General features: G+C 38.1%; 3 protein-coding genes across 4 annotated transcripts; 1 reads left to right on the top strand and 2 right to left on the bottom strand.

The window, feature by feature from the left end:
• The first annotated feature begins 5,620 nt into the window (after positions 1–5,620).
• Positions 5,621–43,862, top strand: LOC127660363 (uncharacterized). Its single transcript, XM_052150496.1, has 31 exons — positions 5,621–6,833; positions 7,042–7,149; positions 8,020–8,214; positions 8,732–8,878; positions 16,030–16,236; positions 16,327–16,564; positions 18,667–18,782; positions 18,901–19,006; positions 20,776–20,820; positions 22,795–22,834; positions 23,037–23,106; positions 23,303–23,343; positions 24,281–24,379; positions 24,502–24,653; positions 25,178–25,290; positions 25,398–25,556; positions 28,325–28,429; positions 28,826–28,914; positions 29,014–29,152; positions 34,400–34,558; positions 34,674–34,850; positions 35,115–35,256; positions 35,715–35,829; positions 35,974–36,181; positions 36,629–36,798; positions 36,898–37,000; positions 38,069–38,292; positions 38,410–38,491; positions 42,311–42,474; positions 42,964–43,075; positions 43,191–43,862. The coding sequence occupies exons 1-31, from the start codon at positions 5,654–5,656 to the stop codon at positions 43,265–43,267; spliced, it is 5,082 nt and encodes a 1,693-aa protein (XP_052006456.1). The 5' UTR covers positions 5,621–5,653; the 3' UTR covers positions 43,268–43,862.
• Positions 43,863–44,562: 700 nt separating this feature from the next.
• LOC127660360 (PH and SEC7 domain-containing protein 1-like) lies at positions 44,563–90,381 on the bottom strand. Of its 2 annotated transcripts, none has more exons than XM_052150493.1 (13): positions 90,002–90,381; positions 83,629–83,814; positions 82,215–82,295; positions 81,987–82,099; positions 81,781–81,839; positions 80,827–80,916; positions 66,469–66,512; positions 62,327–62,514; positions 60,217–60,287; positions 59,960–60,117; positions 52,853–52,997; positions 52,390–52,533; positions 44,563–50,378 (listed from the first exon to the last, which is right to left on the bottom strand). In XM_052150493.1, exons 1-13 carry the CDS (start codon positions 90,079–90,081, stop codon positions 50,106–50,108), a joined length of 1,632 nt encoding a protein of 543 aa, XP_052006453.1. In that variant the 5' UTR covers positions 90,082–90,381; the 3' UTR covers positions 44,563–50,105. The 2 variants fall into 2 exon arrangements, with proteins under 2 accessions (XP_052006453.1, XP_052006454.1); XM_052150494.1 differs by lacking the exon at positions 90,002–90,381 and adding an exon at positions 86,190–86,373.
• A 1,391-nt stretch (positions 90,382–91,772) lies between these two features.
• LOC127660340 (uncharacterized) lies at positions 91,773–104,337 on the bottom strand. The gene is made up of 6 exons (XM_052150466.1): positions 104,207–104,337; positions 98,294–100,658; positions 97,049–97,151; positions 93,752–94,220; positions 91,874–92,308; positions 91,773–91,791 (listed from the first exon to the last, which is right to left on the bottom strand). The coding sequence occupies exons 2-6, from the start codon at positions 99,677–99,679 to the stop codon at positions 91,773–91,775; spliced, it is 2,412 nt and encodes an 803-aa protein (XP_052006426.1). The 5' UTR covers positions 99,680–100,658; positions 104,207–104,337.
• Positions 104,338–106,122: the final 1,785 nt, after the last annotated feature.

Genomic DNA, 106,122 nt, shown 5'->3' with positions numbered 1-106,122 from the left:
GCCATCTATTTTGTGAAGTGCACCAGACCCTCCTGCAGCAAAGCTCCACCACAACATGGTGCTGCCACCCCCATGCTTCATGGTTGAGATGGTGTTCTTCAACTTTCAAACATCACCCTTTTTCCTCCAAACATAACGATAGTCATTATGGCCAAAAGGTTCAATTTTTGTTTCATTAGACCAGATGATATTTCTCCTAAAAGATCTTTGTCCCCATGTGCACTTGCAAACTGTAGTCTGGCATTTGTATGGCAGTTTTGGAGCAGTGGATTCTTCCTTGCTGAGCAGCCTTTCAGGTTATGTCGATATAGGACTCGTTTTACTGTTGTTATAGATACTTGTCTACCTGTTTCCTCCAGCATCTTCACAAGGTCCTTTGCTGTTGTTCTGGGATTGATTTGCAATTTTCGCACCAAACTACATTAATCACTTGGAGACAGAATGCATCTCTTTCCTGAGTGGTATGATGGCTGCATGGTCCCATGCGGTTTATAATTGCATACTATTGTTTGTACAGATGAATGTGGTACCTTTAGGCATTTGGAAATTGCTTGCAAAAATTAATCAGACTTGTAGATGTCCACAATTGTTTTTCTGAGGTCTTGGCTGATTTCATTTGATTTTCCCATGATGTCAAGCAAAGAGACACTGTGTTTAAAGGTAGGCCTTAAAATACATTCACAGGTACACCTCCAATTCGGTACAACTTTTATCAGAAGGTAACTGGCTAATTGCTAATGGCTTGACATCATTTTCTGGAATTTTTCAAGCTGCTTAAAGGCACAGTTAACTTAGTGTATGTTGTAGTGTATGGTTTCTGACCAACTGGAATTGTGATATAATCAGTTAAAAGTGAAACAGTCTAAATAATTGTTGGAAAAATTTCTTGAGTCATGCACAAAGTAGATGTTCTAAACGACTTGCCAAAACTATAGTTTGCTAATATTAAATCCGTGGAGTGGTTAAAAAATTTTGTTTTAATGACTTTGACCTAAGTTTATGTAAACGAAATGACTTCAACTGTAAATAGTCTTTTTCTTTTTAACAAGCCTAGTAAATTGTAATCGGTTGAAATTAAACAATATAAATACCGCACACAGTTATACTTGGGACTTAAATGTCACCGAATTGTGAAATTACCAATTTTTAGGTGCTCCTTCACATTGAAAAACAGTGTGGACAGACGAAAAAATGTGTTCAGTGTGAACGTCCCCTACTAAACGTAAAAAGAAAAATGCTTTAATAAAATGGCCAAGAAGATGAGAGAAAGAGAGAGAAAAGGCTTAACGTGAAAATAGTATATTTCTCTTTGGATTATTGTTGGGTTTTTTTGGCAGTAGAAGGGAAATAAAAGGAAATCATGAAATGTTTTGAATTAAAAGTACTTCAAATCTTTAAAAAGCTGTAAGCTATTTTTATAGAATATCTCACAGAAAATGTCTTCACTATCCGTCAGATATCACTGAAGTATAGCATCCTGAGATATCACACTTGTGTCTGACACAACCTTAGGCTCTGTAAACAGCAAAATAATCTGATACAGGACATCATTATTTAGCCAATCAGAAAAATTTCAATCATGTTGATTAAAGCTGCCAAATGAAAATTCAAATTTAACATAAAAATGCACATTTGAATGCTAAAATGAGCATTTGAATTTTGGATGTGTGTGTCAAGTACTGACAATGACTTACAGGTGTTGTGCCGATTTCTGACTACCTAGTATGTTATGGGTAGGTGTGGGTTTTAGGTATAGGGACAAATCAGGTAGTGGGGGTAATAATCTAGCGGGGAGTCAGATTTCAGCACAACACCGGCCGTTCAGTATGATTGCGTTCTTCGGCTAATACAGATGCAGTGTAATGAATAAAACAGAACGCATTGTCTCAAAACACATTGTAAAGTCTGAATTTCCTTTTTTAAATTAACAGAGCATCTAAAAACAAATGAATCTCTCCTGCACAAGATGCTGAAAAAACAGCGAAACACGGCACAACAGTCAAAAAAGGTCTAGCAAAGACTGACGCATTTAAAGTGAACGGCTCCTTAGGTGAAAGTGGTTGTTTTGTGTCTTGACTATGCCTTGGCTTGCTCTTATGACCATCTCACTGCATAAACATTCGGTACGTACATACAATTGTATTTAATGAAAGACTCTGTGGTGTTGCCAGTATTATGAAGTTTGAGTATGTGGTAGTACTATGGCACAGGTTTAGGCTACTGTGCAATACTGAGTTAAGATCTACTGAAGTGTTTCTTTCCTCATTTTACTTAAGATTTGAGAATATTAAGTGGCTAAATCTTTTGACTTTTAAATTTGATCCACTTTTGTTAACAGCCATGTACTGTATGTTCTTTGCAATAAACAAAAGCTATAACACGGTGCTGATTGGTTTATATTTATTTGTTGCACCCTCCTGTGGATGTAGGAGAAAACATACATTTAAAAATCAGATGCCTTGTAGATTTTCCCCCCTACCTGAAAATATTATATTTGAAAATCTAAAATAATTTAAATTTAGGTAATATTTCTGTGAAATGTTTTAAATGTAGTTTCTCAGCCCTGTTGACAGCCCTGATATTGTGTTTAGATTTGCAGACATGCCTTTGGAGAGAGGGCAATTCAGAAGTTTAAACTACTAGATACATTGTTAAGGCTGTGTTACTGTTCTAAAGGGAGCTAGAGATAATGTGTCAAGGTAGCTAGCTTCCTAATCCAATGTTTATTTTATTTAATGTGCAGTAGAGGCGCTGCTGACTGTCAGTAGTTAAGGTCAGGGTTGTTGTTTTCCAGTGCATAATCGACTAGCTTCATATCCCCTTTTTGTCTCTTGCCACATAACTGCAGTTGCAACATTTGCAATATCGTAAGCTCACTTAAATGCAAACTTTTGTGTTGAATGCAGACTTTTGTGGGGGGAGGAGGGGAATGTTGTTTAGCCTCTATAGTAAATGCAGAGAAAGGATCTTCAAGGGCATTGACCTTCTGTTCTCTCTCTCTCTCTCTCTCTCTCTCTCTCTCTCTCTCTGTGCAATAACATAAGACACTGATGATCATTTAAGCCCTATTTGTTTCTGGGTCCCAAAGCTCCTATTCTAATAAGTGACAAAACCAGAATTGCTCAGTTCAATTACAGTGTTTCACCTGGGGTGTTATGGCTTATCATTTGTTTGTATCTGCTGTAATTTAACCCGGTGTGAAATAGATCCTAATTTCTAGCTTTGAGAAATATTGAAACTATTTTAATACAAAGTATTCTACATTAAAGGTACTATGACCTTTAAAAGTTTGCACATGTAACTCTTTGCATCACAGCTACAGAATTTAATTGGCTGAACCAAAATAAGCTATATGTTCTTTTTGTTCTCTTACGTACAATCTCTCCAGAGCTTGTGTCTGCCCCATGCTATAAAGCACAATATAGGCTACATTCAAAGAACTCTGTACTGCTCTGTTATTGGCCGACGTGCTGCCAACACCCATCATCTGGTTGAAGTTCTGAAGAGTTACTCATTAAACGGCTGTTTTTCTTTCTGTCCTGAGTGAAAACAACTGTTCCAAGGATTGAGCGCTTACACAGGCAAAATAAATTGTTCTCAGTTTTTCATGCCAGCTGTGGGGTTTTAGATTGTTTTAGTGCTTTTCCTCCTTAGTGACCTCTTTCAGAATTCTATCTAGGGTTTTAGAGGGATATCTTTTATGATATCTGTAACATGGGAAATCTTATAAACTGCATTTCACTATTGATTTTGATAATTAAATAGGAAATTATATAGATGAGTATATAATATGTACAGTATGTGTGTGTATATATATATATATATATATATATATATATATATATATATATATATATATATATATATATACAGTTGAAGTCACAAGTTTACATACACTTAGGGTGAAGTCATTAAAAAAAATTTTAACCACTCAACAGATTTCATACAAGCAAACTATAGCATTGGCAAGTCATTTGGGACATTTTTTATTAAGTTAAGTGTGTCAGAAGTTTACATTTACATTTATGCATTTGGCAGACGCTTTTATCCAATACGACTTACAGTGCACTTATTACAGGGACAGTCCCCCTCGGATCAACCTCGAGTTAAGTGCCTTGCTCAAGGACACAATGGTGGTGGCTGTGGGGATCTAACCAGCGACCTTCTGATTACCAGTTATGTGCTTTAGCCCACTACGCCACCACCACTCCATACAATTATGTCAAGTCTTTAGGCAATTAACTTCTGATAGGCTAATTGGTATAAATTAGAGGTGTACCTGTGGATTTATTTTAAGGCCTACCTTAAAACTTGGTGCCTCTTTACATCATGGGAAAATCAAAAGAAATCAGGCAAAACCTCAGAAATATTTTTTTGACCTTCACAAGTCTGGTTCATCCTTCGGAGCAAGTTTCAAATGCCTAAAGGTACCACGTTCATCTGTACAAACAATAGAATGCAAGTATAAACATCATGGGTCCATGCAGCCATCATACCGCTCAGGAAGAGGACACATTCTGTCACCAAGAGATGAATGTAGTTTGGTGCGAAAAGTGCAAATCAATTCCAGAATAACAGCGAAGGACTTTGTGAAGATGCTAGAGGAAATAGGTAGACAAGTATCTATATCCACAGTAAAACAAGTCCTATATCGACATAACCCGAAAGGCTGCTCAGCAAGGAAGAATCCACTGCTCCAAAACAGCCATAAAAAAGCCAGACTACAGTCTGCAAGTGCACACGGGGACAAAGATCTTACTTTTTGAAGAAATGTCCTCTGGTCTGATGAAACAAATATTGAACTGTTTGTCTATAATGACCATCATTATATTTGGAGGAAAAAGGGTGAGGCTTGCAAGCCAAAGACCACCATTCCCACCATGAAGCATGGGGGTGGCAGCATCATGTTGTGGGGGTGCTTTGCTGCAGGAGGGACTGGTGCACTTCACAAAATAGATGGCATCATGAGGAAGGAAAATTATGTGGATATATTGAAGTAACATCTCAAGACATAAGCCAGGAAGTTAAAGCTCTGTTGCAAATGGGTCTTCCAAATGGACAATGACCACAAGCATACCTCCAAAATTTTGGCAAAATGGCTTAAGGACAACAAAGTCAAGGTATTGGAGTGGCCATCACAAAGTCCTGTTGTCAATCCGATAGATTGGGCAGAACTAAAAACTAAGAACTAAAAAAGCATGTGCGAGCAAGGAGGCCTACAAACCTGACTCAGTTACACCAATTTTGTCTGGAGGAATGGGCCAAAATTCCAGCAAATTATTATGAAAAGCTTATGGAATAAATCACTCTCTCTGCTATTATTCTGACATTTCACATTCTTAAAATAAAGTAGTGATCCTAACTGGCCTAAGACAGGGAATGTTTGCTGTGATTAAATGTCAAGAATTTTAATGTTTAAATGTATTTGGCTAAGGTGTATGTAAACTTCTGACATCAACTGTATATTGTATACAATATGTATATAATTGTGTAAATGTGTATGGGACATTTGCTAAACTCTATAGAATTTAACGTGCAGCATGCTTTTGCATTTTCCAGCAGATGACAACTTTAATCCACCTGCAATATGAGAGAAGAGCTGGCAAAGTAAATTGTATGACTGCAAATAACAGTTCAACCAAAGGACAGCAATATGGCAAATAAGCCAAAAGTTCATGTGTTTTTGGGTGCTCCATGTCCGCAAATTCTCGCGTTAGAGGTGCAGGAGAAAGGGCTCCCTCAATGGAAGACAATGGACCTCACTTGGAGTCAAGGCAGGTTGATACCCAAGAGCAATGTTAGAGAGGAAAAAGAAGTTAACCTGAGCATAGAGGTAAGTGGTAGACTGCACTCTGCTGTTACCCCTGAGAGAGTACCTTTTTCAGAGACCAGCAAAGACCAAAAGGAAATTTCTCAAGATGACAGCACTCCATCAGACTGCCAATGCTCTAAATCAAATGGAGAATCCATTGAAGAAGAGGAATTGTGTCCTTTATCTGTGACAGAATATCTAGATGGCTACTACTGCCCACAGACTTGTTTAGTTGTTGGACAGAGCAAAGATGAAAGGCCTCAATCCCCTTTGTCCATGGAGACTGAGTATCTGAGTACATGGACAAAATCCCAAATCTTGCTTCTTCAAGGTAGATTAAACTGTTCTCCAACATTGGGCTTCCATGGAGACTTTGGTTCTCCACATACCCCTCGCAAACAAACTTCATCAGCCTCCATAAGTTCTCCAGAATTGTACAGCCCTGTGACTAGCCCTGAAGAGAGGGGCTTGGGGGGAACTTTGCATAGCTCATTGGAATGGCATAATGACAGTCAAATCCAAAGACTACAATCGAGAGGGGTGATTCTGGAAATCACAGCCGACGGCATTCTTTGCTCTCAAGGCAATGCTATAGCTCACTCTGAAAAACCTGTAGACAATGAGGAGATTGGACTTAATATTGTCTCTTCAACTACAATTGCACAGACTTCACCAAGTCCCAGTACTTCTAAAAGGATCAAGTTATCTCAGACTGTAGATAAAACTAAAGAAGTAACAGAAGAGAGGACAAGAACTAATGCAGTCCCACTAAGTGGTCCTACAACCCTGCTGGCTAAATGTAAGACCCAAGGTGTACGATACGCTATCTTGGTTGCTGTGGTGCACCCATGCCAATTAAAAGAGATCAAAGTGAAAACTGGAGCTTCGGCTGGTACTAGTGTACCTCTAGCAACTGTGATTGTCACCGACCAATCAGACATGGAGATGAAGTTGGTGCTATGGCGGGCAGCAGCTTTCTGGGCCCTGACTGTATATCCAGGGGATATTTTGCTTATTACAGGTGAAACCATATATATATATATATATATATGTATGTATGTATATGTACATTATTAATACAATTATAAAGTAATTTATATACAGTAGATTGAGTTGTTGAGACTCAATGGCTATATAGTATTTGAATGTGTATTTGAGTATGTACTGTTATATAAAATTTTCTGCAATAGTTTATTTCACACAGTTTTCTTGATGTGTTGCTTTGGCAGATGTGAGAGTACACATTGATAAGTGGAAGACTGAGATTGTTCTGCAGTCATCTTTCACTAGTAAGCTGTTGAATCTGGGACAGGTCACGGGTGAACATTGTCCACAAGGTAAAAGAACAGTTAAGAACTAAATCAACCAAAAATGTAAATTCTCTAATTTACTTGACCTCGTGCCACATCCCAGATGTGCATGACTTTCCTTCTGCTGAACACAAATGAAGATTTTTAGAAGACTGGCTCTGTAGGACCATACAATGCAAGTAAATGGTGACCAAAACTTTGAAGGCCCAAAAAGTACATAAAGTCATAAAAGTAATCCATATGACTCCAGTGGTTTAATCCATGTCTTCTCAAGTGATCCAATCGGTTTTGTGTGGGAACAGACCAAAATGTAACTCATTTTTACAGTACATCTTGACATTCCAGTCTCTAGGCGCAATCATGATTTCAAGCTCGATTACATTTCTAGTGCTTTACGCATGTGCAGAGCGTTAGATGGCAGGAAGTGTAATCAAGCTTGAAATCATGATCGCCAAGGAGACTATAGTTAAAAAGGAGATATATGCTGGTCTGTTCTCACGCAAAACCGATCGCAGAAGACATGGATTATACCACTGGAATCGCATTGATTAATTTTATGCTGCATTTATTTTCTTTATGGAGCTTAAAAGTTCTGGCCACCATTCACTTGCATTGTATGGACCTACAGAGCTGAGATATTCTTCTAAAAATCTTAATTTGTGCTCTGTAGAAGAAGGAAGTCATACACATCTGGGAAGGCATTTTCATTTTTGGGTGAACTATTCCTTAAAGCTTATTACTACTGAGGTTTAAAAATTTATATTTGAGTATTCTTGTCAGACTAAAAGTTAAATGTAAGAATGTCACATGGCTGTCTGTACCTTTTCTCAAATTCTACTCTATTATGTAATTCACTCTAGATTGTCTCCCTGCTTTTGTAATGTTAATCTTGTCTAGCCCCACAGAATTTGAACTGTCAAACTTTGAGAACACTGTGTACACATTTGTGTGAGAAGCGCCCCCTGATGGTGTCTCTTCCTCCTCGCAAGCCTCAGGATTTGCACTCCATCCCTTTTGTCCGCCTTGGAGCATTACGCCCAGACACTTTGGTTAATGCTCTTGTTAGAGTAAAACATAGAAATTTAATTACAGGTATGGAACAGAACGTTTTCTTTCAAATTTTGAATGAAAAACATAAAGTAAAAAATATATATTTTTCATAATGAATACAAAGTATTTGGACACATTCTGGTTGACAAACTTAGTGTAACATGTCCATATTTGTCCCTTGTGATGAACTACCTCTGTGGTTACCCATCTAGGAAAATTTGAATTTGAGGGTAACTGACTTTATACATCCACTAAAATGTGCCTTTCCTCAAGTAGGTTAAAAGTAATCACAACTTTAATAATCATAGTGAAGTTAGTTTTAGCAGCCTTTGTTTGCAGATAACACTTGGTTTGATTATTTTGAATGCAATGACATGCATACCTTTATTCAAACTTTAAATGTTGCTTAAGTGTCAAATAATGTTTGAGGCAACTGTAGCTTTCAATTAGTGATCTGGTTTGTCTAAATATGTCATTATATAATATAAAGATGTTAAGTTGTTGCTCGAAGGCATGTAGGGGAAGTCTTTTTGACAAATGTTGCTTTGCTTGGTTTTAGCCTGGCGAGATGAGGCACAGGGTACATCCAGAACAGGGGGTGTTCTGAAAGCTGTTTTGAATGTAGAACAAGGAGATGGTCACCAAGGGGCTGTTGTTCTGTGGGGAGCTGCTCTCTCTTGGCTGCAGCGTTTAGAGAGAAACAAAGGTATTTAATAAAGCACTGTAATTGGGGCCCAAGCACTGAGAGTGCGGAGGCCATATTGTTCTTCAAAGGATTATTGTTATTATTATTTTCAAGTTTTCTGTACTTTTGGGGTACTCAACTTGCGTAAAAACTCTTAAAATTTTGCACACACATCACAGTCGTCAGCCATTAGGGCTGGGCAAAGTTCCAGTTGGGGCTCTGTAGTGCTCCCTTTAAAATGGGCATGTAAGACGGCCTCTGTAGCGCCCCCATTTTCACCTACAGTTACCAAACTTATACAGTTCTTACTAAGCCAGACACATTTTCATAAGAACAGTCATTAGCTCCACCTAATAGGAAGTCGACCATTTTGGATTTGCTGAAAATCTCAAGCTCTGAACTTTTAAATACTCCTCCTAGGGGATTTATGTGACTGGCACCAAATTTGTGCAACATTGCCGAGACATTGTAGATGCTAAATTGCGAACAGATTTTTTATATTTTGAATGGTGTCACCATGGCGCAGCAATACATTTATGGCTAAATTTGTGAAATAAGAAGTTCCTTATATCTTCTGTGTGCTTTGTATGATTTTGATGAAAATTTAGTTGTATGTTTGGTGATGGTGGCTGATCACATTTATCCAGATATATGTATATATATATATATATATATATATATATATATATATATATATATATATATACACACCAAACAGCCACAACATTAAAACCACCTGGCTAATTATGTGTAGGTCCTCCTCGTGGCACCAAAACAGCACCAACCTGCGTCTCAGAATAGCAATCTGAGATGCTATTCTTCTCACCACAATTTTACAAAGCAGTTACCATAGACTTTGTCAGTTCGAACCAGTCTGTAATTTCTCTGTTGACCTCTCTCATCTACTCTCATCTGCGTTTCCATCCGCAGAACTGCTGCTCGCTGGATGCTTTTTGTTTTTGGCACCATTCTGAGTAAATTCTAGAGACTGTTGTGTGTGAAAATCATTTCATTTTCATATATATCCATCCATATATCTTTCTATAATTTCTTATCATCTAATTAATTCATATTCATTATATATACACTGGGAGCCAAAAGTTTTGAATAATGTACAGATTTAGCTGTTTCGGTTTAATTGTTTAGCAGTTAACTGATCACAAAGTATAGTCAGGACATTACTGATGTAAAAAAAAAACAGCACAAACACTTTTTTGAAAAAAGTAGTTTTTGATCGAATCAGGCCCCATTTCCAGCAGCCATCACTCCAACACCTAATCCTTGAGTAACCATGCTAAATTGCTAATTTGGTACTAGTAAATCACTTATAATAAACACAGCTGAAAGCTATTTTGTTCATTAAATAAAGATTAACATTGTCTTTGCATTTGTTTTTGAGTTACCACAGTATGCAATAGACTGGCATGTAATAATAGTAATTTTTACATTATTAATGTCCTGACTATACATTGTGATCAGTTGAATGCCACTTTGGTGAATAAAAGTACCAATTTCTTTCCATAAGAGCAAAATCTGTAAATTTTTCCAAACCTTTGGCTACCAGTGTATATTTTCAGTATATATACAGTTGTGGCAAAAAATATTGGCACCCTTGTTAAATATGAGCAAAGAATGCTGTGAAAAATATGTCTTTATTGTTTATCCTTTTGATCTTTCATTCAAAATATTCACAAAAGTCAAACCTTTAATTGAAGTAAACTCATAATCTCATAATTAAATATGTTACTCCAAAACACAGTGGCACCCCTACAAATTCTTATGAGTGAAATATATCTGAAGTATATTCCCATTCATATTTAAAAAATGTTAGTAGACCTGGGTGACTAGGAACATGAAATTGTTCAGCCATGACTTCCTGTGTCACAGGAGTATGAATATGAGTTAACATTCAAGCCAAAGTCCCTTGGGTAAGACCAAAGAACAAAGTCATGGTGTGTGGCAATATGTTGTTGAGCATCACAAAATGAGAAGTAGCTATAAGAAAATAGCTAAAGCATTGAAAATACCAATTTCCACCATCAGGACAATAATTAAGAAGTTCCAATCAGTTGGAGATGTTAAGAATCATCTTGCAAGAGGGCATGTGTCTAGATTGTCTCCACACAAGGTGAGGAGGATGGTTCGAGTGGCCAAATATTCTCCATGGATCACAGCTGGAAAATTGCTGAAATTAGTTGGTTCTTGGGGTCACAAATTCTCCAACTGCAATCATACATCATCTACATCACAACAAATTGTTTGGGAGGGTTTCAAGAAAAAAGCCTCATCCAACAACAAACTCAATCATCTTCAGTTTGCCAGTCACTACTGGAACTTAAATGGGACTGGGTTCAATGGTCAGATAAAACAAAAATTGAGCTTTTTGGCAGCAAGCACCAGAGATGGGTTTGGTGCACACACAAAGGTAGCCATTTGGAAAAATACCCCATGCCCACAGTTAAATATGGTTGTTGATCTTTTACATTGTGGGGCTGTTTTTATGCCAGAGGATCTGGGCATCTTGTTCGGATACATGGCTTCATGGACTCATGGTAACAAATACCAACAGATAATCAAAACCTGAATGCCTCTGTCAGAAAGCTGGCATCATGGACTCTATCAAATACTAACAGATATAAAAACCTGACTGCCTCTGCTAGAAAGCTTAAAATGGGCACTGGTTTTGAATCCAATGTGTGCTGAGTGACTCCAGACTGGCTTCTTAAGCAACCAATTAGCCCTGTTGCTAGGGTGGGTAGAGTCACATTGAGTCAACATCTTTGTGGTCGCTATAGTTCTGCCATTGCCATCCCAGTCCCCTGACCAGAATCACATAGAAAACCTGTGGGCCAGTGGTGTAACTGGGCAGCCACACTGGGACTCACAGTCTAAGAGGGGGGCACGATGGCTGGTCCCTACCTTTAAAATGTTAAACTGCACAGTTTAAGTGACTTTACCTTTGCCAGCATACAACGTATGCAGTTTCTACTTTTATTGAAATGGAACTGCTTTTTATTTATAGCTGGACTACACACTATGCATCTCATCTATGGTGACCAGTGATTTTTATCTAAAAACTTCTAAATTATAGATTATTGTTAACATAACATCTTACTCTAACACAAATTAGAATAATTAATTCGAAATTAAAAATTTTAAGCGATACATCGAACTATTCTCTGCATTTTATTGTTTTAACATCGTATGGATTGTTGGGAAATCCTACTGAGCCAGTGTGGTGCATCTGACAACATTACTCAGTGCGAAATGAGGATCTCTGCAGTCCTGACCTCTGAGAAACCTTCATCTCTACCCTGCATTATGTTAATACAGAGCTGCAGAGTATCGATGATGCAGTGTCATGGTCAAAAACATAATATATTTGATGATAAGATCATCAAGATGTGCCACGGATGGCTGCCTCGGTGTAGAGTGATCCAATTCTTTTGTAGTTTTTGTTTGTTTGTCCTGTGTTTAGTAATCTTTTTCCAATCAGTTTTACCAGGGACGAACTGCTGAACATTCAGCAGCATTTACCAGACAACCTTTTCACAGTTTGAGTATTCGGACACATTGCTGGACATTTTAGCTGGAGGCGCAGTTGTGCTGTTCAAAAGACGCTGGCGAGGTAGACAAGCAGGCGCACTAGTCAAGGTCCATCAGCATGGCTTTTGGACAGTCCTACCAGGTATTGATCTAGCGAATCTCCGCTCTCTTCCTAACAAAACGGACGAACGACATCTCCTTATCCATACAAACAAGGAATTTTCAACCTCTGCTGCCTTGTGGTTCACATAAACCTGGCAAAGTGAAGCCATTCCGGACAGCGCATTACGTCTGCCAGGCTTCCAACTATTCAGAGCGGATTGCATCGCAGATATAATGGGGAAAACTAGAGGCAGTGGATCGTGCTTTTACATCATTGAAGGTTGGTGTACAGATGTAACAACATTAAAGAAGATGTACTGTCCTAATTTGGAAGCACACTTTATTAACTGTAAGCCTTTCTAATCGCTTCGTTTATTCTGGTGAGTGTTTATATCCCGCCACACGCATGTGTGAATGCAGCGCTGCAACGGCTGGCTGATCAAATCTCTGAAACGGAACAGCAATACCCAGACTCTGTTATTAATATTTTTGAGGATTTTAACAAAGCAATCCTCACACGTGAACTACCCAAAAACAAACAGCACATTACATGCCCAACCAGAGACAGAAATATACTGGATCACTGCTACACAACAATAAAGGATGCATATTGCTCTGTCCCTAGAGCAGCTTTTGGACTATCGGATCATTGTCTGGTTCATCTTTTTCCAACCTATAGGCATAAACAAAAATCTGCTAAGCCTGTAGTAAAGACTGTAAAGAATAAAGATGATGAGTCTGCATACAGAAGGGAGGTTGAACAGCTGGCTGTCTGGTGCAGTCAAAACACCCTGGAGCTGAACATGCTCAAAACAGTGGAGATTATTGTGGACGTTAGGAGGAACATCCCAACACTGACCCCCCTCACCATTCTAAAGAGCACTGTGGCAGCAGTGGAGTCATTCAGGTTCCTGGGCACTACCATCTCACTGGACCTGAAGTGGGAGACCCACATTGACTCTATTTTGAAAATGGCCAGCAGAGGTTGTACTTCCTTCACCAGTTGAGGAAGTTCAACCTGCCACAGGCACTGCTGATAAAGTTCTATTCAGCAGTCATTGAGTCTATCCTCTGCACTTCAGTAACTGTCTGGTTTGGTTCAGCAACAAAATCGGATATCAGAAGACTACAAAGGAGAGTTTGGACTGCTGAGAGGATTATTGGTTGCCCCCTTCCCTTCATTCAAGAACTGTACACTTGCAGATTGAGGAAAAAGGCTGGAAAAATCACTCTGGACCCCACTCACCCTTCCCACTACCTTTTGAACTGTTGCCTTCTGGCAGACGCTTCAGAGCTCTAAGTACCAGAACCATCAGGCACAGGAACAGTTTTTTCCCTCTGGCTATCCATCTCATGAACAGATAAAACTGCCCCATTTAGCAATAATTATGTGCAATTCAGTCTTTTTATATTTATCCAACTCATCCTACCTCTTCTGCCATTACATTCCCTTGCACTGTATATAACAGATTTGTATTTAAATTTGCACTACATATGTGTGTGTGTGTGTGTGTGTGTATGTGTATATACTGTCACAACAAGACTATTTATTTATTTATTTATTTTCTATTCAATTTGTATTTTATAATATTTTTATTTATTTTGTAATTATTTTGTATTATTATCTCTGTTGTGTACACCAAGACAAATTCCTTGTATGTGTAAGCATACATGGCAATAAAGCTGATTCTGATTCTGATATAACAAAGCAGAGAGAGTTGTGCTGAGAAAGAGCATGAAGAAAAAGTGATACTATTATTGTGCATCTCCAGTATGAAAATTTAGCTGATCAAGCAAACCATGTCTGTGATTTCAGGTAAACTTGAAGTGTCTTGTCGTTTTATTCTGGAGAAAGCTGATAATAGTGTCATAAAGAAATGTATCTAGTCCCAAAAACATTGCTATGATCAGCTGGATTACTGGTATAACTGTTTTTATTTTGAATGTAGCTGTTTTTTTTTTTGTTTTTTTTTACTAAAATGCAGCCTTTCAGAATAAATAGCACAACTCATTTGTTGAATTCCATTTTAATAATTTAAGAAAGACATTTTAAGATAAATAAGTTATTTCTGTTAATTTCTGAAAAGGTGCCTTGAGTGGATCAAATCTATTGAGACGTTTAGTGACAATATTGTGCAAACAAAAAACTTACATTATAATGTCATATATTTTAAGTTCATTCTTGTAGGTTACGAGTGGGTGACGGTTGCAAGGATCATCAAGTTTTTTGCACTAGGGCCCACAAGATCCAAGTTACGCCACTGCTGTGGGGTGAACTGAAGAGGAGCGCCCACCAGTGTGGACCTTGAAATTTGAAGAATCTTGGGAGATTCTGTATGGAGAAATGGTCTCCTTTACCCTTACCATGTGTTCTCCAACCACGTAGGAAAAGACTCTGTTGTTATCTTGGCAAAGGGAGGTTGCACAAAGTATTGAATAAAAAGTAACCAATAATTGTGCCACATACACTGGTGGCTATAAGTTTGGAAAAATGTACAGATTTTACTCTTATGGAAAGAAATTGGTACTCTAATTCACCAAAGTGGCATTCAGCTGATCACAATGTCTAGTCAGGACATTAATAACATGACAAATTACCCACTCTAAACTTTTCTTTTTGTTTTTCTGTTTCAAAAGTGTCTTTTTCTTTGCAATTCTTCCCATAAGGCCTGCACCCCTGAGTCTTCTCTTTACTCTTGTAAATTAATCTGGTGTTGAGCAGGTAGAATTCAATGAAGCTGTCAGCTGAGGACATGTGAGGTGTCTATTTCTATTAGAGTCTCTGATGCACTTATCCTCTTGTTTAGTTGCACATCTGGCCTTCCACATCTATTCTGTCCTTGTTAGAGCCAGTAGTCCTGTCTTTGAAGACTGTAGTGTACAATGATTGACTGATGAGTTTCTAGAGAAAGCTGTTTCTTTTTTGCCATTTTTGGTGTTTGAGTGATGGCTGCTGAAAATGGGGACAATCTAGATTTGATGAAAAATAACTTTTTTCAAGTTGTTTTTTTACATCAGTAATGTCCTGACTATACATTGTGATCAGTTGAATGCCACTTTGGTGAATTATAGTACCAATTTCCTTCCAGAACAGCAAAATCTGTACATTATTCCAAACTTTTGGCCGCCAGTGTATATTTGATAAAACACAAATGTTTTGAAATTGTTTGATATCCATTAGAGGATAGATTTTTTTTGAATATTTTGAAAAAAAGATCAAAAGGATAAACAATTAAGACAGCCTTTTTTGCACATATTTACCAAGGTTGCCAATAATTTTGGCCACCGCTATTATGTATATGTATATATATATATATATATATATATATATATATATATATATATATATAATATGAATAAATTAGAAGATATGAAATTATAAAGATGGTTGGATGGATGGATGTGAAAATGAAATTGAAAAAATGAAAAAAGCTGTTGTTTAAAAAAAACTACAAACTACAATCTTTAGATCCTTTAAGATTATCTTTATCTTACACCATTTGTATTGCTGATGCACCTTATAGCTGCTGTGTGGGAGTTTAGGATGCTGCTAGTGAGACAGGATGTGACCTCAGGTCTGCTAGAGCTGCATTCCACACCATGGGGCAGCTGCCAGCCTCTCTTTCCTGATGACAATCGATGTAAGGAGTTTTACAGCACCGCATGCTCGGAGAGAACTGCTAACAGCTTTGAGATTGATCTGAACACATTACTGTCCCAGAAATACTCAGGTGAGGATTGCTTGATGACACAAAACATTTAATAGTCTAGTACAATTAATCATAGTTGCACTGAGAGTCTCTTGTTTATGTACTCATTAGGTGATGTAGAGGTGAGAGTTAAAATCACTGCATTCCAGTTCCAGAGCAGTCCATCCCAGGAGGACTCGTTGTTCATAGATGGCAACACACCCTTGGAGAGGATCCTGGATATAGTCTCTGGTGACATCATTTTCACTGGATGTGGGAAATGTTCTATAGAGCTACAGACTGATGAAAATGGCATCTACAGACCATGTTACCCCTGCCTGCCACACACAGGAGTGCGGCACTATTTTAGGTCTGTTTGTATAACTCTATAGGTTGTCATACATGGATTAAAAGTAGTAAATTGTCTTAAAATATTGAGTGGCCCAAGAGTATGCAGACACTAAAAGGAATATTACAGGTTCAATACCAGTTAAAGGAATATTCCGGGTTCAACACAAGTTAAGCTCAATAGACTAGACATAATATTAATTACCACAAACGTTTATTTTGACTTGCCCCTCCATCTAAGTTACAGTGGGGCACTTACAATAGAAGTGAATAGGGGCCAATCAGTAAACGTTAAAATACTGACTATTTCAAAAGTATAGCCACAAGACATAAACAATATATGATAACATGATTTTAGTCTGATTAAATAGCTTACTAACCTTTTCTGTGTGAAGTTATAGCCAATTTTACAACTTTGTTGACATGACAGTGTAATACAAACAAACCCTAAAAATTGTGATATAAACAACTTTGTAGCTTAAATAATACATGAGTTTTAACAGAAGAATTATTGTAAGTGCCTTTATAAAATGTTAAGCTTCACATTTCTGCCTTTAAGCCCTCCAGAAACTGGCCCCATTCACTTCTATTGTAAGTACGTCGCTGCAAGTTCGATTTCATATGTTTTTTTTTTAATACCCTTTTCTCCCAATTTGGAATTCCTAGTTCCAGTTAGTAGGTCCTCATGGTGGCGCAGTTACTGACCTCAATCCGGGTGGCGGAGGACAAGTCTCAGTTGCCTCTGCTTCTGAAACAGTCAATCTGTGCATCTTATCACGTGGCTCATTGTGCATGACTCCTCGGAGCTCACAGCATGTGGAGGCTTATGCTACTCTCCGCGATCCACGCACAACTTACCACATGCTCCATTGAGAGCGAGAACAACTAATCACAATCACAAGGAGGTTACCCCATGTGACTCGACCCTCCCTAGCAACCGGGTCAATTTGGTTGCTAAGGAGACCTGGCTGGAGTCACTAAGCACGCTGAAATTTTTTTTTTTTTTATTATTTTTTTTTTTTTAAAGGAGTGAAAAGTCTAAATGATTTTTTTTCTGGTCATCAACATTATGCCACTAATGCTGTCGACTGAGATTCATTTACTGAACCTGGAATGTTAATTTAAGATATGCTTTAAAAAGTTTGAGAGTACATTAAATTAAACTTTTTTTCAGAACGAACTTCACATTGCTCAGCCATTTTTTCAATTACTTACAAATGACCTAGAGATGACCTGGAAATGTCTATAGTGAATGTGATCTATTTGATCACATTCACTTTAGGCATTTCCATTAAATTTGTCAACCAGAAAGTTTACAAATACTTTCTATCTTGTATTTTTAATCAGTATGTTATTTTTTTTTATTTAAACCTAACAAAGTTAATTTTGTGTAATATTTGCAATTATATTTTATGTTTCTAATACATACATTTTTAAAGAATGCTTCTATGTTCAAATGCATCTATGTTCAAATGCTTTTTGGTAACACTGTATATTGTTAATACTGTATTAGTAAAGTACAGTGTTGGATAAGTTACTTAAAAATAGTAGTCCACTACAAAATTACTAATTAGTTCTCTAAAATTTTAATTAGATTACTAATTACTTCATTGAAAACATAATCACATTACTAATTACGTTGAAGTTACTTTCTAAAACATTTTTCTGCTCAACAAATTCTAAATAATGTCTATATTTATTTTTTGTTAATTATTACAAGAGGATCAAGTTTTTTGGACCTTCAAAGTTCTGGCCAACATTCACTTGCATTGTATGGACCAACAGAGCTGAGATATTCTTATAATCAACATCTCACATTTCTTCTTCACAATGACTCGTTACGGGGCCATAATCATGTATTCTTAATAAATTATATATTAGTAATTGGCAGAAGCCAATAATGAATTTAAACGTAATTAAATTAATCGAAAGTCAGTAACTGTAATCTGATTACAATAATATAAAATGTAATGCATTACACTTCTTTAAAAATTAGATTACAGTTACTAATTACTTTGTAATTGGATTACACCCAACACAGAGTACAACTGATGTTATCCAGGTAGCAGACCCCTTCTCAATCTATTCTTTCTCCTGTTAAACCCTCATAACATGTCTTCCTAGGCCAGTTGTTTTAACTGTAAGAGATGGCGATAATCAGATCAGTGTGGAAGTTCCTCCTGTTCTTGTGCAGAAGATCCTTCTGAACACTCCCCCAGAAAAGTTGCATAAGACTGTAGGTGAGGTGCTTTCCCTTTTCCCTCTCCATCAAAATCTCCTTTTATTTGCATCTTGATCTCTTTTGCTTCACCCTGTTGTTAATTTAAAAGTCATTGTATTCTCTTTGTTTGTTCCTAGCCCCTGCATCAGAGGTGCGGTTCATCCAGGTAGTAGCTAACAGGATCAGTTCCATGTTGACCACCATGGAGAACACATTTCTCCTGACCGTCAGAAGCCATTTCCAGTGTGATGAAAACAGCATTCCTATCATTCAGAACTTTTTATTATTAGACTTCGGCTCACTATAGAGACATGAAGAATATCCATGTGTCTTACAGATGATGCTATGCATTTTCAATGACAGTGGTTAAACTGGTGAATTGGATAGAAGTATGATGTGTTCCTGGATCAACATCCTTTGTTGATCCAGGAACAAATATTTCTTATGTAAATAACAAGCCGGAAGCACTGTACTCCGAACTGTAAATTTAAGGTTGTAACGTTGTTTTATGGTAGATCTCTTTGCTGAAAAAATAGAGTTAAAACCAGCCTAACCTGGTTTGCTGGTCTTAGCTGGTTGCCCAGCCTGGTCAGTTGGCTGTTTTAGAGGCAATTTTGCGGACTTTTTAGCTGGTCAGGCTGGGAGACCAACTTGATCAGCCTGGCCTCTTTAGATGACTAGCTGGAACCAGCTAAAACTAAATTAAAGGGATACTTTACCCAAAAAATTAAATTCTCTCATCTTTTACTGACCGTCATGCCATCCCAGACGTGTATGACTCTCTTTCTTCTGCTGGACTCAAAGATTTTTAGAAGAATATATCGGCTCCATAGGAGTGATGGAGCATTTCTTCTCTAATGTTTTGTTTGTGTTCAGCAGTAGAAAGTTATACACATCTGGGATGGCATGAGTGTGAGTAAATGAGAGAATTTTCATTTTGGGTGAAATATCCCTTTAAACAAGCTGAGACCAGCCAACCAGGCTGTAGAAGTCTTAGAAATTAGCGGGCTAATGACTCCTATCAAAATAAAGTATGCTATTTATTCTTAAAATTATGTGTGGTATAATTTGTAATTAATTACATTTGTAAAGTTACAATAAATCTGACAATATCTTGAGTACTGCATTTGTTTTTGTTTTCAAATTAAACTAAAGCAACAGATTGTTGTTGTTCACACTCTTGAATTTTTCAATTAGCTTTTATATTGGGATGATTCTGTTTGGACTATTAGTATCAGTTAGAATATTTTATATTTGAGCGGAAGTTTTGAAGCACATACAAATCATGTTCCCACTAAAAACCAATCAAACTTCTTCTAGAGCATCACGTGATAGCGGAATTTCCCCTGAGTCAGGGGTTTTCCAGGACCCGAGCACTCAATTCATGAACGTGTAGTGGCAGCAAGTTGTGTTTAGACTAAATTTTGACTGAATTTAAATTCTGAATGTAGCTAAAACATACATGTATGTGATGTATGGAGCGTTCTTGTTTACGTTTGTTAGCCTTTTGCTAAAATTGTAGCAATCCTTAAGTGAAGGCCCCTACGATAAATAAAAACCGCTCGAGATTTAATAACAAACATCACAGAAATCCGAGGTAAGTTTGATATGTATTATTATCATTATCATACGAACATTTTTTTGACACGACTATGTAAGTCTTGGATTAGTAGAGGCCTGTAGTTTTATTTAAAATTAATGACATAGTTGTTTAGCGCATAGTAAAAGAGTTGTGAAATATAATTATGACATTACAGTGATGCTGACAGTTATCCTCGTGTGCATAATTATGGAAACGTTTATTTAAACATTAACCTGGTGAACGAAAAATAAAATAATTAACAGTATTATTAACTTGTGTTTTTGTGCTGTCCGTGCGAATCTGCGGGAAAGTCCCGTCAAGTCAAATGTACTTTTTGGGGCCGAGTTACAAGATTAAAACGGGGGAATCACATCTCCATCAAACACAATGTGTGCTCTTACAATTTCCATTAATTTCAGAAAGAACCCAGAGTCGGTTCGGATGACCAAGTACACAGAATGGCTGGAGCACTCAGGTACATTTTTATCTCTTGTGTCTATGTCCCAAAATCGAATGAGCTACTACTGTTCTATGCAGCATGTTTTGGGAATCATAGGCGCGTGAAGCATTTTGATGCCCAAAATTGGTGTATTCGCTGGCAGCTCGCTTGGTTATGAGACTCAAAATAATAATGAATGCCAGTTTACTAGCTACTAAAGATTTGGAAAAGATTACATGTTAATTGTAGAATATTTACTGGTTTCAGCATGCTCTATGCTTCTAAATGGGAGGATTTATTTGTGCTTTTTGCTGAAGCTTGCATGTGTCTGGAAAACATGTAATTACAGTTGCATTAATATATTACACATTTCTCACATAAGCTGTAGTTTCCAGGACAGGGCTCTTCATCAGACAAGTCTATAAATACATTTTTGTTTTTGTTTCAACACATGCATAGGAAATAGTTACAGTAAAAGTCAGATTTATTGTTATTTTTCAACATTACAAAGCAATGCAGAAATATGCATGTGGTTTTGATAGTAGCAAGTGATATTTGTGGTTCGTCTTCTTCAAATAATGATAAGTGTGTTGCATAAGACTGACTGTTTCTGTTTATGAAACTCCTTTAGACAGATGAGGCTGTTTGTCTTTTCTTTTTAATCCTCTTGTCAGTAACTTTCTTTGGATTTAGGGGTTGTTTGCCAGAAGTTTAGATTTTATCATTTCACAGAAGGACAGGATATTTTAATCTCTTTTAGGTGATGTCAGGATTTGCAGTTTCATTCATCATAGCTAAGAGCTCATACCTAAGAGCTCTGACACCTCAGAAGTAAATTCATAGTTTTAGTCTGCCATTAGCCCCATGGGGGATTGGTGAGAACATTTGGTAGAGCAATCTTAGTTAAACTCAGCCCGAAGAGTAAGAAACTTCCTCATTCCTGTCAGTAGCAATTGAAGAAATCATTTTGTGCAATCCTGTCATCTAGTATAGCCATTAATATCCAATATTAACAACAGGAAGTTCATTAAATTAAACATAGTTCCTACTAATTTCATTGTAAGGCCTAGTATGTTTTATCTTTTAGTGAACAAGTAATTGCAGTTTATTATTAAGAGATATTCATGAGAATTTCCAGTTTGTTTTAGAGTGGAAGTGGTCTGTGGGTTTAAGGTTTTTAGGCTGTAAGGGCATGCCAACGGATTGGGCATAACTCATATTTCTGGGCTGTTTGCATGACATGTGTATAGACAGTAATATGCAGATATCTGACTAATTCAGTTACATTTACTCTTTCAACCAGAAATGCATTTATTATAGTAAATCACACATAGGTGGATTTCTTTCAGGATTTTATTATTTGAATCACAAGTCACAGATTTCTATTTAAATAAGGACAAAAAACAGAATAGGGATCATAATAAGAATTTGTTTAAAAAGTACCTCGAAGGAAGAGAAGGGAATTCAGATAAAAAAGCCTTTGGAAAGTTGAGGAAATTCAGAAATGAGAGAACTTGATGTCAGGGTGTAGAATATGCATGTACCTGTATTTCTCATGACTTGACATCAGCGGCAGCAGTGAGCTGGTATTCTGGGGGCTTTCCTCTGTTTTTTTTTTTTTTTTTCTTTGCTGTGCTTCCTGGAAGTAATGCAAGCGAGACAGGAGGGAGGGAGACCAAAAAAATCTGATTCACATATCCTTGTTTGACGATGAAAGTGAAACAGACTCTGTGCAATCCTTTGTGTAAAACCTGAAAGCTTTTATTTGTCTGCATTGTATTTGTCAGGTAGGCCAAGTCTACACCTTCCTGTGTCTAGGTCAAAATACTGCTTTTGGGGAAAATTAATTGTATCTGAAAGTGTTTGCAGCTCGGTTGAGTCTAACAGTGTGTTTTGATTTAGCATGGTGACTGTATTTGAACCGTTTGCAGCGTGTTTTTTTTTTTTTTTTTCGAGTTGGAAGCTTTCCTCTGAATGTCCCAATAAGTTTTCTCTGCTTCTACGTTACAGGATGGATGATACACAGTATGCAATGAAGTTTGACAGTGAGGTGAGCCTCACAATATTGATTATGATAATTAGATCACCGTTTAGAGTGACAATTTAAAGCTATTCCTTTTTTTCTTAATCACAATGCACTGTACAGTATGCTATATATTTTACTTTAATTTGCCTTTAATCACACACAAATGTATAGCCTATTTAATATAACAATACCAACGGTTTGCTTATGGCATCTTCATTCTTTACAGTTTATAATGGACCTCCCATATATGCAAACACCGTTTGAGGTCAAAACTGAACCCTATGTGCCAGAGACAGGTAAGTTAACAAATGTCCTGTATGCCTTGCCATATTAATTTATTTGACTGATGGTTTGCTTCTGTTGTTTATTTAGCAATTTAATTTGATTTCAATTTAAATTGATAGAATGTAAATTTGTGTCTTTAGGAGCTCATGTTGTTAGTGTTGTAGACAGATGTGCATGATGTTGATATATGGGTTCTCTGTATTTCAGTTCATGGACCTTACCTGCAGATAATTGAGGAACCAAAGCAGGTGTGTTCACATAGGCCTTCACTGATTTGACATAACTGTCTACGATAAAAGATTAATTCTTAAAATATATCTAAAAGTAGAGAGCAATACGTTGCTATAAAAAGTGGGGTGTAGATTAGGGCTGGGTATTGATGCCGTTTTCCCAATTCGATTCCGATTCACAAGCTTTCCATTCAATATTTCGATTCATGTGGGTATATTTCAATTATAATGTCCCTTTTGCTTTCATTTGAAAGAAATTATCTCCCTGCTAATACTGATAATTATACAGGTGACCTTCTAACTATGTAGGTACATTAAAAATATATAAATTTGACTAATAATATTCCCATTTTGGCTTTTTAAAATGATCAAATTCATATATTTAATCAATAACTAAGATATATTTTATATAGTTTTTTGTTACATGTTTATTGTTTAATTGCATAATGTTTACTATTTACAAGTAGTTGCATTGATTTGTTGAACACGTTCTCTGTCTCGTTAACAAAACTGCCATTTCTGTAAAAAGCATCTGAAAATGAGCGTGTTAACGAGAGAGAACTCGAATGGCTTTATTTTATCTGTCCCATCCATGATTAGAATTAAATGTTTATTTCTTTGTTTTTGATTAACAATTGACTGCAGAGAATAGAAAGAGTATTAAAACAGACATTAATCATTGACAAATCGAATATGCATGGATCTCTTCTTTGGACAAGCATTACACGGAACAACTTTTACCATCACTGGTGAGCGAAATGTAAACATTTACTAGCCAGTTGCCAAATATATAAATTTTAGTCGCATAGCGCAACATTTTTTTGCTAATGTGAGTGATTAGGTTGTGTGTAAAGTAAAATATAGATCTTGAGATTCCAGAAATATGCAATGGATTTCCCAAAGTCATGATTTATCTGTGAGTAATGTGTAATGGTAATTATAATGTGTGTTGCAGAGAGGATTCCGATTTCGTTATGAATGTGAGGGCCCATCTCACGGAGGTTTGCCAGGGGCCTCCAGTGAGAGGAACAGAAGGACATATCCCACAGTCAAGGTATGTTATGTAAAATGTTATTTACTGTTCAATAACAAATAAATTATTATATATTAATTATGTTTAATTAAACAGCACCACACATTTAGAAACAACATTCAGATGTTTTTCTCCCTCTACAGGTGTCAAACTATGTGGGCCATGCACGTGTTGAAGTTCAGTTAGTGACACACACAGAACCCCCTCGTGTCCACGCACACAGCCTTGTGGGACGCCAGTGTAATGACAGTGGGATATGTACTGTTGATGTGGGGCCCAATGACCTCACAGCACAGTGAGTCAAATGCCCTTAAAACATCTACTATTAATCATGCTCATGTGGTCTCTTTCCTTATTATTATGATTGAAGTAAATTGCGTAAGGCATATTACAGCAAGTCTATTATCATGTGATGTTTATGACTTGAGTCATGTGTGTACAGTATGTACTATATATCAGCTCAGTCTTTATTCATCCAGGCAAGTGGTCAACCTATATGGGTTTTTAGTGGTAGATGGCTAATATAATACAGTATATATACACACAATACATTTTTATGTTATCAAATGAGATGTAAATATCATTTCTTAAATGAAACAACCACTTAGTTTACACAATATTTACTCAAATCGCTTAAAAATGTGAATATATATTAATTAGTTAATCTGTATAATTTTGAACTGACAATAGGCAAAATTAAAATTTTTGTTAAATGGCTAATTTGGCAGGGTTATCAACCAATGCCAACAGTCTCTGAATGTCCTAATGTCTGCCAGGCCATTATATCAGTGTTTTGCTAATTCTGGAATCTTTGTCTAGATTCAGCAATTTAGGGATTCTTCATGTCACTAAAAAAGGAGTGGCTGAAGTACTAACAAAAAGGTTAAGAGAAGAGAAGGGGAGAATGAAGGAGCCTGGGTATAAGTTTACTGGTAAGACAGTGATTTTAATATCACACCGAATTATTGAGTAATCCGTTTTCCATCTGCACTTCATATGTTATTTTTTCTCACTTTCATTGCCCTGTTTAATCATACAGAGGCAGAGGAACAGGCTATTGTTCAAGAGGCTAAGGAACTGGGCAAAGCCATGGATCTAAACATCGTAAGATTAAAGTTTACGGCTTATCTTCAGGACAGCAATGGGGGTTTTACCAGATCCCTGAAGCCTGTTGTCTCCAACCCCATCTATGATAGTAGTAAGTCCTCCCACATAACATGTAGTCATATGAGAATTAATGGAATTCATGTAACAATTTAAAAGACTGAATGTTACAAAAATGACTTCCTCATCTACCACAAACTGAGGTCAGTCTTGATGTTGAGAGTGGAAGAAACAGTCAGTTCTGGTTACCAAAGAAACTGAAATACTCTTTTCTATACTGTTAGTTGGAGAATCATTCTCCAAAATGTCTATTTATTGAAAACATTTATGTTTTAACTTACTGATGTAGGCCACTTTATCAAGATACATATTGGTCATGCATTGTCAAAATGATTGTCAATATAGTAAATGCATTAAAGGAATTTCTGTAGCATGCTGTTAATTTAAACAGAATATAATTTCAAATTGTCAACTTCTAATGTATATACTTACAAGAGAACCTTATGGGTTGATTGTACAGGACTGGATAGTATAGTTAGTTCTTTAAATTAGGGATGTGTGGAACGACTAATTTCACTGACGTTTAAATAATACAAAAAAAAGTCGACTAGTCCAAAAAGAAGCCAACCTTCAGAAAACAGTTAAAAAAAATTAATTACTTGGTCACCTGAGGCAGCTGTCCTGTGCTTGAATAAGCCTGCACAGCGGACTCATACAAGCACATAGAGATTTAAAGAAGATTCAAATGTAAAAACATCCATAGGGACTTTCAAATGTTTGGAAATCTGATTCCTGCACCTCCACCACCAAAGAGATTTCATAACTACTTTGCTGAGTTTGCTTGTCTAGCGAGAGGACATTTTCCTGCGTGTGCCGTGAGTGAGAGAGGGAAGAAGCACATGCAGCCTGAGGTGAAATTAAAATTTGTATCTGCTCTAGATCCACTTTTTAAAAATAATATTTGTGGCATTAATTCTATTTAAAATATGTAACCTTAATATGACAGTATTTAAGCACTGCCTGTGTAAAAATACAAAGCCAAACTTAAATGTGTAAAAATGTTGATCAGTTGGGGGGAATATTAACCGACTAGTAATTCCAGTGTTGACTAGCAGCTTCAGAATCGTTTAGTCGACAAGTCTCGCACATCCCTACTTTAAATTGTATAGACTCACTGATAACTTTATTTTGAACACTATGGTCCTAATAGTGTTCCCGACGTGGTCTTCTGCTGTTGTAGCACATCCGCCTCGAGGTTCGACATGTTGTGCATTCTGAGATGCTATTCTGCTCACTATAATTGTACAGTGGTTATCCAAGTTACTGTAGACTTTCTGTCAGCTCGAACCAGTCTGGCCATTCTCCGTTGACCTCTGCCCTCAAGGCATTTCCATCTACAGAACTGCCGCTCACTGGATGTTTTTTGTTTTTGGCAACATTCTGAGTAAACTTTAGAGACTGTTTTGCATGAAAATCCCAGGAGATCAGCAGTTACAGAAATACTCAAACCAGCCTATCTGACACCAACAATAATGCCACAGTCGAAATCACTGAGATCAAATTTTTTTCCCCTATTCTGATGGTTGATGTGAACATTATCTGAAGCTGCTGACCCATATCTGCATGATTTTATGCATTGCACTGCTGCCACACGATTGGCTGATTAGATATTTGCATGAATAATGTGTACAGGTGTACCTAAAAAAGTGCTCAGTATGTGTATATTATATAATTGTAGAATAGATTGTCTTTATATTTCATGCTGTCACTATCTGTATAGTTTTACTGGTAGTTTGTATAGATCTACAATGATTTAAGACTACTGTATTTGAGGGCTGCACCTAACACTAATTTTTTTATCGATTAATCCAACGATTCTTTTATTAAGACTAATTTGCCGATATTTCTAAAGATTTTGTATTATTATTTCTTGATTAATATAACAATTAACCCAAAATAAATATAACAAATTTGTCTCATTAATATTTTAATAAATTATCTTCTCTTAAACACAAACAAATGTACAAGAAACAAAGTGTGCACTGCAGGGCATTATTCTGCAATAAAAATAGCCCTGTCTTAACTGGTAATCTCCATTTTACAGTCCAACATTAATTTTATTTTGGAGAGAATTTATGTTGGACTGCTAAACTCGAGGTTTCACAATGTTTTGATATTCCTCCTGAAAGTCAAATAACAAAATTAGATGACGCATGGTGTAAAGTTACATCAGCAGCGGTGCAGAAATTATTTTTAACATGGGGCGATGAGGAAACATTTAAAAAATATATTTTAAGTGACTACTACTAACAGAAACACGTGTTGTAATACTAAATCACGTTTGGGTGGGGACAAAAAGTAAATGGGACTTATGGTGCTGCCGTCTTGACAAGCGATCCGGGATGCTTTAGCTTCAAGTGCTCGTTCATGGTGGTTGTACGGCTGTGATAAGCCATTTACAATTTGCATATCTCACACAGCACCACACCGTTGGGTCTCCGGCTAAAATACTCCCAGTTTTAGATCACCATGGGCAAGTTTTTTTAGCTGCAGTTTGTTCTTCTGTGAATCCATGCTTAAACCGGATGATGCCATTTAAATTATTCCATTGCGACGCACCGACAAATGTTATGCAAATTGACGTCATCGATTACAGAAATACGTCGATTTGCATAACACGTGTCGGTGCGTCGCAATGGAATAATTAATGAATCGTCCCAGCCCTACTGTATTTACATCGTTTAAGCCAAGGAAACTTCTGATTCTTTGAATTGGAATGAGGAAAAAAAATGCAAATGGAATGTTCTAATTATAACTAATGTAAAAAAATAACATCTCTTAAAAAAAAAACTTTCTATCTAGAATCACCAAATGCATCCAATCTGAAGATTTCCCGCATGGATAAAACCTCTGGATCAGTGCTGGGAGGAGAAGAGGTCTTTCTGCTATGTGATAAAGTTCAAAAAGGTTATTATAATTTTTCTAACCTTCATAAAGTTTGACAGTCCTTCAAAACCTTTTCCTTAGATCAAAATATGTTTATATTTGTTCAGAATCAGCTTTATTGCCAAGTATGCTTACACACATACAAGGAATTTGTCTTGGTGACAGGAGCTTCCAGTGCACAACAATACAAAAACAGTAGCAAGACATGGATAATAATAAAAAAATAATTATACATATACATACATGCACACAGACACACACACCTTCATTCATACACACATACGTAGTGCAAATCTAATACAAATCTGTTATATAAAGTACAAAAATACAGTATGTTATGTACAGTGCAATGTATATAATGGCAGAAGAGGATATGTTGGATAATATAAATAGATGTATAAATAAATTCATTTTTAGATGATATTTACATACGTTTCTATGAGGAGGAAGAGGATGGAGGATGGGAGGCTTTTGGAGACTTTTCCCCTACTGATGTTCACAAACAGGTATGATTGATTTTTACTTGTTAGGTCAATCAAACTGGCCATTGGATGCAATTTAGGCTTTTAAAAACACCAAAACTAACATTCTTTTCCATCTCTTAGTATGCAATCGTGTTTAAGACACCACCGTACCGCTGCACGGATATCTCACGCCCTGTCACAGTGTTCCTGCAGCTCAGGAGGAAGAAGGGTGGTGACTGCAGTGAACCTAAGCAGTTCACATATATTCCACACAATCAAGGTTAGAATGATGTATACTTACCAAAACATCAGTCCTTATGACTTTCTGTACTATCCTAAAATGACAACTGTTATCCTAATATACGATACATGTGGCTACATTTCATATTCATTGTGTCAACCTCTCATATAGAGTTTGCTAATACTGGGGTGCGTTTCCAGTACAATTACGTAACTTGCTGCTTAACCACCATAGTACGATGCATCTTTGGAGAAATTAACTAGCTAGAAAGGACTGTTTTCCGAAACCTTAGTATGTTGCACATCCATCGTTCAACAATAAAGAGCTGATGTTAATGATGTTATGCAGGGGGTGGAGTAATTACTTCTGCGGATATCAAATTACAAAAGCTAATTTACACATACTTCAGAAAGCTATTTAATGTGCCAAGCTGCTGAAACCATGAAAGTTGTGTGCACTTTGTAAATGCGGCATGATTGCTCTGTAATGGGGTTTCCCCTTTACATCAGACTTTGGGGTTCCTCCGATGCACTCGAGCACATTTCAGAACGCAGCATTCTACAAAACCCCGGATTAAGCAGTTTTCTTAAGTGCCTGTAAACACTGCCAAAGTCTTGACAGGATGAAAGATATGTATATGGAATTAAATGTATAGACAGGGTCCCCACGGGTCCTTAAAAAGTCTTGAAACGTCTTAAATAAAATTTTTGATTTTTAAGGTCTGAAAATGTCTTGAATTCTGGAATTTTCCATAAGGAGGTCTTAAATTTCATGTGGGATCTTAAATTTCATGTCCGTCTCGTCATTTTTATTTATTTTTTCAACCGCAATTTGACCAGCGCAACATTTGGGGGCAGCACTTCGTGGGTGCAACCTGCATCATTCCATAGGTGACATACGAGTAAGTGATTGATGAATGCGTTCCATTGATGGTTCGCCACCACGGCATTTTGCGAAATCGCAAGCATGGGCAAATGTTTGTTTAATGACAATTGGTTGGAGGACAAAAAGTATCGGGGGTGGCTGAAGAAAACAGCCAGTAATCATGAAGCGAGGTGTGCTTTATGTAAAAAGACGATACAGCTGGGGTCAATGGGCCACATAGCTCGATTCACACATGAAAGCATAGAAGTATGTGTCGTCGCAGGCAAGTAGTTTGCCCATAATGTTCTCATCGAGCACTTCGACCTCTCAGCCTTCCACAAGGCCGTCCACTTCAAGCAATGCCTTCGGCAGCTTTGCGAATGTAGCTACACTTAAAGCCGAAATACTGTGGGTATTTCAAACCGTAAGCCGCCACCACTCGTACACCTCAAGTGAGGACATCCACCTAGTTTTTCAAGCAATGTTCCCTGACTCAGAGTGTGCGAGTACGTTCATGTGTGGAAGGGACAAAACCGCATATTTAGCACGATTTGGTGTTGCCCCATACCTAAAGGAGGAATTAATTTGGATTGATGTCAATTTTTTCCTAATGCTTTGCGAATTGATTCTGAGCATAGTTTTTGCAGATGGCGCTCTAGGCTAGTTTTTAACCGCACACTCATGCTCACGAAGAAGAGCGTTTGTGCGTTCGGCTGAGTCTGAGAATGTACTTGATATAATGCTTTTATGACGCGAGATTATTGTAAACAGCCCACTGCAAACACTTGCAGTGGGCTGTACTGCTTGTACTTCGCTTCAACCTTTTCGAACTGCCTTCAACACGTGTCTTTGGTGTGAGAGACCCGGGTTTGAATCCACTGTGAGACACCAATGTGTCCCTGAGCAAGACACTTAACCCCTAGTTGCTCCAGAGGCGTGCGACCTCTGACATACATAGCAATTGTAAGTCGCATTGGATAAAAGCTTTATAGGGAAGTCCGAAGCCGTTTCTCTATTTGTCATCCCATGTAAGCATGACTGTTTTCATGCTATTCTGTTTGTATACTGTTATACATGTATATCTTTGGATTGCCAGATTGGCATTAATCCCATTGTTGACCATATTGGAAGTTTGATGCACAGTACTGAAAGTAGTTGCTGAACAAAGCACTTTTAAATAAATTTCTGATCCTGATCTTTCCTACAATTGTCTGACTGGATCTTCATTCATTAGGTCTATGCATAGATTATTGAATGTGCTTGCATTTATCTGTGTCTGAAATGACATGGAAAACACTATCAGACCCTGAATAACATTTTCTTGGGGAGAACCCCAAACCCAGCTCAAGGCTATTTGGCAGCCACATTTACCCATAATTTAGATCAAGTATGACCGAATACTTTAACTTTTGTGTATTTGTGGGCTTCTGTAATGTCCTGGGGCTGTCTTCCATGTCTTTTTCAAACTGCTATGAGGGGCAGAATTTAGAAATTACCTGAAGTACCTTAAAAGCTGATAGTTTATACATAGTCAACCATGTCAGGGTTGTAAGGTGAATCAGCACTTGGTATAAAAGTTTTCGCGTCCCTTTGACCTGTCTTGAGCGTGGCTCTGGTGAGTTGTACCACAACACATCATTCTGTGTTGTTGCGCTGAACATTTTCCTGTTTTTTTTGTTGAGGTAAAGTCTTAAATTTTCCTTTTAGAGGACTTAAAAAGGTCTTAAAAGTTATTAAATTTGCTGTTAAAAAATGTGCAGATACCCTGTATAGAAGCCTCAGTGAAGTTAAGTGATGTCTACACAGCAAACTAACAAGGATCTTTGGTTCTAACCACAGGTCTAGATCTATAGTTCCAACTTCCAACCACAAAAACCTGCGATGCTGTTTGCAAATGTTCATTGGAACTAGAGTTTTGTGAAACACCAACTATGTTGATAACGATGGAACTTACGTCCATAGTTGGCTAACAATGCCAGGGTTTTTCCTGCATAAAGAATTATGAGGTGGGTGCCTCCGTCAAATTTCGTACCGCCTCCGACTGTTGACGAAACTCAGGCAGGCAGTCACGTGCACAGATAGACCCCATGCCAGGGTTCGTACAGGTGCTGGAAATACTTGAAAATGCTTGAATTTTAATGTAGTGTTTTCAAGGTTTGAAAAGTGCTTGGATTTTGGATAAAGTGCTTGAAACTGCTTGAAATTGTAATTTCATAATAATTAATAATAAGTAATCTATCTTACTGAATAGATTACTTTTTAGATAAAATAAGCCTAATTGCTTTTGCATAAAATGAAAACAACTCCACACAAGTCTGCACGTGTGGCTGTAGTGTGATCTGCCAGTCTTTTTTGATGTGCGCCCTCTGATGGAACAGAGTGCGAGATGACAACATGCCGGGAGGTTGCCGCTTCAATGAGTGTTGACTTGAGACGAAAAATACAAATTATGTTGGTATAAGTTCATAAGCTTTGATGACAGGTGTCAGACATTTATTGCCACCAAATAATTTTCCATATTCACACACAGTAATTTCCACTCACATTTGCTTGCACGCTAGAGACCTCTTTTCACATTGTTGCATGATGTTTTTTTAGTAGCACAATAACATCTGATTTAATGTGATGAAGTACGTACGTATATGTATGTAAACATATAATTTACCACAGTTGTAAGGTGCTGAAAAAGCTTGAAAATGCACCTTCAAAATGCTTGAAAAGTGCTTGAATTTGACTTTGGAAAATGTGTAAGAACCCTGCCATGTGGTGCTCAAGCACCCGCCCTCTTTCACTAGATAAATGCCCTTATTGCAAGTCATTTCTTATTTTTTTATTTATATTTTAGTTTGTATTTAAATTTGGCCCTTGGCATCAATTCTCAATTAAACGTGAGCCCGACATCTGCATTTAAGTTGTAATCCTGTGAGACCACACATGCCCCTACCCCTCCCCCTCTTTGACATTCTTTGTCACAGCCTCCACACAACATCAACACAACACACTTTTTCTCTGATAGCAGCAGAAAGAAATACTCTTGTCATTTTTTGGTCATACAGATAAGAGTAAGACATAATTTGAAACTATATAGGGTTTACTTTTATTTGTGTACGCTCACAATAACAGGAAAACGTTTATTATCATACAGGATGCGCTTTCTGCCGTTTCGGTCTCCGTGAACTTCTGTCTGGAGCGCGTCATGAAAATGAACCGAAACTCAGCGTATAGTTGCCTCGCAGACATGAGAAATATGTCTTCAGAAAGCTTGAAATGTCTACTTTTAAATGAACCAATTTAAATAAAAAACAAATATTCTCAGCTTGTGTAATCCGTATGAAACCAACGAGAGGTACAGTCTTTCCTGTTTGAGCTCATTATCGTTTTTGGAAGAAGACACGCTGTGAATTTACCTCAGAAGAAAAGTGTGATCTGATACTGCCTTTCTAACACAAAAAGTGTCCCACAAAAGTAAATATTGTGGGCAAAAGCCAGAGTCTACTAAATTATGTGTTTCATGGCCTTAGTTTAGTGAGTTAAAAATGACTTGCCATGCATAATCTTAATTTTCAAAAAAATACAAACATGTACATCTCATGTTTGGAGGCTCTTATGTTACAACACTGATAAGAAAATGATGCTGTTTATTTATTCATTTTGTTAATTATTCATGCTTGACATGATGTCTACAATCATGTCAAATGGATCTGGGCAAAATGTTGTATTGTGATCTCAAAGCAAGTTATGGCATTTGGAACCAAGGTAGCCTTTTTTATCAAAAGTCCTCCAAACAAGTGATCTGAGGGTTTTACTGAACCTAAGAACTACTTACATTTGTAAATGCCACAATAAACCAGAAACATAATTACATAGAATAAGTAACAATAATAAGATCCAGTACTGTTTCAGTTGTCCGCATGGTAAATCAAGACCTGTCAATCCAAGCGATCAGTCCAATCCAACTGTAAAACAGTGGCCGATTGATCTCTACACATCTTCCCACCATACCCACCCACATACCTGAGATCAGAGATGATCTTATCGGTTAAAGAGGTTAATCAAGTTTGCTGTTTGTTAACTATAAATAAACACATTAGCTGTTATGCTGTATTTAAATCATTTAATGTTGAACAGGTTAGCTTTTTTTTTTTTTTATTAAATCTACTATAAGTTGATAATTGTAATTTTCTTCAATCATCTAATTATTAGAACACCTAAAATATGTTGCTTATAAGTGTTTGCTTTAGCCAGTGGAAGGCATGGTGCAAGTGTATGCATGCACATGATCAGGATGGTACCACCTCTGCCTCATTTTGAGCCAGGAAAAACCCTGAATGCTTTTGGGAAACACACCTCTGATTATACCATGGTAGATATGTTGGGCAGAAGGCTTCACGTTATTTACAGAGAGAGATCTTTCCCTCCTAGACAAAGAAGAGGTTCAGAGGAAGAGGATGAAGGCCCTTCCTCAGCCCTATGATCACTGGCGGGGAGGACCTCAAGGAGGACCAGGAGGCTTTGGAGGTCCTGGAGCTGGAGCTGGAGCTGGAGCTGGAACAGGAGGTGGTGGAGGTGGAATGGGAGGAGGTGAGAGACTCCATGTGGATTGTCATTCCTGACTTCAATCAGGATAAATTTATTCTGGTGACACAGACTCAAAGTAGAAGTGTTCAAATATTTAACTTATTAATTATCCCCATAGGTTTTCAATATAACCATCCAATGGATGGTTCAGGGTTTTATGTTGGTGGATGTGGCGGTGGATTTGGGGGAGGTGCACAGATGTCAGGCTCTAACCCACAGACTAATGGATCTAATAAGCCAACAAACAAACAGAGCCAAACTGGCTCTCCAATGCAACAGCAGCTGATTCAGATTGGTAAGTATCGGAAGGCACAAATTGGGACCTAACTAAAAAATCTGATGGTATAATTTCATAAGCTTTGATGACTTATCAAAGTTCATAAGCAGTGTCAGACATTTATTGCCACCAAATCATTTTCCACATTCACACGCAGTAATTTCCACTCACATTTCTATAAACTACACAATCTTTAAGTCAGCCCAGTTCTCAGCTGCCACAAAACTGAAAAAAGTCATTCAGATTTTAGATGCTTAGATGTTTCCTTCCTGTATTTTCCAGCCACAGCTCTGCAAAATCATGCTACATTGACAGCAAAGTGCACTGCTCGTGCTTTGTTAGAATACTGCAGCACTGGGGATGTACGCCCCCTGGTGGTTCTGCAGCGACATCTATGTGGTGTGCAAGATGAGAACGGTGACACGTAAGGGTTTTTACACATCTCTGCCTTTCAATTTGTATACTCTATGAATTAGGCAGGGTTTCTCAACTGGGGATTTCTGATAGTTGAGATTGTGACTGAAGTGCCAATGCAAAATGTAACTATTTAATATTATATCATTTTTAAATAATAAAAAATAGAACATTTACATGACCTCATAAAAATGATTACATTTGCTGTTTTAAATATTTGCAAATAACAACATGTGAAGATGCTTTGAAATATAGAGTAGATTTATTGAAAGATTAGCATTACTTAAATTTCTTGATGTGCATCAAGAACATATTTTATATCAAAAAGGTTCAGCTGACAAAAAAAGTTGGGTAACCCTGCCTTGGAAGTATTGTGCTAAATCAGTTATACTAAATGTATGTGCTACTTCTATAAACCTAATTTGGATGAAAGCCTTTTAATGAATAAATGTACCTATTTCTCTAAAGGCCTCTACACCTGGCTATTATCCACCAGCAACCTGTTGTGGTGCAACAGCTTATTCAAGCCATGATGAAAATGCCACAGCAGAAGTTCATAAACAAATTCAACAATCTCAGTCAGGTAAACCGGCATCTATCTGCTGTAAAAAATTATAAAAAAAAAAGATATATATCAAGAAATTCTCTCTTTAGTCTCCCAATGAAATTGTTTATGTTTATTTTATAGTTATTACTTGCTAATACTTATCTTGCTTTCCCTCTCTAGACTCCATTGCATCTGGCTGTAATCACAAAGCAAACAAAGATAGTTGAGATGTTGATGAAAGCAGGTGCAGACCCAAGCACGCTGGACCGAGACGGGCGGACAGCACTTCACCTGGCTGCTCATACTGGTGATGAGGCCTTACTACAAGTGGTCCTGGGCCTGCTGGGAGAGCAATACACCCATCTAGTAAATTGTGCTGACTTCTCAGGTGAGAGATACTCATTGCACTGAACACTGAAAAATAATGTTCTTACTCTGGATATTTTACTGGAAAACAAGACAAAATATACTAACATCCTTAAAACAAGATCTATTTATTTGAGAAGGAAAATTGTATGAACTCTTAATAACATTTTGTGAAGTTTATGCTTAAAACAAGAATTAACAATTTACAAATGGGATAAAAAACAAACAAACAACGAAAACAAGTACATTTTTCTGACCCCATTGGGAAATGGTTTTTAAATGTTGTTAAATTTCTCTGAAAACACTGTGATGTAATTTTGCATCTTCAATAAATGTATCTTGTTTAAAAGATGTATAGATATTTTTAATTTGATGTAAAACAGTTTGAACATTTTCAAACATTGCATGTGGAATATTACATGGAGGCAATAGTGTGCTGAGATTTTCTTTCTCTTCTCTCCTTTCTCAGGTCAATATCCAGTCCATCTTGCTGTGAGGAAAGATGGGGAGCGCTGTCTTCAGTTGTTGGTTGATGCTGGAGCAAGGATTAACATGCCTGAGCAGAAAAGTGGATGCACAGCACTGCACCTTGCAGTGAGGGACAACCTTTTAAAAGTGGCCTGTAATCTCATTACTGAGGTAAAGGGACCTGTTGTTTGCACTGTTCTTTAGCCTACAGACTCCACAAATGTATCATATTCAGGAATTACGGTGTGTGTCTTGTCATTTCTCTTACAGCTGAAAGCTGACGTGAATGCTTGTACCTACGGGGGCAACAGTCCTCTTCACATTGCTGCCAGTCAGGGATCTCCACCTCTCTGCTCCATGCTGGTTGCTGCAGGTAACAAAGATACCTCCTTTCCTCTAAATTTAAAACCGGAATATCTGTGAGTGTCTGGAGATACCACAGTGACAGTCATTTAGGAGGTTACACATTACAATAAGGTTCCATTTGTTAACATTAGTTCACATGAACTAATGTTAATTTCAAAATATAGTAATACAGTTTTTAAATCAAAAGTTGTATTTTTAGACTTTCTAAACTCCAGGGTTTCCATAGTCATGGAAAACCTGGAAATATCTGGGAATTCCTGTCTAGGGAAAGTAATGTAAATTAATGCAATTCTAAAGTCATGGGAAATTCTATAGTGAATATATTTGTTTAGTTATGATTAGCTCTAAAACATTACTGTATCTAAAATCTAATTGCTAGAAATTGCTCTTTATGAGTGCAACCTATATAAAATGATTTTATGTAAATACAAATCATGGAAAACTGGAAAAAAGTCTTTGGTCAGAAGGTGTGGAAACCCTAAATTTACTGAAAATAATCACATCTGATCTGAATATTCAGTTTTTCCATAATAATCATATCCAGAACCAAAGAATATAGGGACAAATGTTAAAGGTGCTGTAAGCGATTATTTTTTTATTTTTTTTGGGTATGCAAAAAAAAAAAAAATCGTACTTCCTGAAAGATATGAATGAAATAAGTGTCATGAGATATCTCACTTGTCTCTGTGACAACACTAGACTCCGTAAACAGCAAACAAAAATGTGTGCGTGGGCCGTGGTCTCTGACGCTTTCTGCTAATCAATCATTTTTTGTGTTCTCATAGTATTGTAGTTGCAGCAAATGTAAACTTAATGCTATGTTGCTCATAACAGTTGTCTCATAATCAGTTTATTTAGCTATTTTGTTGCAGTTGTATTTGACAACTGCTTCTGATCAGTGTCGGTCACAATAAAACACATTTGGTATCTTGGAGTGTGTGGTTTTGGAAAGAGTGTTTGGATAATCCATCGGCTCAGTTTATGGAAATTCCAGAACAGCTTAATTCACTTACAGCACCTTTAAGTATCAGAGATTAGTTTGATTAACCATCTCCCTTTTTGTCTTGTCTTCTAGGTGCCGATAAACGCTTGGAGAACGATGAGCCTCTTTTCTTCAGCTCATCTTCCTCGGATGAAGATGATGAGTCTGAAATTAATAATGTTGTAGACAAGCAGCCTCAAGATTTCATGGTTCAGCAAGTTCAGCGCCTGTTGATATCATCTGAGAGATGTGCATTTAACCCACGCAAGAGACCTGCTGCTGGGCACACACCATTTGACCTGGCCAAATGCCAAAAGGTTTGATACTTTATAGTTTTTCTATATCATAATAGTATATAGTGTGTCAGTGTTTGGGGGTGGATGAATAAGTAAATAAATATATTTAACCTTTTGTATCACCATTGTCTTCCACAGGTTAGAGATTTATTAGATGGCAGAAAAGGTCCCAAACCCAGTTCACTTGCCCCCAAGAGGACCAAAATAAGCACAGAGGAAGGTAATGAGGCATAGACACATTTTATTCTCACAAACCCATAGCCTCTGCCATATATAGGGATGTAACCGTTTCAAGGTATCACAATATACTTCGGTTTTTAAACGCATGGTTATCATACTGTTGAAATCTATGATGGTATTACATGAATATAAACTTTTCTAAAATTTTAATCAGTTTAATTAAGACAGAATCGACAAAATGTACACAGCATCACTTGTTGAGATAAAATAAATCTTTAAATTGCGCCTTCCTTATGTTACATTTGACTGTCACTCCATTTTAAAGGTGACATACAAGTGTCACGATTGTCACACGAGCGCATCATACAGACATGTCAGAGTCTGAATCTTTATTTCCACCGCCAAAGCGATTGGAGTCCGCTGCCTGGGATTGCTTTGGGTATGTTAAAGACATACGAGGCACCATCAATGTTGATGGTTACACAGTCGGTAAAGTTTGTCGCAAAAAATTTCGGCTCAGGTGGGAAACACTTCAGAATCAGCTTTATTTCCAAGTATGCATACACATACAAGGAATTTGTCTTGGTGAAAGAAGCTTCCAGTGCAAAAACAAGACAGAGATAATACAAAAATAGAATAAAAATAAAAAGTGAATAGAAAATACACAAACAAACAAACAAAAAAAATATGTGTATATGTATGTATGTATGTACACATTTATTATATACAGATAGTGCAAGGGAACTTAATGGCAGAAGATGTTGGATAAATATAAATAGACCAAGATGTGTATTGCACATAATTATTGCTTAGTAAGGCAGTTTTAACAGTTCAGTATACAGATGGATAGCCTGAGGGAAAGACATTTCCAGCACTTTTCCTCAAGCTGGAAGTGCATAGTTCTTGAAGGGAGGGCAGGGGCCAACCAATAATCTGCTCAGCAGTCCAAATTGTCCTTTGTAGTATTCTGATGTCCGATTTCATAGCTGAACTAAACCAGACAATTATTGAAATGCAGAGGATAGACTCAATGACTGTTGAGAAGAACTTTATCAGCAGTGCCTGTGGCAGGTTGAACTTCCTCAACTGGTGAAGGAAGTACAACCTCTGCTGGCCTTTTTCACAATGGAATCAATGTGGGTCTCCCACTTCAGATTCTGTGAGATGGTAGAGCCCAGGAACCTGAATGAGTCCTCTATCATCTCCACTGTTTTGAGTGTTTTCAGCTCCAGGTTGTTTTGACTGCACCAGACAGCCAGCTGTTTGCAGACTCATCATCATCCTGGATGAAAACTCCAGGAGCTTGACAGAGGGGTCCTTGGCAGAGCAGTTGTTTGTGTACAGGTAGAAGAGTAGTGGGGAGAGCACATATCCCTGGGGTCACCTGTGCTGATTGTACAGGTGCTGGAAGTGAATTTCCTGTCTCACTTGCTGCTGCCTATCTGTCAGAAAGCTGGTGATCCACTGACAGATAGAGGTGGGAACAGAGAGTTGGTTTAATTTAGTCCAGAGAATAGCTGGGATGATGGTGTTGGAAGCTGAACTAAAGTCTACAAAAAGGATCCTTGCGTATGTCCCCGGTCTGTCCAGATGTTGCAGGACGTGATGCAATCCCATGTTGACTGCATCATCCACAGACCTGTTTGCTCGATAAGCAAATTGAAGGGGATCCAGAAAGGGTCTAGTGATGTCCTTCAGTTGGGCCAACACCAGTCTCTCAAATGATTTCACGACTACAGACGTCAGGGCGATTGTCACGGTGGAACATTTGAAGCCGCAGGGAACGTCACACTGCTCCAGTTATCTGTTGAAGATTTGTGTGAAGATGGGGGCCAGCTGGTAAGCACAAGATTTTAGACAAGTGGGTAAAACACCATCTGGGCCCTGTGCTATCCTTGTATTTTGTTTCCGGAAGACCCGGCACACATACTCTTCACATATCTTAAGTGCAGATTGAGTAGCAGGAGAGGGAAGGAGGGTGGTTGCAGGATGTGTTGATGTTTGTGTGAAGTGAGTTCAGAGCGGGTGTGGGGTGTGAGGCTGGGCTTTTCAAATCTACAGTAAAACACATTCAGGTCGTCAGCCAGTTGTTGATTCCCTACAGTGTTGGGGGATGTTGTCTTGTAGTTAGTAATGTCTTTCAGGCATATCCACACTGAGAAGCTGAAAAACAAGTTTTCAGTTAACAACACTGTATCAGAGTAGCTCCTTTTAGCCACTCTAATCTCTTTTTGCAGTGTGTTTCTGGCCTGATTGTACAAGATTTGGATGCTTGCCTTCTGTAAGCATCCACTTTTGCCTGATAAAGCTACCTGAGTATTGCTGTAAAAATATGGTTTGTCATTGTTGAATGTTAAATAAGTCCTAGTAGGAATGTATATGTCCTCATAGAAACTGATATATGACGTAACAGTATCTGTGAGCTCTTCCAGATTGGTGCCTGCAGCTTCAAAAACACTCCAATCCGTGCAGTCAAAGCAGGCTTTTAGTTCCAGCTCGCCTTCATTGGTCTTCACTGGTTAATTTTCTGTAGGTCAAAAGAAGATGAACCAGACAGTGATCAAGCATCCCAAAGCTGCTCTAGGGACAGAGCAATATGCATCCTTTAATGTTGTGTAGCAGTGATCCAGTATATTTCTGTCTTTGATGGGGCATGTAATGTGCTGTCTGTATTTTGGCTGTTCATGGGTGAGATTGGCTCTGTTAAAATCACAGAGAATAGTAAGCGAGTCCAGGTGTTGCAGTGCTGCGCTCACACTCGATTGTGGAGAAATATAAACCCTCTCCAGAATAAACAAGGAAAACTACCATGGTGAGTAGAAAGGCTTACAGTTGATAAATAGCGCTTCAAAGTAAGGACAGCAAATCTTCTTTAATGTAGTTAAATCTGTACACAAACTTTCATTGATGTAAAAGCATGTTCCACTGCCTCTAATTTTCCCAGTTAACTCCGCAATGCGATCTGCTGAACAGCTGAAAGCCCGGCAGATGTAATGCGTTGTCCGGAATGGCTTTACTCTGCCAGGTTTCTGTGAAGCCACAATGCAGCAGAGTTAGCGAAGTCCTTTGTACGGGTGAGATGATGTAGTTCGTGCATTTTGTTAGGAAGAGGATATTCGCTAGATGAATCTCCGCTGTTCAAAAGCCACACTGACCAGCGCGTCGGCTCGCTTCCCTTGCTTCCGTCTCATAGGGCGCTTGAACAGCACAGCTGCGCCTCTAAATAAAATGTCCATCAAAATGTCAGAATTGTAAAAAACCGGGAAAATATTGTCTGATTTGTGCTGCCGAATGTTCAGCAGTTTGTCCCTGGTAAAACTGATTGGGAAAAAATTAGTAAACACAGGACAAACAAACAAAAACAACAAAAGATTTGGAGAGCTCCACACTGAGGCTGCCATCTGCGGCGCTATCTTGTATCCACTTCAAACCTTAAGTACAATCTCCTTGAGCACCATCTCACAGAATTTGCGGAGATTAATGTAAGTGGAAAAACAGTATATAGGATAATAATTTATAGTCCCGTTTCATTAAAACACCAGATTCAATGTAGTTTTACATTGTTTGTAATTTCTAGATAGGCTTAAGTTATGTTTATGCATTGTCACATTCACAAATGCAGCAAACGGATTTAAGCGCTCGTTCAACATTACGATATGCCAACTGTTTGTTAGTTTGCCTATGTGCAACGCAGCAGTAGGCCAATATGTGTTTGATACTGCAAATAATGTTTAATTTGTGTTTTTATGTTTTATTTAATACCGTGGTATTTTTTTGTGACTGTTATCATACCATGAAAATGTTACACCGTTACACCCCTAGCAATATGTAATAGTTATGTCTCTAATCTTTCCTGTAGTGAGCCAGGGTTTGGACAGTGAGGTGCTCACGAAACTATGTAGTATACTCACTCAAGACCATGTACCCTGGAGAGAGCTGGCAGAGAAACTGGGCATGCTTACACTCACTCACCTGTACCAGGAGAGTCCCTCACCCTGCCATAAGCTTCTCGAGAACTATCAGGTAAGAGACTATTTCATTTCACATCACACACTCTTCACTTCAAACTAAAATGGTTTGGCAATTGCCCTTATATTGTCAATAGGACTTTGACTATGTTCGAAATGGAATACTACTATACTATTTCTGCAGGATATAGTATATACTGTATACTCCACGAATTTTCTCTATACCAAGTTATTTAACAAGATGATAACTGACCAAATTAAACATGCAAAATGTGACAAACATAGTGAGGTCATATGACAATGTGGCATACTACTGATTGAAGCATTTATTGTTGCATGAGTTCTGTTTAAGAAAAAGTAGGCTGTATACTGTATATACTGTGCAAGTATTATTCAGTAAGTAGTAAGATTTTATTCTGGACATAGCTATGTGTTTGTTTGTTTTTTAAATTGTAGCAAAGGATGAAATGCTGTTGAATTATAAGTTAATTGCCTGTCAGCATCAGATAGGAATGTTTTTTTAAGTGTGTTTATGTTTGCTCAGCTGAGTGGTGGTCCTGTGGATGGCCTGGTGGAGGCGTTGCAGTCTCTTGGTGTGAGTGAAGGAGTCAGACTTCTAAGAGACCGCCAACCCAGAGAGGACAAGCAGAGCACAGGTATAGAGATATACACACAGACACAGTGCAAGCAGAGTCCAAGTATGAAATGATTGTGAACACTGCCACATCACTCTCACTGAGAAAGTTACCTACTGCCTTTCCTTTCTTCCAGATTCTACAGAGGACAGCGGCTTTGGGAGTCAGTCCATCGGTGAGGAGATAACAAATCCTGCAATTGCCAATCACTAATTAGCAGGACAAGTTCATTGAGAAAACTTGGCACTTTATCTGGCAGCCTCTGCTCGGACCGATTTTTTTCAGGTGCAAACTGGTGGACTGTTCATCTCGATCAAGTGGAAATACAGCTCTTTCATCACAGAGAAGGATTGAAAATAATTTTTCTGAGGTCAAAAGCCCTCCGTGGTATTTCGTAACTGAGTAAGAAAACATGACAAAGGAGATCAGTTGCTTTGAGACACACAAGTCTCCAAGGTTTGGAGTGAAGCTGTAGTTTTAGTGCAGGCATTTCAGCGCTTGTATTTAAAGGGCAACTCACTAACAGTGACTTAACTGTAATGCACTTGTCATTTCCAGAGCACAACTGTAACCTTGTAATAATACAGTATGTGCTAAATGTACTAATAAGGATCTAAGTCCTTATTAAGCTCTTTTTTTATATGCAAAAATGTGTTTGCAAATATAATTGTGATGCAGTGCAAATTGATTGAGTTAAGTTCATTTTCTGATACTTCTAAAGACCAATACTGTTTATTTATGTGGACTTTTGTTTGCAGTTACATGCTTTTGCAGTGGATGAGTAAATATGTTTGATTTAAATAAAGCTATTATTTCATTATTCAGTGCCTTTAACTTGTAAACCTTGTAAATCCATATCTTTATTTCATAATTAAAGGGATAGTGTCACCCAAAAATGAACATTCTCATTTACTCACCCTCATGCCATGCCAGATGTGTATGACTTACTTTCTTCTGCAAAATACAAAGATTTTTAGAAGAATATTTCAGTGAATACAATGCAAGTGAATGGTGGCCAGAATCTCCAAAAAGGAGATTAAATCAGCATAAAAGTAATCCATACCACTCCAGTGGTTTAATCAATATCTTCTGAATTCACTCTCAATATCTTCCAAAATGTAACTTCTTTTTCACTACACATCTTGACAACATTCTCCTTGGTGATCATGATTTCAAGCTCAATCACACTTCCTAGTGCTTGACGCATGCGCAGAGCGTTAGATGGTGCTATAGGAAGTCGGTTCTCACCCAAAACCAACTGGATCGCTTCGGAAGACATTGATTGAAAACCAATTGATTACTTCTATGCTGATTTGTGGAGTTCTGGCCACCATTCACTTGCATTGTATGGACCTACAGAGCTGAGATTTTCTTTCAAAAATCTTAATTTGTGTTCAGCATAAGAAAGTAAGTCATGAGGGTGAGTATATGAGAGAATTTCCAGTTTTAGGTGAACTAACCCTTTAAATAAGCATATAGACATGTTTAAAATGACTAAAGAAATACATTTTGAAAAAGTTGTCCTTTCGAAAAAGATTTATTTTGTCTATGCCTGTAAAACACAAACATTACAGCATAATTCTTACCGAGCAGTTGAAAAATAATATTCACAGAATGTACGGCTAAAATGGACAACACCAAACAAAAAAAGATATAGAAATAAGTTACAGTATAATCTTTGGGTGACACCAAACTACTTGGAGTGGTTGAGTGTTCCCTATAAAAACTTATAAACCTTTAAGTCATAAATATGAAAGACAAATAATACATGTTCAAAATAACTCTTATCATTAAATACACCTATTATCCATAGTGCAAAGAAGCATAACACTTTTGAAGTGCCATTAATGGAATTTGGGTCCCATGTATAATAATCTGATTTGTGCATTTTCTTTTCTGTGTCTGAATTTGATCTTTATGCTGGTAGTGGTAACAGTCGATTTAAATCTTCATGACCTGGATTTGCATTGGTGTGTTGTTTTACAATACAAGTTTTACAATTTCTTGGATGCTTCGTGTTCTGATAATCAATAGGACAATTAATGAGGTGATGATAAGCAGAATTAAAGCTTACCTTCAGTTTTCTACAAAGCAATACTTTATAGGAATCCATTGGATCATAAGAAAGTAGCATTTGCTCATCAGTTTGTAAACAATTACTAGTATTTGACCAAATGACATTCCTGTGAAATAGTCTCTCAATGCAATTGAGGTATTATACTGTATGTGTTTATACAGAACAAACACATTTTTAGTGCCCCCTCTGAGTGTGAGCCCCCAAAATGAGTGCCTGAGAATTAAATGACTTGCATGTTCAAAGGATTTTGACGAGGTTTGCATCATGTCCTTCTCAAGCTCCATGCATATTTTATACAAGATTCTCACACATTACACCAAATAATACGATGATGTCAAATTGAATTAGGGCTGCAACAACTTATTGATGATTATTGATCATGAAGATCATCAACAACAAATTTCATTATCAATTAGTTGGATTTATACGACAAGCTCCGTTAGCAACGTCACTTTACAGCTCAGTGAAAATGTGTTTTGTTATGAAAACGACTGAGACAAATTTTATTGGAAAAAAACATGACCCAAGATGTCCTGCGCTCAAGAGCACTTTATAAATACTTCAAAGATCATGAGCATACTTGGATAGTAATTTTATTAAGAAATATAGCTCCTTATTGACAGCTCCATTATCTCAATTAATAAACTTCTCAATAAGGGAAAGCAAATTCCCAGAAAATTGAGAACAAAGAAAAAAAAAACTATATTATCTTATCTGATTTTACCTGTCATGTCTAAGGTCTTAGAGAAGGTAGTGGCAGAACAATTAATACATCACTTAGAGAGTAATGATTTCCTTCACCCACGGCAGTTTGATTTTAGGCCCCAGTACTCTACGGAAACTGCAAAGTGTTTTTTTTTTGGGAAAATATAAGTCATTCTTTAGATCAGGGGCATGTTGTGGGAGCAGTTTTTATTCACCTGTAAAAAAAAAAACATTCAACACTGTTAACCATGATATTCTATTGTCTAAATTAATTTCTTTTAATTTTAGTAATCAAACATCTGCGTAGTTTGCCTCTTCCCTACAAAAAAGAGAGGCATGTGTGATTATTGAGCAGGAAAAATTATCTTTTGAATAACAATAAACTAGGAATACCCCAAGGTTCAATTTTAGGTCCATTGCTTTTTAGTTTATTTATAAATGATGGGCAAAGTTGCTGCTCAGATATTGTTTCACCTTTAAGCTGATGACAATGTTTTTATACATCAACTAAAACACCAGCAAAGGCAGCTGAGATATTACATGGCAATTTAGAGAGGATATCTCAGTGGCTCCAAAATAATCACCTCACTTCAAACGTCAGATAAACAGTTTCTATGTGTTTCTCTAATAGACCACAAAAAGAAACAATGAAAATTAAGATACAAAATAAAGGTCATGAGGCATCGGTGTATTACTCCCTGCTAATTCAGAGTCTGGGGGACGGAGCTTTAACTTCCATCAAGCGATTATGGGAGAAAAATTTTAATTTAGTATTGGAGGAGGGAGTGTGGATTCTAAAAAATGTCAGGTCAGCATCTAGAGATGCAATGGTGCGTCTGATGCAATTTAAGATTTTACATAGATTTTATTGGACCCCCTCTAGATTGTATAGGCTTGGTCTTAAAGACACACCCACCTGCTGGCGTTGCCAGTCAGAGTTTTATTTGTGTGACGTTTTGGGCACTAAAAGTTTGTAAGTTCATGTAAACATTTTATTTTGGGGATGGGGCAGTCATAAATTTGGGGGACACATATATAAAAAATTGGGTTCTGACTAGCAATATGATTGGCAGACAAATTATTTTAAGGGGTTGGAAGTCGGACGGAGCGCCACCATTTCCGGAGTGGTGTGCGGAGATGGGGAGGGTGGCAGCTTTTGAGGAGATGGCAGGTAGAAGGCAGGGGTTTGGGGGACTCTTGAGGATTTTAGTTTAATTATGTATGTTTATTATATATTTTATTTATTTATTATTTATATATATTTTTTGTTTGTTTGTGTGTGTATTATTTTATGTGACCACGGGGGTGTTCGTTGGGGTTAGGGTGGGTTGGTGTTTGGGGAGGGATATTAGTGAGGGTTAAAAGTTAAATGTTGATTCGGTGTGTATGTGTTGTTTTTCTCTGTTGTGTTTTTTCTTCAATAAATAAATCATGTTAATTACAAAAACAAACAAAAAAGATACAAAATAAAGAAATAGAAAAGGTGAATTTCTTAGGTATTATTTTAGATTCTCAACTCACATTTGATAGACACATAAAGAAGCTTTCAAAAATGATAAAGATTAACTTACATTGTTTCAAATATATTAGACAGTGTATTTCAAAGCAGGCGGCTCAGCTCTTTATGCATGCAATTATTTTGTCTCATATTTCATACTGCATTACAGTTTGGACTCAAACAAATGAATCCACAGTAAACCGTATAATGTCATTTTACAATCAGGCTTTAAAAATCATGGACAATAAACCAAATCATGTGCATCATTGCAATATTAGAAAAAAAAAATATTATTAGTTTTAAAATTTTTATAAATTTGTCTTACATAGTATTGGTATATAAATGTTTCCACAATAAAGCCCCACATGTTTTAGGTAAATTGCTAAATAGACAGGATGGTAGTACAACAAGGAGTAGAGCGAAAAGTAACTGTAGGGTCGACTATCGCAGAACAACTCAGGGGCAAAGGGCCTTTTCTGTGAAGGGTTCCTAATTCTGGAACAACTCTGCTACCATCTGAAATCAATCAATAACAGACACACAATCTTTCAGAATATTGGTTAAGCATTGGTTTAAAGGAAACCAGAGCTTTACTCATTTTAAATTCTCATTTAATTTTTAGGTATAATCTTTTATACCATATGTCACCAGGCTTGGGAGCAACCTTAGTATTTATTCAGCCATTTATTATTATTATTTTTAATAGGATTAGTTTATATTGCTTGATTTATGAAAAAAAGCATATCTAGGGACCTTAGATGCAAATTATCATGTGCTATAATCTCTATGTACTGTACTGCATCTTTTTTGTGTGTGCTCAAATCATGTTTTTGCACTGGCCCTATAGAAATAAACCAATAAATAAAAATACAGTTTAATGTATTTTAACAGTTTAACGTTGAAACAGGGCGTGTTGTTTCTCTCAAGAGCATCGATTACATTTCACTGCTATTTTCTACATTTTATAATGTATGCATGTTATGAGTTCAAAATCAGGCGCATATTTCCAGGTATATTTAGATCAAAACTGTTTGTTTGAAAGGGAGCGCAATCACTTTGATTAAACTTGTGGAACATCATACGTGTAGTTTCAGTGTAATCAATCGTGCAGCTTTCATGGATGTCTTGGTCATGTGTGCTGGTTTTTGAAGTGTTTTAAATATGTTTGTCATCATGTGAGCGCATGTAATACATTGAGCACCGGTATGAAGCTTATCAGCGTGACAGTGAATCTGCACTGCGTTTATAGATGATTGTACCATGTTGAACTGTATATAATGCTGAATATAATGTAGAATAATGCTAAGGGTCCTGATATTTGATAGTCTTCCTCATAATGCCAAATGCAATGTCTGATTTCACCAGTAAACGTATACTATGGCAAATATTATTTTATTGATAAGCACGCACTATCCTTAAAAAATATATTTTTGAAAAGAATATTTAAGAAACATGTAATCAGTGTCAATATGGTTCTAAAGCTTACAATATTAATTAAACATACTTGTAAATGCATGTAATCAGTGACAGTGTACAAGCATATGTATCTAATATAATTATGTATTTTTCAGCTGGGCAGAATTATTAATATATCTATTGTGGTGTCACCATTTCCCTCTGCTGGGCTGATTTTTTTGTCCCACCATGATGAATAATAAGTACTTTTTAAGTTTGACAAGTAAAGGAAAGGAACTGCATATGTCCTGAAAGTAATAATAATAATAATATTAATAGGCTTTGTTCAAAGTTCTGTGAGAGTATAGAATCATTCAGTACAGTAAACCAAACCAAAGCGTTATGGCCTTTATCATTTCTGTTTCTTAAAAAAAACTTTCAATAAAATACATGACATTTTTTGATTTATCCAATTAATCTAAGAAATAAACAAAGATTAATCGATTATCAAAATAATCAGTAGTTGCAGCCCTAAATTGAATTAATATTTTTAATGAAATTTGATCATTTTGTTATTGTGCACTGAGCAAATTCATTTGGACATATTTCTTGTTGAAATTATAACATCTGCAGTGTCATAATCACTAGTCATCATGGTATACATATATAAAAACATTCATATTCTCAGTTATTGTACCAAGCAAGAAACTGATTGTCTTCAAACATCTTAGGCATGCTTTGAGACGTGCTTTAAGAACGTTTAAAGGACTATACAGACTAGATTCTCAAACTTCCATTGAGATGTTAAAGCTGCTTGCCTGGATCAGCCTCCAATAATTAAATGATAGTTTAAAAAGCAAAATCTACAATGCTTTAAATACACAAGGTGAACAATATATGTTCAGATGTCAGAGATTTACTCTTTTGGTTATTGTTCCCAGGGGCCACCAGAAATAAACAAAGCAACAAACAAAATGCCATGACAAGTATTACGATTTTAACAGACTTTAAACAAGCAAAATGCACAAAGATGAACCAAACCGGTCTGTGCCAAAAACAAATACTGACAGAAATACGACAATGTGAGGCTGGTGCTCCTTCTCATCTGCCCACTTGCCGATTTGGGCTTGCGGTTACTGGCCAGAAAAGCATGCTTTACCAGTTCTTCGACACAGCGGTCATGTTGGGGAAAGCCATTGTGGTAATTTCTCCCAGATTCTAGCAACCCCAAACGAGCACAGTTTTTTAATACATGATGACTTGACAGGAGTCATCCAAGTAAACGCCGGGTGTCCTGGTAACACTCTTTATTCAGCCCCTGAATCGAGATAAGTAATACCTGATGGGACACACTGTCCCCTTGCATCAAGGACATCTCACTGTTTGACAGCATGTCTGTAGCTGTGTCTCTGCGAGTCTGAGCGCTTGCTTCTCTTGCTGCTGCTGCTGCTGTGGGCAGCACTGCTGCTGCTCCTGATAGACTCTTTGGTGCTGCTGGCATGGCTGTGGTCCTCCGGTAGCGTGGGGCTGGAATGAGCCCTCTGTAGGCCGCCGTCGTCAAACAAACGGGACTCAAACGCCGCCAGGTCTGTTTCCCCTGTTCGGATTTTAGCTCTCAGAAGCATTGCATATGTTCCATAGCGCGTTTTCTACAAGACAATACATTTAAATTCATCCTTTTGCCGTTCCAAACTCGTATGATTTTTTATTTTTTTTTGCAGAACACAAATGAACATATTTCAAAAACATTTTAAGGTGTTTCTGTCGATGCAACGTAAGTCAATGGGGTCCAAAACTTTCAAGCTCCAAAAAGGAGATAAAGTCAGCACAAATGTGATCCATATGACTCAATTTGTATAATCTGTCTTCCAAAGCGATACAATCCCTTTGAGTATGAAACAAACACAACAAAATATAAGTCCTTAGTAACTATGAATTTTGACATCCAGCTTCAAGGTGGTAATGCTTTGACTCTGCATGCAGTTGCCAGTCTCTTAATCCCGGTATCATTATATACACCAATGAGACATAAAAAATATTTCTAGTGTTTTTCATTAACCTTTTGGCAACTGTGGTACATTTCAAAAGCATCCCAAAAAAAAAAACATGACTCTATCAGGATTCCTGTAGCTTAACTGGTAGAGCATGGCACGAGCAATGCCAAGATCATGAGTTCTATTCCCAGGCAACACATAAACTGATACAACGTACACCTTGAATGTCTTTTGGATAAAAGCGTCAGCCAAATGCATGAATGTACACTAACGGCCAAAAGTTTGGAATAATGTACAGATTTTGCTTGTATGAAAAGAAATTGGTACTTTTATTTACCAAAGTGGCATTCAACTGATCACAATGTATAGTCAGGACAATAATAATGTGAAAAATTACTATTACAATTTGAATTTTTTTTAACTAAAAAAAGTAGTTCTTAAACTACTTCAAAGAGTTCTCATTAAAAAATCCTCCACATGCAGCAATGACACCTTTGCAGATCTTTGGCATTCTAGCTGTCAGTTTGTCCAGATACTCAGGTGACATTTCACCCCACGCTTCCTGTAGCACTTGCCATAGATGTCGCTGTCTTGTCGGGCACTTCTCACACACCTTACAGTCTAGCTGATCCCACTAAAGCTCAATGGGGATAAGATCCATAACACTCTTTTCCAATTATCTGTTGTCCAATGTCTGCATTTCTTTGCCCACTCCAAACTTTTCTTTTTGTTTTTCTGTTTCAAAAGTGGCTTTTTCTTTGCAATTCTTCCTATAAGGCCTGCACCCCTGAGTCTTCTCTTTACTGTTGTACAACTGGTATTGAGCGGGTAGAACTTAATGAAGCTTGTGAGGTGTCTATTTCTCAAACTAGAGACTCTGTCATACTTGTCCTCTTGTTTAGTTGTACATCTGGCCTTACACATCTCTTTCTGTTCTTTCTGGAGTGATAGCTGCTGTGAATGGGGCCTGTCTAGATTTGATCAAAAATGACTTTTTGCGAATAGTGATGGTGCAGTTTTTTGCATCTAAAATACCAATTTCCAAAATAATCTGTACATTATTCCTTTTGGCTGCCATGGCAATCTTTTGGCTGCCATGGTAAATGTAAATGTATAATTTTAACTTGCGTCTGCATTTTAAAAACAGTTATTTAATAATAACTGGACATGAAAACCACAAACTTGGCAACACTTTGTTTTATTTGTGTACAACACTCTGCATATGCAACAAAGTGTGTGAATAAGCTTCACTCATGAACGCACCAAGAAGACTGCAGATGTAAAAATTAATGGTGAAGAAGGTCTTACATTTTGGTCTGTTTCTCACCCAAAGCAAACGTATCGCTTCAGAAGACATGGATAAAACCAAAGAAAGAAAGTCACACACATCTGTGATGGCATGAGGGTGAGTAAATGATGAGAGAATTTTCATTTTTGGGTGAACTATCTCTTGAAGTCAGTGAGCTGAACCAGAGTGTCTCTATGAAATGTTGTATACAAAAGACCTGAGTGAAGATTATATTATATTCTAAAATAGCATAGTCGTCACCTGAGGGTCATGCCTCATGATAGTCATGCTTGGAAGTCACATCAAATACTGACTCAGTGCTAACAAAATCCCCAGTAGAGTTTATTGGGGAAGCGTGTAAAATGTGATGTTTTTTACCTCAAAGTCCAGATACTCTTCTCTTTGCTTGTACTCTTCCTGGTCCTTGCTTTTGGTCCTGCGGTCTTGGGTAGAAGAGCGCAGGTCCTGGAGCTCAGCAGAAATGGCTCGAAACCGTGTCTCATGAGACTTAAGCTGTTCCTCCTGACAATACAAAATTTGACTTAATGAGTGTTTTTAAGGAGCAGTGCGGTTGATATCAAGGTATGGTTAGCACGGCCCAATTAACCCCTGCTGGTAGATTTTGTAAATACACCATCTGGCTGCATCTTTTACTATTGATGGTCTTTCAAAAGTAGTCATGTACTGTATTTGAAAGGAATAAATAATGAATATATAATATAGATACTAGAACAGAATAATGAGTCCTGAGGCTCCATTGAGATGAATGAAACTGTTAACAGATTCCAGATTTCTCCAGGTAATATAGACCTTCCGGAAATTATAAGGACGTTTTTGATACCTGTGAGAGCTTGGTGCTTGAGCCTGAGAGAAGAGGACGGCTAAACTTCTTTTGGGAGCCAATGGCTGCTGGGAAGGGAGGGGCAGAGAACATGGCGGCCACAGTGTTGATGCGGGTGATCCAGGACTGCATTTGCTCTGCATTGCTGTGGGTGAAAAGTAGGAACAGGTCAAAAACAGTGAGAAGCAAAATATAAAAATTCAGTATCATTAAATAAATCTCTCTCTGCTCAAAGATCTTTATGTTTAATACAATTAACACAGCTTGTAAAACTGTGCAATTAGCAGGCAGCTGTTCGCAGAAGAGATCCAGTGGATCCAATGTCAGACACTGTAATATGCTCTGGTACCCTACCTGCTCATTGTGGTGATGAGGTTTATAGTAGATTAGTGTTGCTGAATGGCAGGATGTCTGAGTGGTGTCGGCAGTATAGCATAGGTTTTATAGACAATTGGACAAGTTTTTGATGTAGACCTGATGCCTACAAAGAGATGGACTCCATCCCTCCAGGAAAAGTGCCGCTCTCCTCTCTAATAATTTGGCTCATAAGCTTAATAGTGATAGCGTTTGACTAACTGGAGCCAAGGTCAGGAAGGAGACAAACTGGCTAATCCAAACGTCTAAAAAAATCTGATTGATATCAAACTTGAAATTAATAAAAAAATTGAATATTATAAAGGTAGGGCTACTAAATATTAGATCACTTCCATCCAAAGCACTAATTGTAAATTAAAATTATTACAGATCATAGTTTAGATTTGCTCTATTTGACTGAAACCTGGCTTTAATCTCAGTTGTCTTGTTCTTGCTACAGTATATAGACCACCAGGGCCAATTTGATGATTTTATGTCAGATCCTGTAGTTACTGTAGATAGAGCATTAATCGTTGGTGACTTCAACAGTCACATACATAAAGAAAATAATAAACTGGGATTAGAATTTTCTGACATATATTCTGTCATATGGAATTAATGTTGATAATATAGCAATTATGCCGCAGAGCGATGCCATCTCAGATCATTAACATGTCTCCTGTATGCTGCGCTTAGCAAAGGCCACTCAATCTACGCCATGTTAACAAACTATTCTTTCAATCACTAAAGAAAACGTAATTATGTAGATACAGCCTTCTCTAGCACTCTTGATAGTTTTACCCCCAAACAATGATCACACTCATGTTCTCAAGAGAGCAGCTCGAAAAATGGAGTGCAAGTGGAAGAGTACAAAATTAGAGGTCTTTCGTGGTACATGGAATGACAGTGTCTCTAGCTGCAGAAAGATTTTAAAAGCTGCCAGGTCTGTATATTTTAGCAAACTCATAGAAAATAACCACAATAATCCTAGTTGTTTATTCAGTACTGTGGATAAAGTAGTAAGGAATAAAGCTTCAACTGAACCAAATATTCCATCACAGCACAGTAGTGACTTTATGAATTTCTTTCTGATAAAATGTAAATCATCAAATACAAAATTGGAATTATGCAACCATCTGCAATAGCACCTCTGAAGACAGTGTCTCATATTATTCCTCAAAAGCAACTTCAATACTTTGCTATTATAGAACAGATAGAGCTAAACAAACTTATCAAAACATTAAAATCAACAACATGTATGTTAGATTCAATACTGACCAATCTATTAAAAGAAGTTTTTCCTGTAATCTCAGAACCTCTTCTTAATATTATTAACTCCTCATTATCCTTAGGGAATGTCCCAAGAAAATCTATAAAAGCAGTTATTAAACTGCTTATCAAGAAACCACAGATTGATCCTGGAGGGTTGGCTTAATATAGACCAATCTCGAATCTTCCATTTATGTAAAAAATACTAGAAAATGTAGCATCCTCCAAACTATGTTCATTTTTACAACAAAAAAAAATAAATAAAAAAACATATGAAGAATTTCAGTAAGGATTTTGGGCTGTCTGCCAATTGCAGATTCTGCAATTATCAGAGTTACAAATTACCTGCTCTTATCATCTGATCGCGGCTGCATTTCTCTTCTAGTGCTTTTAAATCTTAGTGCTGCCTTTGACACGACAGATCATGAAATTCTTTTGGATAGGCTTGAGAATTATGTTGGCATATGTGGACAGTCATTGCCTTAGTTTAGGCCCTATTTATCTGACCGCTACAACTTTGCCTGTGTAAATGAGGATTTGTCAGGTCAAACTAAAGTTAAGAATGGAGTGCCACAGGGATCAGTTTTAGGGCATCTCCTTTTCTCCTTATATACTGTATGCATCTCCTGGGAGACATTATCAGGAACTGTGGAATTAGTTTTCACTGTTATGCCGACTGTACCCAACTTAATATTTCCTTGAAACCTGATGAAATTTCACAATTCTCCAAGTTAGCTGAGTGTATAAATGATATCAAAGATTGTATGGCTAGAAATGTCCTACTCAGTTCCAACAAAACAGAGGTACTAATTATTGTACCAAAAACCTCTAAAAATAAGATGCTCAAATTTAATTAGACTATCGATGAATGTACAGTCACGTTGTCTTCTACACCGAAGGACTTAGGTGTTATATTTGATAGCAATCTGTCCTTTGAAAACCAAATTTCCAATGTTTGTAGAGCAGCATTCTTCCATCTCAGAAATATTGCTAAGTTACTGCACATGCTCTCTGTTTCTAATGCCGAAAAACGAATAAATGCGTTCATAACCTCAAGACTAGATTATTGTAATGCAGTACTGGGAGGATTTTCCTGCAGTTTCCATAAATAAACTCAATTAGTTCAAAATGCAGCAGCTAGAGTGCTGACTAGTTAGTACCAAGAAATATGATCAGATCAGCACAATCTTAGCATCGCTACTTTGGCAACCTGTTAAATTTTGTATTCATTTTAAAATACTTCTGACTACTTACAAAGCCTTGAATGGTCTAGCTCCATAGTACTTATGTGACCTTTTATATTCCATGCTATATTCCATCATGTTCACTAAGATCACAAAATTCTGGCCTGTTAATAATACCTAGAATATCAAAATCCACAAAAGGAGGTAGATCCTTTTCCTATTTGGCTCCTATACTATTGAATAGTCCTCAAAGATGGTTCAGGACTCAGACACACTCTCTCAGATTAAGTCTAGAATAAAGACTCATCTTTTTAGCCAGGAATACACCTAATTTCAGCTAACATCACCTCATAGTTATGCTGCATTAGTTAGGTCTGCCGGAACCAGAAACACATCTCATGTTCTATAATCTTGTTTTAAAGTGAATGGGATCTACACTAATATTATTCTATTTGTTTCAGCGTCTTAACCTCGGGATACATATGCTGAGGTTACCAGATCCTGCCAGATCCATCTCTGGTCCTGCATGATGTCCTACTCTGGTCCTGCCTGATGTCCGACTCCCACTACTATGTGTTCCTGAGTGATGATGCAGCCTGTGCCAGCCAGATATCACTTCAGTCTACTACGATGGACTTAACAGAGGATGAACTGATGCCAGCACCAACTGTCAGACATGGGATACTTCACTGGACACTGTCTGAAACTTGGATTTAAGATGGACTCCACTGGAAATTAATCTGCCACAAGCTTACAGTCGAACAGCAGTGCACCTTACTGACCTCTGCCTGAATCACTTTGGTCAAAGGATGGACTACACTCACAACCAAATAACAAAAGATAATGCTTCTGTTTGCACTTCCGCAGTTAATTATCAATGTCAATTCTAAGACTTGAGTCATTAAACTTACAGTTAATACAACGTATTTTTATTTAAACATTGGCCCCTAACACTTAATTAGTTTACTCATTTTAAATCTTGACTTGTACTACACATAAATAAATAATATTGGCATTATATTTATGCTGTTTAGCCAGAGGGGAACTGGCCCCCACAGTGAGCCTGGTTTCCCCCAAGGTTATTTTTCTCCTTCAACCAACATCTTATGGAGTTTTGTGTTCCTTGCCCCAGTCGCTTTAAGCTTGCTCAATGGGGGTCTAAACATAAATATAATTATTTATTTTAAGGCACAATTTACAATCATGTCTTTTTTTAAAATCACACTACTTTGACACAAAGACATTACTACATAATTTTCTGTAAAGATGCTTTGAATTTATGTGCATTGTGAAAAGCACTATACAAATATAAATTATTTGAATGTACAAACAGATGGAGCAAAATGAGAGTAGAGAGAGAGTTTCAGTGTGTCTATCTTGGACAAAATAGCTGAAAAGGATCCATCCTCTTGGAAGATGCATGTCGAGTCATTCATCTGAGATGAGAACACTTTGATAAGGATGTTATAAGCCCTGCATTTAATCAACAACCAGCTAGTGCACTGAGTTCACGGTGTGTCTGTGACATTGTGTATTTTTGTTCTGGCCTGTTTCCAAACAACAATGTATCTTCAGCTAACAAAGTCTTGCCATTAATAATACAAATTTAAGGCTGAATATTGTGCTCACATTGCTTAAATTATGTTGTTTGTCTCTTTGGATTCATTTCACAGAAATGGTTTGATCCCAGTTTTTTTATTTTATTTTTGTTTTTATTTTCAAAGGAAAATAGAATAGTTCTTTTTTTCTTCCTTTTTTCTCCCCTTTTCTTCCTTATTTGGAATTCCCAATGCACTCTAAGTCCTCGTGATGGCGTAATGACTTGCCTCAATCCGTGTGGCGGAGGATGAATCTCAGTTGCCTCCGCGTCTGAGACCGTCAATCCGAGCATCTTATCATGTGGCTTGTTAAGCACATTACCGAGGAGACCTAGCACGTGTGGAAGTCCACGCTATTCTCCACGCCATCCACACACAACTCACCACATGCCCCACCGAGAGCAAGAACCACATTATGGCGACCATTATGAGGTTAACCCAACGTGACTCTACCCACCCTAGCAACTGGGCCAGTTGGTTGCTTAGGAAGCCTGACTGGGGTCACTCAGCATGCCCTGGATTCGAACTTCGACTCCAGATGTGGTCGTCTGCGTCTTTACTTGCTGAGCTACCCAGGCCCCCGAACAGTTCATTTTCAACACAATATTGAATTAGTTTCATCAAATGAAGTGCTTTTATACAGAACTTCACAGCACAATCCAAAATACAACATTGGAGTTATTTTTGTAAAATAAAATGCTGCATAACAGAGTATCACAGATGTGAGATATTTGTTAAATTAAATACAATTATATTTGTTTATTATTATTATTATTATTATTATTATTAGAAGTGTTACAGTGAATATTACACAACTTTACAGTTGTCATATATTTCTGTCATATTTTTTCCATTTAAATTAAGCTTTTATTGTGGCAGAAACTTTTATTTTTAAGTGAAACCCTTTCTGATTCTGTATGTTTTTGATATTAGCTTCTCTTTTCAGAAAACTTTGAAAAGGACTATGCTGAAAGGCAGGTCACTATGTGACCTAATGTGACTATTAAACTGCAAAAAGCTGCTATTTAATTAAATACATATGTAGTCTGTATGTGCCTCTCTATAAAGTGAATTAGAGCTCTGCTCGGTGTCATCTGCTTCAAACAGAGCATGCAATGCTCATGATGGTGTTTTCTGTGTAAGAGCCAAGGAGTTTTAAAAGGTATGAGCAGCTGGTATTGGCACAATACCGGCTCGACGCATTCACTGTGAAGCGTGCAGCACATGCAAACTATATATTTATCTCAATAAATCACAGCATTTGTGATTTATTAATCACACTAGGACATAACATGATTGCATTTTCACAAGAACAAGTGAGAACCAGTACCGGACCCAAATCTGATACCAGTATTGTTATCCAGACATCCCTAGTAAAAATAATTTTTTGTCCAGACACAAATCAGAATAAATACTACTTTGATGTATAATTAAAATTGTACTTTACAAATGTACATATGTCATTATCTTTTGGCATTACAGCATTACCAATGGGCATTGGGAGAAAGATATTTACCGGTAAATGTGCTTAATTGTCATGAAAATAATGCCTCTAGCACCCATAATTAAAAAAATCTTAAAAAATAGACTTAATTTTCTTAATATATATATTGTGGCAGGGAGGAGGGCGGGCAGGGTCGTGATTCTACACACCCGGTCCCTTATCAGGCTAATCAAGCCTCCAAGAGGGATAAAGGCCGACTGCAGAGGGTTGTGCGGGAGAGAGAGATCTCGCCTTTATCCCTCTTGGAGGCTTGATTAGCCTGATAAGGGACCGGGTGTGTAGAATCACGACCCAGCCCGCTCTCCGCCCTGCCACATATATAGTATATAGGGTTGGCAGGGTTACTTTTGAAATGTATTCCACTACAGAATACGGAATACATGCTGTAAAATGTCACTTGTAATGTATTCTGTTAGATTACTCAAGGTCAGTAACATATTCTAAATACTTTGGATTACTTCTTCAGCACTGGTAGATATTTTTCACTTGTTTTGACTATAAAAACTCATTACAGTACAGTAAGACAAAATACACATGTTAAAAATACATTCTTTGAAAAACCTAAATATCTTATGCAGTGTTGTTTCTAAAACAAGATACATCAAACTGATCTTGTTTTAAAGCAATAGAAAAATGATTATCAAGAATACGATTTTTGCCCTTATATCAAAGGTCTAACTAAAAAACAAGAAATTATGATCCAACGTGAATTGTCTTGATAAAAAAATATGATCGTGCCTGGTAACGTGCATGTAAAATGGTAGCTTAGCTTAAAGCTGACAATTTACTTCCAAACTTACATCTGTCTGCTCGTATGACTGTAACACATCATAAGAAAGTGTTTCACCGCTGTTCAAATGCACTTGCACCATTAATATGTATATATATATATATATATATATATATATATATATATATATATATATATATATATATATATATATCCATCTGAAAGGACTAAATATTAAATGAAACAAATGATAATAAAATGAAAAGTAATCTGTTCAGTAATCAAAATACTTTTTGAATGTAACTGTATTCTAATCACCAATGATTTCAATTGCAACTGTAGTGGAATACAGTTACTTATATTTTGTATTTTAAATACGTAATCCAGTTACATGTTTTCATTGCTCCCCAACCCTGATATTTCTAAACAGTTCCACCCTTAAAGTACAGATAAGGTACAAGGACTTACGGGGCCTGAAAGAGAAAGACTCTCCAGTCTGCAGTACGAAGGTAAAACACGTTGGGCCGCTTGCTGTAGTCTGCTGCCCGCATAGCTAAAGAATGATGGATTGATACTGCGTTCTTCAAGTCCTCATCAGACAGCTGCTTATCTGGATGATATTCATCCTGCAGACCAATCACAGACAAAAGACAAATCACAAATGACTTACAGCAATCACAAAAAGTATTGTCCGAGTTTTCACTGAACAGTTAAATTAAATATACCTTTTGCAGGTAGAGAATCAGTCCTTTTAGGATGACATAGAATGTCTTCCACCCTCTTTTACCTCGTGGAGCTAAAAGAATGATAAACATTCAAACTTGAAATATTTCAGGTGAAATAATCTACAACAAGGTTAATAAGTGATATCATTTATAAAACGCACTGAAAATCAGTATGTTTGTATTGTTATCAAGTAGACAAATCTAAACATCTTTAAAACAAGACACATTTATTTAAGATATAAAATAGTGTATGACACATTTTCAGATCATTTATCTTGAATGAAGTTAATTTTCTTACCCCAATACTTGCCCTTGGTTTGTTTGTTTGAAGCATAAAACTCAATAATTTAGTTAGATTTATGCTTAACCCTTTACAACTCTGAAGGTGTTTTTAAAGATTTCCTGTTTCAGGGGCATGCCCAAAACTAAAGGCTTATAACTCGACAAAAAAAGCCAAAGAAGGTCAATTGTTTGGTATAATTTAAAGAAAACTTTTAAAATGTTTAATTATTAAGGGCCTGTTTACACCTGGCCATGCTTTTTACTAATCGTATTGCTATCCGATTGAAAATTCCATTTAATCATTAATAATTCCATTTACCTAATTCAGTGAATTTAAAACATGTGCTTTATTATTTCATTCCATGTGAATTTGCCCAGCATGCTTGTGTCTGTGTATTGGAGCGCTATGTTTTGCCCCTTGTGGCTTTTCGTAGGTGATACCCGTCCTGCGCTCATGTCAGTGTTTAGTATCAGATTCATCAGTGATCTGCATCAAATAAATGAGGAAAAACATTCTGTCTCTCCTACAGCATGGATTCATCTCTTTCTTTGTTGTTATTTACTGCACAACGCAAGCCCTATGTAAATATTCTGTGACAGCTGTTGTTTCGCTTGTTGCCTACGCTGATGTAGCGCTGGTAAAATTTACATAGTTTCATCTGGAATGTGTCTCAAACCACCTCTGAAAGTGGTCTGAGCGATCGGATCGCAATCCGTCTTGAATGCTTTTCGGAGGGCACTTACACCTGGTCTTTTCATGATCGGATAGCTATACGATCAGTGAAAATGCATGAAGTGGCCAGGTATAAACATGCCCATAGTTTATGATAAATTATTAGACTCAGCCTAAGAAACTGCTGAAAACCAGTTTCTGATTTGACCCTATACAGTATATCTCAGGGAGTAAATAAGGTAGCTCCTGAAAAACTGTTTTGCTTTGTTCCCAATCATGTCAATTTTAACTGAGTAAAATTTAGTGTTGATACTACAAATCAATCAAATGTCATAGCATCCTCCCTGCCCAAATTTGGATGACTGTCTGAATCCTAATACGATTGGTTTAGAGTTCCATAATGCTGGACAACGTACTACATAATTTCCAATGAAGTCAAATGATCCAGGAAAGCTAACATGTTTTTTGCCAGATAGCACATTATGTGCTGTGTGCTCATTGTGCTTCGTGTGGATTATCTAATGATATATGTATCTGATTACATTGTGAGTGGACTCGTTTTAATGGGAATCCCCTCTAAGTAATGGTATGTGAAATGTTATGTTCCATTTTTTAATCCGCCAAAACCGCCTCTTATAAGAGACACCTGTTTACATGTAACATGTCAAAAATATGCTGGTAGTATTCTACTCTATAAGAGCTTTCCAACAACATATGTTATATATTTTTTACAAATTACAATAATATGTACAATGCAAATTTATGAATAGATTATCAAAAAACTTGTCAAAGCCCATGTTCAGTTTTGATCATAATCCTGACATGCATTGTAAAGTACAGATTTTGCTGTATCAAGCTTTAAAATTATACATAAGTCTGAAGTTATAAATGTTTTTTTAATAAAAAACAATTTTGCCAATAAGGTAAGAAATATAAACTTAAGATATGTTATCTGCAAATAAAAATTTTGCTTCTCAAGCATAGTTATCTTTTTTCAGGATGTGTAGATAATTTAACTAAAACAGGAATGTGTCAGGGAGTAATTCTTCTCTTATTTTCTATGCTCTTTTAGTATATTGCTTAATTAAAAAGAAATGGCCAAGGACATTGTGTCAGTAAAAGCAATTAAAAGGATGTATCTGAAGCATGTCATACTTTTCTTGCCATCAGGATCAGCATGAACTTTGCGCACGAGAAAGCCGTTATTGTAGACCTGAGCGCTGGACTGCTGAGGGACACTGACGAGGGGGTTTCCTCCACTGCTGATCCGCTTCATGGTGTGCGACGCAGAGTCTTTCCTGCCATCCAGCTCAGAGAAAGATTTCCGCAGTTCCTCCTCATCGCTGTAGAGTACACATTCAAGAGCATTATTAATAAGAGCAGTCTGCATTCTCATATAGCCACAATGTATAAACATTCAATAGCTGCTTCACTTTTTTGCATTAAAAAATATATACGTACTTATACACTGGTGGAATAATGTACAGATTTAGCTGTTTCTGAAGGAAATTGGTACTTTAATTCACCAAGTGGCATTCAACTGATAACAAAGTATAGTCAGACATTACTGATGTAAAAAACAGCACTATCACAATTCATTTTTTTTTTATCAAATCTAGACAGGCCCCATGTCCAGCAGCCATCACTCCAACAACTTATCCTTGAGTAATCATGCTAAATTGCTAATTTGGTACTAGAAAATAACTTGCCATTATATCAAAAACAGTTGAAAGCTATTTGGTTCATTAAATGAAGCTTAACATTGTCTCTGTGTTTGTTTTTAAGTTGCCACAGTATGCAATAGACTGACATGTCTTAAGGTCAATATTAGGTCAAAAATGGCAACAAAAAATAAGAAAAGAAAAAATAAAGTACTTTATCTAGAAACTCATCAGTCAATCATTCGTTTAAGAATGAAGGCTATACAACTGCCAAAAAACTGAAGATTTCATACAAAGGTGTACACTACAGTCTTCAAAGACAAAGGACAACTGGTTCTAACAAGGACAGAAGAGATGTGGAAGGCCAGATGTACAAATAAACAAGAGGATAAGTACATCAGAATCTCTAGTTTGAGAAATAGACACCTCACATGTCCTCAGCTGACAGCTTCATTGAATTCTAACAGCTCAACGCCAGTTTCATGTACAGTAATAAAGAGAAGACTCAGGGGTGCAGGCCTTATAGGAAGAATTGCAAAGAAAAAGCCACTTTTGAAACAGAAAAACAAATGGAAAAGGTTAAAGTTGGCAAAGAAACACAGACATTGGACAACAGATAATTGGAAAAGAGTGTAATGGATCTTAACCCATTGAGCTTTAGTGGGATCAGCTAGACTGTAAGGTGCGTGAGAAGTGCTCGACAAGATAGCCACATCTATAGCAAGTGCTACAGGAAGTGTGGGGTGAAATGTCACCTGAGGATCTGGACAAACTGACAGCTAGAATGCCAAGGGTCTGCAAAGCTGTTACTGCTGCATGTGGAAGATTTTTTGATGAGAACTCTTTGAAGTAGTTTAAGAAGTTCTGATTTATTTTTATTTTTTTCAAATTGTTAGTTCATTTTCACGTTATTATTGTCCTGACTACATTGTGATCAGTTGAATGCCACTTTGGTGAATAAAAGTACCAATCTCTTTCCATAAGAACTTTTGGCCACCAGTGTATATATGCAAGCATTAAGTCAAAATAAACTGAAACTATACTGCAATGCTGTGGTTACTTGACATTTAACAGACACTTTTTGTCTCATAAGAGACCACTTCTTGCTAATTGTACTGGAGTTATGTGGCTATGCAGACACTTTCAGTTTCCTTGATCAGCCCTGCTTGGAGATGAATCTGAAACCTTTTTTCTCAGCCCTAATCTTAAAAAAGAGGCTACCATCATCAAGGAGCTACCAAACCCAGTCTTTCTGTTATATCACTCTTGAGTATTTGATTAAAGTTTGAAAATATTTTCTTCTATTTCGGCTTAATTAATATGAAGAGACAACTATAGGTGTTATGATGCAGGAGGAGGCAGACAAGGGGTTGGATCTATGCACGGTTTTTATTATTTAAATAAACAAGAAGACAACGAGTAAAACAAAACACTGGGAACAAATAAAACATCCACGAGGGGATAAACAAAAATTTAAACATTAGAAACAAGAAAACCTCGAAGGAACACGAACTAGGGAAACAAGGCATAAACAGGAACAGCAAAACACAGGAGAAACATCCATAACAAACATTCATCAACGTAAAAACGAACGACAAGGAGTGGAGAACAAACAGGGTTTATATACACAGACACAGGAGGAACACAAACGACAAACAGGTGCAAACAATGACACAATGATGGCAGTGATGAGAACCGGGAATTGTGGGAAGTGTAGTTTTTTTAGACAAAGTCAAGTGAAACATGGGGCAGACAACAAGGGAATCATGACATAACCCCCTCCCTAAGGAGCAGCTTCCAGACGCTCCTGAAAAAGGAAAAAGGAAAAAAGGAATACCCCAAAAAAAATAAAAGTGAACCGAGATCGTCCAAGGAGTGAGAGGGGGCAGGCAGACCAAAGAGGGCACCAGGGACAGACAGACAGACCAAGGGGGCACAAGGGGCAGACAGACAGTCCAAGGGGGCACAAGGGGCAAGAGGGCAGTCCAAGGGGGCACAAGGGGCAAGAAAGCAGTCCAAGGGGGCACAGAGGGCAGGCAGGAAGTCCAAGGGGCAGGGACAGGTTCAGGAGGCCTGGGAGGTGGCCGCAGAACAGGGACAGGTTCAGGAGGCCTGGGAGGCGGCCATAGGACCGGGAATCATGACAATAAGTAAGCCAATCGCAGACTGATTCCTTTGAAAAGTGTAAACTCTGTGGCTCTGAAGCACTGTCAAAACATTGCTTTGTTTGTTTAAGCATCCCAACCAGCCTGACACCTGAGTCCGCTTTAAAAAGTGGTTTGACGTACAAGTCATCTTGGTATGAAAGTCTTACATCACGGAAGTGAACTATTAGTGATGTATAATTTATACATTTGCATACTCCTTGTCACACTTATTATAGTATAATGCATTTTTCGTAGCTGCTTATCAGTGAATACATTTTCTTCGGTGAACAGCTCACATTCTCTTGCACTGCACCCGTGGTTGATCTGTCAATTCTAAAGTTGATGGTAAATCAAAAGGGACAAAACCATGAATAAAACAGTGAAGCTGGTATCTTCTTCTCCTCAGTTGTTATCTAGTTACGGTGGTAAACAGTTGCTGCTAGTACTCACATTGATTGTGGTTAGAACTTGAAAGTACAATGTGAAAAGAGACCAGTGGGGGCAATCAAACTCGGCTTTGGACAAAAGAATCATCAAGCCTTAAAAGTCTTGATGGAGACTAAAACTCAGACTCCAGTGCTTGGTACTGTTCTATATGTACACATCTCAAGCTGAGTGACAGTTGTGCAGGGAGTGCAGTCAAGACACCCTGGAGAGCGCTGGAGGCTTGGACCGTTAAACATTCTTCTCTAACTGCTACAGCACAGTGCATAGCCTTTGCCTCCACTTGATAATGCTCTAATCTGTTGCTTAGTAACTGCTGGCCTCCACACTGGTAACCAAGAGAGACTGCAGAGAAGATGAAGCACCATGTGGGAGAGAGAGAGCACGAGAGAGCAAGAGAGGGGGAGAAAGAGTAGGCAAATAAAAAAATGGTGACTGACGTGCATTGATTCATTCAGTTAATTATGGCCTTTAGCTGAGAATCTTACAACTCTAAATAAATGAAAGTGCAATGAATTGAATAAAACTTACTTCATGGAGGGAGAGAGAAAGAGAGAGGGGAGAGAGACAAAGAGAAGGAGTGCAGGAGATATGAAGAGAGAGCGTGGGGACACTGGGATCGTTGAAGATGAAATAACTACTGGTGAATGAAAGAGAATAAAACAATATCTCGTTCTTTTCTCATTCATATATAAACAAGGCTACTGCAGCAATATGTAAACAACAGAGTTATTGTGTATGCAAGGAAAAAAATGTAGCAAGAAAGAACAATGGTGCCTGAGCTTTAGCCAAAGATGTCATCCTGTAATTATGAAGAGGCAACTTGCCGTAACCATGGTGACAAAATCTGGAATGCGCAAGTCATGAACACACCTACAGTACTCTTTGGATGGTTTACAGGCCCTTTAAGCATCTAAAGCAATATAATGACCTTATAAAGGGATAGTTTACTCAAACATTCAAATGAATTATTCATCAAAAGTCATGATTTACATGTTGTTCCAAGCATTGTAAAGGGTCTACTAGGGGGAAAGATCTGACTTACATTGTCCACTGAAGTTTTTCATTTTTGATAGAGTTGTAAAGAGCCTGTTAAAAGAGGGAAGAAAACACCATTAATCACAAAAACACATCAACATTTGTTCTGTGAGTGTGTATGTGTGGGTGTGGGTGTACTCAAACATCCCACTGATTTAGCTCAAAATAGCACCTGAAAATTTGCAATAACAATGAACCAGGTGTTGCAGACCATAGTATTTTGACTTCAATCTCATGGAAACAATAAACCAAACATCATTAGCTCAGATGGAAAAGGAAAACCAGTAGCCCATACATTTTTAATTCCAATCAGACTGTTTAAATTACCACGGGCAAATCATCCACTTGTAGTTTCCCACAAAGATTACCTTTTCTTTTTTCTTGCGGGTTTGTGGATGATTTTGGCCATCTTGCACTTTGCCCAGCAGATCGGGAAAGTCCAGGGGCTTTAAGGAGCGTGATCGGGGGGCTTTGGTGTAGCGGAATGGGTCCATCACACTAAAATCCCGTCCGCATCGCACAGAGCACAGGGAACGAGAGCGCAGACGTCCGGTAGAGTGAATACTGTTTACACCAATCATTATTTTGTTAGATAAGCCTTACAATGGCTTTTTTGAAATCCACAGATGATGAAACGATAGAAAGAGTGGTTTAAAAATATACTCTAAATTCAAACAGTCTTTTAAAGGTCCACAAAAGTAGTGACTGAAGATTAAACAGCTGGAAAACTAATTCTGTTAAAAGAAGCTCCACAAGAGGAGTGAAGACTCCAAGACAGACAGGTAGAAAAGATGAGTTCAAAGAGCACGTCAAATGACAGTGGCGGATCCAAAGTCTTTGGCTGTGGTGAAGCTCTTTGGGAGATCCTTGAGAGTGTCACATATGCATCAGTCCTTCAACTCTTGCATTATGGATCCATTCCTATTCATTATGCATGTAAAAACATTGCTTGGCCACTGCAAATTCCACCCGTGCCATTTTGCATCAAACTTTCTGCTTTGAGTGAATTGTCAAAGATGATCAAAAAAGATCTGCAGAATCTGCTGCCAACATCCAGTTGTTTCCTTGTAGACATCCTTGGGTTAATTACACCTACACGCATTCACCAACGCACTCTGACACACTTGCAATTGTTGTGCAGATGGCTCACAATGACCAAGACGTTGGAAGCAGATAATTGGAGAGAAGAGCGCAGATGGAGGAATATGGACATCGTTAAAGCAAATACACAAATTAAACACAAATGCGCTCATGCAGGGAATAGGCTGAAATGGTCTGACGTCCACCCACTCTCAAAACTGGCATCCTAAAATTTTCACCAACTGTGACATCATTAGATGTCCCCCTCTGGGACAGAAAAATAGACATCAGACGTGTGAGAGACAAGAGGGACAAATATACAGAAAGAGAGCACCAAAAAAGAAACAAGATAATCCCGTTGCTTTGTGTAGTTTTCTCTGTTCCATGCCAAAACGTTGAATGAATTAGAAGTTTTCCACAATTCTCTTTCATCTCTCCCTCCCTCTTTCTGCCAGTATACTCACACCTCTTATCCAATTTGCAGAATTTTTCACACCTTCATGTGCGACTGCCCTCTCTGCATCAATTTATTGCATACACAAAACACAGCTTTGCTGCACAGCTGAAGAACAATAGAGGTTTGGCTCCCGAGCCCTTGTTTTTGCTCCCTTTCTTCTTCAGCCTTTTGCCTCCTCTGTGATGCAGATAAAAAAATGGGCTGTGCGGTAAGAATGAGATCTTGTGAGGGAGGAGATCTCATCCTCCCTTCTCGCTCTTGCATTCACAATCTCGCCTGATCTCTTTAACTTTCTCTCTCTCTCTCTCCCTCTCCTTCTCAATTGATGTACCCTTCTCCCAGCATGACTGACAAATCACGACACTTGAATGAATCGCTGAACCCACACTCATGTGTGTGTCAATCAGTTTACAGGGCTCTCAACAAACTCTCATTTTCAGTACACAGACTTTAACATCAGTTGGTTGAACATCCACAATTAACTTGTTTATGTAATCTATTACCAAGATAATTCTGATCGGATGCTTACACTCGATAAATTAAGAATTAAGTAATTATCAATTTTAAGTCCATCAACAGTATTGTTCATCAGACTATAGGTACTTTCCACAAATACGGTACAATTTGGAGTCCCTTTACTTCTTTTTTAAAGCATTAGGGAAACAAATCTCATGTCTTTTGTTGTGACAACTATTCAATATGTTAGTTAAAGTATTATTTGTAAGGCTTTACAATAAGGTTCTATTAGTTACCATTAGTAAATGCATTAGAAATAATGAACAAACAATGAACAAAATATTTTCACAGAATTATCTTGATTAATAGTCATTTATTAAAAATAGAATGGTTCACATTGTTAGGTCATAATGCACTGACAAATAAAAAAAATAAAAAATTACTATATGTTAAAATAAACATTAGCAAGATTAATAGGTGCTATAGAAGCACAGTTCTTTGTTAGTTCATGTTAACTAATCTAGTTAACAAATGTTAACGAATATAAACTTATTGTAAAGTTTTACCCTCTAATTTAACATAAAATTATGCATGAAACGTTCTAGTTTTAAATAAACAATGTCATTTATGTTCATTTTATTTATTTTTTATTTACAGTGAGGAAAATAAGTATTTGAACACCCTGCTATTTTGCAAGTTCTCCCACTTAGAAATCATGGAGGGGTCTAAAATTGTCATCGTAGGTGCATGTCCACTGTGAGAGACATAATCTAAAAAAAAAAATCCAGAAATCACAATGTATGATTTTTTAACTATTTATTTGTATGATACAGCTGCAAATAAGTATTTGAACACCTGTCTATCAGCTAGAATTCTGACCCTCAAAGACCTGTTAGTCTGCCTTTAAAATGTCCACCTCCACTCCATTTATTATCCTAAATTAGATGCACCTATTTGAGGTCGTTAGGTGCATAAAGACACCTGTCCACCCCATACAATCAGTAAGAATCCAACTACTAACATGGCCAAGACCAAAGAGCTGTCCAAAGACACTAGAGACAAAATTGTACACCTCCACAAGGCTGGAAAGGGCTACGGGGAAATTGCCAAGCAGCTTGGTGAAAAAAGGTCCACTGTTGGAGCAATCATTAGAAAATGGAAGAAGCTAAACATGACTGTCAATCTCCCTCGGACTGGGGCTCCATGCAAGATCTCACCTCGTGGGGTCTCAATGATCCTAAGAAAGGTGAGAAATCAGCCCAGAACTACACGGGAGGAGCTGGTCAATGACCTGAAAAGAGCTGGGACCACCGTTTCCAAGGTTACTGTTGGTAATACACTAAGACGTCATGGTTTGAAATCATGCATGGCACGGAAGGTTCCCCTGCTTAAACCAGCACATGTCAAGGCCCGTCTTAAGTTTGCCAATGACCATTTGGATGATCCAGAGGAGTCATGGGAGAAAGTCATGTGGTCAGATGAGACCAAAATAGAACTTTTTGGTCATAATTCCACTAACCGTGTTTGGAGGAAGAAGAATGTTGAGTACCATCCCAAGAACACCATCCCTACTGTGAAGCATGGGGGTTGTAGCATCATGCTTTGGGGGTGTTTTTCTGCACATGGGACAGGGCTGACTGCACTGTATTAAGGAGAGGATGACCGGGGCCATGTATTGCGAGATTTTGGGGAACAACCTCCTTCCCTCAGTTAGAGCATTGAAGATGGGTCGAGGGTGGGTCTTCCAACATGACAATGACCCGAAGCACACAGCCAGGATAACCAAGGAGTGGCTCTGTAAGAAGCATATCAAGGTTCTGGCGTGGCCTAGCCAGTCTCCAGACCTAAACCCAATAGAGAATCTTTGGAGGGAGCTCAAACTCCATGTTTCTCAGCGACAGCCCAGAAACCTGACTGATCTAGAGAAGCTCTGTGTGGAGGAGTGGGCCAAACTCCCTCCTGCAGTGTGTGCAAACCTGGTGAAAAACTACAGGAAACGTTTGACCTCTGTAATTGCAAACAAAGGCTACTGTACCAAATATTAACATTGATTTTCTCAGGTGTTCAAATACTTATTTGCAGCTGTATCATACAAATAAATAGTTAAAAAAATCATACATTGTGATTTCTGGATTTTTTTTTTTAGATTATGTCTCTCACAGTGGACATGCACCTACGATGACAATTTCAGACCCCTCCATGATTTGCAAGTGGGAGAACTTGCAAAATAGCAGGGTGTTCAAATACTTATTTTCCTCACTGTATATGTTTATTTAATGTTAATTACCAGAAATTGGCAAAATCACAATTTAATAAAAGTTTTCAATTGTATTTAGACATGTCCCAGATTTTGGTAAAATTAAACACCTCATATATAAAATGAGCAGAAAGCAAAACAGCTCATACGTAATATGTAGTTTGACTTCATGAGGTTGATTGACTTTTTGCTGGAAAAAAAAATATTTACTTAATTTTTAAGTATCAGGCCCTATTTTGTACCCCTTTATGGAAAGTATCTTATAAGGTTTGTTGGACTTTTTTTTTCTTTGCTCTCTTTTTCCTCTCTCACAGACAGCTCTTGGACACTGGGTGTCCCATAGTCTGAGACTAACTTTATACAAACATGACCTGCTTTTATTTGGTGCCTGTCACCAGGCAGCCTGCAGTCATCCCAGTGAGGGAGGACTGAGATGAGCAGAAGGAGGTTTTATCAGTTCATGTCAGTACACAAAAGGGGCTTGATCTGTCCATCATACCACAATGAGATGCCAGTAGTTCAGATTGCACAGACACCTGGGATATCCCATAATAAAGCCTGAATCAAAGGGATTGGAAACAGCTTGGATGAGCCAAACATAACTAGGAAATGGAATATATCCATAAGCAAAAACAGCTACAATACAAATGGTGTATGGAGGACATAGTAATGAAGGCATTGCAGCTCAGTTAAATTTTCGATTATAAAAAAGGATAGTTCCGGTCTTGAATGTTAATTGGTAAGATAGTCATTGACATGTAAATAACAACAGAACGTTAATCTATGGGTGCCTGGCAGTGATTTACACAGTGAAAACATTGTTATCTGTTACTATCATTTAAGGACAGTTCCGATCCTGTACTCTGATTGGTCAAAACAGGATTCCATTTGTGATGAAATTTTAAGGTATGAGAGGCCAGACTATACTGTAAATACAGTCATCGCTAAAGGGTATTGTTAGGCAGGATGTGCAGCAACCCCTTCAGTCCTGACAATACAGTATTTATAATAAAGCAGAGCCATGTGTACCGGTACCTAATTGCTTTTATTCTGTTTAAATCAAAACAAATTTAGTAGTGCCCAAATTTAGATTTGGGCTAGAAGATAAAACTGGGTCTGAATCCTAAGGTAGCTGCCTCGTTACCACGCTGACCTATCATTCAATGACTTAACATACAGAGTTTGTGTATGAAGGTACTGGTTTTGGACAGACTTCCGAGGCAACACTATGTCACATCGTTGCTAGGATACCAGCATTCATTCAGTCCAACCGAACCACAAAGGTCTCTAAAACAAAATAAAGAGCATTTTGGCTGCCAATATTTTCTTTAGTTCAACCGCTGTGGAACCGCACACACAGGATTGTAGGATTTCACAGGCAGCGAAGGATCTATGCTGCCTTCAAAAATCGATCAGATGAAGGTATCTCAGTAGACAAGGGGTCTGTTCCAAAACTTTGTTAGCAGCATTGCTGTCTTCTGCCTACGTAGCCTGCTTATTGAAGCTGTCTTCAATGATGCCTCATAAGAGACCAGTTTGGAGCGTTCTATATAGACGGTATTATTCAAATAGAGTTCCTCATGCGCAGCACCCATTTCTCTCATTTCATCCACCATCTTGAATTTATTTTTCCACCAAGCTCATTGTGATGCATTCTGGGATCGCCTACCAAAGGATACATATGATGATACCTTAGAATTTGGCAAAAACAAGATATCTTATGAGGCAGCATAATTAAGACACCTACATTTTAGAATATCCTATGCATTGGGAGCATGTCTATGATGTCTTAAAATGCTGCCTCAGAAGGAAACTCACTAGATTTTGGAACAGACCCAGAATGTGACACGAACATTGGATTTGGACGTGCAAACTTGTTCCTTTCCTATCTCCGTATTCACTCTCTGAAGGCTGCATTTTTCTGTTTTCGGACACAGCCATAGTCTCTGACATGACAGAATGTTGCTTTGCAACAAAAATAATGATTCACTATGGGCAATGCACAGTGATATGGTGAATACTGTAGCGTCATCGATGTTACCAGATGACTGGTGCACTGAATTGACCATTCGGCATCCAAGACAATAACTATCCATTTTATAATGGATATTTTTCATTTTTCTGGGTTTGGAAATAAGGGAATAAAATCTAGCGGGGAAAACTTCCATAGTATATAGTACTATGCAAAAGGCACATTAGATGTTTCACAAAAACTTTTGTCTTAAGATGGTTGTTTTTTTATCTTTAGCTTTAGTGTGTCCATCCACATTTTAAACTCCTGAATATTCCTTTTGCAAATAGAATAGAATAGAAGAACAGGGAGTCCTGCAACAGATGGTATGACCCCCAGAGAACCCCCCATTGAACAGCAATTGAGACATAAATATATAGAACTGTGGCGAATTCTCCAAGAAGCATCCTATCTGCCAACAACCAAGAAAAATTGTGCTCAACTGTGTCAATAAGAATTTGTGCAGTTTAAAGGCATGGGGTAGTCATACCACGTGTTGATTTACAGTTTTTACTGCACTTTTTTAGTGCACATATTTACAATATATCATGACCCCTCGTACCTCATTGCTTAATTATAGATGTTGTTCAGGAAGAAAATGACTCCTAGTGAAGACCAGTACATTCACAAAGAATCTTTGGAATTGAGTTACATATGGATCTTCTTTATAATGCCAATCCCAAACAGCATTTCACAGCTCTGTGCTGTAAGTTGTGTAGGGACAAGTGGGAGGAACATAATACAGTTTGCATTGATGCATATGCACATCCTCATTGATCTCAGCCTAGGAGATAATAAGGAATTATGCTATTTACACAATTGAGTGAAAAAAAAAACAGGAAAATAATTTGCTAATTGAAAGACAGGAAACAAAAGAGAGAGATAAAGAGGAGAGACAGAGGGCGAGAGAATGAGCAATTTGTAACGCATTTATTATAATAACATGACAAAACCCTTGTTTCAGTGGGAGGCCGTGTGGCAGCCAAATTCCCATCTGTTCTCCCTGCTACCCTGCTGTTACTGGCATAAAGACATGTGTCACACATGGTCCTTAATAGTTGTGAACCACACAGGCACAGAGAGCCTAACCTGTTGGCTACCAGACATTTCTGTGCTATATTTAACCCCAAAACCTGTTGTCAATTTGGGCAGAAAGAGGGAAGACTGACGAAAAAGAGGCCAAAAGAACCAAAATATGGGAAGGGATATCTGAGCAACTCAAGACAGCACTTAAAAATAGTTCACCCAAAATGAAAATTCTGACAGTAATTACTCACCCGCATGTCATTCCAAACTCATCTGACTTTATATTTCATTTGAAAACAAAAGCAGAATTTTTGAAGATTATCCTGGCCACTCTTTTTCATTTAATAAAAGTGAAAGGGAACTTGGTTAGTTAAGCTCCAACATGACAAAAAAGCAACATAAGATTATCCTAAAAGTAGTCTATTCAACTCCCTCTGCTGCAATAACATATTCTACTCTCTGAGAAGGCTTTCCATTATACTGTATATAGTAACATGGCTGCAAGGATTTGCTCCCATTCAGACACAAGAGCATCGGTGAGGTGAGGCACTGCTGTTGGGTCATTCCAATTCACCCCAATGATATTCAAAAGGGTTCAGGTCTGGAATTTGTGCTGACCAGTCAAATTCTTCCTCAACAGATGCAGTACACCATTTCTTTTTGGACCTCGCTTTGTACACAAGGGCATTGTCATGCTGAATTAGAAAAGGGCTCTTCCCAGACTGTTGCAAAAGAGTTGGAGGCACACAATGCCTTAGAATGCCATTGTATGGAGAAGTATTATAATTTGTCTTCACTGAAATGAATGGAGTTCGCAAACTTGTTAATTAAAAGAGGGTGTCTGCATATTTTTGGTCATACAGTGTATGTCTACTTAAGCTATTTGATAGATTTTGTTAGGATCAGACTGAAATTTAAACGTTTATGATACCTTTATAATGCTTTATTTACATTTTTAAGTTTGAGTGACCCAGTCCCCTTTTACTTTCTTTATATGGAAAAGAGTCACCAAGATAGTCCTCATATATTCAACTTTTGTGTTCCATGGTAGAGAGAAAGTCAAACAGGTTTGGAAATATATAAGTGTGAGTAAATAATAATAGAGTTTTCATTTTTGGGTGAACTATTACTGATATCAGTGTTTAATTCCCAGAAACATATTAGGCAGACTGATTTTTTATTCAGTAACTGCGTGGCCCCCACATACTCACATAGTGGTAGGAGGAGAGAAAGAAGAACAGAGAAGCTGAAAAAAATAAAGAAGTAGGATATGATCATCAGCAAAGTGCTGAGATAGGAAGGATTATATAGATATTGAAATTATCTAGACAGACAGGGCTAAGTATAGTTCAGCAAGTTTTTGCAGATTATAAGGTGAAACAAAGCAATATAGCAAATAGTTAAATGCCTAGAGAGAGGGGGTGGAGATAGAATAGAGCAAGGCACAGAGTGAGAGGGTGGAGGAGAGAACAAGGGATGAGGGAAACAGTTTGAGAGAGAAAGATGGCCAGAGGAGAGAGAGAGATGGTGGGAGAGTGGGAGGACTGAACGCTTGAAACGCTCTCTGTGATTGTAAAGCACATATCAGTGGAATGGTTCAGGTGCAGTCATCATGTGGCCATTATTCTTGTGCGGTGTGCCCTGTAATCCTAGAGGAGGGACTAAAATAGACAAACCGAGCACCAGCACACTGGAACATGGCAAGTTCATTGACATCAGCTGCTACTGAAATCCCCTTAATTACTGATTTTAGTTAAACTGCTGAACTGTGTCACGTTGAGCACAGCAGTGACAATAAATCATTAAATACAGACAGAGTGTACATTTAGTGAACATTTCATTACCTAATCATGGACAATAAGGACAGTTTAATTTAGTTCATAGCTCACATATTTCAAGACCCTAAATTCCTTTACATATAATGGCGTGAGAATGAGGGCACTTTAACGGTTCCCGTCTAAATGTAGCATACCAAATACCCTTACATATAATGGTGTGAGAATGCGAGCACTTTAATGGTTCCCGTCTAAATTCATCAGTACCAGATATCATACACCTATCATATCCTATCCTATCCTATCCAATCCTATCTTATTCATCTTATCCTATCCTATCCCATCTCATCCCTGTCCTTTCCTCTCCTCTCCTATCATATCCTATCCTATACCATTCATCCCAAAACATCCTATCCTATCCTATCCCATCCTATCCTATCCTAACCTATTCTATCCAACCCCATCCTATCCTATTCTATCCTATTCTATCCTATTCATCTTATCTTATCTTATCCTATCCTATTCTATCCCATCCCATCCAATCCCATCCCTGTCCTATCCTATCCTATCCAATCCTATCCCATCCCAACTTATCTTATCCTATCCTATTCTATCCCATCCCATCCAATCCAATCCCATCCCTGTCCTATCCTATCCTATCCTATCCTATCCTATCCTATCCTATCCTATCCTATCCTATCCTATCCCATCCCAACTTATCTTATCCTATCCCATCCTATCCCATCCTATCCTATCCAATTCTATCCCTGTCCCATCCTATCCTATTGTATTCCATCCCTGTCCTGTCCTATCCTATCGTATTCCATCCCTGTCTGGTTCCATCCTATCCTATCCTATCCCATCCTATCCTATCATATTCCATAACCATTGTGTCCTTTCCTATCCTATCCTATCCTATCCTATCCTTTCCTATCCTAATATATCCTATCCTATCCAATCTTATCCTATCGTTTACAGTGAATATCATGTGGCAACCTAACACAATGCCAAAACTGTTTGTAAAACAAAAGTAAACAATAATTTCCTACGGCATTTATTATAATTATTAACTAAAGACACTACTTTACTACTACACTACTACTAAGACAATCATTTACCTAATAAAACATATGGTGGTTGATACAAACCATGTTAATCCAGAAAGGAATCCCTTATTTAATGCTGTCTATGAAAAATTTTATTTTACTTTACATTGCTAGGGCCATGTTGGCATCTGCCTGGCAAGCTTCTGGCAAGTGACTGATGAATATATGGCAAAATTCATTGACTTTGATTGAACACACATGATTTGACATAAACAACAAAATATATGGGAAGTGCTTATACCATCCTTTTAAAAGTTTATAAGCCTATTTATTTTGTTATCTTATATATTATTATTTGCATTTAGAACTGTGTTTGCAAATTTTTCATGACTCTATCAAAGCAGACCTGCTACCCACCAGTTGAAAAGCATCCTGGTTACTTTCATAACCTCAGTTCCCTGATGAAGGGAACGAGACATTGTGTCAATGTAATAACATAAGGGGTCACCCTTAGGAGCCCCAAACACCTCTGATCTTTGAGAATAGGCCAATGGGAATTGGCGAGTGGAATTTGTATGCCACTCCCCATACATAAGGGTATAAAAGGAGCTGGCTTGCAACCACTCATTCAGGTTTTGTGCTAAGGAGCCGAGACAATGTCTCGGCCATTTCAGCAGGTATTCCAGTGTTGTGGCAGGAGGGACATAATGTCTTGATAACTCCATAATGGAATGGAGGTTACAAAAGTAACCAGGACATTCCCAATTTGACACTCACTCAATATTGGACTAAGGGTCCTTATACTTAAAGCCACAACTAGCTCAGCTTTGTTACATTGACCGGTGGTGTGAGACGGGCAGACCCGTGTGTGCCTCGTAGCCAGTGTACCCGGCCATCACGCTCTTACAAGCGTCATACGGTCCCCTGAACCTCGGGAACAAGTCAACTGCCCAAAAACAGGGACTGGCTTGCCCAGCCGTGGCCTCTTCTCCTTTTTTGTCCCCAAAAGGAACAAAATCGTTCAGCTGGGGGCCATATAGGTTCCACGTCGGATCACCACAGAGATCACACCCCTCCTGAAGGGTTGTGTGGAAATATGTCACATGGTCTTACCGATTCTTGTTGGCAGTGTCTCATGTGAAGAAATGGTAGGCCCTACCTGGGGGGTTAGCATATGTACTGGGCTGGCAGTGAGTTTCACTGTAAACTTGCCTGCCACAGAGCTAAGGAAGAAGTACCTCCAGGGTCCATGGCTTTGTGAACACGACTGGGGGTAAAAAGCGCACATCTTCAACTCAGGGAGGGGAAGGCGATATGCGCAAGCGGTACACCCGGCCAGCTGTCTCGGAACTTACCTGCTCGTACCTGACAACACACGGGATGAGACCGGCTCAACCCGGAGATTGTAAAACCTCACAAAGGTGTTGGGTGTTGCCCAGCCCGCTGCTTTGCAGATGTCAGGTGTCAATGACCCAGTGGGTGATCCTCTGTTTAGAGACAGCGCACCCCTTCCGCTGTCCACCAAAGCAGACAAAGAGCTGCTCAGAGCATCTAAAGCCCTGCTTGTGATCCAAATTGATAGGTAAAGCACGTACCAGACACAGCAACAACAAGGCTGGGTCTGCCTCCTCCTGGGGCAGTGCTTGCAGGTTCACCAACTTATCCCTAAATGGGGTCATGGGAACCTTGGGAACATAACCCAGTTGGGGTCTCAGAACCACTTGAGAGTAACCCGGACCAAACTCCAGGCACGTTTTACTGACAGAGATTGCCTGCAGGCCACCTACCCTCTTGATGGAAGTGAGGGCAGTCAGGTGGACCATCTTCAAAGAGAGTGCCTTTAGCTCAGTTGACTCAAGGGGCTCAAACAGAGAGATCCCACGAGGGGATGAAACATGATCTGGGAGGATTCAGCCTCCTTGCGCCCCTAAGGAACCTGATGATCAAGTCGTGCTTCCCTAAATACTTACCGTCTACTGCATCTTGGTGTGCTGATATAGCAGCTACATACACATTCATGGTGGAGACTTCACTCTCCCCTGAGCATGACCTACCGTGACTGCACTGATGAGGTTGCCCGGGATGTGAGTGGCTCGCAATGACTTGAGCCGCTGCTTGCTCCAGAGGAGGAGACAGTGGGCGAGTTGCAACATGCACCAAGAGTGCACACCGCCTTGACTGTTGATGTATGCTGCCGTGTTGTCCATCCGGACCAACACATGCTTGTCCTGGATCAACGACTGAAGCCTCCGTAGGGCGAGCAAAACTGCCAGCAACTCGAGGCAGTTGATGTGTCAACAACACATCAGTATGATGAAGTAGGGGCTGTAACCCCTTCTTCATTTCGGCTGAAGGGACAGGCTTTGGCGTGCAGCAAAATTAAACAACGATTAAACAAGCCCTTCACCGGGGGATGGAGTGATCTTCTTACCAGCTCCAGTGTAGCGGGTTTCTGACTCGCTGGGTCACCTGTCTCAGGGGTGCTTTGAAGCCTTCCACAGGTTCTTAGCGGCCAGTCGTGTGACAGGTGGCGTCTGATTCCAGTGGGTGGCCTGTAGAGGAGCCTGTGTTGCTGCCGCAGTGCGATGCCCTTGGTGACGAGCAGACAGGGTGCGGTATCTTGAGCTGCGCCGGGGCAGGATGTGTTGGATCGCCTCCATCTGCTTCTTAACTGTCGAGAACTGAGGAATTGAAAAAAGGAATTGAACCTTGAGCCAAATGTGGCGCTCCTGAACCACCAGGGTGGACATCGCCTGCCCGAGAAAACGCACTATGAACTTCGTCACCCGGGGTGGTGAGATCGGTCGCCGAGCGCTGATCCTGCATCAATCCCAGGTCAGGACTACCCTTGCGCAGTTCTTTCAGCGCATTGGCTTGGTGCACTTGCAGGAGAGTGGCACTGTAGCTGCCAGTGACGACGTAATCATACAGACCCTGGACAAGTGTCTCGGATGGTTCCCCCAGGTGGCGGCGCTCTGCAGGCACAGGTGCACTGCAACCGCCTGATCTACCTGGGGAATCGCTGAGTACCCCATGGCAGTCCCACCGTCGAGGGTAGTGAGAGCAGAGGAGCCCACAAATCGGGTCCAGGCTGTAAAAGTTGCCTGCCACGACCTTGTGAACTTGTCATGCACATCCAGCGAGAAAGCAACCGGTGCGGGGCGTGGCCATGAGCGGTGGTCTGGGCCCAGGAACCAATCATTGAGCCGCGAGGGTTCGGGGGGAGTGGAGTGTTCCAATCCAGCCCGACGCTCACAGCTGCCCGGTCAGCCTGCAACTGGGTGACCACACCCAAGTTCTCAGCGTCAGACTGGACAAGCCTGCACTCCCATGCAGCGATCGAGAGCTCATCCTCTTCACAAGCTCTGAATGAGATCGCGAACTCACCCTGAGATGAGCCGGCGGTCTCATCCTAGAACTCGACAGGGGCACACGAGCATGCTGGGGAATGGGAGGTCCGTGGGGGGTTTCCTGTCAGAGAAGCTCCCATTAAGGTCCCCAAATCACCCCCAGTGCTAACCGCCACAGCCTCATACCCGTAGGTAGAAGGACTGAGGCGGGGAGCCGCTTGGGTGGCTTTCCATCTGACGAAAGAAAACCACAATAGCAATGTTGCCATGGTAATGTTCTTGCAATGAGGACATGAACCATCCATGAAAGATGTATACAAATGGGTAGCGCCCAAACATGTGAGACACCGATCGTGCCCATCAGAAGCTGAGTGATAGCAACCTCAACCAGGAATTATACACAGACGGAAAGGCATCTTGAAAAAGACGCTCTGTCAGTGCCACTCTTCTAGTAGGAAATATACTCTTTTTTTATGTGGAAAGAATATACTCTTTTAGCTGCTGAAGCACCCAGGGGCATTCTCTGCACAACGCCGGTGCAAGAGGGAGAGAAACCGCAGTAATGAACCATAAATCCAACAGCTTCACTGACATCAGAAGTGAATGGACAGGCAGAAGATTTCAGCTCGCTGAACACAACCGCTCGGCTCCAAAGACAAAATCTGAATGAGTGGTTGCAAGCTAGCTCCTTTTATACCCTTATGTCCAGAGGAGTGACATGCAAATTCCACTCGCCAATTCCCATTGGCCTTTTCTCAAAGATCAGAGGTGTTTGGGGCTCCCAAGGGCGACCCCTAGTGTCACTACATCAACACAACATTGAGTGAGTGACAGATAGGGAACACTGCTTTAAATACAAATGGATAGATTAAGGCCCACACAGACTATCTGTAAAAACCATACAAACCTTGAGAAGATCTTTGTGGAAGTCTTGTCCATCATTCAACCCCTCCAGGTTATTAATGAACTGTGTGCAGGACATCCTCTTTCCAATATTCTGAGGAAGATGACAGCATGAAAATTAATCGTCAACTGATGCTCTGAACTATTTTACAGTCTCTGTGCACACAATAACAGCTAGAAAACTAATTCCACAGTGGGAAGTAAAAGTGTTAATATTTTGTGCAGCAAAAAAAAAAAAAAAAACATTTATAATAAATAGTGCTTCCCCTGAGAAAAGTTCTTACTTCTATACTGATGGATAAATTCTACTTTTATTCCTGACTGTAAAACCGGCACTCCTTCTCATGCCCCTAGTGTGGTGAGCAGCTCAGGGAATAAAAAACTATCATAAAAAAACAGTTGTTTTATCCAAACCATCTCCTTCTTTAGCTCTCTCTCCAGTAAAATAATGCTCATACAAAGGTGAAATGTGTCATTTCTGTACCACTATCATCACCAAAGAGATTGCAAAACTTTTGATTTTCAAACGGATTTTCTGAACACACCCCTGTCTGCCATGGCTTGAGCAAACAGATCCAAACACACAGCATTGGTTGAAGCAGTGTTGCTATTTTAAGCTGATCGGGATGCTCAAACCAACAGAGCAATGTTTTGATAGCTTACGAATAGTCATCACTGTCTATTTTAACAGAAAAAATTACACACATCTGGCCTTATTCAAGAAACAGGAGAATAATATACATGTGTATTAAATCTAATCCAAAACCACTCTTATGCAAATTATTGACTTCAGTTTAATGAGACAATTTATGTAAGAATGGACTTACAAAAATATTTTTCTGATTGTGTTTCGTGAATGAGATCAATCACCTTTAAAGATCCATTTATTTGTTTTCTCATTGTTTATTAACATTGTGTATATGCAACATCAGATTCACAGTACATTTCCCACACTCACATGACCATGCAGATCAGTGTTGAGCAGCATCACAGCACAAGTCAATGTGTGAACACTGTCTGAAACACAGAGACACAACGCTAGTTATTTCACCCAGAAACAGAGCAGGAGCACCCCCTAGTGTTTCAAATTTAAATATGATGTGCAGATGCACAAAAAAAATGCACATTTATTCACACACTGCTGCCATTGTACATATTGATTACCTTCATTTCGTATTGTGTTTGGGTTGCACTGGAGGTATCTTCTAGAGAAATGGGACAGTACTCTCTCCCTCTCCTGTGTCTCGCCCATTAGGGCAAACTCTCTCAAAAATACTCTAGGAGACAAAAAGAGAAAAAGGAAAATATTTGCTTTTGAAAGAAATAAAGGCAAATATTTTCAAAACTAAATGTGTTTGAATAGATCTTGTTTTTGGCTCTCCTAGCTCTCACCTCAGTGCCTGATCCACTCTCATCCCTGAAAGTTTAAAATAACTCAGATACTCCTCTGCAACCATGCGACTGAAATCATTGCTGCAGAAGTACATTGAGAGAGAAAAAAAAGCATTAGAAACTGATACAGTGCAGATAAATAGTTTGAGACCACTAGTGAAAATCTGGGATTCAAAATTTAATTTAAATTTAAATCTAATTTAAAATGGTTAAGGGCCTCAGGCTATCCATCTCATGAACAGTTAAAATTGCCCCATTTAGCAATAATTATGTGCAATTCACAGTCTATTCTTTTTATATTTATCCAACACATCCAACCTCTTCTGCCATTACATTCCCTTGCACTGTATATAACAGATTTGTATTTAGATTTGCACTACATATGTGTATGTATGTGTGTGTGTGTGTGTATAAATATGTGGGTGTATATGTATATAAATATATAGGGTTGGCAGGGTTACTTTTTAAATGCATTCCACTACAGATTAAAGAATACATGCTGTAAAATGTCATTTGTAACGTATTCCATTAGATTACTCAATGTCAGTAACGGACTCTAAATACTGGTAGATTTTGTTTTCACTTGTTTTGACTATAAAAACTGCAAGTACAGTAATCAAAATACTATTTGAATGTAACTGTATTGTAATTACCAATTATTTAAGCTGTAACTGTAGTGGAATACAGTTACTTATATTTTGTATTTTAAATACGTAATCCCGTTACATGTATTCCATTACTCCCCAACCCTGTGTATATATATATATATATATATATATATATATATATATATATATATATATATATATATATATATATATATATATATTTTTTATTTTTTTTTTTTTATGGTCTTACTGTGTATTCTATATATACTTTATTTTCTATTAAAAAAAAATTATTATTATTATTTATTTTTAATTATTTTTTATTATTATATATGTCTTGTTGCTGTTTTGTATTGTTGTGCACTGGAAGCTCCTATCACCACGACAAATTCCTTGTATGTGTGTAAGTATACTTGGCAATAAAGCTGATTCTGATTCTGATTTAGAACATTTTAAAACAAAGCAATGTTATGGTAAAATGAATAAGATATATATATATTATACTTTATTAAATGTTTTTTTTCTCTCTTGCTTCCATTAAAGTTTAAAGTTTAAAATATTCTCAAATCGTGAGGGCATAACATGTATCATCAAGTTTCAATCATTCAAATAAAAGGGGGGCATACTGTACCAATTATTAAGCATAAAAAACTGTATTCAATTAGAAAAATTCTAAATATAATTTTTACAAGTGTACTCAGACGCTTTACTTTTGTTTTTACAATTATCCAAGAGAACTTGACTCCACGGGGCTCAAACAAACATTTTCTGTATAGTTAGTTATTCAAGATAAAAATGATCCTCACGTCTTGCTCAGGTGTCGTGCCACATCTGACTTCTTAAATCCATCGAGACTGTACAAGCGTTTGGCCAGCCGTTTAGCAGCCTGGAGGTCAGATTTATTGCCATTGGCTAGAGTTTCAGTACTGTCCAGAGCCAATTGTTCAGCCACATCTGGATCAGACTCGGACACAGGCCGTGATGGCCTCTCTCTGGAAGAAAAATACAGTACTAATATGTATAACACCTACATGAAATGCGACCATGATATTTGCTGTTTAGGTCTGATATGTGTGTGTGTGTGTGTGTGTGTGTGTGTGTGTGTGTGTGTGTGTGTGTGTGTGTGTGTGTGTGTGTGTGTGTGTGTGATTTGACTGAGGACAATTTTGTAAGTTACAAACTGGTAATTACAAGGTTATTATGCTATAAATGTGATTTATGAGGACATTTCTAGTGTCCCCATAATTCAAATCGCTTAAAAATCATACTAAACAATGTTTTATTGAAAATGTAAAAATGCAGAAGGTTTTCTGTGAGGGTTAGGTTTAGGGGTTGTGTTAGGTTTAGAGGATAGAATCTATAGTTTGTACAGTATAAAAGTCATTATGTCTATGGAAAGTCCTCATAATGATAGGTAGACCAACATGTGTGTGTGTGCGTGTGTGTGTGTGTGTGCGTGTGTGTTTATCACTCTTAAAGGAACAGGAAATCCAAAAATGAAAATTCTGTCATTATTTACCCTCGTGTCGTTCCAAATCTGTATGATTTTCTTTCTTCTGAGGAACTCTGAATTTTGTAAGTATATCCTAGCTACATATTTCCATATAATAAATGTGAACAAGGACTGGGCCTGACAAGCTCCAAAATAACAAAAACTGTGGTCCATATGACCTAAGCACTATATCCTAGTCATCAAAAGCCATGTGATATCTTTAACCTGATCTCATGAAACGTAAATAACAATGGAAAAAAATTAGCAAACAAAATGATGTGCTTCATTACAAGTTTGGAAGCAGTTTCAAGTCGAATGTCCAGAAAATCAAGTGAAATTATGTTGCAATCAGAAAAGGATTTTAAAGTGAATATTAGATGGATGTTTTAATGAGTAAAACATACCTCCCTAACCTAAAACTTAAACAGAACCTAAGGAATAGTGTTCAAAAAGATAATGAGAGTTGAACAAAATAAGACATCCTTACCCTAAACAAACACCTAAGCCTAACTGATAGTGTTTTAAAAGCAAATTTGACATTAAAAGCAAATTAACTGAAGCAAGCATGGCATTTGGCCTGTGTCACTTTCACTTTCAAATCGAGCAATCTTTGCTGGGCTCAAGGCTTGTCTCCAGGTCCAAAGTCCAACACTCTGTCAGGAGTGAGCTACTATGGAAGTTAATCACACTGGAATAAGTGTGTAAATGTAGGTTGGTCTGTAATGTAAGCTTTAAAATATATCATTTTTTTAAATGATGTGTTATAGTAAAGGTGTTTTTTTATATCATAACATTGCAGTGTGTGAGTAGAGCAAAAAATAAGTGTTTATAAAGTCATAAACAGCCATTGTATTTTGTGAAAGTAAATAAAACACACAGTTGTTGTAGCACCTCTAGTGTTCCTTTTTAACAGGAAACTGCAGCAAAATGTGGAAACAGCACATAAATCTTGGTTTGCAAAAATGTAGTTATGGTAACGTTTATATGAGACTAGGTTGGATAGCTTTGTGTGAGGAACAGACCGAAATTTGAATAATATTTTACTGATAATTTTCCCCTCCAGTGAGCTTTTAACTGCTGTAACCTAATCATTGTTTAAAACCCAGAAAATGTCACTGTTTGCCTTTACAGAAGAAAGATAGTTATACAGGTTTGGAACATTAGAGTGGGTAAATTCTGACAGGATGAACTATTCCTTTAAAATAAGCCCAATTGGCACCTGCTTTTCTTGGTCACATATTGAAAGAGCTTATCACAGGTGTTATGAAATTATAATCAAACGATAAATAGCTCCTGTAACCGCTTATTACTAGTAGCAACACAAATGTATCCATACTAAATCATTATGAATACTGATTGTTTGTCAAACAAGTCAAATGAGGTTAAATTTGATTACATCTCTCATCTCTGAGTCTGTCTATTTTTGGCTGTGATTTTTTCTGATTTACCCATACAGACTTTTTACCAGCAGGTCAATTCACAATATTTACTGAGAAAAAAAAATATATTGTTTTAACTAAAAATAACTAAAAAGTGTTTAATAACTAAATAATGTCACATGAACAAGTATTACAAATGCAGTAAGAAAAAACCTAAAGCAAATCATACATAACATGTCATACATGGGTACACTATACTGCATTCACAAACATATAGAACATCAGCTTATTTTCTTATTACCATAGTGAGAGGAAAGAAAGATTTAAGTATAAATTGTCTTATTATACACAAATATTACATGTACACATTTCATTTAATCTTAAATAAAAAATGCAAGTGTAAAGGCTAACTTTGACATTCTAATTAAAGTTGTGACAAAACAAAACAAGAGCTGCCCTATTTAAATAAAAGTGTTTAGAAAGCATACTACTCTACCTCAGAGACCCAACTCTGCTTTTAAACCACCACATTCCAAAATCAGTTAGATGTACGAGCACCAAAAAGTTCCTGCCACAGATCACCCCTCCGTATTATCTGCCTGTGGATTGTTCCTAAGTTCTCCATTCCCAACCTCCTCCAACCGAATAGATCACAAACAAGGCAGGAGAGGAGACATGATGATGGGGCATGAGGGCAGACATTCCACAAACAATGGACAAATACAACCAGGAAGTAGAAACCAGGAACAAGACAAATAGATAACTTTTTTGGCTTCTAGGATGTGTAAAGTCCTACGACAAAGTGACAGTGACAAACAGACACACCTTTGCATAATCATTGTTGTATATCAAGACATTAGCTGTAATATTTAGACACCTGTGTCTGAATAGCTAAAACGTATGCATCGTAATTATAAGAATAGCATGACAAACATACAGTATCATAACACCCAGATTACAACTTGATTGTTATGGGCTCATGAGAGAAAAATGCAAGACAAAGACTAATGCCAAAGTTATGCAGCTGTAAATGCCTTTAGATGTATAAATAAATGCTCTTAGTGGACACGTTCACAAAGGAGAATGTACACACACCCACCTAGTATAACTACAAATGAAAAGGGAGGCAGAGGGGTAAACAGTCAGCTCACCTGTGCTGATATCTCTAGAGCATTCCAATGCTTTGTGAACAACAATAAACACACCCCTTTAACGATGAACGACAAGATTCACAAACCAAATGAGGAAAAAGTTCACATCATTTGACATTTTAGAGAGAAACGAGTATCATGTTACAAGGCCTTGCATTGTGTTGCATTAACATTTCATGGCTTGATAATAGACTGTTTATGCAAATAGCCTAATGGAAAATAGATCATAGCTATCAGTTGTAAAACTAAGACCACAATGGCTCTTATGAAAACCTCAAAATGCACTGAAACAAATTGCACTCCAGCATAAAGTAACATCCAGTATACTGTACAAAGCAAGAGAGAGTACTGACCCTGTAATTCTATGATAAACCAACCAACAAACACCACTCAGCAAGTTAGCTACCTGGGTGATTCTCATTAAAACGGTCAAGAAAATGTCCTATTTATTTAAAAAACAAAATCAACACACACGCACGCACGCACGCACACACACACACACACACACACACACAAATGTTATTATTATTATTTTATAATAATGTATCAAGAAAATTACACAAAGGGTTAGTTCACCCAAAAATGAAAATTCTCTCATCATTCTACTTTTGCTGAACACAAAGGAAGGTTTTTAGAAGAGTATCTCAGCTCTGTAGGTCCATACAATGCGAGTGAATGATAATCAGGCATTTGAACCTCCAAAAAGCAGATAAAGTCAGCAATAAACATAACCCATCAGACTCCAGTGGTTTAATAAATGTCTTCTGAAGTGATCCAGTTGGTTTTGGGAGAGAACAGACCAAAATATAATCCCTTTTTCACTGTACATCTTGATAGCAGTCTCCTTGGTGATCATGCTTTCAAGCTTGATTACACTTCCTGTAGCGTTATCTAGCGCTCTGCATATGCGTCAAGCACTATAAAAAAAATAAAATAAAAAAAAAAACTTTTCACTCTGGACCCCACTGACCCTGCCCACTACCTTTTTGAACTGTTGCCTTCTGGCCGGCGCTTCAGAGCTCTGAACACCAGAACCGTCAGACACAGGAACAGTTTTTTCCCTCAGGCCATCCATCTAATGAACAATTAAATTGCCCCATTGAGCAATAATTATGTGCAACACACAGTTTAAGTCTATTTATATTATCCAACATATCCACTTCTGCCATTACTTACATTGCTCTGTACATAATATACTTTATTTTTGTTCTTTATATAACAGATTGTATTAGATTTGCACTACGTGTGTGTATGTGGGTGTGTATGAAGGTGAGTGTATGTACGTATATGTATAATTATTTATTTTTTATTATTTTTTGTTTTAATTACCTATGTCTTTCTGCTGATTTTGGTATTGTTTGTATTGTTGTACACTGGAAGCTCCTGTCACCAAGACAAATTCCTTGTATGTGTAAGCATACTTGGCAAGAAAGCTGATTCTGATTCTGAAGTGTAATCAAGCTTGAAATCATGATCATGCCTAGAGACTGCATTGACAAGATGTAGAGTGAAAAAGGAGTTAAATTGTGGTCTGTTCTTACCCAAACCGACTGGATCACTTCAAAAACATTTATTAAACCATTGGAGCCTGATGGATCATTTTATGCTGACTTTATCTCCTTTTGGAGCTTCAAAAGGTCTGGTCATCATTCACTTGCATTGTATGGACCTACAGAGCAGAGATATTCTTTTAAAAATCTTCCTTTGTGTTCAGCAGAAGAAAGAAAATCATACACATCTGGGATGGCATGAGGGTGAGTAAATGATTAGAGAATTTAAATTTTTGGGTGAACTATCCCTTTAAGGGCCAAGATTTTTTATTTGTTTTTTCCATTGTAACATCAATGTTAAAAGTCTTAATGGCCCTAACAATAAGCTTCATATTATATATGCAAAATATTATTAATTATTTGTTTCTTTTAATTTTGGGGTAAAATTAGACCAGAACATTTTCTTGACTGGTTTTGTGAGAATTACTCACCTAGGAGTCAGTCCCTTAAATTCACATACTTTCGTTTTTAAAGGTGATGGTGTTGTTGTGGCACCAAACCTGATTGCCAACATACTTGTTCCTTAACCACACACGCCGTCTTCCTGACATCATTTACTCACACTTGCATTGCTTCAAACCCATATTTGCCATATACAAGGCAAATAGCCAAATTAAAATCTCTGCTCTCATTTAAGGATCTTTAGATAGTTATCCATGCCTTCATCTCATCTAGACTTGACTATTCCAATGCATATGGGTCTAAATCTCTCATCTCCATATCGCTTGCAGTTGGTTCAAAATGCAGCTGCTAGGATGCTTACTGGTGCTATGAAGAGGGAAAACATTTCACCGGTTTTAACATCTCTCCACTGGTTATATAGGATCCATTTTAAGATATTGTTATTTGTTTTTAAAGCTTTAAATTGTGAGCTCCTTCTTATTTGTCAGAACTTTTGAGCTATCAACAATCCCCTAGAACCCTCAGATCCTCTAACAAATTGCTCCTGCAAATACCTCACTCTCGCATAAAGTTTAGAGGGGATCGTACTTTTTCTGTTGCTGGCCCTAAATTATGGATCAGTATACCTCTAGATGTTAGGTCTGCCCCTTCCCTTCCTGTTTTTAAATCACGCCTGAAGACATATCTGTATTCCTTGGCTTTTACATGAATGTTTATTGTAGATTCTAGGGGTAATTTCTTGTCTTTGTGTTATTATTCTTACTAGTCTTTTATTCCTCTGTATCCTGTTATTGTTTAATTTGCATTATGCACAGCACTTTTGTATACACTAGTTGTTCTTAAATGTGCTATATAAATAAATTTACCTTGACTTACTTTCTATAACTTTCTATTGTGGAACACTAAAGGAGTTAGGTGGAATGAAAGGCTCAGTCACTTTTTCCTTTGTATGGTGAGAAAAAAAAAGATGCAATGAAAGTCAATGGAGACTGAGACTAACATTCTGCCTCTAACATCACCCTTTGTGATTTATAGAAGAAAGTCATATGACATTGGAACAACATGAGAGTGAGAATATGATGATACAATTTTCATTTTTGAGTGAACTATCCCTTTAAGAACTTTTACTCTGTATCCGATCTGTCAGTACACACATATACACTACAAACAAAAAATTTATAAGGAATTGAAATTATTATACTCACCGGTATATGGCAGGGTGGGGGGCATACATGCAATTATCCTCCAAGGCCCCACCTCCCCAGCAAAGCACATAATGAGCCATCACCCTAGCCCTGCCCCTTCACATCTAACATACCAAGACAAGATGAGCTTGTTTTTCATCACAGCATCCAGCATTCCACCCTTTCCTGAAGCACCAGTTGCTGAAAACTAATCTGAAAAGGCTTTTGTTTCTGAAAGTCCCTAACCTACTTCAAACTTTCACTAACTCTTTTAGTGCCCATAGCGTAGGAGGCTTAGTACAATCAGTGTTCATCTGTCCTACTGGTCTTGCTCTCTTTCCCTCCCCACCGGCTGCTCCCTCCTTATGTTTGCCTGCATGTGTGTGTTTATGGGTGCGTATGTGTGTGTTCCTCTCCTCTGGTCAGCTGAGCTATTTTTTTGCTGGTGGACATGGTCTGTATTTCCTTTCAGTCACACAACAGTTTACTCCCCTTTTCCCTTCTCTCCAACCCTCTCTTCCTCTCTTTGTCTTGCCTTGTTACTTTGTCCCTCCCATATGTCTGTGTTCAATATGACTGACCATTTAAATGAAAAAATAGACAGAGTTTCCTACTCTATTTTAAACCTTTGAATCACACGGCAAGCTAATCTGCTCTCTCCATGGAGACCAAGTGTGCCTGGCAAAGCTCCACATCTACTGGGCCCCATGGCAGGAAAAGGAATGCAGTCGATGAGCCAGGTAACAAAGCAGACAGTGTCGGCTTTCAGTCCCTCTTAATAACCACACTAAAGCTCAGATAAAACATCCAAACAACGGTCCGTATTGTAGGAGACCTTATACATCCTTGTAAAAAACCTGACAGAACATTTAAAAATGTCCTTTCAAAACACTTTAAACTCTGTGCTTTTAACCGACTGCATGTTTCTGACCATGTAGTCAAAGGTCTTATGTTAAAAGCATGTATTTAATCTGTGTCTGGAGTGTAGACTAAGAACTGCAGGGTGCACTCTAGGATATTTCCACAGCAAATAGGAAGTAGCAAGAGATTATAGGCCTAACCACAAATCTGACCCTGAGATTGTGGGTCAGTCAAGGACCATACGAAGACATTCATAAGGAGAGGTTGTTTAAGTTTGGAACTTTATCCTTACATAATTTCTTGGTAAATAATGTAAATAGCACAGATAGCTGAATATGATTTGATGTAAGCCCCACGTATAAATACAAAGACATCCATTTGGGAAAAAATGCTGAATAAATATGGTACACAGAACATTCAAGAGCATCTCAGAGAGATAATGTGCATGAAGTTCATTCAAAGCCTAAAACAAACCAAACCATCCAGAAAATCCTTCAAATTTGCAATCCAGTACAGCATAAACAAATGTAGCAAACTCACAAAGCTCAGTACTGTCCTCTTGTGGTAGGCTAATTACTAACAAGTACAACTACAGATTGTCACTGTAACCCTATTCTACAGTAAAAGGCTAAAAGCCCAATATAGTCGAGTGAACATATCGAGTGAACAACTGGGAGAATCAGATAAGCCAAAACAATTCATTTACAGAGGCTGTGAGAACCAGCTGTTATCAAACAGCTCTTTATTCATTTTAAGAGTAACTATTTGGCTTTGTATTATGCTGAGGACAATTATGAGTTTGCCTATTGTGTTTGCATATGTGTCTGAGAGTGTTTGCATATTGTGTTTCTGCCCTGCCAGCTGTTGTTTCTCTAATGCACATAATTTACACAAGTATTATTCCTCTAATCCTTTATTATAGCAAGATGGTTTACAGGTGTTTACAGTGCCTGCAATTTGAGAATAAATATCTGACATGCACTGATGACATATTTGACACCTCATGAAAAGTATCACCAAATGTCAACTAACCTTATGACAGCATCTGCATCAGAATCAGGCCAATGGGCTTTATCAGAGCAGGATCCACTGCAGGATTTACTCTCTTCTTCATATAGACTGGCCTGAGAGGTTGCACGCTCTTTGGGGTCAGGCACTGTGGGTGATTCCGGGCAAGCCAGAGTAGCAAAGCTCAGTTCAATGATCTGCTTGGCACTTTCACAGATCTTGCTCTGGATCTCAGGCGTGAGGGTCGGGAAGTCAAAGGTGAAGACTGGTGTGCCACTGGGGGTTATGTCTTCACTATCCAGACTGCTGTAGGAGGTTCCCTTGGCACGGTGTGACTCCATAATACTCTCAAAGTGCCTGCTGAAAGAGTCCAAGCCATCTGAAGAGGTCCTGCAGGGGCTGGTCACAGAGATAGGAGATTTCAAAGCCGTCTGGCTGTCAGGCTGGCTGTCTGGGGGACTGCAAGAAGAACATACAGTATGTCAGGGATGACATCAAACCTATGAGTTGTATGTCTGCATATGTGTAAATTAATTAATATCTGAAATCAGGTCTCTTTGATCTGTCCTGTGTCAGACAGTTTGGCTCAATTATGTGAGAGATTATTTTATCATTCACTTGGTAACACTTTACAATAAGGTTCCATTCGTTAACATTAGTTAATGCATTAGGTATCGTGAACAAATAATTAACCATATATTTTTACAGCATTTATTTATCATTGTTAATGCTAGTAAATAAAAACTAAATTTTTCATTGTTAAGTTCATGTTAGTTCATACTGCATTAACTAATGTTAACTAATGCAACCTTTGATTTTAAAAATGTACAAGTACATTTTTAAATGAACATTAACTAAGATTAACAAAATGCAGTAAAAGTATTGTTCATTGTTAGTTCATGTTAAAGGTGCATTCAGTACGTTTTTGTTCACATTGTCTTGGACTTACACTAACACCTAGCGGCTTGGATGCAGCATTATTTAAAATCAATAGTTTTCAGTTTCAGATGCCATTGTAGAAATGTAGTATTCACAGTCAGCCATGATTACTTTAATCAATGAGTGAAAGTGTCAAATAACAGGATGGTTACAGAGATTAAGTGAGTAGTATTCGGCTGGTCATGTGATTTTATCATGGCAGCCCCCATGTGCGGAACCTCACCATGTTATACAGCTTTTACAAGGTTACTGTTATGACTGGAGTCTTCATCTCATGTGAATGGTTATGATTTTAGGCATATGTTTCAACATTACAATTCATTTCTTTAGAACTAAAACTTTTTAAATGAGGAAAAAAATCCTGAGTGCAACTTTAACTTATGTTGTTAACTAATGTTAACAAATGGAACGTTATTGTAAAGTGTTACCATTCACTTTTGACTGGAAAAATAAAAAACGTTTTGTTTCAGTGTTGGCTTAGCTGCACTTTAGCATTGTAGGGCAGATTGGTTTTGCTTCAGGAACCTTTAGGATTTTGTATTTGACATCAAGTGGCAACCCAGCACAGCACCAATATGTTTAATTGTAAACAATGTCCTTAAAATCAAACAATAACATTTATAAAATTTAACAAGATTTGATTCATTTGCACCAACATATTGTAGCGTTTGAATGACTTGTTAGACTTTAGATTGGAGATTTGACCTTTAACATAAAAAAAAGAAAAAAAGATATGGAAACAGTTTTGTCATTCTTTAAAAAAAGTTGATAAGCCTATCTATTTTTATATCTATCTTGTTTACTAACTATGCAGGATTGTATTGTTATGTGCATTTTATTATTTGCATTTAGCATATTTTTTTTTGTTGTTGTTTTTTTCCATAACAGACCTGCAACCCATTTTTGGGTCACAACCCACCAGTTGACAACCACTGCTACAGTGTAATCCTTTTCCACACTCACCCCCTCAGCAATCGGCTAAACACCTCATCCCACTCAGGTGCAGCATTTTGCCTCTTTTTGTCGCCTTGCATCCTCACGCTGGCCCAGCTTACCACCTCCTCATCCTGCAGCTCCTCCTCACCATCCGAATGTGGGCACAGGTCTCCCTCTAGCGGACTGCTGCTGCTTGTGCCTGAGGTCCCTAGCACACTCCGATTACTGCCAAAGGCAGAGTCCACCTCTTCCTGTTCTGCCAGAATCACTTCATCTAAGTCTGTTTCCCTGTAACAGCATAAGGGCACTGCATCTATGTCTGTCTCTGAATATTTCACAGTCTGTTTGATGCTGCAGGTCTTCTTAGGCGAAGACCCCATTGCAGGGGCATGGTTGATCAACTCCACTTCTACATGCTGAACATCATGTGCAGTTAAAGACGTAGATGAGGGTTGATTGGATGCAGGAGACTCACTGGAACAGCCACTGGAGGAGCCTGAATGTGTGAAGAAAAGAAAATGAAAGGATGGTAAATATAATTCCGCCGGAGACAACACTAGGTTACGTCTCAAGTTCTGTTGCACTTTTTTTTTATATAAATATTTGGGGTCTGTGACAGGGCGGAGGGTGGGACCGGGTCGTGATTATACATACCCGGTCCCTGATCAGACCTAGCCTCCAAGAGGGATAAAGGCCGACTGCGGAAGGTGGTGCGACGAGAGAGAGAGAAATAGTTTACGGTCTGCGTGTCATGTGTGTTTGTGTCTTTGGTTTCAGTTTTACATGAAACTATTATTTATATTGTCAAGCCGGTTCTCGCATCCTCCTAAATCCTTTCCCTTATATTCCCTTGTAAAGGGAATTGTATTACTTTAAGATTTAACACAAAGTAGGCATGCACTTTGACTTTATCTGTATCTATTTTAGTAACATCTTTTATTGGTCAGTTCGACTCACTTTCCCCTCCTTAACTCTGTCTTTGACATCAATGAAATAGATAGCACCTACCGACAGAAGACAACACTACGATCTAGGGATGGGCAGATCAATAATAATGTATCGATAATTCCGATACCGATGTGGTATCAAGAATATCGATCCTCACATTAAAATATCGATTCTAACAAGTGATCTTATTATTTAGATTACATGAATATGAATGCATCTCATAAGCTTCGAATTCAAATTGTTGCACAGGCACCAGAACATCTTGAACTGCAGAAATGCTAAAATACACCAGCAGTCAGACAGTGTTCACCCTTTCAGTCATAGCGCTCATTCAAAGAGAGAGCAGAGCTTTCCTGAGGTAAAGATAGAAAAACGGCATTTGGAGTTATTCACATTAAGTAATGACAAACCTAGACATGACATGTATTATAATGGGCTTGTGTGACAATTTATACAGGTTTATTTAAATTCAGAAGTGTTTAAACATTGATAATGATCTTTAATCCTTGTTAATAAATGATACACATATGAAAACTTACCATGGATTTACTGTATATAAAATATACATATATATATATATATATATATATATATATATATATATATATATTGTATTAACCATGACTAGTAACCATGTTTTTTTTCTTTCTTTCTGTGAGAAAAGTGAAAAAAAATGTGTAACACATCAGCAATATGAAAGATCTCTGAATTAAATAAATACAGAGCTTAGGCTACAAAATGAAAATAAATAAATGATTGCATTTTCTTGTGTCTTGTTAATTTTACTAAAGTTATTTTAATTAATATTTTACTTTTAATAAATTTACTTCACACCAATCTAATTTTATTTATAAATAAATAAATAAATAAAATAAAATAAAATAGAAAGATTGAACAATTTATACAGGTAAGTATTTGTGGGACGTTTTAATCCAAATCAGCAAATACATTTGGATACAATTATAGAAATCTTTTTCATGTTTGTGCATCATCCAAAGTGTATTTGCAAGCGTGATCAGCCTTTATGAATTTTCAACATTTTGTGTGGCCTATAGGTTATTAATCTAAAAGAGGAGAAAGACGTAGGCCTACTATAACCCACCTTTTTTGTTTTGTCCAATGTGAATAGAGAAGTTTGTAATTTTTCTTTCCACAAGTCTTTTTATTTCACAATGAATATGTGCTTGTGGTTGCTCATTATTACTGCAGGCTTCCTCATGTTCATTCCCAACAGCTGTCATTTTCTGTATTTGTGATCAAACTGTCTTATTATCAGCCTATTTGACAAAATCCATCTTTCTTGTAAATGTGAGCCTATGCTTGTGATGAGTGGTACTGGAGCAACGGAAATGCTGATGTCCTGACTTTTAGAGAGAGAAAAAAAAATGATCCTCTGTGGTGGGCAAATTTCACAGTTTTGCTTCTATTCTGCAACACTCCCGTAACGTGAGTTAAGTTTAATGATTGGGACGATTGGGACCATAGTCAGCTACGATGTATATCATACAGTCTGACATAATGTCGCACAGTGTGCCATGGTGATATCAATGAGTTAATATTGTACAGACTGACAAGCAACAATCGTAAAGGACTATTATAAATCGTACCATGTGCATCCACCATAAGGTGTATAGAGAGATAGACAGACAAACAGTATTTATAGTGTTGATTGTAATTGTATGTCAATATGGTGTCATTAATTTTTTGGGACTTTCAGGAGTGTGTGGATCCTCGTGTGTTGTCGAAACAAATGATGTCGTCATCGGCTAAAACGCATGCGCAGGTTACTTTACTTCCTGATCCAGTGCGCACCCGCATCCGAGTTGCTTTCACATTCACGCAAATCACGCTACAGTTCCATTGCAAACTAACACAGACCACCTCCTACAGGTAGTCTCGTGTTCTGTACCATGGTGCACTCCCTGGTCAGCATGAAGCTTTCACATTACCAATTTTTCATGCGAACCGTGCTCTGTTTTGAACTAAATTGCCAGTGTGAAAGTACCCTAAAACTAAAAAATCATCGAATCTATCTGAAGGCTATTTGAATCACAGATAAATCAGGCCATTTTTAAGGAATGCAAAATACAATATAAAACCTAAATACAGTTAACTATCAATCTATTAAAATGCAATTACACTAAGTAGCATGTGCAACACCTTACAAAATGATGAGCGGGGAAAGAAACAGCCAAGTTTAACAGTGGAAATCCTAATGGCATGCCATGGAGGATGAGGCTTGTTGCAGAATTGGATTACATTCATTATGAGGCAAAGAGCTTGTTTACAAGGAGAGGCAAATTAAATAGAGAGGGACAATATTTCAGGTAATTGGTTTAAGGAAATCTAGGGTGGGCATTTCTAGGATATTCTCACCTTTTGAATCATGTTGGTCCTCTGAATGGGTCCCAAACAGGAACTCCCATTTGGCACGTGCAGTCTTCTGAGAGTGCAAGGATGGCCGCAATCCACTTTCAGACTAAAACCCAAAATTAAATTATCAACTAACTTTGTGTAAAACTAACTTCTTCATATGTTAACAGAAGCGTCATGGCCATTCAAATTGTGGTGAAAAAGTGGATTTTTTATTAAACTTTAACATTTTAATTGTTTTACATTACAGGTAAATAAAAAAAAAAGATCGCTGTATACATTTGGCCAATACAACTGAGTTGCACATCCACAGATAGGGCAGAATTAATGCACAGGCCATAAAGCCCCGAGGCCTGTGGCTACAGGGGGGCCCCAACTCCCTGGGGTGGTGGGGGGTGCACTCGTGACAACTGCCACTCTATTCGCCCCGGTAGACATTGTGGGAGGATGCACAGGTAAATGCATAAATTGGGAGATATTGATATAAACATGGAGTGCAAGATCATAGAGTAAAAACATTCCGCCAAGGGACACCAAGGGCCCAGCAGAGCGGTAAGACCCAGCGGTCAGCTGTACCTTAATCATTTGCTTGAACCTGAAAATTCATAGTCATAATTTACTTTTTGTCATGTCTCTTCAAACTCAACTTTTTCAAATAGCACAAAAAGAGGTTTCATCATTTTTTTTTTTTTATCAAAGTCGGATGTAATTTTGATTGGTAAAAAGATGGCAAAAAACATGTTAAGTCAATTTAAACAAATTTAAACAAATATTGTTCCACTATACAAACACTTCTTACACTTAAGTAAAGTATTATTCTTTTCTTTTCTTATGTCTTATGTTGTATCTTGCTTTGGAAAAGAAGTGAGCAAGGGTTAGAAGTGATGCATTTACATTTACATTTATGCATTTGGCAGACGCTTTTATCCAAAGCGACTTACAGTGCACTTATTACAGGGACAATCCCCCTGGAGCAACCTGGAGTTAAGTGTCTTGCTCAAGGATACAATGATGGTGGCTGTGGGGATCGAACCAGCGACCTTCTGATTACCAGTTATGTGCTTTAGTCCACTATGCCGCCACCACTACCATATTTAAAGAAATATGTGCACAACGCCCCTGTATATTAATGTGTAAAAATGGACAGTGAACAGATATGCTGAATGGTACAAAAACAAAGCAAATATATAGATAAATCTACAATCTGAAAAACAGACCAAATGAAGTGTACTGAGATAGTTATATCACCTGTATGCCTGTGTTTCCAGAGTCAGAACTCTTCTGGCTGGTTTTGCTCGATGTCTCTGAGGATGTAAAATCTATCTTCTGCAGAGTGCTCTCTAAAAGGCTGACCATGACTCCACTGGAGCTCTTTGATGCTGTACCACTCCACTCCCTGTTAGCCCTATTTTCACATTTTATCTCATTGTGATCTACTGAAACCCAAAAATTATTATCTTGACAACCCTGTATAACTGGACTTTTCCTTTTATGATTTTCCACCTCCCTAATGTTCTCATTTTCTCTAGCTGAGCATTCCTCTCTCCTATGCATTTGCTGAGAGGTCCAACTCAGTGGTGTCTCAGTGTTATGCCTTGTGAAAGTTCTCCTGCTGATATCTGGTCTGTCTTTAAGACCTCTGTTATAGGGTGTCTCAAACTGCCTGTCCTCATTTCCAGAAGTATAATTGTATCTTGTGTTTTGGGGAGGCTGGTGTCGATGCATTGTGGGACTGTCATTTACACCCAACTGTGTTCTCTCTATCCGTGGGTCTTGTATGGGAGAGGGAGAGATTACATCCAGACAGTGCAACCTTGCTGGAGCTACAGGGGATGTACTTCCTATGTGGGGCAAAAGAGTCTGACAAGAATGGAGAGTAGTCTTGATAGACTCTTGCTTCCAGTTGTGCTTCGGAACTGGAGGGTTGCCGTCAGAGTGAGTCTTTCCTCCAGAGCCCAAAAAGCTATCATCGAGTTGAGCCTCTCTGGAATGGTGCCCTAACATGGGGCTGTCAGGCCTCACTGTGTCTGATGATAAAGGAGTTGGGGACGGAGTCCTGCTTGCCCCCATATATATGGAGAGTTTGGTGGCTTCCTCCACTAGTTTACAAGCCATCTCAGGACTTCTGGCTGGTGACACACTCCTCCTTCCAATTAGTTGATTAGTTCCTTCTTCTACCTTATTTTGGCAGTTGGCCAGGCTGAAATTAACTCTGTGGGCTAGCCGTGGACTATCACTCATGGTATGAACAATTCTTTGGTTGCATGTTGGTTGAGTTACAATATTCGCTGGAAATTCGTGTTGAATATCTGTAGGCTTACAGGATGGTAAATTTGGGCGATACCTATATCCTTGTGGGTGGGATTGGTTGTTGCTGAGAGGTGGCATGGTAAAGTAGGTCTGCTTGGCATGGTTAGACAGTTGTTCTGTAGCAGGACTCCTGGTAAGTCTGTACAAAGATCTGTTCCGCTCATGGTCTACAAGTGTTGTGTTAAAGGGCAGAGATTTAGAACTGCATGGCAACATGGGTGACCCAGACCAAGACCGACAGCGTATGTTGCTCTCTTCTCCTGATGTCATGTCCTCTATCAGGACTGTTGGTGGCCAGTCTTTTCCTAAGTTGTGGGGAGCCATATTCCTCCAATGCACTATGCGTGGCTTCTCTGGCAGTGGAGTCTAAAATTGCCTGTCTGAATATAGGGGTGCCCATATGTGAGTTTCGCAGAGTTTGACTAATGTTTTTTGAGCTACAGCTATTCATGGACTCCAAGCTGTTGAACCACACTGGGTCACTAAGCCTCTTCCTGAGGTTGAGGGGAGTAGCTCGATCTTCCATGGCTTTGTTCAATGGATTCTGAGGCTCGCTTTGGCCCAAAGTGCTACACTGACCCTCCACAGACTTAATTTGAGCTTTTTCAATGTAACTGAAAGTGGCAATAGAGTGCTTCCCTTCCTCCCCTCGTATAGATGGGCTGCAGGCCTTGCGAGTTGCACTGGGTGTAGGAGGGGGAGTAAACCATCCTGAGAAATGAGATTCCCTCACATAGAAGGAGTCACTTTCCAATGGAGCACACACCAGGTGACATGTATTTCCTGTGGGCACTGTTTGAAGGGCAGAGAGTAACTGGTTTGTCTCATCATAAGGTAGGCTCTGTTGGTGTTGGATGGCTGGTTGGTCTAATTGGTCATGCCCTGGATGTAGCTGAAAACTTACTGAGTGTCTGGATGTTGATTTACTGGAGGCCAGGCTCTGTGTGCTGCTGCCAGCTTTATGCAGGACTCCACGAGGGGAGATCTGGCCATGTGGGGCATTAGGGACACCATACTGAGACTGATGAAGAATATCTGGTGCTGGCAACATGAGGGTGTCTGTTTCCTTCACATCTCCCAGGTCTTTTGCCTCTTCATCTACAGATCTCACCTCCACATACAGGTGAATTATTTTGCCTGACTGAGACATCACCCACGGAAAGCAGCCTGGAGATTGTACTATAGCACAATGCTTGTTCTCTGTGATTGATTACTCACACTTGTCATCTTGTTTTCTCAGGAATTTTGTGGGCATTTGCATCAGGGATAGAGTCTGGATGGGATCAAATCATCTCACAATCACCTATCATAGACAAAAAGAGTACATATAAGTAAATAATTGGAATTGTTTTTTCATCTGTTATACAGTTAATTTAGTCTGAGACATTGCTGTACAGTATAAGATTTATACATGTATCTACATATTAGCCCATATCCAATATTATCCAATATTAAACTTATATTTTGAACACTCATTTGGGGTAAAAACTTATTTAAAAGGAGGAAACCACTAAAAGATCTCAGCTTTTTTTTTTTTTTTTTTTTAAAGAAACTTGTGAAATAAGTTTAAACAGACTGACTGTCTGTCACAAGCGGATCTATACGTGTAACATGCTAAGGAATCTAAAGCAAATTTCATACATAAACACCTTGGAACTGCTGCTGGCAGTCATTTCTCTGTCTAATTCCCTGTTCATATTAAACCTGTACATAGTACGAAATCATACTATTGACTTAATGCTCTCAAAAAGTTTATTGTAATGAATAAATGATTACTGCAACAAGAGATAATAACTTGTCTTGAATGAATTAATGAATGAAATCTTAGATCTACTAGATGAGTGGATTTTTGAAGACATCTAAGTTGGGGACATTAACATCTAGGAAAATATACACACAGATGGTGCATGTGCAAAATACCGAGAGCAAGACGGAGACCCAAGAGCAGAGGAACAGTTCAAAGGATTTATTAACAGTAAATAATAAAGTTCAGCAATGTAATGAGGAATCCTCCGATGAGCGCTCCCGCAGGTGATCGCACGTGCCGTGACAGCTGGGAGCAGAGCCGTGAGGAAACCTCCACAGAGCACAGCTGACATGCAGCAAACTGGAAGGCTATCACTTTCCCTACACGCGGGTAGAGATGAGGAATCCTCTATTGAAGATTTGTGAGCGCAGAGAACAAACACACAGCAAGCCTGAAGGCAACCACACACCCGGCATGCGGGCAGAGATGGACAACCAAACATACACAAGACAGGACCAACTAGACAGAGAGAGTGAGGTTAGTAAGTAACTTAACACAACTAACATCCACAATCAACAAACTAAGACATACTACATTCAACAATCAGCCATGAACATGACACATGAGGGGATAAAAATGGGCAGGAACAAACAAGGTGCCGCTTGCCGGCTCAAAGTTTGAATGATTAGTGTTCCCATGGAAACAATCAGGGTTCCCATGGAAACACTGATTTTGTGATCCAGTGACTCCTGAAACACGTGAGGTAGATACGTAAACACGATTTGTCTAAAACAAACAGAACATGGAGCATGAGTGTCCGGATCCCGACACAGACCAAAACTGAACCATACAGGAAGTCAGGATCCAGACACCATGCTCCGGACATGAAACAAGACAGACAGAAAAGCGCATGGTGGTAACACACAACTGGACCTGTGCGCTCAAACAAAGAACGTACACGAATCACAAGACATGGGATGATAATGTCATGATCCCATCAGAAAAAACCCAATCTGACAGAGTGACAGGACTGTGACATCACCAAAGACCGCACGGCAGTAACTCACACCTGGACCTATGCGCTCAACACAAAGACAGGACACAAGACAGAACATGGGGCGATAATGTCATGGTTCCATCAGACAAAAATACAACCTGACAAATTGATAGCATATGATATACTTTTTAAAATTTTAAATGTAACGGTGTCATATGGAGATAAAAATTAAAACATATATTAATAATATTAACTTTTGTCATCACCTGTGAAGTTGCATATTTCATGTTTAAACTTCTCAGCTGAAATTGTATGGTTTGTACAACCACATTTGAAGCCACAACTTGTACAGTTGGTACCCTATAACTATCTTTCTCCTGTAAATTTTTTCAGAAAGGCCTTAACATCTTCATTACCTTAGACTCTTAGACAGTTTACTTTAATACACCCAGTGTATACCCCTGTAGCTCAGAGAGACATTACAAACTGCTTTTGAGGCTTCACTGTGTTGATCCACATAACCCAGTCTAACCTCTCACATGGTCTGACACAGCTGCTTGGGTTCTGTCAGGTCTTGTGAGAGTGGGAAAGTGTTGCTGTCTGAGGCTGGACGTGAGCCAGGTGTTGTATTGAATTGACTGAGTTGTATGTGACCAGCTGCACGACCACCACTGCAGTTATGGGGGAGGAGGAGGGGAAGGATAGTGGATGTTTTTCATCAGAGACCACACGTGCATATAAACATGTATAGAAGCTCTCTATCTCTCTCTACCAATCTCTCTCTCTCTCTCTCTCTCTCTCTCTCTCTCTCATACACACAATACAAATGCTTCATATTTATTTGTAAAAAGTTATTCATCAAATGAACACACCATACACTAACAACACCACACAAAACCACACAAGCCAGCTAGAACAACTAATAGCTGGAATCAGAGCAACACAAAATGCTGTGTAAATAAAATGTTCTCATCTTGTGATTGCAGATAGTTGCCAATGGCTGATTGTTGGGGTGTCATTAGCAGATTTGACATGTTCTGTCGCAAAGACCTTTTTTACTGCAGTGTTCTTGCAGTCATTTAGCCCAAATGTATTGACTATAGACCACTTGACTATGTGCTAACAAGCCACAGAAGTAACTTTATCCGTTTTACATGTTCCAAGGTAACCTGTAACAACTTGAAATTGATCCCCCTTTATAGTCTTTGGATCAAATTCCTTAACTGAAAGAGCATGCTATATTCCTAAAAAAGAAATGCCCTTTTTTGATGAATTTGCTATTACAAATGGAAATGTTTATGTAGCAAAAATATATTTTAAATATATTTGTACTCTATGGAGCTGCATCAAAGTAATAAACATTTAAAAAATATAAAAACATTAAGAGTAGTTGCTCTAAAGCTGATGGTTTTACTTACAATGCCTGTATCTTAGCTATGCTTCAGCAAGCACCGCAAAATTCAGTAAAATTTAAAGTACAATTTAAGCTCATTTAGGGAACAAAGACTTGATCTTCAGATTTAAAGTCATTTCAATCTTTCACTAAGTTAGATATGCTTCAACAAGTCCCAAACAAACAGGAATTTAGGGCTCTTTTAGTTTTTATTTTATATATATATATATATATATATATATATATATATATATATATATATATATATATATATATATATAGTATAGACATACATACTGTATATATATACAATATATAAACTGTAACGTATATATATATATATATATATATATATATATATATATATATATATATACATACATATACACACACACACACACACAGTATATCTTTAATCTTGCTGACCTTCATTTGATAGCACTGGTCTAAAATGTTCATTAGTTATTGGCTTTTTCTCAGTTTAAATAATTAAAATCCAGTTTTGATATATAGTATTTCATTCATTCCCATAAAAAAAATGGAAGAAAGTATTTCAAACACATATATTTATATACCTCTGTATATATATATTCTGTTACCCAGGTCATTTGCTACTACAAATAGGATTCCCCCACCCCCTCCTCTAGTCTACTGTAACTGTTACATGAACAGGAAGATAGAAACCAGTTACATCATGTAAACCCCTCCCTTTACCTGTTGACCTGTTCGACTGCTCCTTCCAATCAGCTTCATTGCAGCAGTGGGAACAGAGTATTTTTCCTCCTACAGAGCCTTCAAAAAAATTGCCTATTCATTTATGTGTAGTCTCTGTACCTCCCTCTCTTGTCTTCTCCACAGACAAACAACTCTGGTCTGTCCTACTAGCTCACTCATGCTGGATTTACGCCACCCACATGACTTGTGCGTTTCCTCCAACGCCCCTGCCGCACACTGAAAACCTGCCATAGTCCAACAAGACTTCCTGCACTCAAGCTGTCACTCATGGTCTTAAGACCTACCTTGTTCCAGAATTAATCCAATCTGGTTAGCCGCCTCCCAGTCTGTTCAGTGAAGTAGTGCATTTTGCTCTCACAGAGTGACAGATGGCAAAAGGTTCAGCTCACTCTACAGACAGGGCCTGGTTGAGCAAAGGCCCCTTTTAAATACACTTCTACAGAAACAAGTATTGGGAAAAGGGGATTGGGATTACAACCAGTGATCCAAACAGAAACAATACTGAGCCTCAGAAGACAAACTCTTACCACAGGCAGAAATTAAAATAAATTAATAAAGGTTGTGGTATCAAGGCCCAACACATAAAATCTACATTTAAACTTGTGCCAGTTGCTTTTAAATTAAAATAAAAGGATCAGAGGGAAATTTAGAAAAAGGAAAAAACTGTTATAAGACACATCTCTAATCAAAGCTCTTGGCAAAACTAAGCTTTGACTATGTGATATACTGGACATTTTACATAGTCATTCAGATATTACACGCAATCTGCACAGTATGTGGGGACAGGATTGTGTAACATAAATCAGCAAAACTTCTCATTATTGTGCGTCTTGACACATTGAGCTATGGTGCTCATGCAGGTGACACAGGTTTGAGTCCCTCCAACAATATGTCCCAATCCTTTTCACCCTCTATCTACTGATAATTTGCTGTCATCTCTTAACTTTAAATGGGTGGTTGACATTACATCAGCGATGTGCTAGTATTGTTAGGAATCAGACAAGGAGAGACGAGGAGTGAGGATCTAAGTTCAGTTCTTTAATGAGGAAACAAACGGTGAACAGGATAACTAAAAAAATATCTAAACAATACAGGGATGAGCTATGGTGCTCATGCAGGTGACACAGGTTTGAGTCCCTCCAACAATATGTCCCAATCCTTTTCACCCTCTATCTACTGATAATTTGCTGTCATCTCTTAACTTTAAATGGGTGGTTGACATTACATCAGCGATGTGCTAGTATTGTTAGGAATCAGACAAGGAGAGACGAGGAGTGAGGATCTAAGTTCAGTTCTTTAATGAGGAAACAAACGGTGAACAGGATAACTAAAAAAATAACTAAACAATACAGGGAACAAACAAAACATCCACGAGGGGATAACAAAATATAAACATGAAAAACATCCACGGAGAGCACGGGCAGGAGAAACATTGAAGACAACCACAACAGTCAACAACCGACAATGAAAGAACAAACAACAGAGCTTAAATACACAGGGATGATGATGACTGAATTATCCACAGGTGAGAACAATGACAAAGGGATGGCAGTGATGAGGGAATAATGGGAATTGTAGTTCAAGACAATAGACACGAGAAACACGGGGTAGACAACCAGGGATCGTAACATAACCCCCCCTCTGAGGAGCGAATTCCAGACACTCCTAAAAGAGAAAAAAAAATACTACCCAAAAAAAAAGACAATAGTCCAAAGAGTGAGGGGGGCAGGCAGACCAAGGAGGGCACAAGAGGCAAACAGACAGTCCAAGGGGGCACAAGGGGCAACCAGACAGTCCACAGGGGCACAAGGGGCAGACAGGCAGTCCACGGGGGCACAGAGGGCAGACAGGCAGTCCACGGGGGCACAGAGGGCAGACAGGCAGTCCAAGGAGGC

This window comes from Xyrauchen texanus, chromosome 20 (genome assembly GCF_025860055.1).
Source record: "Xyrauchen texanus isolate HMW12.3.18 chromosome 20, RBS_HiC_50CHRs, whole genome shotgun sequence".
In the NCBI taxonomy this organism is placed as follows: Eukaryota; Metazoa; Chordata; class Actinopteri; order Cypriniformes; family Catostomidae; genus Xyrauchen; species Xyrauchen texanus.
Note: the sequence above shows the minus strand (reverse complement) of the source record. Positions and strands in the feature narration are given on the sequence as shown.

Bases quoted from the DNA above. Each gene is read 5' to 3' on its own strand.
- LOC127660363 (XM_052150496.1), top strand. From the start codon at position 5,654: ATGGCAAATAAGCCAAAAGTTCATGTGTTTTTGGGTGCTCCATGTCCG. The intron at 24,380-24,501 runs GTATGTTATGTA...CTCCCTCTACAG, and splicing joins GGACATATCCCACAGTCAAG to GTGTCAAACTATGTGGGCCA. The intron at 35,257-35,714 runs GTAAGGGTTTTT...ATTTCTCTAAAG, and splicing joins CAAGATGAGAACGGTGACAC to GCCTCTACACCTGGCTATTA.
- LOC127660360 (XM_052150493.1), bottom strand. From the start codon at position 90,081: ATGGCTCATTATGTGCTTTGCTGGGGAGGTGGGGCCTTGGAGGATAAT. The intron at 82,100-82,214 runs GTGAGAGCTAGG...TTTGTCTCCTAG, and splicing joins AGAGTGGATCAGGCACTGAG to AGTATTTTTGAGAGAGTTTG. The intron at 60,118-60,216 runs GTATATTTAATT...ATTGGTCTGCAG, and splicing joins TGATTCTCTACCTGCAAAAG to GATGAATATCATCCAGATAA.
- LOC127660340 (XM_052150466.1), bottom strand. From the start codon at position 99,679: ATGGCTCCCCACAACTTAGGAAAAGACTGGCCACCAACAGTCCTGATA. The intron at 97,152-98,293 runs GTGATATAACTA...TTTGGGTTTTAG, and splicing joins CTGGAAACACAGGCATACAG to TCTGAAAGTGGATTGCGGCC. The intron at 92,309-93,751 runs GTGAGTGTGGAA...TTCTTCTTGCAG, and splicing joins TTTAGCCGATTGCTGAGGGG to TCCCCCAGACAGCCAGCCTG.